At 45.9% G+C, this 144,179-nt stretch overlaps 3 protein-coding genes across 3 annotated transcripts; 1 reads left to right on the top strand and 2 right to left on the bottom strand.

Moving 5' to 3' along the window:
- Positions 1–5,498: 5,498 nt before the first annotated feature.
- On the bottom strand, positions 5,499–90,636 carry TMPRSS13 (transmembrane serine protease 13). The gene is made up of 14 exons (XM_063093328.1): positions 90,631–90,636; positions 90,001–90,156; positions 21,747–22,026; positions 20,617–20,721; positions 18,004–18,126; positions 16,694–16,823; positions 14,318–14,410; positions 13,266–13,309; positions 11,833–11,995; positions 10,740–10,912; positions 7,801–7,899; positions 6,488–6,630; positions 6,210–6,362; positions 5,499–5,525 (listed from the first exon to the last, which is right to left on the bottom strand). The coding sequence occupies exons 1-14, from the start codon at positions 90,634–90,636 to the stop codon at positions 5,499–5,501; spliced, it is 1,695 nt and encodes a 564-aa protein (XP_062949398.1).
- Positions 90,637–91,177: 541 nt separating this feature from the next.
- IL10RA (interleukin 10 receptor subunit alpha) lies at positions 91,178–102,084 on the top strand. Its single transcript, XM_063093329.1, has 7 exons — positions 91,178–91,244; positions 93,263–93,410; positions 93,995–94,179; positions 95,229–95,398; positions 96,028–96,181; positions 97,661–97,782; positions 101,158–102,084. The coding sequence occupies exons 1-7, from the start codon at positions 91,178–91,180 to the stop codon at positions 102,082–102,084; spliced, it is 1,773 nt and encodes a 590-aa protein (XP_062949399.1).
- Positions 102,085–114,995: 12,911 nt separating this feature from the next.
- SMIM35 (small integral membrane protein 35) lies at positions 114,996–117,423 on the bottom strand. Its single transcript, XM_063093338.1, has 4 exons — positions 117,372–117,423; positions 116,808–116,924; positions 115,840–115,873; positions 114,996–115,095 (listed from the first exon to the last, which is right to left on the bottom strand). The coding sequence occupies exons 1-4, from the start codon at positions 117,421–117,423 to the stop codon at positions 114,996–114,998; spliced, it is 303 nt and encodes a 100-aa protein (XP_062949408.1).
- Between the last annotated feature and the right edge of the window lie 26,756 nt (positions 117,424–144,179).

Below are 144,179 nucleotides of genomic sequence, written 5' to 3' on the forward strand. Positions count from 1 at the left end.
ATGCCAGTCACTTTGTGTTTATATGTATTATCCATTTAATCTCACAACAAATGTGGGACAGACACACCCGCTTTACATATGAAGAAACAAAGAGGTTGGCTTGCCCAAGATCATATAGCCAAGTATGTGGTCGCCCAAGATCACATAGCTAAGTGATGGTAGAGCTGGAATTTGTAGCTCCAGGTACATTTATTCCAACTCCAGAGCTCTCTTCACTTCAATACTGTGTAATTAGGAGGAATTTTTCAAAGCAGATTCCCAGCTCCCTTTTTGCATGAAAAGTGAAGAACCTCTTCTGGAACTCAGGGATTGGATAAAGAAGGCATCCAGTTACGTCCATATCCCATGTCCAGCTGGAAGGAGCCAAGCTGTGAGGACCAAAGACCAGACGTGCCCTCACCTTCCCTGGAGGTCTAGTCTAACAAAGTCTCCTGCCTGGATCATCCAGGGCTGCTTATGTCCAGAGCATCGTGCTGCTTGCTGTCTGGGAGGACCCATCATAAGATCAGGATGTGCCTACATCCTGGCTGGGCAGTGGCTTTTCCAAGGGACAAGAAGCCAGTGCAGAGGAGGTAGGGAATGAATGGCATGTGCTTCTCAGAGCTCCCCACCCACTTTGAGAATACATGGAGGTGTCCTGGGGTGACAGCTTGTCTGGCTCAGGCGGGCCTTCCAGAAGCCATCCACTTGGGGTGGGGTGGGGGAGGGGCTATGGGGCCTCCTCCCGCTCATGATGCTCTTGTCCAAGGTTCCAGAAACTGCATGGTCTAAGCCTCTGGTCATGTGACACTCTGACGGTGTGCCCAGCCTTTTCTGGGGAGTTGCCTTACCCTGCCTCCTTTGGAAAGACACAAAGCCAGACAGTGGACCCTGTGAGGTCACAGCTAAGAGGACTTCACCTGACTTGGGAAAGCAGCATTGTACAGTATAGAAAATCAGCTTTTAAAATTGAACTGCTTGGATTCAAAGTCCAGCTCTACCACTCTGTAGTTGTGTAGTTATAGGAGGCTTATTTTACTTTGGTTCCTCATCTATAAAACAGAGATAATGACAATGCCTGCTTCATGGGATTATTGTGCTTACAGGAGATAATATACAGCAGGTGTTTAGCACAGCATCTGGAACATAGCAAACATTCAGCAATTGCTAGCTATTAGTACCATTATCCTCATCACCATTATGAGGAGCTCTCTACATACACCTCCCAATATCCTCTCAATTGCATCAGGACGACCTGCTAAACGATTATGAGAAACAGCGGCCCTTGGGAATCTAACCAAACCCCAGAGGCAGCTGTATCTCCAGCTAGGCTGTGAGCGACTCCCTCTCCAAAGAGCCTTCATCTGCCTCACGACCAACACACTCACGTGGCTCTCTCCCCTTCCCCAGGGAAATTCCGTGGAAATTTAGTAGTCAGTAAAGTTGACAAAGACAGAGAATTTGGATGGTACTTGGGATCCAGGGTCATAGGACAATGTATGTCACCACCCACTGCCTGCCCCCAGAAACATATGCACGCCTCTCTGTAGATTCTGGACCAGTGTGGGAAACCCCATCATCTCTCTTTCCATGATTTTTGTAGCCTCTGTTGATGTCAAAGGAATGTATTTTTTTTTTTTCTTATCCAGATCCTGTTTTTTCTCTACTTCATTTTCCTGCCCTCCCTCCACCAATCAATTTATACCGTAGGAAGACTGAGACAAGGGAAAAGGTCTGGTTTCTAAGGAGAAAGAAACAGAAATGGCCTAAGCCCTAACTCTCTGCCCCATGCCTGGCTTCTGGGGATACAGCCAGCTTCCTCTGGTGGGCAGAGGTGTCTTGTTGCCCTCCAAGATGAGTGCTCACTCCTGCATGGGAATCGGCCAGGGACTGCATTTCCCAGTCCCACTTCATCCAGGTGGTGCCATGTGACATGCTCGCACCTCTAAAACGTGAGTGGAAACAACTTCTGGGTCGCAGCATTTAAGAAGTGGACAAACCTTCCTCATGTTTTCTTTCTGGCCAGAAGCAGACGACAGTGTGGATGACAAAGTCATAAGATGGAAAGATATGAGTTCCTGAAAAATCATATGGAAGAAAGCCTCCCACTGATCAGAACATCCACACTGGACTGCTAGGTGGATAAGAAGTTAACTGATTGGGTGAAGCCATTGAAACTGTGGGATCAAGTACAGTAGGTATGTGTTGTCCCTGCTAGGAATACAGTAAGCACAGCACTTACCACCTCCCCAACACCTTCTCGTGCAGATGAGGCAGGAGAAGAATCAGAGGAAGGACTTTCCCTGGCATTGATGTGAGAGACTAAAATGAACACGTTTGAGGTATCCAAAGGCCAGGCAAATGGGAGCAGACCAGGAGAATTCTTTTTTTTTTTTTTGGTCTTTTTTTTTTGTGACCAGTAAGGGGATCGCAACCCTTGGCTTGGTGTCGTACGCACTGCGCTCAGCCAGTGAGCGCACCGGCCATTCCTATATAGGATCCGAACCCGCGGTGGGAGCGCCACTGTGCTCCCAAGCGCTGCCCTCTCCCGAGTGCACCACGGGGCCGGCCCAGACCTGGAGAATTCTGTGCTTGTGGCTAGAGGCATGAGTGTGTGGTGGGGGTGCTGGGGGTGCTGGGGATTCACCAGTGAGATCGTAATGGTTGAGGTCAACATATTAAATACAGGACTGGCCAGTGAGCTCAGCTGGTTAAAGCACAGCATTATAATGCCAAAGTCAAAGGTTCAGATCCCTATACCAGTCAGCTGCCAAAAATTAAAATAAAAAATAAAGTCAATGTATTAAATATAGGAAAAGTAAGTGCAGAGCAAGAAGGGGTGCGTCTTTCAGAAGAGGCCAGTGGGACTACTCATCCAACTCTCTTGGAAAGAGTTGAGTAAGCTCAGGCTTCCCTGTAAGCATGCCTCTTGCTGAGCTAGCAAAGCAGAGGTAGAGAAAGAGGAAGGAGGGAAAAAGGACAGGCCCTGGAGTGCCCCCTGCCCTCCACCCCCATGCCCTGTCTGCTTTGTGAAGCCTCATCTACTCTTTAAGAATCACTTCAAACCTCACCTCCTCTGTGAAGCCTTCCCTGACTTCTCTAGGTGTGGCTGGTGGCGTCTTTGTCCATGTTTGATTGTAGTGGCCACCCTCAATCAGTTACTGGGTCATGGCCCAGTTCCTTGAGCACACCATCATGCTGTTTAGACCCCCTGGGCCTAGTTCGAGTACAGGCTGGGTATCCCTAACTCAAAAATCCAAAATCCAAAACGCTCCAAAATTCAAAACTTTTCAAGCACTGACATGATACCACAAGTGGGAAATTCCACACCTGACACATTATTTTTTCACTGTATTAATGGTATGTCATATTTTTTATTGTCAAGTAGTTATGTGTAAATAAGTCTAAGAAAATGACTGTTTATTGGTAGCACATAAGTTCAGAGTCAGGAATGATGGTAGTGATGCCAAACAACCACAGACCGTCCACAGGGAGGGCTGAGATAGTGATATGTTTGCTTTCTGATAGTTCAATGTATACAAACTTTGTTTCATGCACAAAATTATTAAAGATATTGCATAAAATACCTTCAGGCTATGTGTATAAGGTATACATGAAACATAAATGAATTTCATATATAGATTTGGGTTCCATCCCTAAGATATCTCACTATGTATATGGAAACATTCTAGAAGCTGGAAAAAAAAAAATCCCAAACACTCCCAATCTCAAGCACTTTGGATAAGGGATAATCAAACTGTACTTGGCACAGAATAGGCACTGATATGGTTGGTGAATGGATAAATAAATGAATGTATGATTAAGTGAGCAGAACTCAATGATGAGGAGCCAAAACTCAAAAGCAAAACTGAAGATATCTGGGCGCCTGGGTGGGCAATCTCAATTTTTACCTAGGGGCAGTAGAACTTTCAAAGACAAATTCTTCAGGTCCCACTCCTTTTATTGTTGAAGACCATTGCTGGGGGACTGCTGTAGACATGAATGTTGTCCCCCTCCCCGGCCTTGACAGTATTCCCCAATGTACCCAGCCCTACCAGATCTCCCAGCCACATTCTCCAACTCCACCCTGCTCTTCCGGCAGAGTCTTTCCCCTGAGCAGCTGCCTGTGTGGGCCAGGCTGGGCTGGGTTGGGCTGATCTCCCTGGACCCTGCCTCTGAGAATCACAGCACCAGGTGAGGAGAGTGGGAGTGGGGGAGAAACACGTGTCCCAGGGAAAAAGCTGGTGAGAGGGCCAGCCACATTTATGGCTTGCAGGAGAGGCCAATTTAAATCCTTCAGAAGGACTGTCTGCAGGGTGTGGCGACAGCGTTCGCTTTCTCTCCACGGCAGTTTTCATGCTATGTTCCTGAAACAACTGAGAAACTGAAAGGTGGAGAAAGCTAAGAAGAAACCCCAAAGTCCAGCACAGCCCCTGTGTATGAGGGATGCTGTCCACCTGGACTTCTCTGGGCTCCCAGGAGCCTACACAGGAGCAGTTTCTATTACTCCATGCCTTGGATGTAGCCTTTGCATGCAGGAACAGTTTGTGGATCTCTTTGTGTAGGATTTGCCTGCCTGCCCAGATGAGGATTCACTTCCCTGAGTATCTCGAAGGAGCTCCAGATGCTGCATTGACTTGGGAGATGTCCATCCTGGGGACTTTGTCCAGTCTCTTTATCCAGTCCCTTGAAGCCAGGAACATTTTGTAGGACTCAAAAATGTTTCAACTCTCATGAATCCCTGGAGTTATTGGGGTGATGGATGCTAGCTCTCAAGCTTCCTAGCATCTTTGGAGAATCTTTTAAAATACATCTATTTCTATTTCATTATTGTAAAAATAAAATAAAATAAAATCCACCCCAACAGCTTGTACAACAAGTACGGTGAGCCCTCTTCACAGTTGTCAGCCTGGTCAGCACAGTGGAGCTCAACTCTTGACATCCATAGCACCAGCAAGAGGGCTGAGCAAGGCCGTGATGTTCATAATGCCCATGGGAATAGCTTTCTGCTAAGGACAGTCCAGGCACTGGGAAGCTGGCACTCCAACAAAACCTGTTATCTGTCCTGGGACAGCAGGGGCATCACCTGAGCTGCCTGGTGACTGCCCACCTGTGGCTAATCTCCAAGGCAGGGTGAGAGGAGCAGGAAGTCTTGAAGTCACCTTCTAGGCCCTTCCCTGGGCTCTGTTTGGGCTTCACCTCCTCCATCCATCCATGGACACCCCTGTAGGAATGTCCATGGTGCCTAAAGTCTTTTCTCCAGATGATTCCAGTCTGGGATTTTGAGAAGAGTTGACAGCTCCTCTGGTTTCTGAGGAACTTGGAGAATAGCAACACACACACATGCACATGCACACACACTCACACACCCACACACGCACTCACAGAGGCAGCAGACAGTGGAGGTGGGAGTAACGAAGGTGCCCAGTGGCCTTTAGCCCAGATGAGGTTGCAAATGGCCTGGTTGCTTCAGCCAGAGTCCTTACAGCAGCCAGCACTGTGAGGTGGAGGACAGCTGGTTAGGATTTCTGGAAGTGCACTTCACTCTGAGGAAGAGAACAGAACAAGGTGGGGGTGGAGGACCCAGAAGCCCAAGGTTCAGAGCCTACACTTTGGCCCAGCTGTCACCTGGCACTGGCTCTCAGAGAAGAGGGAAGTGAAGGGAAGAAGATGGGACCATTCAGAGAGCTACCCTGGATTTCTGGAGCAGCTGTCCTCATTCCTCATCTGAGCTCCCCACTGTTCTGCCCTTGCCCTGGACAGGGACAGGAAGGTATGGTCACAGCAGTCTCTGCTTTACCACTAAAGACAGAAGGCCCAGGGACAGTAGGGACTGGCCTGGGTGAGCAGGGTTAGGGGCAGTTCTCCATTCCTGATGCCCAAATCCCTGCCATGGAGGGAGGTCGCCTGTCACACCCCACCCTCTGTGGCCTGTGTGAACCCACACTCAGCCATCACTGGAGAGAATGGTTTGGGGCTGGCGCTGAGCCTAGGCCCACCCTTTTGCAACCCCCTAAGACCTGTTCTGAGGGAAGGAAAGCAGGGAAAAAACACAGGGGGCCAGGGTTAGCCCCAGGCCCGTCATTTGACCCTGCCCTGATCACCACCAAATGTGAGGGGCTGAGGGAGCCTCTGCCTGGACTCTGGGGAAAGCCTGGACCCCCTTCCAGACCCACCATCTTTGGGGGTTCCCAGCCCACTCACACAGTGTCCCAGTACAGGGCTCTTACCTCCATCTGGCTGTAAATCCAAGGGAGGACTTCTGTCACTTTGGTGTACACACCAGGTTTGTTTCTCTGGCCACAGCCTGTGCCCCAGCTGGTGACACCCGCCAGGTACCAGCGGTGGTTCTGCTGGCAGACAAGAGGCCCGCCGCTGTCTCCCTACAGGGGAGAGTGAGCACATCAGCAGGGTGGGAGAGCACCCTAGAGCACAAAAGGGTGGGGCTCTGATTCCCACACCATCCCCAACACCCACCCATCTGCTGTCCCTCCACAAGCAGCCTCACCTGGCAGGAGTCTCTGCCGCCACGAAGGTCCCCGGCACACATCATCCGAGGGGTGAGGTAACTGTCATAGACCAAGTAGTCATTGCACTTCTTGAATTCAATAAGGCTGACCTGCACTTCCCGGAGGAAGGGGGATGTCTTCTCTTCAGTGCAATGGGGGTGGAGGAGAGAGAGGATGGGCAGCTAGTGAGGCTCTGGGTAGCTCCATGGCCTTCCAGCCGTGCTCCCCAGGATCTGGTTGCATAGCCTCTGGGGAGTGGAGCCACCATGCCTGTGCCTGGCCTCGTGGAGGCCCTTGCATTATACACACTCACTGCACATAAAACACAGACGTGCATGTACACAAACTCACAGCCTATCAGGCTACCTGACATGCCACACAACGCTTGTCTACATTCAAAGCCACATCAGATACATCACTTCATTTGTCTTCAGGAACTATGTGCTCTAAAGAGGGAACGTCATATGAATCCATTTCCAGGCACAGAAACTTAGGGCTAAGAAGCACCCAGCCCACAGTGACCATGCTAGTCAGCTACAGAGGAAGATCAGAAGAAGGCTGTGCCAGACCAGTCATCGTGCCATCACACAAAGCAAGGGATAAGCCTTCCTGACTTGTGGACTGGCCTGAGTCTAACAGCCAGCCAGCCAGGTGGCACTGTCCTCCTGCTGAATGTAAGCAATCCCACAGAACCGACACCAGACAAGGCACTCTGGGACCGGATGAGGTGAGGCAAAACAGCAAGACCACTTCATCATCCCATGTAAGAACAGACAAAGACAGTGGCTGTGCAACCACAAAATACCGAATGTCCCCCTCTCCCAGCCAATGTGATGACTTGTTTACCAATTATAGCTTCAGACTCTTCCTTCCTTCTGCAGAAGATTATTGATTTCCAGTCATAGAGCTACCCCTGCTTGCTGACAGCATCCAATCTAGAGAAAAGTCCCTCTCCAAATCACCCAAATCCAGTAAATCCTTTCTAACACCTTCTAATTGAGATGCTCCACAGTTCTCTGTGGTGTGTTCTCCATTTCTCAATGCAATGACAAATAAACCCAACTTGTTCAACTATAGGGGGTTTCCTGGTGGTCGCAGCTGGAGGGCATTGTCACGTGGATTGTGTTGACATATACACAGGTGTTTATATACACTCATTCACATCCAGGCCCATGAATCTATACACTCAAACTCTTATCTAGGTAGGCCCTCATCTTTATACTCTGACTCATCACCCCCACACATGCACACGTGTATACATGCACACATGCTTGTGCATACATACATATAGTCTAGCACCTCTGCCTCTCACCATCTGTCTCCCTGGTCTTGCCAAAGCCTGTGATCCAGCAGGTCTCGTTGAGGCTGAAGGTTTGCCCGTGCATGGGGAGGCAGGCAGGGTGGATGTGAGCTGCAATGAGACCTCAAAACATCAGCTAAGGAACAAGGCTGGAGGTTTTGGGGGGCATGGCAGGGCAGGAGTACCAATGTCCTAGGAGCCACCTCCTTGCCCCTAGAGTGGTTCTGAATTCTCCAGGACTTGGACTGACCAAGCAAGAAACAATTGCTTTATCTTGACCCTCAGCCTTCAGGCCAGAGTCTTCAAGGCCATTCTGATTTCCATAGTTGTCATGTGGGCAGATTCATAAGCCTTGGAAGCTCCCCTGTGCCAAGCTGATACTGGGTGGCTGAGGGTCTGTCCCCACCAAGAGTATCTCTCTTGTTTGAGCATCTTCCATGCCTATCCATCAGAGCAAGGAACAGCAGCAGGCCAAGTCCCAGATGTTACGGTCATAGTATCTCAGTGTTGTGTCCACCCTGGTCTGGGGAGGGCACCCACTGGTTGGTCAAGGCCTGTGGCTCTCTCTCCATATGTTCACCCAGCACAGGATGAGAAATGTCTCCAAGCAGGAAGAGCACATCCCTAGAGATGCAGACCAGAAAACCACTGCTAGCTTGCTCCCACACTCAGAAGTATTCAGAAGGTGCTGTTGTGTGTCATTTCACAAGCTCCCTCTGAGGACTGGTACCCCGTGATGGACTAGGGCATTGACCACCAAACTCCAATTTGCAGGAGGAAAATATTAGTTGATAGACAGAATGTTTTCAATGTTCTAAATTGTTTATATTCACTGCAGAATCTTGCACGTAGATTAGCGCCTGATATATTAAATGCTCATTTAAAGACCATTTAAAGAAAGAGAGCGGGAAAAGAGAGGGAGAGGGAGAGAGAGAGGGAGGGAGAAATGAATGAATGTTAAATTCTCCCACAAATTGGGCTTTAAACATTGTTGCCTACCATGTTTTGTCTGCTAGAGAGTAAACAAAAAATAAATGAAGGGATAGCACCAATTATTAACAAAAATGCACGACATGATTTCTTTTCTATCCCCATTTTTGAGATGTAAAGTCTTAAAAATATGTTACATTTGTATGTTCCATGTTTATATATTCTACTCGTTCACATGCGGGAATTAAATTTGTCAATGAATTTTCGCAAGTTTTTTCCGAAAGTACTCTGACTTCAAGGTGCTTGTCCTGCCAAACGAGTTTGAGAAAATCTGCCCTAATTAATCTGCCCTAATTTCTAAACCAAAACTCAGGGCACATGGTCTGACCACAAGACTACATAAATCTGAGCTGTGATTCTCGGACTAAAGTTCTGCTTCCCGCCCAGGGGTCTATCAGAATCCGGAGAGGGACTGCCACAGTCAGAAAAGCACATGCAACATTACAATAGCTTTCACTGTTTTTAGAAAGTATTTAATTTGTTTTGGAATTACAAACGATATTAACGGGGGTGGAGGTGAGTGAGAAGTTAAGATCTGGATGTTTAGCCAGAATCAAGGTTGAAAAGGCCTGTTCTGGTCTTGCAGACTGAAAGTCTTCTTGTACGTGTGCATGTTTCACAGGGCAGCGGGCAGCAGGACACCGCTCACCTCACAGCCCCAGGCTCCGCAGACAAGGCTGGAGGGGCAGGAGGAGGTGGTGAGCTTAGCTGGTGGGCGTGGTTCTGAGGGGGCGTGGTTTTGAATGGGTGTGGCCCTGCCTGGGCGGGGTTCTGGGCCAGCCCTGCCCTACTGGGCTCTGCCCAGGATCCTCCTCCTCACACCACTCTGATGAGCTAACTTCTCTGACTCATGACAGCACCGCCTCCACGATTAATGTGCCAGGAAACACCAGCTCATAGGCTCAGCGCGAGAATGGCTGGACTAACCAGAGAACCCTCCAAGGCTTCTGGAAATCTCCGTCCTCCAAAGGAGGTACTCCTGCTTTTCCCACCTGTATGACTTTGCTTATGCCAGAGGTCCCCTGGCCCCATTCTTCAGGGTTCCTCCTGAGCCCCCTTTACCTGTCTTCACCAATTTTTTCAGGACCCACCTTAGCTATCCTTTCTCAGGGAAGCCTCCCCTAGCCTGCTGAGACTGATTAGTACCCCATCTGGGCACCATAGCTCCCCAGCAACCCCCACGTTGCATCATTGGCCTCCACCAGTTGTCTCAGTGTGTGTTGCCCGTTTTATTCTATCTGCCACTGCAACTGCGGAGCTGGCCATACGGTAGACACACAGTATTTGTTAAACGAATAAATGAATGAATGAAGCCTTCTTTGACATCCCCTGTCCATAGTGATCTTCTGAGAGCTTCTGTAGCAATTCCTTTGTGTAGCCTCATGGGGTCCTTAGCTGGCAACCGATGGTTTGAGGTGTGCTGGTCTTATGTTCTCAACTGCAGTGTAAGCAATTTGCCAGCCTAGAGCCCAGTGGGAAGAGCATTGCTTGGGAGTCAGACCCACCTGGATCCAATCCTGCAGCTGTCATCTATTATTCACGGCCTCAGGTAATTATCTCCCTCTAAAGCTCTATTTCCTCATATGTAAAATGAAACTAATAATAGTACCTGCTTCACAGAGTTGGTTGTGAAGAGTAAATGGAATCATATATGTAAAACGCCTACCACAGAGTGTGGCCCCTGTTAAGTGCTCAGTTAATACCAGTGAAACAATTCAATCTATTCATATTGATTAAGATCAGTATCTGAGCCCTAGCTCTGTCACCAATTTGTAATGTGAAATGTGTCTTTTGGGGCAAACTTATTGTAAAATAGAAGTGTTCCATGTAATGATCTCTAAGAGTCTTTGACTTCTGCCATGCTGAGGTTCTGGGGCCCTGGGATGGGTCAACAGAAGTTGCCAAGTCTAAGGGCTGCCGAGGGTGCTGGGGTGGGGGTTGAGGGGCACAGATGCACTCACCTGACAGGGTCAGAGGCTTGGAGAGACGCATGAGGGCAATATCATAGTCGTCCTGCTCGTCGGTGTAGTTTCCATTGATGATGATCTGGGAGATGGAAGCTGCCTCGGGCAGCTGGTGCAGGTTGTTGGTGCCCGCGTACACCTTCCAGCCCTCTAGGATCTTCTCCCGGGTCCTGCAAGAGCCACAGAGGCATGGTTGTTACCCGCCTGGCAGAGTTCACAGGCAGCATCTGCTACACGCAGCGAGCCACAGCCAGAGCCTGGAGGCAGGGGGGTGGAAGAAATAACCTCTAGAGGGAGACCTCTAGCTTATCCCAAGGGTCTGAAGCAATCGCTCACACTCCCACAAAACTTTCTGAATTGGCCACTCCGCACCTTACAATAATAAACAGTGATGGGTAACACCTCTGTGTGGCACTCACCCCTCACTATCTTATCTGCACTCCACCAAGGATCAAATAAGGTGGGTGGGACAGATCCTGGTAGTAGTATACTTAGCAAAACAGAGATTTTGACAGGACAAAGTGACCTGAGGAAGACTCATTACTGCCAAAGCCAGTGCCCCTGAGGCCTGGTCCAGAGACCTTTCCTGCCCACCAGCCTGGGCTGTGGGCCCCCAAAGGGACAAGACTGTCTGGTAACTATCAGAAGCTGCCTGCTGTGCCCTCCCTGCAATGCCTGACCCTTAATTCCTGGGACAGCTTTTCTGATATCTTAGGAGCCTGTGCTGTAAGTTCCAGTTGCAGGAAGCAGCAACAAACCCAAAGCCTCTTTATCTCACTTTGTTCTTCAGAGGCAAGCTCCCAAGTCCCTCTTAGCACCTGCCTCTCTCTCTCCCTAGGGGCCATCAATGGTATTTTCTCATCCCTGGGCCTAGCTCAGAACAAATACCCTGACTCACACTCTCAGGACCATATACCAACTGCAAATGCTGACCCTCGAGTGATCACCCAAGCCGCACCAGATTTGCCTAGCCATGGGGGCCAAGCTCACTCCCAAAGTCCTCCACAGAGAAGTCAATCTACAGTCAGCCCTTCCTGGCGATCCTGGGATCCCCGGCAGCAAGGAACCATCTGCCCCCTCAGGCACTTACACAAAGAAGCAGTGGGCGGCGGTGAGCACCCACTGGGCATCGATGAGTGTACCCCCACAAATGTGGGTGGTGCCATAGTGCAGACTAACTTGCCAAGGCCATTTGCTCTCTGGGGCCAGCGCCCCTCCCACGATCCGCCCGGTCATGGCTCTCAGCCCACAGTCTGGGGAGAAGTGGAAGAGACAAACCATGAACTCTGCTTCACTCTGAGCCTCTGCCACAATCCCCGGGCCCAGGGCAGGCTTGGACAGACAGCCTCATCCATCCTGAAGGGCACCCACCCACCCACAGATTCTGCTTTGCTCACTTAATCTGATGTGCACAGCTGTTTCCTGCCAAAGCCGAGCTCCTACATAGTAGGCTGGCGTTCTGGGATAATCCAGAAGGAAGTTTGATCCTAGGCAGGTTCCTTTTTCCTCCCCTTCATTCATTCTTTCATTAATTTGGCAAACACTCACTAAGTGCTTGATGCTTTGGCACTGTGCCAGGCATTAGGGTCATGATGGTAAATCTCAGGGCTGCCATCAGGGGCTCAGAAAGCAAACCAATTCTAATATGACCTTGAATCAATGAGCATTGTGATAGGGTCTCTGTCATTTTGAAACAAAGGAGAAATAAACTTCCCATGATGCATAGGGGGGCTTATGCCCACAAGGTGCCCCGATGGGTCATTTAGTGCTGTTGAGAACCCTTCATCTCAAGGGAATGTTTCCAAGCATGTTCTGGAGAGAGTCATCTCCCTGCAATCGTGGATGAGGGCAGCCCTTGGAGTGTGTTCAGACTTGTGTTCTTTTCTCTTTGAAAAGGGAGAGAGTGGTGCTCTGAGAGGGTGGGCACCCCAACCACAGCACTGTGCCCATCCTGCTCAGGGGAGCACCCCCCACCCCAGTCATTACTTAGAACACAGAACTTGCACAGCGGTGAATACTCTGACCTTAAGCAAGGTAAATATTTCCACCTCTTTTAGTAACGGCACCTGCCTCGCAGGGTTCTTATAGGAATTTAATACAATCATGTTTGCAAAGAGATAGGCACCATGCCTCACACATAAAGCATGCTCAATAAGTGTTGGCTCTAGATCAATATCTCAATCTAGTTCCATGTCTATTGATATAGGAGCTTTAAGCTGGCCCAGAACCTGTTCTCCCAATCCGCTGCCCCATGTCCAGAATCCAGAAAACTTGAATGGTCTCTTTGGAATGAGAGAGGTTGCTGGGCTGAGCTCCTACCAGAGTCAGGAGAAGGGAAAATATTACCCTGGGCTGTCCCAGCGCCTTACAGGGACCCTAGCCCTGAAGCAAGCCTGCTAGCTAAGCCCCTGTTCCTGCCTTGGCTTGGACCCCCAGGGCCGGCCATCTCCCTCAGAGGGGTTCCATCTCTCTGACCACTGATCCCCATACCACACAGGCCAGAATCCAAGAACAGCATCTTACGGGAACACTGGAGAGAGACGTACCGCTGGGAAGGGCATTCAGACCTGCAGGAGACACAGAAGGAAGGAAAAGAGCACATTAGCCACATCCTTCAGGAAGCTCTCCTGATTGACTCCTGCTCAATCCCTATCCTACTTTCAAGGAAGCTACCCTTTGCACAACAAGGTGGAGATTCTGACCTTTTCCCTCCCAATGGAACATTCTCCCTTCCAGTGCTTTCTCCAGGAATGGGGATGGCTCAGTGCAAAACATTCCCATTCTGACCCTCCGCCCCCCAGGTTTCTTGTGGTGGGTTGCACATATTGGCCAGGTCCATTTTCTTTGAACCTAGGACTTCATTGTCCCAGCATGTCTCTGCAACTCAGCAGGTGGCCTAACGCTCCTCTGCCAGAGTTCCCTAATGTAGCATGCAGAAACCACCTAGCACAGAGCAGGCATCCAGAAGCAGCTAATTCCCTTCACTTCCTTCCCATTCCTTCTCTCGGAGCCTTGTTTCTTCTTTTCTTCTCTCCCCTCCACAAGGTGAACAGTGCTAGCTGGTGGAGCACCCCCCCAGCCTCCCCCTCAGTGGGGCTATGACAAAGGAGGGGCTGCAGTGCCAAGGTGACAGAGGATGGAGGCCGAGGCTTCTCAGATAGGCCTCCCCACCCCCAACCACTTGCACTTGGCAGCCCCCTGCCACTGCTCCCCCAGCCCAGCCCCAACTCCAATGATGCTTCTCCCTCCTCACCCTGAGTCAACTCCCTGCAGCAGCTTCCAGTCCAAACATTTTGCAGACTGGTTGCCCCAGGTTTATCAATTGTCTCTGACAGCAAGGTAAACTCTCAGGGGCACCCCTGACCTCAAGGTGCTGTCTGCATCAAGCCTCAAATAAAAACATTTAAGTGAGGAGGCAGTGTGGTGAATGAGGACTGTGTCTGAGGTGCCCCTGAACATTCATGACTGACTCCTGGAGGCTGGGTCCCAGAAAGGCAAGAGAGAGGGGCTCCCTGGCTCAAAGCCCCCCTCATTCCCCTGATCACAGACAGGCAGCCTGGCCCACCCCGCCATACCTGCGGAGGTTTTCCTGGATGGTAGAGTTGTATTCGGAGATTGAGAAACTGCTGGCAAAATCCCTGTGGGCCACTTCAGTTGTCCGATAAGCACTGCAAGGGAGGAGAGGGGAAAAAGAATGAGCTTGCTGGGGACATTTACCCCCAGACCCCCAGCTGGCATTAGAATCCCTGCTAGCCCTGCTGACAAAGGCCGGACTGTAATGGTGTGCATGGTGGCTAGCAGCACCAATGCAGTCTGACCCCACCACATATTCTGCCACTATTGCCACTAGTCCTATGTGCTAACCCAGTAGTCCTCAAAGTGTGGTCCAGGACTGGCAGCATTAGCGTTGCCTGGGAAGTTGTTAGAAATGCACATTCTTGGGCCCCACCCCAGACCTACTGAATCAGCAGCTCAGGGCTGCTCCCAGCAATCTATTTTTTAACATGCTCTCCAGTGATTCTATGCATGGTCAAGTTTGAGAAACACCAGTCTAGCCCTTTCCTGTCCAAACTGTGATCCATGGACCAGTGGCAGCGGCATGACCCCAGGCCTCCTGAAGCCGAATCTGCATGTTAAAGATCTTCAGTTATTGATTTGCACATTAAAGTTTGAGAACCTTTGGACAAGCGTACTGGATCTCAGGCCACAGCGTGCCTAAGAATCACCTTCAGGATGTTTGCTAAGCAGGTTCTAAGTCGGAATCCCAGAGATTCTGATTCTAGGATGCATTTTCATAAGCACCGAGGTGATTCTGATGTGTTCCACTCTCTGCATGGAATGTGTGTGCTTTTCTAAAATATAGTACAGTAGTCCCCTCTTATCCAAGGGGGTACATTCAAGAACCCCCAGTAGATGCCCAAAACCTCAGATAGTACCAAACCCTATATATGTTATGTTTTTTCCTATACACACACATATAATAAAGTTTAATTTATAAATTAGGCACAGTGAGGATTAACAACAATAACTAATAATAAAAAAGAACAATTATAACAACAGACTGTTTATAACACCAAGGTCAAAAGCGTTCAGATCCCTGTACTAGCCACCTGCTAAAAAACAAAACAAAACAAAATGAAAAACAACAACAAAAAACCCACAACAGACTGCAATAAAAGTTATGAGAATGTGGTGTCTCTCTCTCTCCCCAAGTATCTTATTGTACATAATATTTTGGGGCCATGGTTGACTGTGGGTAACTGAATCCATGGAAAGCGAAGCTACGGATAAGGGGGGACTACTGAATACCCTTGCATGAGAGGGCCTGTTCCTCCATGCTCTCTCCTCCAAGCACAGTTAGGCGCCCTCTGCATCATGTGCCCACAGTGCTTCGCACACAGCCTTACCATTACACGTCACATTGTGCTATGTGACTGATTTAAGCCTCTCTCACCAAACCATACTAGAGGCTCTTCAAGGGTTGGATCCTGTCTTATTCTTTTGTGTCTGGGTGCCACACAGTCTCTGGCACAAAATAAGAGCTCAACGAGTGTTCTTTGAATAAATGATGTTCAAGGGACTGAATGCCTCAGGGGCACTCAGACTTGCCTAGGGTCACACAACTCATTGATAAGAGATGTCCATGGTCTTCCACCCGGATCACTCAGATCCTCCTTTCATGAATCAGGACTTGAAGGCTGAGATGAGGACAGAGAACTAGTTTTAAGTCCTAGCACCCAACCCCTATTTCTTCAGGTGCTTCTTTTACAGAGAACTCACAGTGAGACAGGGGTTCAGATCCCCATACTGGCCAGCTGCCAAAAAAAAATCGAGGTGGCAGGGGAAAAACCTCAGACCATGAGGGAGGATGGAGATATCTATCTGGCCGCAAATCAGAGGCTCCTTCAAGTAGAAGGGTCATTGTTCACCCTGCTCCACCCATCAGCACTGGCTTCTTGTTTTAAAATCTTTAGAGCCAAAGATTCTTATGACTTTGCCTGGCCATACCTACCTCTTCTCATTCCCCATTTGACGCATTTTAGCCCAAGCCAAGACTGCTACAGCTCAAAGTCCATTAAAGGGCTTTGCAAAGCCTGAGCTTCTAGTCCCCAGATGTAAGAAGACAAGACCCGCCCAAATGCCTACACACCTCACAGGACCACCCCCATGACCATTCATTGTGGTAATGGACAGGAGGGTGCTTTGATTCAAAGAACCCTATAAGAGTATGATACTGTTATAACGCTACAAATAATTACTTTGGACTCATGGAAACAGCTTGCCCCGCCTCAGGATCCCAGGGCCTCTGTCTTTTTGAATGACTCAAGTGTGTCCTGAGATCGTGAGATCAGCCCTGGTCTCCAAGAGTCTTTTGAATATGAGGCTTCTGTGATGTGCCTGCAAAGAGCTGGAGACATCCCTGAAGCTGGGACCCTTGGGAGGAGGTTTACCTCTCGAAGCCCAGCTGCTGGCAGGTCTTATTTGAGTAGGAATCATTCCAGCTGTCACTGCAGATGGGAAGCCACTGATGGAAGGGTCCAGAGTAGACTTTAAGTAGAGACGTGTCCCAGTCAAACCTCACTGCAGGGCAAGAACAAGACAGAGGAGGTCCTCAACACCCAGGAAGCTTCCAGTTCTTGGGGGATGAGCTGAGTAAGGAGCTAAGCAGCTCCTATCCTGAGGCTCCTCACTGAGGCCCAGGAGAGGTCTGGGAGCTTGGCCTGAGCAATGATGGTCAGCCAGTACTCAGAAGTCCAAGGTGCTCAGTACGGGCAGAGCCAAGGCAAGGGCTGGTGCAAGGTAGAGAGCTACCCACCCAGCAGGAGCCAGGGGACCTGAGAGAAGGGGAGAGCACTTCCAGGAGCTGTCACCCCAAGAGGGCAATGACTTACACAAATGAGATGGTGACAAGTGGCATAAGGTCTATGATTTGATGGAGCACTCACAGCACAGCTCGGTCACAGATGGCACAGTCTTGGGCAAGGGCACATGTAAATGCATAGGTGGGGGCCGAGCCTGTGGCGCACTCGGGAGGGTGCGGCGCTGGGAGCGCGGCGACGCTCCCAGCGGCCGCGGGTTCGGATCCTATATAGGAATGGCCGGTGCACTCACTGGCTGAGTGCCGGTCACGAAAAAGAAAAAATAAAAAAATAAAAAAATTAAAAAAAATAAATAAATGCATAGGTGGAATGGACGGGACATGCACACAGCAATCCTGCAGCAGGGCTGCACGTGGATAACACATGCAAGAAGCAGAGCTCAAAGAGATCTTTTTGCTCATGTAGGCCAGCTGTTTACAAACTGACCTGCAAAAAACTGTAGGGCTGGCAAGTCAGAGGTCACTTGCTGGACAAGAAGAGGAGGGGCATGGGGATGGGGCTCTGGACCCCAAACCAGCTCCAACCAGAGCTGTTCTGCTTTGCCCAGTCTGATAATTGGGAGTGGTCAGGTTTTATTTGAGAACCATTAATCGTGTCCAATCCACTCATTTTACAAATTAGGAAACTGAAGCCCAGAGAAGGTAAATGACTTGTCCAAGTCACACAGCATTCAAAGCCAGGTTTCAAACTCATGTCTACTGTGACTACGACCCAGATCTTCTGAGTCCATTGCCTCCTGTTTGAGCTGATACACAGTTTGCACTGCAGTTTGTAGACACGCGCGCACACACACACACACACACACACACACACACACACACACACACACACACACACACACACACACTCACACTCACACTCTCCATGTCCAGCCTCCTTACCACAGCCCAGCTCGTCACTCTTCAGCTTGCAGTCAGCCACCCCATCACAGCGGACAGCGTGCTTGGGGCAGCTCTCTACCGGCTCTCTGTACTTGATTCCTGTGTGGCCCCGCCAGAAGTAGACTGGAAAAAAAAGAAGCAGACAGCTGGGTCACCGCCAGCCCCAGAGAGACAAGACACTAAGTAGCCCAAGGCTCTGGGGTTTCTGAGACACCGACCTGCAATCCCTCTTGGATTCTGGGGCTCTCGTCCCTCATCTGTATGAAGAAAAAGGCTGCTCAGGAATACTCCAGAATGCTCCAGAAAGCTCCTGCAAGCAGGGCAGCACCAGGCAGACTCGAGCAGCCAACCACCCAGAGACAGAAAGAGAGGGAGAGAGAGAAAGAGAGGTAGAGGTGGGTACTACTTTGGGAACTCCCCTACCCTACATGCTGGCTGGGGTAGTGGCCAGAGGAAGCACCTCCTCCAGTGTCCCAGAGCTCCCTTCTCAGAACCCCTCTGGCATCCTCTCTTCTCTGTGCTCCACGGATCACAGCAAAGAAATCTCTATCTTTACAGTCATGCACATGCAACCACCACCTATCTGGTCTTCTCAAAGGCTGCAGTCCTTCCAGCCTCATAAGATCCTGGGTTTTCCTCCTCCTTCCTCTCCCCTAAATAGGTGACATCCCCCACACTCAGTTCTTGCCCCATGACATGTCTTTATGCTTTTAAATGTCTTTTCATTCTATGAGCAGTTCTAGGTAGCTAATTTCCAAATGTACAAGTTGGGTCTAAAAGAAAACAACTTCACAAACCACATGTGAAAATCAGCCTCGTGACTTCCTCTGTCTCTTAACACCAATCTCCTTCCAAACCAGGAACTGTCGCCCCTACTGCCTGGAGACACCTCCCCTCAGATGCCTCACAGACCCAAATTCCAACTCCTCCCCCTGCTTCTTGTCCTCAGCTGACTCCTCAGGCCTGACCTCCCACTTCTCCCACTGGCCACCTAAGGTGAAGGCCTCCCTGTGTGACCGCTCCTTCCAGGTCTGGGTCTAATCCCTCCTCATCTCATGGACTGGCTCCTCCTCTCTGTGCTCTGGTCTTCTTCTCCTCCCGCACTATGGATGCTGAACCACCAAGGGAACCCTGGGCAGTCACCGCTCAGAATGCTCATGAGGCTGCACATCAACATGCAGTGCAGAGAGTGCTGGGCAGGGGGTTGGGAGGCCCGGCCCCACCACGGCGCTGCTCACTGGCCTGCACAAGTCAGACCACCTCCCTGGTCCTGGGAAGTGTACAGGCCTCCCTGATTTCAGGAAATGCTGTAAAACCCCACAGAGAGTTTGAATTCTATTCAGGGAGCCCACCCTCGGTGCATCTCAGCCTCCACAGGTCCTTCCCACTGTTCACAGGGAGTGAGTGCCCGGGGTGGGGAGTGGAGGGACAGCAGGGCAGCGAGTCCAGCAGGCACCATGCTGAGGCCTTTACGTGCACCGTGACAGTGACTCCACCGCCTGAGGAGTCAGGTCGGGAAACTGAGGCTTGGAATATTATCTCACTTGCTGAAGTCCCGCAGCTGGTGAACGGCAGAGCTGGGGTGCTAGGAGGTCTGTGCGGTGCTGAGGCTGTGTTCCCCCAGCACCCTGCCTCCTGTTGCACAATCCTTGAGCCTGGCATTCAAAGCTCTGGCCTTACTGAACCAAACAGATGGCCTCCAGGTCCCCAAATGTGTCTTTTCCTCTCTGGTTAGGCGGGTCCCATTGCTGTACCCTGAACCAACCTTGCCTACCTGGTCCCACATTTCCTGTAGCTGCTCATTGTCTCAGACGCCCTGTCCAGGGCCTAACTGCTCCTGTCCTCTAGGTCTGCATCTGGCCCCACGGACTTCATCAGCTGTCGCCTGTGCCCCTGCCCGCACAGCTTCACCTCTTCCTCACAGTCACACACAAATGCATTTGGCCTTAATTATTTTCAGCTGCGTCCCCCAGGAGACTGTAATCTCCCAAGGACAGGACTGTATGACATGCGTTCACTTCTGCTCCTCTACTTTTGCCAGCTCACAGCAGGCTCTCGAGCAAAGGGCCCTGGGATGTGTTCTGGGTATGTGTCTGAACTCTGAACACTTTATCCCATTGACTGAATAGCCTTGAGAGACTTTTTCCAACTAGTGTTTTTATTTTTTTAAATAACTACCATTTGTAGGCTGAGATTTTGTGCTAGACATTGTGACATTACTTTATTTATTATTCCTTGTAACCCAATGAAGTCAGTAAGAGATCTCATGGGGCGCATAGTAAATTGAATGAATGAGTGAATTTTACCGCACCTGAAGATGCAGAAACTGAGCTCAGAGTGGTTAACTAATTTGCCCAAGCAGGTTGCACAGTAAGCAGCACAGGTGGGCCCCAAGTGCAGGTTGCCCTGACTCCCATGCTCTCAGCCTGGCTACCTCAAAGGGGGCTGGAGGCGCCAGGGTCCAAGGCCATTTGCAGGAGTGTCCCTCTGTGGACATGACAGCGGGGTGAGCGGGTGGTCCCCACTCCCTTCCCTGTTGTGTGTCCCCCTCCCCAGGCCCCACTCCACCCAGTGATAACCAGAACCCACCCCTGCTCCCTCCGTTCAACTCACAGAGAAGGATGAGGGACACCACGAGGGCGATGAGGAGAAGGACACAGCCGATGAGTGGCAGCCGCTTCTGGCCCTCCTGCCAGGAGAACTTGGGCAAGCTGTTACCTAGGAGCGGAGCAGCAGCAGGGGAGGTGAGGCTGTGGGGAGGCGTCTGGCATGGTGGAGGAGGAAGAAGGACACAAGGCTGGCTCACCGGGGCCCTGTTAGGACAGCTCCACCCCCGCCCGACACCAGTCCTTTTATGGACTCCTCCTCTGGGCCAGCCAGCACTCTGCATGCATTCTCTCACAGCACCCTTGTAGCCTGAGTCTCATTAGGCCCATTTCACACATGGGGAGACTGAGGTTCTTGGAAGTGAAATCACTTACCCAAGGTTACTTAGCTGGTGAGTGACAGAGCAGGGATTGAAGTGTAGTGTGTCTGATTCCAAAGACCACCACACCAATGTGCCCCACTCACCCTTGAGACCAGACCACAGGATGGGCCCCAAACCTGGGATGCTCCTCCAACACCAGATATCGCCCAGGCCTGTTTGTATTATGGTGGCAGGGACAGTCCAGAGTTTGGACTGGCAGGAGGGATGGGTAGAAACACTGTTTCCTATGGCAGAGTCCATCCTCGAGGCCCCTTTGGCCTCTCTGACCTCCTAGCAGCTGAACCATACAACCCACAGTTTGGAAGGCTGGGTGGAGGTGCCTGCCTGGTCAGAATCTCTCCCTTTCCTCCTCCACCATAGATGGACCCACTGGTCATGACCTTGCTCCACTGTAGACCCCAGCTTCCCCGGCAGACCTGCAGGGCAGCCCAAAGAAAGAGCCTTGGTTTCCAACCAGGAGCCCTCATTCTTGAAATAAGAGCTCTCACCAGGGTTGTGCAGCCTCCAAAGTCACACAGCCTGCTTTTTTGGCCTGACCCTTTGCCCCTAATTTTCTACTGTCTTGAGTTTTGTGTGATGGTTCCTTTCTGCTCCCACCTCCCCAGGTCCTTCACTGCTCACCTTGACCACCCCTCTTGCCCCCCATCATTATTGAAAGGGTATGAGGAGCAGAGGGTGCCAGTTCTGAGACCTCCTCATGGCCTTCGGACTGCTTCCCTGTTCCTCTTGTCCTCCCTGCAGCTTTTTCCCTTACCTGAGCTCTCCCCGGTGGCCCTGGTGGCTGGCGCTGACCTGGCAGGAGATGCCCGGATGGGTACGGCCCCCACTGGTGTTGCTCTAACGAGGTACACTCTCGTTGGAGAGGATGTTGCAGAGGCCGACCTAGCAGACGATGACCTGTCAGATGACGACCTGGAAGGTGAGGCTCGAGTTGGAGATGCCTGGGCTGGAGATGTCCTTGCTGGAGATGACCGTGCTGGAGATGCCCGTGCCGGAGATGCCCGGGCCGGAGGTGTCCTTGCTGGGGAAGCATTCTGAAAGCAGAGTGGAGGGCATCCTTCAGGCTGCTCCCCTGCCAACCCACCCAGCTGTCAGCCTTGCTGAGCTGGGAGATAAATGCTCTGGGGCAAGAGGCTAGAGGTTGAGCAAAGCCCCCAGACAAAGAAGCGTCTAAGAAGCAGAGAATGCCCAAGGACAAAGTGAAAGTTCAAAGAGCCTGCCATCCTCTGGCTCCCCAATAGTCTCCCCCCTCATAGAACCTGCAAGGTGGGCAGAGGGCAGTGGGCCATCTACCTGGGGCTTGGGGACACCTGCTTAGGCTACATGTGTCTAGGGAAGCTCAAAAGAAGAGGCTGCTGGGCTGGACACTCACTCTGAGACCTGGTGTCAAGGAAATGTGGTCCCTCCCCTGGGGAGGAAGGGAAGTAACCGTCCCTTCTGCCCTCTTGACTTCTGCCCCTACATCCCACCCTTTTCTTTCATGTATTGTTAGATTATAGGATATTGTTCTTACAATGAGCTGTAGTCAAAAAAGCATGAAAAACACTGCTTAGGAAAAGTCCTGACCTGCCATATGCCCCACCATCCTCAGTAACAGCAGAATTCTTGCATGCATGTGCACATGCACAAACACACATGCACCCTATCTACCCCCAACCCCCACACTTCAGGGAAACTGGAGTGGCAAGATGTGGGAGAGGTGCATAATTAGGTTGGGGCATAATTCTCATGCTCTTGGACAAGATCCTTGACCTTACCCAGCTGCATGTGGAGTGATTTATTAATTTAGATTTAGTACTTTAATTTACAGTTAGAGACTTAATGTGTTCTAAGTGCTTTATATGTACAAGGATACTTCATCAAATCAGGGAAAGATTGTATGATATCTTTTCATTCTATTTTTCCACAAACTTTTTGAAGTACCCCTGGTATCTACTCAACTCATCCTCTTAGCCCTCTGTGGAGGAACTATTATTATTATCCCCGTTTTGCACAGGGGACACAGACTCAGAGAGATTAAGTATCTTGCTCAAGCTCTCATAGCTAGAAAGTAGCAGAGTTAGGATTTGAGCCCAGAAAGTCGAGCTCCAGAGACCACACTTCAACTGCCAGGCTCCTCTGACTGAGGAGGTGTGCGGGAGAGAATGCACGGCTGGCCCCAGCAGGCAGGCAATGTGACCAGCCCTGCCCCTTTCCTGGAGAGCTTTTGGGGTGCTCTAAATTGGGGAGAGGGCACCAGTGGGCAGTCAAGGGTGACAGGAAGTGGCACCCTCTGCCTGCTGCAAATCAGACTAGGCCTCTCCTCACCTCCCTTTTGTCCCTTACAGAGGTCCCTCTGACTCCCCTCCCACCATATTTGCCCCTTCAGCCCCTCCTGAGTCCCCAGAGCAGCAGGAAGAGCTAGGCACTGGCATGGCCCATAGGCCACGTCTCCCCTCATTAAAACTTCTGCTGAGGACTGTTCAGCTGCTCAGGTGGATGGTTGTCCTGGGGGCAGCAGGAATGGTGGAAGAAGCCCACGTGTGCCGGGGACCCGGTGCTCAGGCCACAGCCCGCAGGGCTGTGCGAAGAGGACAGAAGATTCTAGACCTCTTGGTCCTGTTTCCATCCCTCACCTACAATGTGCCTAAAAGCATTTAACATTTTACTAAGCAGACCAGTTAAAAGTCCTCCTCTTTAGAACATCTGGCTTACATCAACACCATCATCCCTACCAAGTAGGGTTTTTTGTTTTTATTTTGTAAATTTCCTCTTCTGGGAGTCAGAGGTAATTAGTTTGGTCACTTCCTCGTTTTTCTGGGGGCTGAGGGATGAATTGAAGGAGGAAGCTTGAGTTCCTGACTATGCTCAGCTTGCCAGAGGCAGGGACCAGGAGCAGCTATGCCAGGGAGATACTGGGGTTGATTCATGGAAGTGGGTAAATGCATAAGCATACCGATGCCCCATTGGCTGAGCAGTATCCTTGTCATGAGTGTGTGTTTGGGGACATGGAGGCCAGCTGCTGCCACTGCTGATCCTGCTGGCCCTGAGCTGCAGTTTCCCTCTCATGGCCATTGTCTAGACACTAGATTTCTGTAAAACAGACACAGGTTAACCCCTGGCAGCTTCAAGTGGAACAGGCCTGGGTTGGGAGCGAGGGGATGTGGTGAGGATATGTGGAAGTAGAGGACGCTTCCACTGACAGCACTGGCTTCGGAGTCTGGCAGACCTGTGTCCCCAATCCTGGATCTATCACTTTGTAGCAGTGTGACTTTGGGCCAGCCACTTAACTCCCTGAAACTTTTTCTTCATCTGTAAAACGGGACCAATAATCCTGAGGATTCAATGAGATAAGCAGGAGAGCTCTTGCCAGGCCTGGCACACACAGCACCAACCGTGCTGAGATTTAACAGCCACAGGGTGTGACCGAAGGGCCGAAAGGTGGTGTGAGTTCATCTTAGGGAGAAAAAAGCGTACTGGACAAAGGCCAGACTAAGGTCCTTCAATAAGAGGGACAGTCCCAACTGTGTAAGGCCTGTGCTTCCCTCAAGTGGTGGCCTGAGCCTTGGCATCGTGGCACCTCCACTGGCCTGCCTGGTCCCCCTCCTGTTATGCTCACACTGTACTGTCCCTCCACTTCAGGGGGGATTCCCATGATTCAGTACAATAAAACACTAACAGCTCACATGTGCGTGGTACTTTAGAGTTTACAGTAAACTTTCATGTCTGTGGCCTCATGAGGTCCTCACTACATCTCTGAGAGGTTGGTACTTTTAGAAGCCCATTTTACAGATTACAAAGCCAAGACTCAGAGCTCAGGTTGCCCAGATCACATAGGATTCCAACCCAAGCCTATTTGTATCTGAGTCCCCTGCCCTTCGTGAGTCAGAAGATGGGCCTCCTGGCAGTCTTCCTGAAACGTGTGTAGGGTGTTCACTTAGCATTGGTGATGTGGCCTAAGAACAGAGATCTGGGGCCTTGCAGGGGGCCTGGGGATGGGGCCTGGCGGGGCCTGGCCATTCCCACAGGGCTCTTGGTTTTGTGGTACTTTCTGGTGCAGGCCCTGTGTCCTGCCTAGTGGTCTGGAGCAGTAGTGTCAGGATGGGTGGTCAAGTACTCTGGGTTAGGGCAACCACACTGGAACCCAGCCCCACCTCTGAGCCAGCTGCATGACCCTGGCCAGTGACTTCACCTCTTGATATCTCAGTTTCTTTATCTGCAAGGCTGAGCTAATCACTCTGCTTTGTAGTCAGAGGTGATATATGTAAAGTGTGCATGCGACACACAGTAAGGCCTTGGGAAACATTGGCTATGATGGTGGGTCCGGGTTTGTTTGTTTATGAATGCTGGGCTTGAAATAGAAACATCTGTTTGAATATGATGACTGCGTCCAGTCCTAACTGTGTTACCTTGGGCAAGTAACATAACTCTTCAGAGCCTGGTTCCACACATGTAAAATGGGACTAATTTTACTTCCTTCCCCCAGATCAATGGTGAATATACATGGAAGAGCCTGATCTCTAAATGTGTGTCAAACTATAGTAAAGATAACAGCCTACCAGGCATTGTACTTGATCCCATTTCAACCTTCTAATTTCCATTTATGTGCTTGGGCTGTCTCCACCTGGGCTGTGTCCACCTATGGGGACCCTGTGATCCTGCCCCTGCGAGGCCCCCAGAGGAGGCCCAGAGGAAAATGAGTGGGAGGACTGGGGAGTGGGGGGGAGATGTTTTGTCAAGCTGGAGCAGCGAGAGGGAGTTAGACCACAGAGGGAACAGGTGGTGGGCAGGTATGGTGGGAGGCCAGGAGCAGCCAGAAAGGACAACATCTGGAAAAGGGCTGGAGGCCCTGGAGGCCTGAGTCAGGGGAGTATTCAGCCCTGGTCTTGGTAGAGTGAGCGTTCTGCTGTCAGAGCTGGTGGGAGGCAGGAGGAGATGGCCAGCCCCTCAGGCCAGGGCAATGGAAGAGTCCTGGGACCCTAAGACTTGAAAGAGAACTGCTCCCATGGGGAACTGCGAGTTCCAGCAGGGACATCAGGATGGAAGGGCAGCCCTAAGACCAGAGTAGAGAAGCATCCAGAGTAAGGCCATCTGCTCCATCCCACTGTCTCTGAACCTCACCCCGAACCATCCCAGGATGTTAAGAAGACTTCTTATCTTCAGGGACCACCAGAATAGGAGATTCCACAGCCTGCCACCCCACCCTGCTGGAAGTTCTTCCTGATGTCTAATCTGCTATAGCACTAACACATTTCCTTTCCTCAGTTCTTAGGAAGCAACTGCTGAGATTCCAGACTCCCACCCTGAGGCCTGACCTCACCCTCAGAGCAGATGATTTGAGCAGGTGAGAAACAGGGAGGGAAGGAGACTTCTTGTCCAAGGTTCTGAGATACAAGAGGCAGAGCCAGGACTAGAACTCAGGCCTCCCAAATCCTGGCCTTTGCCAGTGAGCACAAGACCCAGGAATGGACTCAGATGACCGACTCCTTGACATGCCCTGGCCTCCCTACAACCTGCCTATGGACCAAAGTCTCCTCGGCCTGCTCAAGGGCAGGTAGACAGGGCAGAGCAGGGGAGTGTGGGTGACTCTGGGCCATTCCGTGGCCTAGCCTTGCCAATCATTCTTTCCTGGCCCTGCCTGTCCTCCCCAACTACCCTGTGGGGTGGTCTCTGGGGTAATACTGTTGTGAGCCCTTACCGCGCCATGAAACAGGCTGTCACTGCTACCACCCGGATGAGCCTCTGCAGCTCCCAGGGGTCCTCACTCAAAAGTTGACCAGTGCCCTCCCTATATTCTGGGGCAGGAGCCAGTAAGGAAGGTAGGCAGGGCAGGGGTCCCTGGAAGGGGAGAGAGGGGAGGGCCAGGCAGAGAGCTGATAAGAGCAGGCCCTGGCTCTGGGACTCTTTTTAAGCTCTTCCCTGCACAGGATTCTTTAAAGATTTATTATTCCCATTTGACAGACCAGAGGTAGAGGCCCAAAACATTTGTGTGCTTTGCCCAAGGTTGCTCAGGTTTGTCTTGGAGCAGTACAGGGTCTAAAACAAAAGGCCCCTGCTCCCAGTCCAGTGCTCTCTATACCAGGGCTTCCAGAGGTAGATTCTCCACCCCCAGGTAAAGGGTGTTTTTATGGTTCCCTGCAACAGACTCTGCCCCTTGGGCCCTTACCTGATGGGAGATGGGAGTTAGTTAAGGAGCCCCTGAGTGTGTCCTGCCCTTGGCCTCTCCTAGGTCTCCTGTGGGCCCAGCCAGCGATGCCAGGGAGGAGTGGGCCCCTCTGTCTATCCTGAGTGGTGCTGGTGCATGGGTTGCTCCATCTCAGTCTTTGTGTGGCTGCTGCCATGGATTGAGTCCCGAGCTTTGCACAGAGATAGTTCCCCTGTCACAGGCAGCAGCCTGAACTCTGGGAAAGATGCGTCTTGGTTGCTCAGAGCCCCTGGCGGGCAGTGAAAATGACCCTATAAAACTCTCTCCAGCTAGACCTAGAGAATGTCCAGTGGCAGCAGCAGCAGCAGCAGCAGCGGAGGTAGCAGCAGCAATGACACATCTTCATAGCCTGAGGGCAGGTGCATCAGGGCCCTTTCAAGTCCAGTCTAAGTGACGGACCTTCCTGCTCAGCCCTGGGCTGTCCCTTCATAAAGCTACCACCCAGGAGCAGGCTCAGTCTATCACAGGCTGTTGGAAAACCCTCTAGTGCAAGCCCTTCATCCTATTGATGAGGCAATGAAGGCCCAGAAAGGCTATGTGATTTGCCCCAGTTCACACAGCCAGCTGGGGGCAGTGCCAGTTCTAGAGCCTGATCCCCTGGCTCCCCTCCTCGGACTGTTGCACTACACCGTGCACTGCTGCTACCTCCCTCTTCCAACCTCCAATGAGAAAGGACCATCCCCAGACTCATGCCCCTGTGGCAGCTTCTCTCTGGCAGTGACCCTGAGTATTGAGGGCATTCAAAGGGGTGAGCACAGGCAGGACCACAGGCTGGTACCCTGGCACTCTGGGCTAGACAGTAAATGCTCCCCAATCCCCACTGGGTGCTCAGGAGCTCCCTTTGGCGGGATCAAAGAAGCCTCCCTGCCTGGTGGGAGCCTGGGGGGCCCTTAGCTGTGGCAAGGGAGGTCTGAACTCATCCCAGTGTGGACTGGACTGGCTTCTTTCCCCACCTCACTGCTACACTCAGGGTTCACTGTACCTCCGGGTACAAAGGGCCCCTCCTACTCTCCCCCTCCTTGAACCCAGAGAAAGCCCACAAATACAGGATCACCTGAGAATACAGCCAAATTCCCCAGCGCCTCCTCATACGTAGCCACCAGCACCCTGCATACACACTATGCTGACCTCCGGGTCCCCAGTCAGCCTGCGAGTCAAGCTGGCCTCCAGACTAAGGAGCTAGTACCCGGCTTCCATGCCCCAGGTGTGGGAGGCATGGGGAGGTCTTGCTTCTGCTTCCAGCCTGCAGTGTGGCCTTGGGGACAGTTGCATCTCTCTGTGGGTCTCAGCTCCTTAATCTATAAAATGAAGGGGTTGGACAATCAGCTGTTTTCAAATGGGATTCCACAGAGCATTACTAGTTCCATGGAGGAGGCTTGGAGATCAGCTGGTAGGGGCTGTGGTGTGGAATTCTTAGACCTTATGCCACCTCAAACAGAAGATCCACTTTTCAGTTTTATACAGTGGATGCCACATAAAATTTAATTTGAACAAAAGAGGCAGCTGCTACAGAGAACTTGAAAATTACTGACCTGGGTGAGTGCTAACATTCTTTCTATTTAATGATGCCTCTTATACATGTGAAAAGGCCTGGGAGATCCCCATTAGACCAGAATCAAAATACTTTGTTTATTCGTTCATTCATTCATTAACTTATTCAGTCATCAAACGCTTTAAGAACTGTGAATGCCCACTATTGCCAAGCAAATAATATTTGATCGTCTGGGAACTTGCTGCCTCAGTTTCTCCCTGTGTCTGTGCATTCCCTCTCTGCCACCACTGGGGTGGTGACACAGTTCGGGACTGGTCCCTAATGGGGGCTCCCTGGACAGTCTTGAATTGCTTCCCCATCAGAAGAGCCAGCCTCGACCTGGTGCTGCCGAGGTCTCTGCTTGGCTGACAAAGCTGGGGTTCCCGGTAGTGGCTTCCCTTGTGACTGCCCCACCAGCACCCTGCCCACCTGGCCGGGCACAGTCCACCCCCGTTGTTGCTATACCAAGAGGAAGCTGTTTGGCCAAAACAAGACACTTAAGCTAAGTGGCCATTGTGACATCAGTTGGCCTTCCTGCCCAGCAAACCAGCCTGGAGCCCTGTATGCACACTCCCACACTTTTACCAAGTCAAAGAGGACAAGCCAGGGGAAGGCAGGGCCAGGTGTGCTGGGTGGAAGGCTGCTCAGCATCAGAGACAACACGGAACAGAAGCCTCGGGTAAGGGGCTGGCCCGTGGCTCACTTGGGAGAGTGTGGTGCTGATAACATCAAGGCCATGGGTTTGGATCCCTATACAGGGATGGCCGGTTGGCTCACTTGGAGAGCATGGTGCTGACAACACCAAGTCAAGGCTTAAGATCCCCTTACCGGTCATCTTTTTCTAAAAAAGAAAAAAAGAAGCCTCAGGCGAGGGCTGCGTGTGTGCAGGCGAGGGCCTGCAGATTGGGGCTGGGAGACAGCAGAGTGACCTGAGCCTCCTGTTCTGCCATCTTAGGAACCTGCCTAGCCCCCTCTGGGGAGAGAGCCCATCCTGTACCAGTCCTGGGGACTCCAAGCCATTGTTACTAGTTCATAGCATCTGTGGTCTTGAGCTGATCTGGAACCTGCCCCACTTTAAGAAGATCCAGTAGAGGCTGGCCGGTTAGCTTGGTCGGTTAGAGTGTGGTGCTGATAACACCAGGGTCCAGGGTTCAATCCCTGTGCTGGCCAGCCGCCAAAAAAAAAAAAAAAAAAAAAAAAAGACCCGTTGGTAGAAAATCCACTCTACAAACGCTTTTTGCTTTATCAGTGGGTCTACTTCAGTCTTTCTGTAATTAACATTGCACTTCTCTAAGCATTAAAAATGTGACCCATTTTGTAAAGCACAAAATATGCACTATTTTTCAAGAACAAATGCACTTGCCCGGTGTGGCACACTTGTGGTCCCATTCTGTATGAGGTGCTTCAAAAAATTCACGGAAAGATATGTATATCTTCTAATTCTATTTTTCCATGAACTTTTTGAAATACCCTTGAATAATTCCAGAGACTGTCGTGGAACCAGAAAGGGGCCTCATGGGGCAATTTGTCCAACCCTCTTCTTTGGTAGTTAGGGAAACTGAGGCACAGAGAGAAGATATTGGTCCAAATTTTTATAGGAGCCTGGACTAGACCCTAGGTGATGATGATGATGATGATAATCTTAACACTGTGAATATATCTCTATTTCTATCTATCTATGCCAGATGCTATTCTAAATGAGCCTTACTATGTGAGAGACACTATTCTAAGACTCCTTGAAGTAGGTACTATTATCATTCCATATTACAGATGATGAAACTAAGGTACCAAAAGTTTAAAGAGACTTGCCCAAAGTCACAGCTGACCTGGAACTTGGTTCTCTGTCCACCACAACTTGCAGCTTTTATTTTGAATATGGAGAAGCTGAGAGCCTTCTCCTCCCCACTTGCAAGATCCCTCTGAAAACCCAGCAGCTGCCACAGGGATGTCATCAGGCTTAAGCCCACTGACTGCTATCTTCCTCACTATTTTTTGGAGTTGACGAGGAAAAACCACAATGCATCCCTGCAATAAAGCCCTCAAGAAGAAACCAGGGCCTTAGATGACCAGCTCACTCCTATTTCATTAATGTTAAAAAATCTGCTACAGATAAGATTAAGAGCTCCAGCTATAGCCCTCCCTGCCCCCATCTCAGGCTCACTATCTTGGGGGTTCTGCCTTAAACAGAGGGGTAAATTTTAAAACCTTAAGTAAGGATGTAATGGGTTCAGTTCTTCTATTGCAACATAAGTATGGACAGTCTGCCTTCCAGAATGAACATGGCACCTACCATACCTTTGACACTTAATTCATAAATTAATTGTGAGTCCCCATTTCCCCCTCAACAATGAAAAGCCTGCTCTACATCATGTGCCCCTTCAGCAACCTTCCATGTTGGTCCCTGACTCTGGAGAGACAAGCTTCCAAGGTGGGCAACCCTATCACCCTGCCCCGGGACGGGCCCTACCACCCACCTCCAGTGTGAGCACTGCCACCCTTTGGATAACTCAGCCCCTCTCACCCTTCGTGTTTAGGGACCATCAAGTTTAGGCTCCCAGCAAGTTACCAAAGAGCACACCCATGGCTGTGACTGTGGGTTCACCCTCCCCACGCCCCAGACAAAACTCTATCCTGCCCTATGCATCACCCTTACTGCTCAACACAGTCTCAGAATGAGCCCCAGAGGCCTAGGACCAAGTGACCTTGGTGAGATCGGACATAAACCCAGGGGATCAGAGCAGAGGGCAAGGGAAAGAAAAGTCTAAAGGGAGCTGCAATAATGGTGGGAAAAAAATGACGGTAAAGTTTGCAGAAACACATCTGCAGTTCAGAATGGACCACAAGCCAACTATATTCCAGAATATGAGATGAGCTGATGTCTCTCAAACCCAGTGCTGGCCCATCCTTCCCAGAGTCCCAGATTCTACCATATAAGTACAGTTCAAAAAATGTGGAGAGGAGCAGGAAATAAGACCCAAGGAGAAATTAGAATACAAGAGGAATTTCCCAGAAGAAAAGAAAGCGTGGCACAGTCAAACAGAATCTTTAGGTGCCTCCACATGTGTTACTGGTTTTTCCACAGAGGCTAGTCTAGCTGCTCTCTACCACCCCCAAGAGCAGAAGAGGAGGAAAGGAACCTGAGTTGTAGCAGAAGGAATTGGGGTTAGACATAAGGAGGCACTTCCCAAGCATGAAAGTTATTAAGCACAAAAATAAGTGACCAAGGGTGATTGAAAAATCCCCTTGAAAATCTTAAATGCACACAGAGTCACATCTTTCTGAGAAGGCTGAGGAGTCTAAAGAGGGGGTTAAACAAGATGACTTTGAAGACAAGTTAGAATGCTTTTAATTCTCAAACCAGCAAAAATTAGATTAGATTAAACTAAATTAGATTAGATTCTCAACCAACAAAGCTAGCTATCTAACAGCACAGCTGTCCTGGCTGATGTGGTCACAGGCCACAGATCAGGGACACAGGATTCAGTCACACAGCCTTTGGGCACTGACTAACCAGACCCCAAGTCCCATCACCCTCTCCTGCCAGGGGCTCCTTCTAGGAACCATGATAAAAGGACACCAAGAGATCTTGGTCCCAAGTAGTTTCAAACTAGAAAAGGCACATTCAATTTCCCCCCAAACCTGAGGCGCCCAGGTGGCAGTGCCCTCCCCCAACCTGTCTCCCAGCCCTGTCCCTGCTCCCTCAGCGTGGGGAGGACTCACTCACCCGGGAGCTGTCCCTCTCCATGGTCTCTGAGGGATGAGTCTTCCAGGCTCAGCTGATGTCGAGGGGAAGAGCCATGTTGGCCCCTGGCTTCCCTGGGCATGTGGGGAAAAGGGAGCTGGAGGGCTGAGGGCCGGCCCCCACCAAATGGGGCGGGGAAGCCGGCTGGGATGTGTGAGGTAATCCCAGGTATAAACAACATGGAACTTGCCAGACCTGTCCCTCCGCCCCTAGTCCCAGGCCATCCCAGTTACTCAGTGAAGGGAGTGTGAAGCTACCTTTACTCCTGAAACTGCCCCACAGAGGCAGCTGTGGGGAGCCCAGGGCTCCAGAGTGACACTTTCAGAGGGGGATTCTGAGAGGAAGGGCCAAGGCCCTGTTGACCTGAGCCCTTGACCAGATGCTCCGAAGCCCTCTGAGGTATGATCCTGTCCCCCTAGGGGATGTCCAAGGTCAGGGACAAAGCCCCACCAAGAGCAGGACAGCTTGAACCTTCATCTCCAAGGACTATGTGTCTAAATCCCAAATCAGTGCTTGTGGTCTGACACATTTTTTTTTCCTGAACTCTGTTTCTTTCTATGAAAACTCTTAACAAAGAAATTAAAATCAAATGAGCTCTAATTATGCGAGTAATGAATTGCCTCTATTGAAAGCAATAAAATGTTATGAAGCAACACATCAAAGTCAATTAAAATAAAACATAAATATCTGAGTGTCAACCGTTCCAAGAAATATTGGGCTGACTCATGATCCCATACCTGTGCCCCATTCCGATCCTTAGAGATGTTAAATAAAAATTATAGGAGGCCATTGTTTCAGACTAAGTTCATATAGTAGGCCCCAAAAGCCCAGACTGAAAATCAAAACGGAGTCACCTCTGCTAAGTCCCACGTCACTTAGTTTGTGATCTGACCTTCCAAGAAGTCAGGAGAAAGAGATCACAGCCAGTTTCCCAAACAGGCCTGTTTAAATCCTCAGTAGGTATGATAATGAAGTTCCCTCAGCTTTAATTCTTACACGAAAGAGCCTGAAGTAACTAGATAACCAGTTATTTTCCTATTGTTCTGTCTCCTTGTTCCCACCTTATAAGGAAAGTAAATTTGAAATGACCAATCCTCTTTTCGTCCTTTGTTTCTGTTTTCTGCAGCCTTTTTCTGTCTATAAAATCTTTGTTATTTGTGTAGACTTTGGGCATTTCTCTGACTTTGTCTGATGGTGTCTCCTGGGTTGATCCTTACATTTGGCTCCCAATAAACTTTACAAAATTATTTCTGCCTCATCAGCCTTGATTTTGGTTAACAGCATCGAAAGAAATAGAGGAAGAGCAACTGTGAAAGGGGTGCTTAGCACCCCAAAACCCAACAGAGCTGCTGCTGAAAAGTGCAAAGAGAGGAGTTTTAGACAAGCATTAGGGAGAACTTAACTGACTGAGCATTTGGGGGTAGTAAGATTTTAGAGTTTGAAGGAAGCTCAGAGATCATCTAGTGGTTCAATCTTTTCATTTTACAGATGAAGAGAGAGAGGGACAGAGAGGCAAAGGAATCTGCGCAAGTCACAAGTAACAAACAGCAGCGATAGTAATAATAAGGTGCTAGGTAGCCTACGAAATGCTTTACATGTATCTTTCATGCATTCATTCCTCAAATTTTTATTGAGTGCCTCTTATGTGCTTGGCACTGAGATAGGGTGACCCCCACTTTCATAACATATGCAATTCACTTCTGTGAAACTGCTTGCTGTGTGACAAGATAGATTTAAGTTTAAATAGTGTTTGAATTGCTTAAAATGCTATTGTTTAAAAATCTCCCTCGGCTCTTCAGCGCCCCCCCCCCCCATAGAAGTTAAAAGCTAAATATTAGCCTGCCTTTGCTATTTCCTACCTATGCTATCCCTGACTGATAAAACCAAGAGCTGTATCTGGATGTATCTAGACAACCTAAGAAGGAAACTGCCCTGTGAAAGTTTTTGCCATCTCTAAGTGATTAACTGGCTTGTTTCAGCTTCTGTTATCAGCTTACGCTAGGCCACCGCAAACCTCCTCCTCTCGCCAGAAGGATATGTGTGTATGTGTGTAACTATATGATAACTGTAAGTGTGTGACTATATGAATTTTTGCCTGTGTGACTATGTGCCTTTAAAAGATCCCTTAAACTTAAACTCAGGGCTGCTTCCTTCCAAGACTTTCTTGGAGAAACAGTCGCTGGCTGGCCAGTAAAACCCCCCTTTTAAATTCTCATTTGGGTGTTCTTGTTCCTTTTCCGTGCAGCAGCCTCACAACAGCACTGTTCTAGGTGCTGGGGACACAGTGAACAAAATAGGCAAAGACCCTTGCCTCAGGGCACTAACATTTGGAGGAGGGGCAGGTGAAAACCAATAAATCAATTATTATGCAGTATATTCGAAAGTGAGAAATGCTGAGTGATAACTAAAAGAATCTGCTCTGACCAAGTCAGCTAAATTGTTGCACCTTGGGAGATCTGGGTAAGTCAGTAGTCACATCCACCTGCCTTGGAAAATGTTCTCATAAAACCATTTTTACTTGAAAGCAGGCTTCATGGCACCAAAAAGCCATAAAGTAACAGAATGCTTCTTATAACCTTTATGCAACCTAGTAACAATCGCAAGTCTATGTCATGTACAACCAGTAGAAAACCTGATGAAGTAATTAGCAGGGACCATCTCTCTCTCTCTTTCTTTTGGCCCTTCCCCCTTCTTGTGATTATAATGTTAAGCTATCTTGGCCCTCTTGGAAACACATTTCTCAGGGTGGCCTGATCTATGTGTCTCGCTAGTTGCAATCTTAATATTTGCCCAATAAATCCTTGCTATATATATTTGGCCTCAATTTCTTTTTAGATACACAAGAGAAAAATAAGGCAGGGAAGAAATTGTAGGGGCTAGGGAAAAACTTCCTCTTTGCCCTCTGCAGGTTCACTGGAAAATCACTGACAAGTTCAAATTAATAAGAAGAAAAGACATAAATTTTATTACTTTAACATTCTGGGGGGTGGGGGCAATGCACGGGAGAATCACAAGAGAGTAATTTCCCAATTTCCCAGGAATCCAGTAGGAGTGCAAAGCTTATATATCAGTGTTCATGAGGAAGAGGAGGTGGGGGAGGTACAGGCCCCAGAATAATGGCCTGGGTCCAGGTTTCTCTGGAGCTCCAGAGCACTCCGTGGGAATCGGCATCACAGGTGAAAGAAGGAAGTCAGAGGTAAAGTTAAGCAGAGAGTGTCTTGGTATGCAGATGAAAATATCTCAGGTAACCTAGCAGCCACCTTCAGAAAGAATGGACAGTTGCTGAAGGAGGGCTTCAGAGGAAGCCTGGCTATTTACCTATTCTTCTCAGATTTAAATTTCTTTCCACAAAAAAGTCTTCTAGCTAATCTTGTTTTTCCAATTTCTGAATTAACCACGTTGAAATAAGTCAAAGACGTAATATTTTGGGCCAAAATATTTTGCTTTCCCACAGGATCAAGAAGGCTGAGGACACAGAGTCAAAATCTGAAACAGGATGGTCAGGGAGGGCCTCTCCGAGATGACATCTGAGCAAAGCCTTAAAGGAAGTGACTGCTCTTCCCCATTTACATTCAAGAAAACGGAAGCCTCCAGCTCAGAGTGAAACCATCTGCTGCAGCTTAGGGAGTCTTGAGGGAAGTCTAATCCAGCGGCAGGAGGATGAAGGAGAGAGCCTCTGTAGGGTGCAAGCAGGGACCCTAGGGTTCTCTGATCTTGGGTTATTTCCAGGTGTCACTGCAGGCCCAGGCCACTTCCCCTTCCTGCTCTCCACCAGCCCACTGAGGGACCCTCCCATGGTTCATCCAGTCCTGAGGAGAGGCCTGCATTGTGTCCTCAGCTCCTCCTCTTCCTTCTTTCCTAGGAAGGCATCCAGCCCCCACTCTGGCCACCAGGGAGCTACGAGGCTGCCACTGAACCTTGGCATTCATAGGCCATACTTGAGGGTCCCACTCCATCCCCCAGGCAGGCCACAGGCCTCTAAAGATCACCTTCCCAAGGGTTCCACCAACCTCTAGAAAGATCTCAGGCTTAAGGCTCTAGGTCAGTCAGGAGGAATGATCCTTGAGAGCTTGTTTGGAGGTTCTAGCAGGGGAGCGCAGCTACTCGTATACCCTTGACCGAAGAACGGTCCTCTCCTCTAGCGGGGAAGGTCTTCCTCTTCGACCGAGCGCGCAGCTTCGGGAGGGACGCACATGGAGCGGTGAGGGAGGAAGGGGACACCCGCCTAGCCAGCCAGATCAGCCGAATCAACCCTGGCAATCAATGGGGTGACAGATGTCGCAGCCAGATCGCCCTCACATCCAGGAGGAATGATCCTGATGCTGAGATAAAGGCCAGCAAGGCCAAAGGAACTTGGAGGTCTATAGAGTCACCATCCAGTGGTAACACATCCAGCCAAAGTATGTGCCCAGCACTGGGCACTGGGTAGGCTCTGAAGGAATGTCGGTTTTATTTATTGTTTTATCTACTTATTTATTAATACTATTATTTTTTTTACATTCTAATATGTTGTTGCAGAGCAGTTGGTGGGGAGGGAAATAAGGTGGGAGGAGGACAAAGGAAAGAGGCACTCCCCTCATTCCTGCAGGAGAGACCAGGGGGCTTTCAGCAGTGGCTTTGTTGCTGCTGGGCCGGATGCAGACATCAGGGGCTTGTGGGTGAAGCCCTCAGCCACCCACTACCCCAGCTCATGTGGGAGTGCCCCACTGATCCCAGGGTGTTCAGCTCAGTGGTTGTTGCTGGGCTGGTTGTGGATGTTGTGGGGCCATGGCTGAGGCCCATGACCCTCCCCTCTCCCTGGCTTGGGAGCCCAGGGGGCTTCTGATACTTCCAGGTTTTATAGATGTTCTTTGGTGGTGTTAGACCTTCACTAGTTAATGCCAAACTCTGTCTCTGATCTGTGGGTATTTTATTTTTTCTTTCAGTTCTGTGTTGGATTATTTGCTGTTCCCACCACTTAAATTCTGCACTGCAACTAACTTGTTGTCCTTTGCTTACTTCTAAGATGGAGGAACTTCCTGTGGGACAAACACTTGAGCCCTGTGGTTGAGCTAAATTGCTGCTTTGTTGCTGATTCTCTGGGGAAGGCTTTTTGTGCAGCTCAGGTTTTAATTGTTGACTTTGTATGTACTTCCAGGTCTTGTGAGGTCTGGTACACACCTGGGTTGTGTGGAAACTCTGGTCTGGGCCTGAGTCTTTTCAGCAAATTGCACCCCCTGCAGTTCTATATTCCTGACCAGTCTACACAGAGTGGGCCCACACTGATTGGAGGGCAGATCAGCAGTCCATGCTGTGCCCTGATGTTCCCCAGGTGGCCCATCTCCCCCACCCCACACTCCAAACACTTCCCATGGGATGGGCCATGTGCCAATCCCTTGCAATGACTCACCAGCCTCTGAGTGGCTCCTTTTTGAGTTGTCTGTGGCTCCTCGGTCCTATGTGGGTCCACAGGAACCCTGTTAGTGGTCTTGCTGGCCTGGGGGCTACCAAGGCCCTCTTCTCCCCTGCAGCCTCCAAGCAACTTCATATGAAGGTCACAGCTGTGGCTTTTGCCAGCTCTTGCTCCATACGCTCAGCAGCTCCAGCCTTGAAGTAGCTGGCGCTCAAAATAGTGGGAGTGATCCTTTCTTTCTCTCATTGTAGCTTCTCCCACCTTCATGAACTCTGTAGGTCTCTGTTCCTCTTCCCCTGAGCTCTAGCAGCCTCGGCTTGGCTGTCGTTGCTTTTTACTAGTTGTAAATTCATTGATTTGTGGGAGAGAGAGAAGCTGGGGACTGTGTATTCCACCATTTTGACCAGAAGTCAGTTTTATTTCTTGCTCTTTTCCTTGGTTTTGGTAACCAAAAGAATCTGCTCTGACCAAGTTATCTAAATTATAGTGCCTTGGGATAAGTCAGTAACTATGTCCACCTGTCTTGAAAAATGTTATCATAAGACCATTTTACTTAAAAGCAGCCATAATGGCACCAGGAAGCTGTAAAATAACCTAAAATGCTTCTTGTAAACCTTGCCCTAGAGCCCTGCATGTAGCTTGTAACCTAATAATAACCCCCAACCTATAAGTCATGTACAACCAATAGAAAAACCAATGAAATGATTAGGAGGATCGTCCTTCTACCTCTCTCTTTTGATTTCTCCCCCTTCTTGATTATAAAATGCTAAGCTCTTTTGGTCCTCTTCAGAACACATTTCTCAGGGCAGCTTTGTTATCAAATTAGGACCTTGGGTCCCAAAGTCATAGAAATGAACAACACACCCAGAAGTAAAGCAATCAATGCCTTGTTAAAAGAGGAGACAGACTTATGCATAAGGGAGTTAGCTACAGAGAAGCTAGCTCCCCGAGGGGAGCTGTTCAGGATCCTTTAAAGGGAACAGGGATGAGAGGTGCAGGCCAGCATCATCACTATGTGCCTCTGGATGTGGTTCATTCTGTTCTTCCTGGTTGCATCATGGGCGCATGCTCAGTTAAGCCTTTGGTCCTTGCATTTGCTCAGTAAGCCTAAGCTGGTGGTGGCATTCATTATCATCACCCCAGGAGGGTCATTGTAGCAGTCACCTTGAAGGTTTGTGTGCATGCAGAAACTCCTGAAGGGGTCTTAAAGTTAATCTGTAACTTAATTTTACAATTATGGGGAAAGAAAGAACAGGTAGATAATAATATGTTTTAAAGAAAGCTAACAGTTATATTTTAACAAGCCTTGGGGAAGCAGTTTTGCAACTCAGTGATTATCTGTTCCCCTTTTATTTCAGTTTATTCTATCAGGGTGAGCCATGGGGTAATCATGCGCCCTGGGGGTCTCATGACCGAGGAGTAGAAAAATAACAAAATGTCCTCTGCAGGGAAAATGGAATTAGTTTGGTTCACAGGCCTAGCCCTATTCTGTCTCAGCCTGATGTGTTTCCCCAGTTGAAATCACCATATTGGCTCAATAAATCTTTGCTGCATGTATTTGGCCTCAGTTTCTTTTTTAGATCAACATTTTCCATCAGAAACTCAAGTTGGCCTGTCCCAGAGTCCTTGCTGACCAAGCCATCTGACTCGTGTGAAATCCCCACCAACATCAGTCAAGTTCAGTAAGTATTAACTGCTCAGCACCAGGACCTGCAGTAGCTGCTGGGGGTGGCATGGGGGCGAGAGTGGCAAAGAACAGAAAGGTAGGGACTCTTCCTGGGAGAACACAGAGTATATGTGTTGGGGGGACACCGAGTCATCAAATTCTTTACTGATAGTTTTGCTACTGCCAGAGGGGAAGGCACTGGGGTGGCACTGGGGAAGGACCTAGACCCTTCCCCAACAGAGCTGGCCTTGGAGCCTGCCCCCGCCCTTGACTTCCACGCCTGACCCTAGCCTGGCTCTGCCCTTTCCCAGCTCTCTTCTTCCAGTCTCCTTGCCCTCCTGCTTGCTGCATAATCCCAGCCTCCCTCCGACTGCTCCCTTTCCTTTGCCTCTCTCCCTCCGGCCTTGGTCCCTGCCTTTCTCCCTCCAGCTTACTGGTTGCTTTCTGGAAAGATGCCTGCCAGGCCCACCCTTGGCTCCTCTCTACCCAAAGGCTATCAGCAGCAACTGGGACCCACATCCTCCCCATCCCAGGGGGAACCCCAGGCCAGCTACCAGACCCATTCATGTCATACCTTGGTCATTTCCTACTTCCGGGTCATTTCCATCTGGGGTGGAGGAGGTTTTACATAAAAAACAGATCAACATGCAAGCAAGTACATGCCTCACTACTGTTTCGAGACTAAAGTCTCAGCTATCCCCTTTCATGGCTGCTCCAGCTGCCACTACCTAGGATTTGGGAGATCCTTCCTGAGGTTCTAGCCTGAGACACAGGGCTCCAGGCTTTCTATTCCCAGCCTTGCTAGCTTCTCCTTAGTTTCCACCTTAGCCATGCTCCTCTTTCCTGAGTCCTCCATCAACCTCACTCCTGAATTACTTTCCCAACTCCCTCCCTGGAACCCCCGATCACCCTTCCACCCTTTGCACCCTGCTTCTGAGCTTCTTCATCACTCAGGGCAGAACAGGTGGGCTGTCCTTGTGGCCTAAAGGCAGCTGGGGCACAGGCCACATACTTAGAGGTTAGGCAGGGCAGAGAGTAGGGGAATTAGTCACCAGGAGACACCCCTGGGCCCAGGACACCTTCCCCTTCCCAGAGTCTGAACCTCCAGTTTCCCAAGCGCAGCTCTCTTCTCAGCCTCAGGCAGATCTCCCCTAGCCTACTCAGCCTTCCCTGGCAGTTCTGGGTCTCTCTGGGCAGTGGTTCTGGCTGCACCTCTCCCCACCCCAGGCCTGTAGCTGTTGTCCATAGCTGTTGTCTGAGTTCTCCAGATGGATAACTGTTTCTTTCTTCCTGCTTTTCCCTTGGGGATGGACAAGCAAGAGAGGCACTCACCCAGGGCATACAATTTAAGAGGGTGCCCCAAAATCTCATATTTTAATGCAATATTTTATTTTATTTTGGCAGCTGGTGTGTACAGGGATCTGGGCCCTTGACCTTGGTGTTATAACACTGCTCTCTATCAACTCAGCTAACCAGCCAGCCCTTAATGCAATATTCTAAAAAAATCAACATTAATGCAAAAAGTTGATGATCAACAAAGTATCAAAATTTTAAATAAAGACAGGATTAGATTTCTATCCAGACTTTGTCTTCTCTTTTTATTACTTACAGGTTATCAGGGTCCCATTTTTCCCCTGTGATTGCTCCTTCTAGCCTCTGCAGGCTGCCACCTCACAGTCTTGCAAGGAAGGAGAAACATCTGGGCCAACCAAAAGCAAGTGAGGCCCCTCTTCACAGGGAGTGAGCCGCTCCGTCCAGAGCAGACCCCAGCCCTAGAGAGCTGCCGTATTCATTGTGAAATTCACCCTGAGTTCTTCCTTTTGCATGAAGTGTTACTTCATTTTGAGTCTTCTGTGAATCCACATGGTCTACATATTCTTTGCTGTGGCTGAAAGGAGTCCTCAGTTAAAACACACCAGTGCCTGTGTGACCATTGCCCAGACACAGACATTGCTACCAATCTATTCTAAGATTTGTTTAATTAACAATGCATCAATGATAAGTATACAATCAAACAAGTTCTGACAAATGTATATACCCTTGTAACCACTATGATATTCAAGATCCAGAACATTCCTATCACCTCAAAAAGTTTTCTCCAGCTTCTTACAGTCAATCCCCATCCCCACCTCTACTCCAGCTCCAGGCAAACACTGACCCACTTCCTACCGCTAGAGGTTAATTTTTCCTTTTCTAGACTCTCATACAAATCTACCCTAAGATTTAATGCTGATCCCTGAGTGCAAACCAGCAGAGTCACTGCCCCGGGATTCACCACAGATGCCTGATCAGAAGGCACTCCTGGATATTGAAAGGGGAGGCATGGTGGGGCAGAGGAATTTTTCTTGTCAAACCAAGAGAAGACATCTTATGAGCCCCAATAGAGTCCCTGGTTCCTAGGGGGCCTCTCAGCCAACCCTAAAGAAGGCTACAGGGGACTCTGCTGGCAAAGCAATTCTGTGGTTCCCCATGCTCAGCAGATAATGGTCCTCTCAGCTGGATAAAGGGGAAAGGGCAGGGAGAAACGACAGGCACACCCAGGAAGGGAAGCCAGAAAATAAATGTGGGCGGGACATATGAGGTTGTCCAGAAGACCCCCCATGAGCCCCCGACAGCAGATGTGCGGCTCTGTGTCTGGAATCCTGAAGCCAGGAGCCACAGCGTTCCTCTTAGTCACGGTGCTGACTGTCCATCTGTGTCTCGCTTGGGATAATAGGGGGCAGAGAGGGACAAAGCCCTGCTCTCCTCCCCATAATTGGCCTTGTTCTGACTGGATCATCAGAGATCCATGATGAGATGGGATGAACTAGGTGAGAAGCCTCGGTGGGGCCCCTGGCATTCTCAGCACACGCTGGCCCCGCCCCCTTGAATGTGGACAGAGGAAGTGGACAGTGAAGGAGGCTGCCCTTGCCCTCCAGTGTCTCGCAGGCCACCCTCTCGGGTGTACCCTGTGCCTCAGCCCTGCCTGCTAGCTGCCTGGCCTGTGCCCAGATGGCTCCGGGGAGTGGAAAGTACCAGTGCCCCATCTGGTACAGTTCTGACTATGTAGGTGCTATCTGTTTCCAAAGAAGGCTTTGACGCAACTGCTCTTCCTTGTGATTTATTCAGACCTGTTTGTCCGTAGTTTTTAGTTCCCCTCCATGGGGATGCCCAGCAGAAGGCAAATTCCTCTTCTCCACGACAGTCCTCCTCACCCTTAAGGGAGCAGTTCTGTGGCCCTCTGAGTCTGCACTCTCCCACTGGAACACACCCAGTTCCTTCACGTGCTGCTGGGGTGGGGAGTTGCAAGTCCTCTCACCTCGCCCCAGTGCATTTCTCTAAAACAAGGCTCCTCTGCATCTTTAGAGAAAACCCATCAGTTGTTCACTGGAAATACCCCCTGGGCTGCTGCCAACTTTTCTGCAGAAATGAAGCAGCTGCCAATAGACCAGTGACACAGTCAGAGAAGCGCCGCTTAAGCCCAGTGGGGGCAAACATGAGTCCACCCGCACACAGCTGGCATTAAATATTCACAGAGCAAGGGAGGATGAATGAGTAGCTTACTGCTGTGACCAGGAGAATCCCACTTTCAGACACGGATGGCTTTGACTTCCCTTGTGATCCCTCTGAGAAGGCTTTCTCGAGGAGGAGGTGAGATTCCAGAAGCTGCAAGACAGATTGATGATAAGACAGCGGCACTCTAGGCTGTTGGGGGAGCTTGCCTGGGAAGAACATTCAGATTGGTGAGTGCCTGGTGGCTTGTAGGACAGACTTTGAGGTCAGATGCTATGGAAATATGGCTCTTCCATGTGCTACCTCTGTGTCCTTGAGCTAGTTACTCACTGTCTCAGAACCTCAGTTTTCTCATCCAAAAAGTGGGGGTAATGGTTCCTCTCAAAAAGTGTATTCATGTCCATTCAGTGAAATCATTTGTATAACACATTCGACACAAGACCTGGTACGTACTGCCCACCAATAAGCAGTAGTAATTATGATATGATTTTATATATAGTCATGGTCTCTTAATGACAGGGATGTGTTCTGAGAAATGAGTCCTTACATAATTTCATCATTGTGCGAACATCATGGAGTGCACTTACACAAACCTAGATGGTGTAGCCCCACACACCTAGACCATGTGGTATAGCCTATGGCTCCTAAGCAACAAACCTGTACAGCCTGTTACTGGACTGAATGCTATAGGCAATTGTATCACAATGGTAAGTATTTGTGTATCTAAACTTAGAAAAGGTCCAGTAAAAATGCAGTGTTATAATCTTATGGGTCTATCATTGTATATGCCGTCTGTTGACTAGAATGCTGTCATGCAGTGCATGACTGCATATATATGTATACACACGCACACATATATATTTGACTGCATTCAAACACATACACACGCACACAGAATTTTGGCTTGAACGACAAATAGTATGTTGAGCAGGAAAGGAGAGTATTAAGACACGTGCTTTGAATCCAAAGCCCAAAGAGAAGGGTTCTTTGCTGGAGATTTGGTGGAGAAAGCCCTGGGCTAAGACTTGGGACTGGGCTTTTGCTGAGAGGCTGATAATTCTTAGCAGTGCAACATTTTCCCAGGTAACTCCTGGACATCAGCTTTCTCATCCTAAAAAGTAAGGTCGCTCTCAACTCTGGAGAGACTAGAGGTCTCTAAGTCAAGAGATCTGGCACAAGAGAAGAGAGCTGACAGAAGTAATCAGGTGGTCTGGAGCTCCTTGCCAAGGAGCTGTGAAGCAGAGAATCTGAGAGGGGGAAACGGAGCCACAATTTGAGAGGGAAGAAAATGCTCCCTCAAGGGTTTTCCAGAAAGACAGGAACAGAGGAAAAGCAAAAACAGGTGCAATGTGCAATAAATAACACACATATATTTCATGGATAAAAATTGAAAGAACACCAGGAAATAATAACTCACATTTGCAAAGCACTGGCACATATATTATTTCATTTTGTCCTCAGAACACAATTGCATGTGGTTATTATCACCCTGCCCATTTTGCAACAAGTAAGTAACAATTACAAAGAAACACACTTTCCAGTGTCAATAACTTATAAAGTATCCATGGTTTCTGAGGTTCTAGTCAAGATTGCAGAACAGACAGTTCCAAGTGTCACTCTCTCCCACAAATCAACCAATTTACAACTATAAAAATGTAACATCAGCCAAGCTGGAGCTGCTGGACCTCAGGGGAAGAGGAGGAGAGACGTACAGAGTTCATGAAGGTGTGAGAAACCATGATGAGAGAAAGAAAAAACTGCTCTGAGAGTTTCATGCCTCAGCCACTTTAAGGCTGGAACTGCTGAGTGCATGCAGCAGGAGACGGCAGAAGCCACAGCTGTGCCCTTTGGATGGAGTTGCTTGGAGGTGGCAGGGGAGAAGAGGGTCTTGGCGGCCCCCAGGACAGCAAGACCACTTATATGAACCCACACAGAAGCGAGGAGCCAGAACAACTGAAAAAAGAGAGCCATTCAGAGGCTGGTGAGTCATTGCAAGGGACCAGCACATGGCCCGTCCCATGGGAAGTGTTTGGAGCATAGGCGGTGGGTGAGACGGGCCCACCCGGAGAACACTGGGACACAGCAAGGACAGCCAACCCACCCCCCAGTCAGCACAGGACCACTCAGAGGAGACTGGTCAGGAATGCAGAATGGTATGGGGTGCAGTTTGAAGAAAAAACTCAGGCCCAGATCAAAGTTTCCGCACAGCCCAGGTGTACTGGATCTCTGGAGAGCCAGAAATACATATAAGGTCAACCATGAAACCCTGAGCTGCACAAAAAGCCTTCCCTAGGGAAACAGCAGCAAAGCAGCAATTTAGCTCAACCACTCAGCTCAAGTACTGGTTCCCACAGGAAGTTCCCCTGCTTTAGAAGTAAGCAAAGGACAAAAAATTAGTTCTGGCCTAGGCACACCACCAGCGTCTTGGGGCTTGCCTGAGAGCTGGAGGCTTGGAGTCAGGGACTGGACCCCCCCTCCCACAACCAGGCACACTGCACCAGTGCCTCAGGGTTCGCCCTGGGACCTGAGGCATGGATCTGGGGACCAGACCCCCTCCCACAACCAGGCATACAATGCCAACACCTTGTGGCCTGCCCAGTGACCTGAGATATGGAGCTGGGGACTGCATCCCCCTCCTACAACCAGGCACACCATGCCAGTGCCGTGGGGCCTGCCTGGGGACCCGAGGCATGGAGAAGGAGACTGGACCACTCTCCACAACCAGGCACACCAGGCCAGCACCTCGGGGCCCACCCGGGGACCCAAGGTATGGATCTGGGGACCAGACACACCCCACAATCAGGCACACTGCCAGCACCCAGGAGCATGCCAAAAACATCACCTCCATGTGGGTGACTCACCACAGCCACCACAATAACCACGGCTGCCACAAAAATGGCTAGACACCATAGCCACCATGCAGGAGGTCCGCCGGCCACTGGAGTGCATTGATCCAAGGAGAGATAAAGGAAAAGAAGAGGCTGTCTCTCTCCACAAAGCCCAGTTCAGAGAGACAGTAGAAGCATCTGCTCTATGATAATATTGGGGGACCTGATCTCACCTCTCAGCATTGGACAGATCATCTAGGCAAAAAATTAACAGAATAATCATTATTCTTTCAGAAGGAGAGAAGAAATCTAGGGTTATGAGTGGTGGGAGGGGGGAGGGAATGGGGGAAGGGGAGAGATTGGACAAGGGGCATAAAGAATAATTATGATTTGTAACAATATGTATGCTAGTAATATTGATTTGATCAACATATCTCAATGTTGAATTGATTATACATATGTCACCCAACATATGTATAATCAATTTTGATTCAATAAATAAGTTTTTTTTAAAAAGTATCCACATTTTCTGCCTGCACATCTATGTTCTTACCATGACAGTGTCAGGTATAATGGAGAGGTATAATGGGTCATTATATTAAATTTTTTTTTTACTATCAATCTACTGTTTTTATGATAAATTTTAAAATGTTAAATTTGTACGTTCTCATTAGAACCTTCATCTATTCTCTTTACAACTCGGAGGACTTGAAAAGGAATACTTTATTTTGATGCCATTCTTCTCCTAGGTTCATTTCGCAGCTGCTTCAGATGTGTTTTTATCAGAGCAGGTGATAGTGTGAAGTCACTGAAGGTGAACTCCTGTAGGTCCCCAGATTAATCATGTTGTGTTTTGGCAACTGTCACCCAAAGACAGACATTTACATTGTTTGCTCAGTGAAAGGGAAATGTTATGCATTTTGAATTTTCTGCTTTTCAAATGTGAATCATTAAAAAAGATACAAAGTTCCCCAGACTTTAAACCTGATTAACATGATAAAATTTAGATATTTGAGCATGCAGCTACATTACTCTATTTCTCCTATAGGTTATTCAGTTTGGAAAGAAAACATGAGCCTTTCTGCCTTTTCAGCTCTCAAAAGACTTCTTGTTTAGAACAAATTCATCTAATGGAATATGGTTTTTTTTTTTTTTTTTTTTCTTTTCTGTGCACATAGAGAAGCTGAATGGACTCTTTGGTCATTTCTTAACCCAAGTGTTTATATTCTTGCTCTAGTTCTCTGGAGGAGCCTGTTCAATCGGCATCCTTTGACCAGATTCAATCCAATTCAAACTGGGTAAGGAAGTTTATATACACTGAATCAGACCCACAGGCAAACAGGACCAGGAGGCTGTCTCCAGCAGAAGTACCCAGGGACATTTAGTGATATTTTCCAGCATGATATTAAGACTTGAAATATCACATTTGCAAAGCACTTTCTCTTCCTTTATCTCATCTGGCCCTTAGGACAACCCTCCAGGGTAGACAGGATACAACATTCTTGCTAAAACCCGGAAAGTCTTGACAACTTGCTCAAAGACCCAGGGTGGGTGGCTTGGCTGAGCCTGGCTGCAGATGAAGTCCCCCACAGCTGTGTACTTCACAATGTTAGTGATACATTCTAAACAGCCTCAGAGTCCCCTAAAAACTATGATCAATGTAAAATTCATAAAGATATGAACACTTCCCTTGAACCTGTCTCTATTTCCAACTGATAGCACTTCTTAGGAACAACCTATTATGACCGAGGCTTAGCCCTGGCTTGGCTATTTCCCAGAAATGGAACCTTGGCCATTCATTTCACTTTAGTCCTCTCAACTGTGATCCAGCAAAGCTATGTCTGTTCTGCCTGCCCCTTAGAGATCAAATGATATCATGAGATGCCTCTTGGGAAACAACGAGTTACTCTGAGGACATTGGACATGATTACTATTTAAGTTTAAAACTCTGTGAAAACATATCTTCCTACAATTTGTCTTTACTCAATGCTTTTGAGTTCTAAGATGCTCCTTCTTGTAACACATTAGAATTCAGTCCTGACTTTGAGGGTTTATAGATTTATGTTGTTTTCCTTCTTAGCCTTAGAGGGGTTGTGATGTTTTTAGTAACTCTTGATGGAGCCCCCTTACGTATGGAAGCACTGAGTGAGAGGAATTACACAGGGGAAGACAAGGTTTCTAGTTTAATTCCATTTGTCTTTTGGGCTGTGGCTGCTTCTGGACCACACACTAGTAGGCTGCATTCAAAACTGTCTGCCACAACTCCTAGATCCCTTCCTTGAGTCAAATTGGGAGGCTCGGGGTCCATGGCCCTAAAGCTAGAGTCTGGCTGGGTTTGCTGAGATGCACTCCCTTCCATTTTAGCAAATCAAAGCCCACCCTCTCGGCCCCTGAATCTTGCTTAATTTTTACTCATTCTGTAAATGACTATTTACTGTGTGCCTATCATGTGGCAGGCACTGCTTGGACCACTAAAATAGAGCAGGAACAGCCTGACTCTGTTCCTGTCCTCGTGGACTTACCCTTCAGTGAGGAGCCTCGTTCCCCTTGTCCTCTCCCTCGTCACCTTAGGATTTTGCTACCAGAAAAATAGCAGCTACAGTTTACTGAATCCTCTTTATGTGCACTGTCTTCACTCTCACCAACGTTATAAATAGATATTATTTTTATTCTCATTTTACAGACAAAGAGGCAACTGAGACTCAAAAAGCGTAAGTCACTTGCTCAAGACCACAGAGCTGGTAAGTGCTGAAATGGGTTTGAATTCAAATCTGTTTGACGTCTGAAACCGCTTGTCACGTTCCTCTGTGCCCCTCTATATAGCTTCCCAATTCAACGTCAGATGTGGAAATGTTACTGGTCATTCTGTCCCCCAGAGAGGTTATGAAGCTCTTGATAAGGTCTGCACAGACAGCTTCCTGGGGCGTGTTACTTGAAAATTATCTGTATAGAGAAGTTTCCAATTTTCTCTGTGGCTGGTTTTCTGTTCTAAACTAGCTCCTTATCTAAAGCAATAAAGCAGTGGTTAAGAATGTAGACTAGATTACGGTTAAGAAAAATACTTCAAAACCCAAATACCCTATTTTGAAATTCTGGTCACAGTACTTAAAAGCTGACTATCTGAATCTCAGCTTCTTCATCCATAAAACAGGGAGAATAATGCCTATCCCATGGAGTTGTAAGGATTAAATAAGATAATATGCGACTGTATAACTTTTTTCATAATCACAGTTTTTTTCAGTAGCTTTGGGTGTTGGACCTTTTCAACATATTTAGAATGTCTAAAACAAATGTTGCAAACTGGCTGCTATCGAGCTATATTAACAGATGTCTTTCATTCAATTTGGATAGTATTATTTTTGTCTGAATTAATTGCCAGCGTTTAAAAAAATCCAAAGTCTGGTCTGCCTACCAATGTTGGCCAATACCTTGCCTATAACAGGTATTCAATAAATACTCACTGATTGATCGATAATTCCTTTGCATCCCCTCACAATGTCTATCACAAATCGAAGCAATCAGTTAGTCAATCAACAAGTCTTTATTGAATCTCTACTATGTACCAACCAGGAGTTGCTTAATAACTAAATTGCTTCCACTGATCTCCCTGTCACAAAGAAAGACTACGTGTCCTCTTACAAAATAATGTCTATTGAATGAATCATGGCTCGAGCCTTCATGAGATAGTTCTTATGTCACATGTGCATTCTTCAGAGTAACCAGAAAAAGAGCCTGGACTTCTAGAACTACAGAATTAAGGCGTTTGGGCAGTGTTGATTGAGACCTTGGTCTGAGTCAGGCAGACCTGGATTTGAGTGCAGGCTCCACCACAGGGAATGTTTATGATGTGAAGCAAATAACTGACTTCTCTAAACCTCAGTGTCGTCCTCTGCAACCCAGGCAGGAGACTAGGATCTACCTCATAGGGTTACGTGAGTATAAAATGAATGATGCAGGTGGAGCCATAGCTCAGACTGATCACTTGCTGGATGTTAACAACTGGACACGCAGAATGCAGGAACTGGAAGGAACTTCTGAACAGTCAGTCGTTCCCTGAAACTTCTGATTCTGGAGCAACCCTCTGACATCTCGTGGCAGAGCGTTTGAATGGCCAGGATTCTAAAGAGCTGCTTCCTGCTCTTGGTCTTTCCTCCTAGGCCTCAGCCCATACCTGAAGGCTGCCCAAGGCTCCTTTGGTTTAAAACCAAACCACAGGCCCTGGCATATGGAGTTTAAAGCCTCCAGGCTAACCACAAAGTTCACCAGCCAGCCATCCTCAGCCCTGCCTGGATCCACCTTGGCCCCACCTGCTCTGGGTTCCAGTTTTGGGGTGGGGAGTGAGGAAGACCAGAAAGCCCTCCTGTGCCACCACCCCTCCTCCTCTCAGTGCAGAGTGCCCAGTTTTCCATTCCCCAAGTGCCTGGAAGAGCCAGTTCTCCCAGTTTGCACCGGGCCAGGGCTGGGGTGATACAGTGAGGCCAAGTCATCAGCCCCAAGTTCAGCTTAATTACCAATGTGTGTAGATGACACATACAGAGGGGCTAATGAAGGGTAATTACCCTGGGAGGGGTGACAGAGCCCAGCTGACTAAGAAGGTGCTTTGCCCTAGCTGCAAAGAGCTGGGGAAAAAATTGCCAGGAGACCTTGTCTGGCCCTCCAGGACCCCCTTCTCATGAGGTCTCCCACCATGTCTAAAGGCCATGGAGTCTCAGAGGGGGATGGTGCACAAGACAGACAGCATGAGGTCCCTGCTATCAATTGTGCATTTCCAGGCCCAGTGACCAGCTCATGGGACACGTCCTGCCTGATTTGTCTCCCCTAAGAGCCAGGAGGTGATCAGAAGGGGCACATTCATTCATTCATCCCACAAAATTTTATAACAGCTTTACTGAGGTAGAATTTATATACTACACAATTCACCCATTTAAAATGTACATCGAAATGGTTTTTAAGAGTGGTGCAAAAATTACCACAATCAAATCAATTTTAGAGCATTTTCATCACCACCCAAAAAAACATCCTACTCATTAACAGCTTTTCCCTATTCCTCCCCAACTTCCCTCCTCCAGCCATAGGCAACCACTAATGTACTTTCTGTTTTAATTTTTTTTTCAGTGGCTGGCCGGTACTGGGATCTGAACCCTTGACCTTGGTGTTATGACACCACACTCTAACCAACTGAGCTAACCAGTCAGCTCAATCTACTTGCTGAATCTATATACGTGTCTATTCTGGACATTTCCTGTAAATAGTGTCATACAGTATGTGGTCTCATGTGACTGGCTTCTTTCACTTACTGTAATGTTTTCAAGGTCCATCCATACTGTAGCTTGTGTCAGTACTTCGTTCCTTTTATTGTGGAATAATATTCCGTGGTGTGAATATGCCACATTTAATTGACCTGTTCATTAGTTGATGGCCATTTGGGTTATTTGCACTTCTTGGCTATTATGAATAATGCTGCTATACATACCTATGTACAAGTTTTTGTGTGGGCATTTGTTTTCAATTCTTTTGGGTATATATCTGTGAGTGGAATTGCTGGATCATATGGTAACCCTGTTTAAACTTTTGAGGAAGTTTTTTACAAATAATTTTGAGGGCCTCCTACATGTCAGGCCTGGGCTTAGGTGCTGGGGATTTTGAACAAATCTGGTGACAAAATCTGAACAAATTCTGGTGAACAAAACAGATGAGGTCCCTTATCCTTGCGGACAAGAAAGATGAGGATTCTAATAAGGAATTCACATTTTAATGAGGAATCCACATTCTCCCACACTCTAGTAAGGAAGACAGGTAGTAAGCAAGTAAGAGTAAATAAGCACGATCGTTTCACATAGTGATGGAAAGAAAACTGAAGATACAAGCAGAATGAGAGAGCTGCTTTGGATGGGGTAGTCAGGAAAGACCCTAGATAATAAAAAGGAGCCAATCATGCAAGAATTGGAGTCATAGTGTTCTAGAAGGAAGAGCTCAGCAAGTTTGAGGAAGAAAAAAAGATCATCACTGCAGGTGTGAGGTGAGTGAGAAAGGGGTCCCAGAGCCCTGGAGACCATAGTTAGGGGGTCTGAATTTTATTCTAAGTGCAAGGAGAAAAGCCATTGTGTTCTTTTAAGTAGGTATAGGGAGGGGAATGAGGGGTGGATAGTTCCATGTTCTAATTCTGTTTTAAAAAAATCATATTTATTGAAGTATAATTTACATGCAATAAATGTCATCTTTTTAAAGTACGCTTTTTTAAAACAAGTATGCTTTTTAAAAAGTTTGACAAATATTTACAGTACTGCAATAAAAAAATGCAATATTTTCATCTCTCCCCAAAGTTCTGACATGTCTTTTCTCAGTCAATCCCCTGTCCACACCCCTAGTCCCTGACAACCATGAATTCCTTTTTGTTTGGTCCCTTTTGCAGAATGTCATATACCATATTTATAATCATAAATAAGTACTCCTCGGTGTGTGACTTCTTTTGTTCAGCATAATGCTTGTGAGATTAATCCATAGTGGCATATGGCAATAGGTTGCTCCTTTTTCATTGCCAGTGATATTTCATTATATGGATATGCCAGAGTTTGCTTATCCTTTTACCAGTTACTTGACATTTGAGTTATTTCCAGTTTGGAACTATTATGAATAAAGCTTCTGTGAATACTTGTATACATCTTTGTGTGGACACGTTTTCATTTCTTTTGGGTAGACACTTAGGAGTGAAATCTCTGGGTCATAAGGTAAGTTTATATTTAACTTTATGAGAAATACTAAAGTGTTTTCCAAAGTGGTTGCACCATTTTGCACACCCACCAGCAATGCATGAGAGTTCCATTTGCTCTACATCCAACACTTGATATTGTTATTCTTTCTTAATTTTAGCTATTCTAGTGGGTGTGTAATGGTATTTCAATGTGGTTTCAATCTGTATTTTTTTGATATCTAATGATGTTGAGCATCTCTTCATGTGTTTATTGGCCATTTCCAGATCTTCTTTGGTGCAGTATTTGTTCGGATTTTGCCCTCCATCCCCTTTTTGAGTTGTCTCTTTATTATTGAGCTTTAAGAGTTCCTTATATATTCTGAATATCTTTTGCACATTCTGGATTTATGTTGTGCAAATATTTTCTCTCAATCTGTGGCTTGTCTTTTCATTTTCTTAACAGTGTCATTTAAAGAGTAGACATTTTTATTTTTTGATGAAATCTACTACATCAATTTTTTCCTTTAAGGTCTGTGTTTCTCATGACATCTAAAAATCTTTGCCTAACTCAAGGCATTTTCCTGATATTTTCTTTAAAATCTTCTACAGTTTTAGCTTTTACATTTAGATCTATTATCCATTTTAAGTTAATGTTTATATATGGTGTAAGGTAAAGGTCAAGGTTTATTTTTTTCATTGTGGATATCCAATTGTTCCAGTACGGCTTGTTGAAAAGACTACCCTTTCCCCATTAAATTATCTTGGCAACTTTGTCAAACACAATTTGTCATTTCTGTATTCTCTATTCTGTCCCATTGATCTGTATGTCCACCTGCATGCTAACATTACATTATCATGATTATTGTATTTTTATTGTAAGTTTGAAATAGGTTAGTGTGTAAGTCCCCGGATTATTTTCTTATTTTTCAAAATTGTTTTTGCTATTTTAGCTCTTTTGTATTTTCATATAAATTTTAGAATCAGCTTCTCTTTTTTTCTTTTATTTATTGAATCAAAATTGATTATACATATGTTGGGGGTTGAACACTGAGATATGTTGATTAAATCAATATTACTAGCATATATATTATTACAAATTGTAATTATTCTTTATGCCCCTTGTCCAATCTCTCCCCTTTCCCCATTCCCTCCCCTTCCCCCCTCTAATTACCCTAGATTTCTTCTCTCCTTCTGAAAGAATAATGGTTACTCTGTTAATTTGTTGCCTAGATGATCTGTCCAATGCTGAGAAATGTGATCGGGTCCCCCAATATTATCATAGAGCAGATGCTTCTTCTGTCACTCTGAAATGGGTTTTGTGGAAAGAGACATCCTCTTCTTTTCTTTGTCTCTGCTGGTGAATCTTCTTGTGTGAATGCACTCCAGTGGTTGGCAGACCATCTGCGTGGTGGTTGTGGCGTCTAGCCACTTTTGTGGCAGCCATGTTTATGGTGGTGGCTGTGGTGGGCCACCCATGTGGAGGTGCTGTTTTTGGTATGTTCTTTGGCACTGGCAATATGCCTGGTTGTGGGGTGTGTTTGGTCCCCTTCTCCATGCCTCTGGTCCCTGGGCAGGCCCCAAGGCACTGGCACCATGTGCCTGGTTGTGGTAGAGAGGTCCAGACCCTTGCTCCATGCCTCAGGTCCCTGGGCAGGGCCCAAGGCACTGGCGTGTTGTCCCTGGTTGTGGGAAAGAGGTCCAGTCCCCTTCTCCATGCCTTGGGTCCTCGGGCAGGCCTTAAGGTGCTGGTGTGGTGTGTGTGGTTGTGAGAGAGAGGTCTGGTCCCCTTCTCCATGCCCTGGGTCCCTGGGTGGGCTCTGAGGCACTGGCATGGTGTGCCTGGTTGTAGGAGGGTGATCCAGTCCCCTTCTCCATGCCCCGGGTCCATGGGCAGGGCCTGAGGTCCTGGCTTCATGTGCCCAGTTGTGGGAGAGAGGTCCAGTCCCCTTCTCCATGCCTTGGGTCCTCGGGCAGGCCTTAAGGTGCTGATGTGGTGTGTGTGGTTGTGAGAGAGAGGTCTGGTCCCCTTCTCCATGCCCTGGGTCCCTGGGTGGGCTCTGAGGCACTGGCATGGTGTGCCTGGTTGTAGGAGGGTGATCCAGTCCCCTTCTCCATGCCCCGGGTCCATGGGCAGGGCCTGAGGTCCTGGCTTCGTGTGCCCAGTTGTGGGAGAGAGGTCCAGTCCCCTTCTCCATGCCTCAGGTCCCTGGGCAGGCTCCAAGGTGCTGGCATGTTGTGCCTGGTTGTGGGAGAGAGTTCTGGTCCTCTTCTCCATGCCCTGGGTCCCTGGGTGGGCTCTGAGGTGCTGGCATGTTGTGCCTGGTTGTGGGAGGGTGGCCCAGTCCCCGACTCAATACCCCGGGTCCCTGGGTGGCCCCAAGTCACTGGCTCAGTGTGCCTGGTTGTGGGAGGAAGGTCTAGTCCCCTTCTCCATTCCTCAGGTCCCCAGGCTGGCCCCAAGGCACTGGTGCAGTTTGCCAGGAAGTGCGAGTGGGGTCCAGTCCCTGGATCCAACCCTCCAGTTCCCAGGCAGGCCCCAAGGTGCTGGTGGTGTGCCTGGGCCAGAACTAATGTTTCATCCTTTGCTTCTAACACGGGGGAACTTCCTGTGGGAACCAGTACTTGAGCTGTGTTGTTTAAATTGCTACTTTACTGCTGTTTCCCTAGGGAAGGCTTTTTGTGCAGCTCAGGGTTTAATGGTTGATCTTACAGGTACTTCCGGCTCTCCAGAGACCCAGTGGATCTGTGTTTTGTAGAATCTCTGATCTGGGCCTGAGTTTTTTCATCAAACTGCACCCCATGCAATTCTGCATTCCTGACTATTCTCCTCTGAGTGGTCCTGAGCTGATTGGGGGGCAGATCAGCTGTCCTTGCTGTGTCCCAGTGTTCTCCCGGTGTTCCCATCTTGCCCACCACCCATGCTCCAAACACTTCCCATGGGATGGGCCCTGCGCTGGTCCCTTGAGATGACTCACAGGCCTCTGAATCGCTCCCTTTTTTCAGTTGTTCTACCTCCTCACTCCTGCGTGGGTCCATGGGAAACCTATTAGTGGTCTTCCTGTCCTGGGGGCCACCAAGACCTTCTTCTCTCCTGCTGCCTCCAAGTAGCTCCATCTGAAGGGCACAGCTGTGGCTTCTGCCGGCTCCTGCTCCATGCGCTCAGCGGCTCAAGCCTTAAAGCAGCCGCAGCCTGAAATGCTCACAGCAGCTTTTTCTTTCTCTCATCGTAGTTTCTCCGCCTTCAGGAACTCTGTAGGTCTCTCCTCCCCTACCCCTGAGCTCCAGTGGCCCCAGCTTGGCTGATGTTACATTTTTATAGATGAAAATTGGTTGATTTGTGGGAGAAGTGATGCTGGGAACTGTCTATTCCACCATCTTAACTAGAACTCCTAGAATCAGCTTCATAATGTCTATAAAAACAGCCTGCTAGGATTTTGATTAGGATTGCATTGAATCTGTAGATCAATTTGGGGAGAAAAAGCATCTTGACATTATTGAGTTTTCTGATCCACGGATATAGTATATCTTGCCACTTCTTTAGGTCTTCTTTCATTTCTCTCAGCAACGTTGTAGTTTTTAGTGTACAGGTCTTGCATATATTTTGTTAATTTTATTCCCCCCCAAATTTGTGTTTGTTGGTGCTATTGTAAATAGTATTTTTAAAATTTTTATTCTCAATTGTTAATTGCTAGAAATACAATTGATTTTTGTATATTAACTTTTGGTACTGTGGCCTTGCTAAAATCACTGATTTTTTTGGTCAGTTTCTTAGAGTTTTTTACATAGATGATTATGTTGTTTATGAATATAAACAGTTTTACTTTTTCCTTTTCAGTATATATGCCTTTTATTTGTTTTTCTTACTTTATTGTTCCAGTACAATGTTGAATTAAAATGTCCCAGTTTCTCACGAGGAGTGCCAATACAATGTAAAATAAAAATGGTGAGAAGAGACATCTTTGTTTTGTTCCTGATCTTTGGGAGAAAACATTCAGCCTTCCATCATTAAGTGAGATGCTTTCACAGATGCCCCTTATCAAGTTGAAGATAAACTTAGTTTTCCAAGGGTTTTAGGGCTGGCCAGTTAGCTCAGTTGGTTAGAGCATGGTGTTATAACACCATGGTCAAGTGCTCAGATTTCCTTACCAGCTAGCTACCAAAAAAAAAAAATATATATATATATATATAGAATTTACACACCAAGGATTTTAAAACATAAATGGATGTTAAAATATGTCAAATGCTTTTTCTGCACCCTAGATAATCATACAGTTTTTCTTTTTTAGTATGTTGATATGGTGGATTACATTGATGGAATAACCTAATTTATGTTTTTAAAAGATCACTCTTACAAGTGAATGAGAGAGGATCAGAGAGACCAGTTTGGAGTTTTCCATCACTATCTAACTGAGGTATGGTGGGGTCTTGGGCCAGGCTGGTAGCAGTGGATATGTTTTAGAAATAGAGCTGGCTTGACAAAAGATTGCTTGTCGGGAATAAAGTTAAGATCCCTCCAAAAGTTTTACTTGGATAACTGAGTGAACAAAAGTTCCATATTCAGCCTCACGTAAAGGAGGCTGTCAGCCAGGGGTGGAAGCCTTGGTGGAGGGTCACTGTAGTGCAGGGGACATTCTTCCACATACTGAGCCCCTTTGCCATCAGTGCTGAGATGACGTAGAGGTCACATCCCAGAATATTAGATAGAGTAGGGGCCTGGCATGAACTGTGCCAGTCCCCCAAAATAGTGTATAAAGCAGAGAGCAACGTACCAGCATCTGCCATCAAAATAGTAATGAAAGCAGGGCCTTTAGGCAACCACATATCCCCCAGCTATGTTAGGCCTGGGAGGAAGCACACACAGGAGATGGTCTCCAGAAAGAGGGAGAGGGAGGGATCCTGGGCACAGCACCTGGCTCTGTCCCCAGATCTCTTTCAGTTTCTCTGGTGAGGGGTCAGAGAGGCTGGGGAAGGGGAGAGCCAGGACAGAGGTGAGACAGAGGAAGCGATCTCATTGATTGAGGGAGGCCTGGTGAGCACAGCTGGATGGACGGAATCTGTTAGGAGCTCAGGCAGCCAGAAGTAGAAAGAATGAGAGGAGGGAAAGAGGGAGAGAGAAGAGAAAGGTGCACTGCTCTCATCAATAGGAACAACAGCAGCAACCCTAGTCAGCACTGGGGGTTTGGGGTTACCCGAATTAAGGGGTCCATATGTAATTAATTCACCCTGGATGAGACTCAGAGTGCCCCAAAGGACTTTCAATCATCTAGAGCACTGGCTCTCAGTCCTGGCCTCATGTCAGCATGACCTGGGAAGCTGTCACAACTCACTGGTACCTGGGCCTCACCCCAGCCGAACCTCTGGAGGGGAATCCTGGGCACTGGTATTTTTTAAGAGCCTCCTCAGCAATTCTAATTAGCAGCCAGGCCTGAGAAACCCTGTTCTAGTCTAACTTCTTCATCCTGCAGAGGAGGAAGCTGAGAAGCAGCGCTGGGCAGAGACTAGAATTAGGTGACCAAATGCCCTGTTTTGCCTGGGAGTTAGGCGGGTTCCTAGGATGTGGGACTTTCAGGTTTTTGGTTTTGTTTTTTATTTTAATTTTTTTATTACTGCTTTTGTTTATTCCAAAACTTACAACTATTTTATTTATAATGTATCTTTCTCTTTTTTTTCTTTTTCTTTTCTTTTCTTTTTTTATTGAATCATGTTGATTATACATATTATTGGGATTCAATATTGACATATGTTGATCAAATCAATATTACTAGTATATATATTGTTACAAATTGTACTTATTCTTTACGCCCCTTGTCCAATCTCTCCTATCCCCTTCTCTCTCCCCCCTCCCACCACTGATAGCCCTAGATTTCTTCTCTCCCTCTGAAAGAGTAATGGTTACTCTGTTGATTTGCTGCCTAGATGATCTGTCCAATGCTGAGAGGTTTGTTCAGGTGCCTCAAGTCCGCCAATGTTATCACAGAACAGCTGCTTCTTCTGTCAGTCTGGAATGGGCTTTGTGGAGAGAGACATCCTCTTCTTTTCTTTGGTCTCTGCTGGTGATTCTCCTTGCGTCAATGCGCTCCAGTGGCAAGTGGACCATCTGCATGGTGGTTGTGGTGTCCAGCCACTTTTGCGGCAGCCATGGTTACTATGGTGGCTATGGTGGGCCACCCACATGGAGGTGATGTTTTTGGTATGCTCCTTGGCGCTGGCAGTGTGCTGGGTTGTGGAGGGGCGGTTCTGATCCCTGGCTCCATGGCCTGGGCCCACGGGCAGGGTCCTGAGGTGCTGGTGGTATGCATAGGCCAGAACTAATTTTTTGTCCTTTGCTTACTTCTTTTTTTTTTTTTTTTTTTTTTTTTCATTTTTCTATACATTTATTTATTTTTTTTTTTTATTTATTTTTTTTTTAAATTTTATTTTGTCGATATACATTGTAGCTGATTAATGCTCCCCATCACCAAAACCTCCCTCCCTTCTCCCTCCCCCCCTCCCCCCCAACCATGTCCTTTCTGTTTGTTTGTTGTATCAACTTCAAATAATTGTGGTTGTTATATCTTCTTACCCCCCCCCGTTTGTGTGTGTATGTGTGTATGTGTGTGTGTGAATTTATATATTAATTTTTAGCTCCCACCAATAAGTGAGAACATGTGGTATTTCTCTTTCTGTGCCTGACTTGTTTCACTTAATATAATTCTCTCGAGGTCCATCCATGTTGTTGCAAATGGCAGTATTTCATTCGTTTTTATAGCTGAGTAGTATTCCATTGTGTAGATGTACCACATTTTCCGTATCCACTCATCTGATGATGGGCATTTGGGCTGGTTCCAACTCTTGGCTATTGTAAAGAGTGCTGCGATGAACATTGGGGAACAGGTATACCTTCGACTTGATGATTTCCATTCCTCTGGGTATATTCCCAACAATGGGATGGCTGGGTCGTATGGTAGATCTATTTGCAATTGTTTAAGGAACCTCCATACCATTTTCCATAGAGGCTGCACCATTTTGCAGTCCCACCAACAATGTATGAGAGTTCCTTTTTCTCCGCAGCCTCGCCAGCATTTATCGTTCATAGTCTTTTGGATTTTAGCCATCCTAACTGGGGTTAGATGGTATCTCAATGTGGTTTTGATTTGCATTTCCCGGATGCTGAGTGATGTTGAGCATTTTTTCATATGTCTGTTGGCCATTTGGATATCTTCCTTAGAGAAATGCCTACTTAGCTCTTTTGCCCATTTTTTAATTGGGTTGCTTGTTTTCTTCTTGTAAAGTTGTTTGAGTTCCTTATATATTCTGGATATTAATCCTTTGTCAGATGTATATTTTGCAAATATTTTCTCCCACTCTGTTGGTTGTCTCTTAACTCTTTTAATTGTTTCTTTTGCTGTGCAGAAGCTTTTTAGTTTGATATAATCCCATTTGTTTATTTTTCCTTTGGTTGCCCGTGCTTTTGGGGTCGTATTCATGAAGTCTGTGCCCAGTCCTATTTCCTGAAGTGTTTCCCCTATGTTTTCTTTAAGAAGTTTTATTGTCTCAGGGTGTATATTTAAATCCTTAATCCATTTTGAGTTGATTTTAGTATATGGTGAGAGGTATGGATCTAGTTTCATTCTCCTGCATAACGATATCCAGTTATCCCAGCACCACTTGCTGAAGAGGCAGTCCCTTCCCCAGTGAATAGGCTTGGGGGAAATCAAAAAGTTTATTCAAGCTTTGCTTACTTCTAAAGCAGGGGAACTTCCTGTGGGAACCAGTACTTGAGCTCTGTGGTTGAGCTAAATTGCTGCTTTGCTGATGTGTCCCCAGGGAACAATATTGCCTCGTACTTTTCTATCACCAGGACATTTCAAACCTGTAGGAGATGAGTGCTAACTCTTTGTCTAGTGGGGTGCACATTATTATGATAAAGGTAATTCATATTCATCTGAATACAGAGGCACAGAGATGATAATGAGGGTGGTGATGGCCTTGCTGTGAGACCTCTCTGTGCCACCTGCTGCCCAAAACATGGCTGCTTCTGAAGTAGAGCTGCTGAGTACCCTAGCACCTCCCTGTTCCAGTGACCTCTGACATTGTTATTAATATCCGTGATGTTCAGGGCTTGCCAGGCGGGACCTCTGTCACATTCCCACCACCTCACTGCAGATGGCCCACGGATTTATCATCATCATCAGATCTGTACTAAACATCCCTATGTTTGAGGCAATGTGCTGAATGCTGGGGAAGCAGGGGCTGGGGTGGGGAGCTGGTGAGATAATAGTGATGAGTAAGCTGTGAGCTAGCGAGTTTTACCATCCTGTCTTAGAGATAAGATATGTATGTACTTAGGAAAAGCTTGTCAGGCTATAGGGCAGTTCGTAGTAAATGCCAGGAATGTTTTACAGCTGATAAGTGGTTCCCAGTTTCAGAGAGGGAGAGTATGAGACAGAACCATGGGCTGAGCTGGGCTGGAGTGTTCCCTACTGTGTCATCCACCCCCCCAATTTCCATGCTTTCTTGGCCCTCACTCTCATCCTCCCACTACACTGCCCAAACTCAAAAGGGAACAGGACAGCAGTCCCTGAGGAAATGCTTGCAATGTCCCTCTGGAACCGACTTGCACCTTGCAGTAACTCATTAGAATGTGGATGAATGTAGAATGAATGCATGCATGAATGAATGAGTCAGGAAGACCCCCCCCCCCAACTGCACCCATCACCGTGAGAACAGCTCAGCTAGAATGAGGTGCTACAGTGCTCCTGGGTCTCACGCACTGATCCCGAGGAAGAACACCCAACTGATGAACTCATCCCTGCTGAGTCATTTCCTGGGAAGTGGCCTGGAGAACAAGCTCCGTTTGTGCACTTAGCCTTTCAGTACTTGGCTTAAGGCGCCATCTGGTGACACCCCTAGGAAAGGTTCACGTACTCACTTTACCTCCTTCCCCAGGCTGCCCACCCTCAGAATCCTCCAGGCTGGGAACCATGGGAAGCCAGGACCCCAAGGTCCCAACCCCTCAACACAGCGGGATCAATCCTCTTCCAAGTCCCTCTCCCCTATGACTGTATTCTCACTGTGTGGCCTTGGCCCTGAACAACCTCTTGAGGAAAAATGTCACCAACATGTCAGCTTCTTAGATGTCCCTAAGGCATCCAGATGTTTGGGTAACCCCATACCAGGATGGTCCCTGGCCCAGGTATGGGGGGAACCAGGGTCACTTTCCAAATCTCCAAGGATTCTGGAGGGGAACTTATGATTCCCATTGTTATCTCTAGACCTGCTTCCTATTCGTGCTCCTCCTTTTCTGTACCACACATCCCACTGGACCACACCCCGGCCTCTTCACTTCCCTAAGTGCTACCAGCCAAAGGCTATGCATGTAACACACTTTACTGTAGGTCTAGAATCAGAAGGGAGGGATCATGTGGGGAGTTACACTGGTGAATAAAGTAGAGCGTTCGACATCCCTGTTCAACACTGCAAGAGACGTGGGGGAGGCGCTTAGGCCAACACGATGCCATTGACAGACCTAAGCCTATGGTGGGAAGACTGGCTCCAAGACCGCTGGGTCAGCTCTGGATGCAAGAGCACAGCAGTGTGCAGACAGACAAGAGCCCTGCTCTCAAGCAGCTTATTCTAGTGGAGGGAGACAAGCCACAGACAACTGGACAAATAAATGAATAGATGACTCCTGTAGAAATAAGGTGATAGGGAGTGGGAAAGGATGGAGGCACCCCTAAAAAATGAGGTCAGGGATCTAAGAAGGGGACATCCGCCAACACCTGAATGGTGAGAAGGACACAGAGAGAGGGAGAGAAGAGTGAACAGTGAGGAAGGAGGTGCAAGGGAGCCAGAGAAATAGCTCTTCACTGCTGTGGTGGCGCGTCAGCCAGAGACCCCCACAGGAAGGTAACCAACTTGACTTCAAAGACAGCAGGTTCAATTGTGTGTGCAATGAAGGACGCCATGTGGCCTCTCTTTTGAGCCCCTCATTTCCAGTAAGTTGGTCATACTCATGGATATTTTACGCAAGGGATTTTTTACTTTTTAATTTGGTTTCTGTTTTGGTTTTTGTGGGAAGCAAGGGAAGAACTGAGATTGCCAGCCATGGAGCAGAACAGAAAACACATGCCTGAAAACAGAAGCCCAGAGGTAAAGTTAGCTGTGAGCTCACACATCCCCCTGGAAATTCCTCTTGAGCAGGGCTTCAGCCCACACCAGCTCTGCCGCTTGGGGTTCAAGATCATCTTATCTAGATCTCAGGGAGCAAGGAAGCCATGGCTGATTTTTAGGATATGATCCCCTATGGGTATTGAGCACCTACAAGCCTTTTTTCCCAACATCTCATTTCTTCTTCGCACCTATGTTATTCCCATTTTATAAATGAAGAAACGAAGGCCAGGAGGGGTTAAGTAACCTGCTGAAGATCACATAACTAAGAGGGAGAGGTAGGATTTGAACTCAGTTCCCATGCCACCCCTGTGTGCTGAACCATACTCTATACAAATGCTCCTCAACTTACAAATGGGGTTATGTCCTGACAAACCCATTGTAAACTGAAAATATAGTGAGTCAAAAAAACATTCAATACACCTAACCCATGGTGCATCATAGCTTAGCCTAGCCTACCTTAAACATGCTCACAACACTTACATTAGCCTACAGTTGGGCAAAATCATCTAGCACGAAGCCTGTTTTATAATAAAGTGTTGAATATCTCATGTAATTTATTGAACACTGTACTGAAAGTGAAAAATAGAGTGGTTGCATGGGTACTGAAAGTATGGTTTCTCCTGAAAGAGTATTGCTTTCGCACCATTTTAAAGTAAAAAAACCAATAAGTTGAACCACTGTAAGTCTGGGCCTGTCTGCGTATGAAATATATGAATGGGTTTAAAAATGAATGCGTCTCCTGCCTACTCTCCCCAGCGTTTGGACTTTCGCACTCTCTTGAATTCCCATAGCACGTGCTCCCTGTTGAAATTTGAAAGAAACTTTGACTACATAGATCCAGGGCACATTTGGAATGTCTGGAGACATTTTTGGTTGTCACAACTGGTGGTAAGGAATGCTGCTGGCATTCAAGTGGGTAGAGACTAAGAAGCTGCTAAACGCCCCACAATGCACAAGACAGCTGCTATGACAAAGAATTATCCAGACCAAAATGTCACAAGTACTGAGGCTGAGAAACCCTGATGTAGAGAGTGTCATCAGAGAAGCAGATAGCTGGCCAGCATAACATTGTCTTGGTTATTTACCCTCAGTCTGGGATCTGTTTCTCAGCTTGTCAAGCCCACAACCTTGATTTTGTGAACTCTGAGACAAGGTCCTGAAGAAATGACCCGCATCAAGCAAAAAAGCATAAGAAACTGACTTTTTATTTTTTAAAAGCAGATATCCCCCAAAACAAAACAAGCAAGAACGCTCTTCATTATTTTTTATGCTATTGCAGTATACCTTTGGAAGGCCCAAGGAAGAAAGCCAAAGAGAAACCACCTGAATCCATTTAAAGCCCTGTAGTATCTGACCTCCTTCCCTGGCAGGTAGGAGAGGAAGACCAATGGGCAGGGAATCCTGAGCCTGGGTGGTCACCTACAGCTTGGACCACTGTCCAGGGCTATTGTGGTAGCACCTGGGGAACTTGTACCAGAAGCAGCCCTTCTAGAAGGATTCAGACCTGGAAATAATCCGAGATCAACAGTGACAAAGTCAAAGGGAAAGAGCCCAAGAACAAAGCCAGCAAATTCTCCAAAGCTACACTCATTCATTTGCCGCAAGAAATGCAGGGATCACACAGTCCAGAGTTTTCTTGTCAGCAAAGCAATGCATTCTTAAGCCAACTGTTCTGCTCATCCAATTCGGAGCAAATCTACACAGCAGAGATGAGTGAACTTCACAGGCTCTTTAGCCTTTGAGAGTGCCTTCCTCCCCCAAGGATTGACCAAGCTAGACCTTTCTAGAAAGTTCTAGTGCTGAAATCACACAACCTTCAAGCTCTGCTTTTCAGTCCCAGGGAGACCTGTATGGTACGCTGCCCAACCTCCCTCCTCAGTGACACTTTCTTCCTCCTGTTGACATGTGGAATAGCCTGTGGTTGAGTCTGGCTGTAGCCTGAAGTCAACCAGTCTCTTGACTAGATCTGGGATGTGTTGCTTTTCTAGTTCAGCTCTCTCGTTTCCCTTGTTTACCAGTACTGCTAGTTCATGGAAGCTCCTGTCCACTTCACTTTGGTCCTGCCCTAGGTCACCTGTCACCTTCTACACTGTGTTATAGTTACCTGAGCATGCATATTGACCTCCCCACTAAGTCCAGGGTTGGCAAGGCCAGTTTAACAGCTCAGGCAAAGTCAGAATTGAGTCCAAGCTGTACCACACACCAGTTGTATAACCCTGGGTAACGGATTTCACCTCTCCAAGTCTCAGTTTCCTCATATGTAGACCAGGACTACTAAGTACAGTCTCACGGGGTTGGTATGAGGATTAAATGAAGTAATGCATATAAAGTGCCCAGCAAGGACTGGCCAGTTATCAAAGTGGTTAGAGCACAGTCTTGTAACACCAAGGTCAAGGATTCAGATCCCCGTACTGTCCAGCTGCCAGAAAAAAGAAAAGAAAAATGCTTCTAAAGTGCCTAGCCCCCAGTGCCTACCAAGTGGTGAGTGCTCAGTAAATGTTGGTTGTCACTGCTGTTGCCGTCACTCTGCACAGAATGACAGTGATAGGTGCCCAGTGCATGTTTGTGACTCGGGGCACTGTGTGAACTCCTTGTTGACTACTTGTTTCTGGCACGTATGCCTTTCTGACCAGTGCAGATTAGAGACTTTAGGAGGACAGAAAGGAAAGCAGTGTGGCAAGGTGAAGACCTAGATGCCAGCCCTGCCTCCACGCCATACAAGCTGTACAACCCTGGCAGGTTATTCGACCACTCAGTTTCCCCATTTGAAGTGGAGCAGATGGCAACACTTACCTTCTAGGCCAGCAGTGCCCAATAGAAGCATAACACAAACCACAAGTGCGAGCCACATATGCAATTCTAAAAAATGGAGTGCCTACCTTACAAATAAAAAAATAAAAATGAAATTAATCTTAACAATATCTTTTATTTACCCCAAGATATCCAGAATATTATCATTTGGACATGTAATCAATTTAAAACAAGGAAGGAGATATTTTATATTCTATTTAAAAAATATTAAGTCTTTGAAATACAGCATGTATTTTACACATACTGCACATCTCAGTTCAAACGAGCCAGCTTGCATGTGCCCAGTATCCACACGTGGGACTAGCTACCGTATTGCACAATGCAGCTCTAGGATGTCGTAATAATTAAATGAGCTGATGGAGGTAAATTAGTCAATCCCAAGCAGGTACATGGCGAATGCTGGCATTACTACTACTTCACCACATGAGATGAACCGCACACAGGTGACGTTCTGAATAGTTATGTGACCAAGTATTTTTTTTAATACTCACTTTTTCACATTATGAACCCAACAGTAGTATAGTATAGAGGCTAAGTACACAGCCTCTGAATTCAGACTGCCTGGGTCGGATCCTACCCCTGATGCTTACTAGCTATGTAGCTGGGGCAAATTTCTCAACATCACTGTGCCTCAGTTTGCTAATCTGTAAAAGGGGGTTAAAAATAATACTTACATCATAGGGTGCTTTTGAGGATGAAATGAGTTAATTCAAGTGTTTAAAACAGCGTTTGACACATAGTAAGTGCACAATAAATGTTAGGTATTATCATTCTACGTTTGTTAAAGAAGATCTGAAAATACAGATAAATTGGAGGAAACATTTAAAAAAATCAATTAACCCCAGAGTCTTTTCCTTCCAAAAGAACCACAGTGAACATTTTTATTCGGTGATTTCTTGATAAAACTTCAGGCCCCACCTATTTCCTCTCTCGATAAGTTATAACGTGCCTCTCCCTCCCTCCTTCCCCCTTCTCTGCTTTTGCAATCTTTGACCCCAGAGCATGACTCAGAATCCAGGTGAAGGTCAAAGAACATTCCTATGAACATGAAGAAAAAGCAAAGAAATGGACTTGTGCTTCAAACCCAGCAACACTTCTCTGGTCTGTTGTCCAGTGACAATATCATTGGTAATTAGCCTATGACATCTTGTTTCCCACAAAGGTCAATTGAGATGAAACTGTTGATTTGGTTATATCATAGCACAGAGCAGCGCCGTGTGTCAGCATGTGACACCATCACATGTGATAGGTCCAGGGACCTCTCTCAGTCAAGCTGGGCAGTCCCTGAATAGGAGCAAGGAACACCTTTCCTGATTATGACGAGCCCTTCTGCTGGGACCACAGCTCTGACCATGGGCCCTTGCTTCTAAGGCAGTGGATCTAACTTGAGGGTGTGCTTATGAGAATCACTTGACAGAACTGTTAAAATGCAGATTCCGGTTTTGACTCTTAGAAAATATAATTTAATGGCTCTAGGGCATCCAAGAATGTGCATTTTTATACATGCTGCAGTAAATTTTGATGCAGGTGGTCTCAAGCCCACTCTCTGGGAAACCCTGTAATGTAAGAGCTGGAATTCTCTTTGTACCTCACTGGCATCTACAAATACAAAGACCTGATAGAGCGGTAGAATAGCAGCAGAGCAAGAAAGAAGGAGAGAGCCCTGTCTCCCCTCCCTGAGTGTCTGACCCACAGTCCTCAACTTTGAAGTTCAGCGTCTGCTTTCAACCCTAGCACAGACAGCACCAGTTTCTGTTTTTGGGAATAGTGTGACTTTCGTGTCACATGACACTCTGCTATTGAGCATTCCAATGATAATGGAAAGAGATATTACATCTGGAGTCCAGCTTGACTTTGCAGTTTATTCGCTGTGTGGCTTCAGGCAAGTTTTGTCCCTCTTTGAGTCTCAACTTGCTCATCTTAAAAATAGAGATGATGAAGCCAACCTCTCATGATTGCTGTGGGTATTAAATGAGATAATGTGCCTGAAAAACTTAGAACAGTGCCTCCTGCAGAGCAAAAAGTAGACACTCATTTTATTCATTCAACAACTATTTATTGGGTACCAATATGTGCCAGGCTTTGTGCTAGTTTTGGGGGTGCAAAGATAAACAGGAGGTGCTGGCTAGCTGCAAAGTGTTCTCCGTGTGCTGGGGGAGGCAGGCAATGTCTCCACCATGAGATAGAAGGAAAACCAGGGAGGCAGGGTGGCTTCCCAGGAATATGACTCTCCTTTTCCCCAGATGATAATTTGCTACCCATCCAGGAGTTGGGGAGTGGCCCACTGACACCCACTTATCCCCTTACTGGGGTTGGCCATGGAAAGGACTGGGTCACATCCTTCAGCTGGCCATCCCAAGTAAAGCTGGTCTTCAGCAAAGCTCAGACCCACTATGCAGTGAAGGACCGATCAGGGTGTAAAACATTAATGCGTATCAAAGCCCTTCCATATGTCTGTGCCCCATGACCCAGTAATTCAGTTTCTTGAAATTTCCTCCAAGGAAATGATTTTTTTAAAACATATTTTTTTTACTTGTTCTTTCCCCTTTGGAGAGGAACTGAGATTCATCTCTTTCTCTCTTTCTGCGGTTGGCCGGTATGGGGATTCAAATCCTTGACCTTGGTGTCATAACACCAGGCTCTAACCAGCTGAACTAACTGGCTAACCTAAGGAAATGATCTTAAAAAGAGAACTTCACCTGCAAATGATGTATCAAAAGCTGTTCAAAAACACTGCATGCCGTTTAGCCCAGTAATTCCACTTCTACAAGTATATTTTAAGGCCCAGATGTTATGTTGTACAAGGATATTCATTACAGTGTTTTAAGTAAGAATTTTTAGTCTAATGTCAAGCAAGAAAGGAACTGGGTAGGTAGATTATGGTGTTTCCAAAAAATATATATATATATATTTAAAACATTAAGCAACCAGTACAAATAAGCGTTCTGAAAGTCCCTGTGTGTCAGGTGTTAACCTTTTAGTTGCCAAATTGTAGAAAGGCTGGGAAGGGGTGTCCAGAGCATCCTGGAGTGGAGAAGAGATTGGGTATTGCACCACTGGATAATGCTCTTATTTACTAAGCTGAATTTTTTTTTTTTTTTTGGCAGCTGGCTGGTACAGGGATCTGAACCCTTGACCTTGGTGTTACAAGGCTGTGCTCTAACCCACTGAGCTAACCGGCCAGCCCTTTTGGGGTTTTTTTGTTTGTTTTATTTTGTTTTTTGTTTTTGTTTTTTTTACTAGGCTAAAAATTTAAATAAGACTCAGAGGAGAATTATGCTGACATTAAAAATGTTTATGGTATACATGTATATGAATTTGTCAAGTCTCATTAGACTGTAGACTTTGGATCTGTGGATTTTAATGTATGTAATTATATCACAATTTTAAAAATTACTGTGGTATAGAGCAGTGGTTAAAATCCTGTATTCTGAACTCAGATGGATCTGGGTTGGAAATACCAGCTCTGCCAGTTCCCAAACAAGTTGTCTAATCTTCCTAGGCCTCGGCTCCTGTCTGTAAAGTGAGCATAACGATAGATATCTCACAGCATTGTTGTGAGGATTAAATAAGATGATAAATGAAAAATACATTAACACAATGCTCAAAACTTAGTTTTCAATAAATGTTAGGCATTGTCAATAATACATAAAATATGTGATATAAAATATAAAAGCCAAATACAAAACTATATCTGTAGCATGATTAAAACCGTATTTTAAAAAACTATTTAATCTGTGTGTAAAACAAAGACAAGGACAAAATACAAGAATACATTAGCAACATCCGTCATGTCATAGGTCTAAGGGTGATTTATTTTTCCTTTGTAAACTTTCTTCACTTCCAAATTTTCTTTAATAATATGTACTGCTTTGAAATGAAGAAAAATGTTTTTTATTTTAAGTATAAGAATCATTGCAAAATCCCACTGTTTGGGAGATAGGAGTGCTTCCAAATGCTAGGCTTTGTTAGTACTGCCTGTCCCTAGGGCACGGAAGGGGATAAACCTTCAAAATAGGAGATTCAAGGAGCCAGCTGTAGGGACCCAAATGCCATGGGTGTACAAATGCCACGGGATGGGGATAATACGTAAAGCTAACACTGAACACAAAAGAATTCTTAATAAATAATGAGTGACCGAGTGAGCAAAATTTGTAAGAAGCTCAACTAACCCCAAGCAGAGTAAATGGAAAGAAAACCACATCTAGGCACATCATGGTAAAACTGAGGAAGACAAAGACCAATATAAAATCATGAAAGAAGAAGCAGGAAAAAAGGGTACACAATCTTAAAAGGAACAAATGTAAGACTAATGGCTGACTTTTTGTTATGGGCTGAATCATGTCCTTTCCACTCTCAAATTCATACGTTGAAGTCCTTAACTCCCAGTACCTCAGAATGTGACTGTATTTGGACATAGGGCCTTAAAGAGGTAATTAAATTAAAATGAGGCCATTAGAGTGGGCCCCATCCAATGACTGGTGTCTTTATAAGCAGAGGAGATTAGAACACAGACATGTGCAGCGGGATGACTGTGTGAAGACACAGAGAGAAGATGGCTGTCTACAAGCCAAGGAGCGAGGTCTCAGAAGGAACCAACCCGGCCAGCACCTCGATCTTGGACTTTTAGCCTTCAGAACTGTGTTTAAGCCACTAGGCTGTGGTGCTTTGTTACGGCAGCCCTAGAAAATTAATACACTTTTTCACAGAACCAATAGGAGCCAGAAGACAACAAAATGATATCTTCAGAGTGCTAGCAGGAAATAACTACCAACATAGAATTCTACAATCAGCAAAAATATCCTTCAAAAGTGAAAGCAAAGAATCCCACTTCCGGCCGAGATGGAGGAACAGGGGCTGCAACAACTCCTGAAGCAACTCCTCCCCCCAAATGGACAAACTATAAGAAACAATGATTTTCAAGACCTTGAGCATCAGGCAACAAAAGACAGGGACACTGAGAGAAAGAAAACAAGCAAGGTGAGCCATATGATTGCCCCAACATCTGCCTTGAGAGAGTTTCCAGGCCATAGTATGGGGAGGGAGAACTCAGGCAGAGCATAGGTACCTGGAGTTCATAGAACAGATTATCAGAGAGCAGAGAGTTGCACGCAGAGAGAATGTGGAGATCTGGAGAAGGTTCCCTTCAAGTAGTCAGCAGAGTATTGCTCAGTGTATCCATATGAAGAAACTATCTGAGGCCAGGCAAGGAAGCAGCTTAAAGTATTAGAGGGCCCAGCATGCAGCACTCACACAGAACCAGGAATAGTGCCTGTGCCCACTTCCTGACTGATGAGACTCATAATCCAAAGGGCGTTCAGTAGAGTACTGAGGGTGGTCCTGTCTCAGTTGAGGTGAATAGTTAGCCCTAGACTGAACAGTACTTCAGATTCACCTAACAAATCACAAAAGCAAGATGTGAAGGGATCAGACTGTTTCCAAGTAACTTAACTGCATCCCAGAACATAGCTCAAGAGTAATTATAGGAGTGCAATAATATCCAGCACCCAACAAGATAAAATTCAGAATATCTGGTGTACAATCAAAGATTACCAGGCATGCAAAGAAAGAGGAAGACATGACTCATAATGACAAAATAATCAGTCAGTAGAAACCAACCCAGAACTAACACAGATATATAGGATTAGCAGAGAAAGATGTTAAAACAGTTATGATAACTGTATTTCATATATTCAAAAAGCTAATTAGAGATATAGAAGGTATATTTTGAAAATCTTAATTCTAATTTCTAGAGATGAAAACTTCAATATCAGAGATGAAAAATACACCAAATGAAATCAACAGCAGATCGGACATTACAGAAGAAAAGATTCGTGAATGTGAAGGCTTAGCAATAGAAACTGCCCAGCAGTTTAGAAAACGAAACACAGAGGCAAAAGTAGGCGAGAAAAGAAAAGAAAAAAGAGCATCAAGTGAGCTGTAGGTCAACTTCAAGCAGCCTAACATTGGAGTCCCTGAAAAAGTCCCCGAAGGAGATGAAAGGGGAAAACAGAAGAATATTAAAGAAATAAAGGCAAAAAGTTGCCAAACTTAATGAAAGTTATAAACCCACAGGTCCAAGAAATCAACCAAACAAAACAAAACAAAAATCCAAGCATAAGAAACATGCAGAAAACTACACTGAGGCACATCGTAATCAAACTGCTTAAAGCCAATGTTTAAAAGAAAATCCTAAAAGCAGCCAGAGAAGAACATGTCACCTTCAGAGGGAAGAATAAGATAAGGATTGTTTCTGATCAGAAACAGTGAAAGCAAGAAGACTGTGGAGCAACATCTTTAAAGCATTTAAAGGAAAAAACAGTTGATCTAGAATTTTATGCTCAGCTAAATCTCTCTCTCTCAAAAAAAAGTAAAATAAAGACATTTTTGGACATATAAGAGCTGAAAGAATATTTGCCTGCAGAACCACACTGAAATGCTAAAGAAAATGCAAGAAATGTTAAAGAAAATCCTTCAGGTAGAAGGAAAAGGATAACAGATGGAAATGTGGATGTGCACAAAGGAATAAGGAATCCTGGAAATGGTAGTGACTACACTGGTAAATATATGAGTTTTTAAAAAATTATTTAAATCTCCTTAAGAGGTAATGCACTGTTAAATAAAAGAATAATTACAATGTATCGTGGGGTTTAGAATACATGTAAAAGTAAAATGCATGGGCAAAAACAGCATAAAGGCCATGAAAAATGTAGCTGTGCTATTGTAACGTTCTTTTTCTATGCATAAAATAGTACACCACTTGAAGGGAGGCTATAAGTTAAAGACATATACCATAAACCTGAAAGCAACCTCTAAAAAAACACCACCAACAGGTATAGATAATAAACAACAAAAAAGAGATTTTAAAATACACAGCCCAACCGGAGGAGGAAGAAGACATAACAACTACAGTTCCTTGAAGTTGATACGACAAGCAAACAGAAAGGACATTGTTGGGTGCGAGGGAGGAGAGGGGGGAGGGAGGGAGGTTTCGGTAATGGGCCACAATAATCAACCACACTGTATATCGACAAAATAAAATTTAAAAAATAAAATAAAATAAAATACACAGCCCAAAGAAGGCAGAAAAAAAAGGGGGGAACATAGAAGAGATGAGACAAAGGGAAAAGATACAGCAAGATGACAGTCTCAAGTCTAACCACATCAATAATCATTTTAAATGTATATACTCTAACTGTCCAAATTAAAAGGTAAAGATTGTAAGATCATATTTAAAAAGTAAGATCCAACTATATACTGCCAACAAAAAAAATGCATTTTAAATATAAATATACATACGAGGGTACTTCAAAAAGTTTGTGGGAAAATAGAATTGAAAGAGAATACAAATCTTTCTATGAACTTTTTGAAGTTCCCTCATAGGGGTCAAAAGTAAAAAAATAGGAAAAGATAGATCATGCTAACACTAGTCAAGAGAAAGCTGGAGTAGCTTTATTAATAACAGACAGGTAGATTTCAGAGCAAGAGTATTATCAGAGATGGGGAAGGTCATCTCATAACGATAAAGAGATCAATCAATCAAGAGGACATAATTCTAAATGCTTATGCACCTTCAAAATACAGAAAGTAAAAACTGATAGCATTGCAAGGAGAAATAGAAAAATCTACAATTAAGTTGGAGATTTCCATACCCTTCTCTTAATAAATGATAGAACAAGTTGGTAAAAATCAATAAGAATATAGTACACTTGAACAGCACTATCAATCAACTTGACCTGATTGACACTTATAGAACATTCTACCTAACAACAGCAGACTAAACCTTTTTTCCCAAGTATATACAGAGCATTTACCAAGATAGAACATATTCTGAGCCATTAAATAAGTCTGAATAAATTCCAAAGGAGAAAAAGGAACCCTCCTATACTGTTGGTGGGACTGCAAAATGGTGCAGTCTTTATGGAAAATGGTTTGGAGGTTCCTCAAACAATTACAGATAGATCTACCATATGACCCAGCTATTTCACTGCTGGGAATATACCCAGAGGAATGGAAATCATCATGCCAACGGGATACCTGTACTCCAATGTTTATTGCAGCTCTGTTTACAATAGCCAAGAGTTGGAACCAGCCCAAATGTCCATCCTCGGATGAGTGGATATGGAAATTGTGGTACATCTACACAATAGAATACTACTTTGCTATAAAAAAGAATGAAATACTACCATCCACAGCAACATGGATGGACTTAGAAAAAATTATATTAAGCGAAAAAAGCCAGGCACAGAAAGAGAAATACCACACGTTCTCCCTTATTTGCGGGAGCTAAAAATAAATAAATAAATAAATACACAAACAAATGGGGGTGGGGGCAGGGAAGAAGACACAACAATCACAATTTCTTGAACTTGTTAAGACAAGTGAACAGATATGATGTTGATGGGGGGAGGCAGGAATCAGTAAAGGGACATGAAAATCAACTACATTGTATATTGATAAAATTAAAAAAAAAAAATATATATATAACTTAATAAATAAATAAATAAATAAATTCCAAAGGATCCAAGTCATACAGAGTATGTTCTCTTACTACACCAGAATTAAATTAGAAATTAATACCAGAAAGATATATGGAAAATTCCCAAAGGCCTGGAAACAGAATCCCATACTTCTAAATAAGCCATGGCCAGAGAGCAAATTAAAAGGAACATTACAAAGTATTTTGAACTGAGTGAAAATGAAAACACAACATACCAGAATTCGTGGGCTACTGCTAAGCAGCACTTTAGGAGAAATTCATAGTACTAAATGCTATACTAGAAAAAAAAGTCAAGTAAATAAGCTCATATTCCACCTTGAGAAACTAGAAAAAGAAAAGTAAACCTCAAATAAGCAGAAAAAAGAAAATAATAAAGATCAATGTGAAAATTAATGAAATAGAAAACCAAAAAATAAAGTCAATGACACCAAAAGCTGGTTCTGTGAGAAGATCAACAAAATTGACAAACCTCTAGCTACACTGATTAGGATAAAAAGAGAGAAGACACAAATTATCAGTATCAGGAATGAGTGAGGTGACATCATTCAATAGGTTCTACAGATACTAAAAGGATAACAAAGCCATATTATGAACAACTTTATGTCAAAATATTTAAAGAGTTGGATGAAATAGACTCATTCTCCTTGAAAAACACAAATTACCATGGCTCACTCAAAAAGAAATAGATAATCTGACAACCCTATATCTATTCAATAATTTTAAATTGTAGTTAAAAATCTTTCCACAAAGAAAACTTCAGGCCAAGATGGCTTCACTGGTGAATTTTACCAAATATTTAAGGAAGAAATAATGACAATTTTATGCAAACCTTCAAAAAACTTCAAGAGAAGGGAATACTTTCCAACTTTATGAGTTCAGCGTTACCCTGATACTAAAACCAGACAAAGATATATACAGGAAAAGAAAATTAAAAGCCAAAGTCTCTTATGAACATAGGTGCAAAAATTTTAAACACAATTTTAGAAAATTGAATCCAACAATATGATACATCATGACCAAGTGAGGTTTATCCCAGGGCTTCAGGGTTGAATTAGCATTTGAAAATCCTGTAATGTAATTCACCACATTAACAAACTAAAAAAGGAAAACCATATGATCATCTCAATAGATGCAGAAAAAGCACTCAACAAAATTTAACATCCATTCCTGATTAAAAAAAAAAAAAAGTCTCAGCAAACTAAGAATAGAATGAAATTTTTTCAGTTCAATAAAAAACATCCATGAAAATCCTACGGCTATCAACATGCTTAATGTAAAAGATTGAATATTTCCCCCTAAGATCAGGAACAGAACAGGATGCCCCCTCTCACCACTTCTATGTAACATTTTTTTAGAGGTTCTAGCCAGGACAACCAGGCAAGAAAAAGAAATAAATAACATCTGGGTTGGATAGGAAGAAGGAAAACTGAAATTACTTTCAGGCAACCTGATCATCTATGTAGAAAACCTGATGAAATCTACAAAAAAGCTACTAGAACAAATAAGTGGTAACAGTCAAAGTTGCAAGACCCATGTACAAAATCATCCATGCTTTTATGAGTATATACTAACAACAAATAATCAGAAATTGAAATTGATAAAACAATACCATTTACAATAGCATAAAATAATTTAAAATACCAAAATTAACCTATGCCGGGCCGTAAGTCAATCCTCAATGACTTTCAAAAATTTAAATCATTCAGAGGATGTTCTACAAATCAATAACAAGAAAAAGAAAGATAATTGGAAAATTCTCAACTGTCAGGGAAGCAAATAATGTACAGCTAAATAATCCAAGGGTGACAAGAAATCATAATGAAAATTTGAAATATTTTTAACCAAGTAATAGACATAACTAAACTTGTGGGATATGACTAAAATAATGCCCAGAGGGAAATTTATGATGAAGAAAAGCTGAAAATCAATGATTTGCATTGTCATCTCAAGATGATTAAAAAAAACAAGACAAATCAAACCTAAAGAAAGTAGAAGGAAGGATATATTAAAGAGCAGAAGTTTATAAAGAGGAAACATAGAATTTACAAATTTAAAAAGCCAAAAGTTGGGTTTTTAAAAAGACTAATAAATTTGATAAAAATCTTGAAAGACTGATTTAAAAAAAGAAAGAAAATGTTGATTATTAATATCAGGAATGAATGAAAAAGGTAATATTACAACAGAGTCTATAGACAATATACAAATAACGAAGCTATATTTTGAACAACTTTATTCCCATAACTTTGACAATTTGAATAAAACGAATAAATTATTTTTAAAAAACAATTTAACTAAAATAAGAGAAGAAACGGAAAATCGGAATACTCTCACATTCACGAAAGAAATTGAATCTCTGCCTCCCAGCTCTCTGTGCGATTTCTTGGAGTCTCACCCCGCCCAGTATAGAAGTCAGTTAAAGATTGAAAAGTAATCTGTACACAGACTTGGGGCTCCCAAGTCTGTGTCTCCCTTCTTCCCGAGATCTTTCCTTCTCAATTTCCAGCTGCTCTGGCAGCTCCAAACCCTGACATCTGACTCAGTTTTCAACCCAACAAGACACACCCTTATGTAGCATTCTAGCTCCACGATGGGCTCTCGGGGACCTCACCAAGTTTGCTCTTCTTTTCATAGTGACATGACCCTGTGGATTTGGCCTGCTTGTGCTTTGTTCTCTGGTGCTTTCAAAATAGTTGGGTTTCTTTGTTTTTGCAGATTATATAACTTTATTTAAAAATGATTTCAAACTTCCAGAAGGATTACAAGAATAATGCAAAGAACTCTTGTATGTATGTACTTTACACAGATTCATCAACTGTCAACACGTTTCCACAATGGCTTTCTCTTATTAATAACTGATAGCTAGAAAGGTACATGATACAGATATGTGTGTATGTGTGTGTATATATATTTACATATTGTATAATATATATTTAAATAGACCTTATTTTTTAGAACAGTTTTAGGTTTACAAAAAAAAAAAAAAAAATATTGAGAACATAGTACAGTGAGTTCCCATACACCCCACAGCCAGTTTCTCCTGTTATTAACATCTTACGTTGGTGGGTACATTTATTACAATTAATGAACCAATATTAATGCATTATAATTGATGGCGTTTGGATGTGTTGTCCCCTCCAAAACTCATGTGGAAATTTGACCCCAATGTGGCAGTGTTGGAAACTGATGGAGTCATGGGGGCGGATCCCTCATGAATGGATTAGTGCTCTCCCTGGGGGAGGGGGGGTTAATGAGTGAGTTCTCGCTCTATTAGTTCCCGCGAGAGCTCGTTGCTTAAAAAGACCCTGGCACCTCCTCTCTTTCTCTTGTTTCCTCTCTCTTGCTTCCTCTCACCATGTGATCTGTTTGTACCCGCCAGCTGCCTGCCACTTTCCTCCATGAGTAGAAGCAGCCAGAGGCCCATGTTAGGTGCAGCTGTCCCAGAATTGTAAGCCAAATAAACCTCTTTCCTTTATAACTTACCCAGTCTCAGGTATTTCTATCATAACAACACAAAACGGACTAAAACAACGATGAACTAAAGTCCATACTTTATTCACATTTCCTTACTTTTTACCTGACGTCCTTTTACCACTCCAGGATCCCATCCAAGGTATCATATTACAATTAGTTGTTATGTCTCCTTAGGCTCCTCTCTCGGCTGTAACAGTTTCTCAGACTCTTCTTGTTTTCGATGTAACAGTTTCTCAGACTCTTCTTGTTTTCGATGACCTTGACAGTACTGAGGTCAAGCATTATGTAGGATGCCCCTCTACTGGAGTTTGTTTAGTGTTTTCCTCATGGTTATTCTGAGGTGATGGTTTTTGAGGAGGAAGACTACACAGGTTAAGTGCCATTCTGGTGACATCATATTGAGGGCACATACTATCAACATGCCTTATCACTGTCGACTTTGACCTTGATCACCTGGCTCAGGTAGTGTTCGTGAGGTTTCTCCACCATAAAGTTACGGTTTTTCCCCCTTTTCCACACTGTCCTCTTTGGAAAGAAGTTACTATGTGAAGCCCACAGTAAGAAAGGAGGAGTTTGGCATGCCCCCACCCCGCCCCCCGTTGATGGCAGATCATCTACATAAGTCACCCAAAAATCTTGTACATGGGAGATTTGTCTCTTCTCCTGGTTGGGGTTTTTAATATTATATTCAGAGTTTATAACCGTTGTGAGCCAAAGGGATATTTTGGAATAACCTGTATTGGAATAACCCTTTGGGTGATAACAGTTATAAACTCTGAACTGGACTTCCCATATCTAACACTTGTTGGACACTTGTTGGTACCATGCACTGTGTTAAACATCTTTTATGTATTTTATTTCATTTAATCCTTGCAATAACCCTATGCAGTGAGTACCATTATGCCAATTTCATGAATAAAGAAACTGAGACTCAGAGAGTCACTCTACTTGTGAACCCCATTGTATTCTTGTGTGCTTGCACACCATACCCTAAAAATTGGAGTGAATTTCTTTACCCTCTTTGTCCACCCAAGTTTAATGCTGCTAGGTAAGACCTGCTCTGAATCCTCTTCTTCACACATTTCTCAGTCTATCTCTGAGGTTACCCATCTTCCCTTCCCTGCTGAGTCTGGTTGTGTAGTAACCATGTGCTCACCTCAGCTTGTTCTAGAGCTTACCCCAGAATCCAGTTCTGTGATTTCCCGTCAGGGCCTGCTATGGTCTGAATGTCCTCTCCAAAGCTCATGAGGAAGCTCGATCCCCAATGTGGCAGTGTTGAAAGGTGGGGCCTTTGGGAGGTAGTTGGATCATGAGGTTTATGCCTTCATGAATGGGTTAAGGGATAAGTGTGTTATCATGGGACTACCTCTTGGATCTTCATAAGGAGAGGAAGAAACATTCTAGCACGCTCTTGCTCAGCTTTTTGCCATGTGATATTCTGTATTGCCAGGGGACTCTGTAGAGAGTCCCTACCAAGAAGAAGGCACTCACTATATGTGCCCCCTTGAACTTGGACTTCCCAACCTCCAAAACTGTAAAGAAGTACCATTTCTTTGTAAACTACCCAGTTTCAGATATTCTGTTACAGGCAACAGAGAATGGGCTGATATGGTGCTTGAACTCTCTGACACAGACTGCAAGACACTGGCTACCATACCAGCCCTGGAGCATGAGGCGCCCAGCTCAACACCTCCACTGACAAATAAAGTGCCCCTTCCACCCAAGGGCAAAAACAACACCTCACGCCTATGAGGACCCGAGAGATCTGGAAGCCTGTTTCACACTCAGCAAAATCCCCCACCCAGATGTTAAAGGTGAGAGGACAGGGAGGGAGTTGAAGACTCTAAAGCCACTAGGGTTGGAAAAGAAAACCAAACAAAACAATTTCTGGACGGTTAACCCACCTGCCCCCACAACAGCCTCCAGATGAGAAATTTGTGGGTATGGTAAGGTCCAGCTGGTTTAGAGAATTCAACCATTCAATGCTTAAGGTTTTGCCCCTCCTCACCACCCTCCAGGCCTCTTCCTGGACACCACAATGGGGATGAAAGTGAGGCTTGGGTGCAGAATCTCATTTGATTTTTACCAAAACCCAGCAGGACACAGGACAAGTGTTTATATTCTCACTTTATCATAGGAATTGAGGCCTAAAGAGGTAAAGCGATTTGCCAAACACAGTCTAGTAATTTAGCATGCCGTCTGACTCCACCTAGGGCTTTTTACATGGGATGGTTCAATGGAAAAGACTGCAGCCACTTCCATTAAAAAAAAAAAAAATAGTCAAGTAGAGGCACCTAATAACAGTGGTCGATAAACAGACGTCGATGAAAATCACTGGAAATAGTACTTCCCAAAGTTGGAGCATTCCAGAAGATTAGAATGGCTGGTGTTAATCGAGGAGGATTCTCTGTAGACCTTGAATATTCCGTAGATGGACAGAAGAGAAGGCAGAAAGAAGGCCAGATGGGTCCACACTCACAGGACGTGTGACTCCTCTCTCTGACTGCCATCTCCTGGAGAGCTGTGCCTGGCATGCAGCTCCCACTTGGGAACCCTTGGGTGGCATGTGCCCAGGAACACGTTTAGATCAAGCCCTACAGGCCACAGAGCTGGAGTCCAGGAGAGAAACAACCAACCTCAGTGTTCTGCTCCCACTCAGACATGTCTCTGCTAGGCGGGTTGCCAGCACCTGGCCTGCCACCTAGCACACAGTGGGTCCACATTAAATACTTGTTGGCAGGAATTAGGTGCTCCTGGAAAGGGACTGAAGCACAGACAGGTGAAGTCGTTCTCCGAAGATCACACAGCCAGGAAGTAGCAGAAGTGAAGTCCAACCCAGCTCGACAGACAATTCAGCATTTAAGCCTCTGTGTTTTCCCTCCACCATCCAGCCTCTCACCTCAAGGATCAGAGTAATGTCGTTTCTCACCCTTCTCCCTGTAACTCCCTACACAATGTCTGTCACACAGTAGGCTTTTAAGAAATATTTGTTGACCGAAGCTTAGAGGTCTGTCACCAACATTGAGTTAGGGGAGTTTCCTTACTAAACCACAGGCCACAATGGGCAGGAAGTCAAGGGATGAGCCTGAGTCAGAAAAGGGGAAAGGAGCCCTGAACACAGAGCAGTGGCCAAAGGCGAGGACTGGGGAAAAGGGTGGAGAGAAGGCACACCACACTGATCCCCACACAGCCCCTGAAATGCTGCCCCCCCAAGCCCTGCACACCCCACCAGTGCTGGTCATGCCACAGTTCTGCCACCTGTCCTCTCTATCTGGAACTCTCTTTCCTCCCTCTTTACCTGGTTACACCAACTCATTCCTCAGATTTCACCCCAAATACACCTCCTCGTGGAAACTTTCTTGGGTCTTTTTCACCAGGTAAACCCCCAGTTATGGGCTCTCACAGTACTTACCACCGTTGTAACTTTCCATTTTATTTGGGTGATTATTTGATTCATGTTTATCTCCCCTTCTAAACTGTAAGTTCCAGGAGGGCTTTGCTTTGCCCACAGTGTATCCCAGCATCTTGCATACTGTCTGGTATTGAGTAGATGCTCAATAAACATGAGTCAAATAAATGAATGATTGAATAAATATAGAGACGGATATTGAAACTTGAGCACCCTCTGTGAGAGTATGAAAATGACCCCCCAAAAGGTATTCACATCCAAATCCCTCGAACCTATCCATGTTACCCTTATGGAAGCAGAGTCTTTGCAATGTGATGAAATCAAGGACATTGAGATGGGGAGGTTATCCTGGATTATTGGGGTGAGCCCTAAATGAGATCACATATAGGCTCTTTAGAAATTTTTGTTCTAAGAGGGAAGCAGAGGGAGATTTGACATACACACAGAGGGGAAGGCAAGCAAAGGAATTTGGTAGCCACCAGAAGCTGTAAGTGGCAAGGATGGGATTCTCCCTTAGAGTCTCCAGAGGAAGTACAGCCCTGCCGGTACCTCGATTCAGCCTAGTGAGACTGATATCAGACTTCTAGTCTCCAGAGTATGAGAGAATAAACTTCTTCTGTTTTAAGCCAGCCATTTGGTGGTAATTTGTTACAGCATCCAGGGGAAACTAATACACCTTGACCTTCCTCCTCACCTTAACCACCAACCCTCCTCCCATCAGCCTTCTCCATGTCCAGACACTTCAGATTTGGGGAAGAGGGAAGAATCTAAAAAGGAAAAAATAAAGGGGGGATCCAGGAAAAAAAGAGAGGTAAGGATGAGGATAAAAAGGGCTAGAGTATGTGTGCACAGGGGGAGTGAAATCTACTCAGATGCTGGAGGCAGGGCCCAAGCTGCAGGAAGAAGACCCCTAGGTCCATGCTTCCCCCACGCTGCCCCCAATGAATACATTCAAGGGGAAGTGGGAGAGGCTGAGAGTTCTTAAGTCCTCACTCTGTCTGTCTGTCTGTTTGCCAGTTACTGGTCATGATCCCCACAGAGGAGCCAACCTATAGCCACGTGGCCCCCCCTCACTGGATTCCAGCCCCCACTGGCCTTGCAGTCCCCACGCATGTGAGCTGTGCTCCAACCTCAGTGCCTTTGCACCTGCTGTTCCCTCTGCCCAGAATGCTCTTCATCCAGATCACCACGTGGCTCATTCTTCACCTCATTCAGGTCCTTATTCTAATGTCACCTACTGGGGGAGGCCTTCCCTGCCCACCCTATTTAAAATGCGAACACCCCCCAATACCCTCTTCTCCTCCCTTACTTTATTGTTCTCTGAAGCATTTTCACTGTCTGACATACTACATACTTATCTAATTTATTGATTATTGATGTCTGTCTCTTCCTGCTAGAATGAACCCTCTACGTGGCAGTAGTTTTGTCTGCTTTGTCTGCCTAGAATGAAGCCTGGTACGTGGCAGCCATCAACAGCTATTTAAGAATAAACATTCTCAGAGGGCCTTCCTTTGGGGAAAATGGGGGTACTGGGGCGAGAGCTGTCAGGTGGGAACAGCTGGGAGCAGGATGCTAAAGTCTTTGCTTCAGAAGCCTTCCGCTGGCCCTCAGTGCCAAATGCAAACCCTGTCGGGGCATTTCTTAGGGGTTCTAGTCATTTTTGTCCCCATGGACCGCACTCCTAGGGCCTCTCCCAGGGGAAGGAGCCACACCCAAACACCTGCTAGTGGACTCCATAACTGGCTCCTTGCTCAGCAGCCTCCCAAGGAAGCTCCAGCTGGGATTGTCCCATCTGCTGCTTTTTGTCTGTAGCTGGTATGGGTAAGGGCTGAGAGAAGGAGGCAACACGATACAGTAGAATCACACAGATGTGGGCTTGAAAACCAACTGTGCCACTTACTGAGGAATGTTGGGAAAATCACATAACTTGTCTGAGACTCAGTTTCTCCCTCTGTGACATGGGAAAAGGAGACCTACCTCGTATAGGATCAGATCAAGTAATAGTAGCGCATCACCCAGCACAAGAATAAATGTTAGTTTTTCTTCCTGCATTCTTTCAGACTAAACATCCTCCAGGGCAAACGTAGTATCTTTTCTATTTTTGTACCCAGGTGCTTAACACAGTGCCTGATGCATAGTGAGTCCACAATGAATGTTTGCAGACTCGAGCTGCGGACCACAGAGGGGAGAAGTGACATGAGGAGAGTGTGGCAATTATGAACTTTGTCATCACACTGAGACCTCAGAAGAGCTGTGTTACTGACTTATGCTTTAGCATGTGGTGACCAGGGTTGTCCTGGGGAGGAAAATCAAATGGGGAGTGGGCATACAGCCCTGAGCTCAAGAACAAGTGTAATAGAAAGAGGCTAGGAGCAGGAGCCAGAAGTATCTCATTGTGTAGGTGGACAGGGAGCATGTCCTAGAACCACAGATGGGCAAGCACCCAGTCATCACATAGAAATCCTTCAATTAATTTATAAATGTGGACAAGAGTAGTGGCCGCTTATGAGAATTTCATGAATCTTAGCATATATTCACTTCAGTTTTCCAAAGTTAGGCTCAGAATTTCTGCCATTTATAACATTAAACATGAGTCACCTATTTGAAACTTCATACTGTGCATCAAAGTGTTAATAAAAAATTGTATCTATTTCTCAATATGTATTTACTTAATCAGAGAATTTGTGTGGGTTTTGAATACTTATTTACCAATTGCAGTTTTAAAAGTTTTAAGAAGTGTAAAAATGACCTCTACATATACAACACCAAAAATCTACAAAAGAAATGCTAATTTTCCTTTCATAGGTCCTGATAATTTTCCATTTTGGTTCCTTTGGTGCCCTGAGAAGAGAGGCTGGGGAAGGACAGAGGGGCAGGTGTGTGAAGATAGAAAGAGGGTTGGCTACTGGCTACCACAGACACCAGCAGGACCTTCCCCCATCAAAGTCACTCAAATGTTGGCTGGTTTAAAAGAATTTGGAAAAAGAAGGTGAGAAGAGCATTGGCTGACTTGTTCTTAAGTCCCTAAAGGTCAGATTGCCGCAGAATGAATCTGGGGGTGAGGTGTGAACCTGCCATTTTCTTGAGATAGCTCTTCCTCTCTGACTTTCATTTTCTTATAAACTATGCACACTTCGGCTCCACACCAGGACTATAGAACTTCCCTCTTCCATCCCCCTCACCCACACATGGCCTGCTGGACACATGTGCGTGCTCACCATTCACTGTCGCTGGCTGATCTCCAGTTACCATTTCTTGTATTTGTCATTAGTTCTGTGAAAAAGGAAAGACTGTGCTTCTGGCATGTCCTGGAGAGAGCACTGGAATAGCAGCAGGGGGACAGATGAGTTGAGCTCCACACAAAGATTCTGGGATTCCATGGGGCAGTGAGACCTCTGGGAGCCTGGGGACAAGGAGAAGAGATGTCTGGCTGTGAGCTGCTCAAGATATGCTTGGCCCAGCAGTAAGCAGAAAGGACACCCCATCTGTAGGAAAAGCAGCAACATGAGCACTAATACCTACATGTGTATAACATCTCGGAGTATACAGAACACTTAGATCTAAGCTGGTCCTTCTCACACCAATTGAGGTTATATTACAGACATAAATCCTCTGAAAGAAAGTGAGCCTGATAAGGCCAGCATCGGACAAATTTTTGCATTCCACCCTGCCTAGACAAGGGTACTTAATAAATGTTTGCTTACATTAATCTTCTAAACAACCCTGATATATTGGAAGAAGTGGTATCTTCATTTCACAGCTAGGAAATCTGAGACCTGGGGAATTCGTGACATGCCCAAAGTTACAGACGACAACTAAGACCCAGGGCTTGAAGCCACGTCTTGAGTCTTCCCATGGAGCACTCTTGCTGTTACCAGAGGTATGGAGGACACAGACCTTTAAGTCTTCAAAGCTAAGAAACTGTAATTCAAGGCATTACAAGCAATTTCTGCTTGACAGAGTAGTGACTGAGATTTAGGTGCAAGCCTCCCGCTGTCCTGGATGAACCTTCCTGGTCATGTCTGTACACAGAGAGTTGCACTTTGTTTGGGCAAAAGTCCTGAACATTTGTAATAGGTTCACAGCAGATGCTGCAGACCGTGGTGTTACAGGTTTTCTTTAGCAATGCCAGTTATCTCCTTGGTGGAACCATGCCCCTGAGAAGTTAGAGAAATGTTTCCCTAAGTCTGTGTTTAGACTGTCTGTATTAGTCAGGGTTCTCCAGAGAGACAGAACCAATAGGATATGTTATAAATATATGAAAGGTGATTTATTAGGGGAATTAGCTCACACGATGAACTAAAGAAGTCCCATGATAGGCCATCTGCAAACTGGATACCGGTAGCGTGGCTCAGTCCAAAGGCCTCAAAACCAGAGAAGCTGATAGTGCCATGGGTGTAGGTCCCAGAACCCAAAGCTGAATAGTCTCAAGCTCTGATGCCCACGGACAGGAGAGAAGAGTGTATCCTAGCTCCAGCAGACAGAGAGAGTGATTCACCTTTTTTCTCCATTTTTTGTTCTCTCTGGGCCCACAGCAGATTGGATGGTTCTCACGTTGAGGGCAGGTCTTTTCCACCCAGTACACTCAGGATCTCATGCTAATTTCTGCTGGAAATACACTCACGGACACACTTAAAAAAATAGCTTTACCAGGTTTCTAGGTATTCCTTAAGCTAATCAATTTGACACCTAGAATTAACCTTCACATGGTCTCATACCTGAAAATCATTGCTCTTTGCCCAGCTACTGTTCAAGGACCAGGAGCTCAGATGATGGCAGGAAGAGCAGGCAGCTCCAGTCTCTTCCCCTCTGTGGAGGAATCACTGAGTGAAGGCCCTAGATTAGCCTGACATGCCACTGTCTGGGACCCACAGCCACTCTCTCACCTGTGCTGTTATTTAAGGCTAAGGCTGACTTATGTTGGCTGCTGGAGCCAGACATACCTTCAGGGTGGGGCTAGGAATTTCCCTTGAAGGATACTGATATTCCTGTTGTGGAAAAAAAAAGTGATCTTTGGGCAGGGGAAGAAAGACTCTTCCTCTCTCTGTGGGCAAGAAAGGTGTTCAGAGAGGCCTGGAGATTTCCACTTAGCTGGCGTCTCCCCACAACGAAGACTGCCAGAAGCTTAAGGAGGGTTTGCAGAATGAGGCTGAGCTGGTGGGTGCTCTGAGCAGCTACTTCTTGAAGCAGTTGTAACCAACTATCTCTCTTTGTTATTTAAGAACTTCTACAGCATCTTAAATATAAAGGGCCTGTGCCCATACTGGAAGCCACCAGCTGCAGCCCTGAGGCCACCATTGCAAGACACTGAAAGGTGTGCTGCGAGCCCACCAGAATGACTCTGGGAATGGACTTTCTGCATTCCTGGGATGGGGGCTCTGACTTTTGTGATCTTAGAATTAAGGGGAGTACAACCAATACATTCCAATCAAAATTTTTTAAAAAAGAATTAAGGAGAAATGACACCCTTAAAAACTGGAGAAGTCAAGGCCATCTGACTACAGAAGGAAGATAACTGTTTCTTGAAATGACTTGGGATACTTCTGTCAATGTTCTGTTCTAACCTCTTGCATCCCAAGTTCACAAAGCAATGACAATGGACTAGGTCCACATCCTACCTGACAAGATGATTTTCTTAAAAATCACCCTGGTGGAGGGAGGTGTTGTAGGTACAGTCAAAGGCCCGGTTTGTCCTGGGGTGGTGTGTGGGACTTAGTGCAGACACAGCCTGGAGAGAGGCCAAACAAATCCAGGTGAGGGGAGGAAGGGCTGGCTCCCTCCAGGCAGTATGAGGCAGTTTCTACTGAATACTTCTCCTGCTCACACCCTCCCCCCCTCATCTAGGGAGCCTTTATCAGTTGTCAGAACACATTTGTATCCAGCCTACAGCAGCACAGGAAGGTTACAATGATTCCAGTCTTGCCAATGGCTAATAGAAGGGACTGGTCTAAGGGCACTCAGGGCGTAACAGCCAAGCTGTGGCTAGAAGTCGGTTTCCTGTTTCAGAGGCCCATGGGTTCCTCCCACCTTGGGCACTGACCAACAAGTGTCCCAGGTAGTTTCCATGAGTGAGAAGGCTTTTAACCCCAGCTCTGCTGATTCAAGGGAACAAGCAGAGGAGGTCCACCATCTGGGAGATCAGCATTTCTTTCTCTTCCCTCTAAGTTGATGGGCATGATAACCTTACACTGTCTTCGTAGTTCCACAAACATAGCTGCTATGGCCTGACAGGCAGAGAGTTGAATTTCGATCTGGACACCAAGGTTTTGATTCTGCCACTAACTAGGTGAGTCACCCTGGCTAGTCACCTCCATGCTCTGGGTTTCCTTTTCTATTTAAAATGCAAATCTGCCGTGTCCCTCTCCTGCTCAAAACCCTTCAAGGATATCTGTCATTCACCCAGCTAAAGTTCAAGCAACTCCTTATTCAAGCCACAGAGCCATTGTTCAAACCAAGTAGACAGAAACATTCAGAAGAGGGTCTGTCCCTTCTGAGCTCTTTTATACTCAGCCAGGAGGCAGTCAAGCAGACAGTGGAGGGATGTGGGCATTAATTGGGTTCCGTAGACCACAGCCAGAAGGCTCCTCCTGGGCTGGGGCTGGGCTGAGCTAGTCCACCCTGCTCCTTGGTGGGCCCCTTACCTTGCATCTGCGATTCTCCTTGACACAACGACTACCCAGTTTCCCAGGCAGCTTCCTTCTCTCTGTCACCTTCTCGGGGCTAGTTCCCTCTAGGTCTCTCTCCCTGTTATGTGTAGCACTGACACAGTGATCACAAGGCCTGGGACTTCCCTAATCCAAGGACATAAACTGCAAGCTGTGCCTCTTACCACACTCAAGCACAGGCTTCCTACCCGTTGAGATGCCCACCCTACCCCCAGTGATGCCCATTCAGAAGCCTCATCCTGAAGGCCAAGATGAAGTAAAGTGAAAACGAGACAATGGAACTATCCAGATCTCAAGATTTGCCCTAAAAATTTCCCAGTGTGGCCAGGGAGGCAAGACGTCCACCCAGCTCTGCCCACAGGCTCCCTGGGCCTTGCCACATCCCTCCACCCTCTACGACACTGTCTCAGCCCTGAGCTGTTCCTCGTCCCCCGGCCCCACTCTCTCTTTCTCTCTCTCAACTCACTTGACATCTGTCTATTGCAAGAACTCTCCCAGGACTGGAAAGGGCATTGTTCCCATGGTGGTAAAAACATGAGCTCCGGAGTTAAACAGACCGGGGATAAACTCTTCTCTCTGCTACTTACTGACTGAGTGACGTGGGCAAATGACTTAGTCTCTGATCTCATTTCCCCATCTGCAAAACATTGACAATGATGTCCATCTCACTAGGGGGTTATAAGGACAAAATGAGACATTTGCAGATTAATCAGGGTAGTTAACACCAGGTGCTATAGCAAAAATCCCCAAATCTCAGTGGCTTGAACATGGGTTCCCTCCTTACTCTAGTCACAGGCTGATGCAGATTGGGTGTCTTTCCTGCACAGCTCTCTGCCAATAGGGGATACTGGGACCCAAGTTCCTTTTATCCCTTTGGAGTCCTCCACTGGACCCCCCTGCCGATGGCTGGCAGAGTGGCAAAGACAGAATTAGAGGCCAGGCCTGGACATGGCACCATCAATTCAACTTCACATTGGTTAAAACCCAGTTACATATTCCACCTAACTGCAAGAAGACTGGGAAATATAACTGCCTCGTGTGCCCAGGAAGAAGAATGGGATTGCTATGCCTCTGGCCAGTGTGGCCAGCCACAACATGTATTCAGCATAGCGCCTGGTACTTCATAAGAGCTCAATAAACAGAAGATACTATTATAATTACTTTCTATCATCTATCCCAGTACCAGTGTGAATACCAGAAATCACTGAACTGTAGGGTGGGCTTTTCAGAACATTGAGAGTGAGTAATAATACAAAACAAAACAAACATGAATTTCTTTTTTCCTTAAGGTATGGTAATCATGTGCCTGACATAAGTCCTATTCTGGGTGCTCTCTGTGACGCAGCAGGATACATCAGAACTGCCTGCATTTGAATGCTGGCTCTGCCCTGAGCAAGGTATTCAGCTATGTCAGCCATTGAGGTTTTCTCATCTTAAAACAGGAATGCCAACTTATCCACTTTATGGGGTTCTTAAAAAATGCCATCTTCCCTCATCGCCACATCCTTCAGCTCCACTTATCTCTGTCTGAAACCCCTCCCTATTTTCTCTTCACTTAACTACATCCTACTCCTCCTTCAAGTCTCAGCTTAGATGTCACCTCCTCCCTTAGAAATCTTCCCTATCCTCCCAGTGTGATAGAGTACATATGACCTTTGTCCCCACATTAACCTGCACTTTCCTTCCCATAACACTTAACACTGCATATTAAAATCTCTGCTGACTTTCTGTGTCTAGCTAGACTGCTTCTTGGGGGAAGGGACCATGCTTTCACTGCCTTTTTACTCCCAGCTTCAGCACAGTGCCTGCCCCATAGTGAGTGTGCAGTGACAGTGGTCATATAAATGAATTAAGAATCCTGATCTTCCTTCAAAATGTAATAGGGTAAGACTTTTAAACTCTTATAAATTAACAAAAAACTACAAGTAAAGACAAGTTCAGGAAGAAACATCACAGGTCAGTGGGAACTAAGAAGTCCCTTCAGAAGGCAGCCACACCCTTGTGTCATGCCTGGGTACTCCCAAGCAATTGCCATCTTAATTTCTCAGCTGAGCAACGGAGAATGCAAAAAAAACATCCTCACACATTAAAAAAAAAAACTCTGGGGCTCTCCCTCCCAGCTGATCTGAGGGTATAACATGAGTTGTCCCCTGAGGGTGGCCCTGAGTGACTATGTGTCCTAGTGGGCCTGTGGATAGCACTCTTCATACCAGCTATGTGGTGTACTCCTGGCCTTGACTGACTATCAAGAGTAAAGCCTTTCTAATCTTAATGTAGACCCTCAAATACAAGATGGGACCTCCCCCCCAACTCTCACCCCCAGCCAAGTTGGCACACTCTCAGTGCAGGCCACTGGGCAGAGAGACCCCTACTCCGAAAATGTTTAAACAGAGTTTACATCTCTACAAACACCCTATAGGGATAATGCCTCACTAACTCCTATGCCAAGCACACAGTGCTAATGTCACACATACCCAAGTTAGGGCCCCTTTCTCAAAAACTACTGTGGATAAGGCCTTCAGTGTGGGCACTGGGTACTGACAGGAACTTCCCAGGAGCAGGGAGAGCTTGGTGACCACAACCCCAGCCTGGAAATGTCCTGAGCCCCCCTTCTTTGGTCCCTGTACTCCCTGAAAACAAGGGAAGGCCTCGGTGGACACACACTGTCCCAATAAACTCACAAGCACATGCTAAACACCACAGTTGAATCCAAATCCAGACAGACTTATCACTGCAAATCAGATATGACTGGAAGCACCTACACACACGCACACACACACACTCTGAAGCAGGTGTCTCCCTCCAATAAAAAGTGAGGTGGACAATGTTTGTTGCCCAAGCCTTACACCTTCGGTGCACCAGATGAGCCAAGTGACACAGAGATGTGTGATTGAGAATGTGCTTGAGTCCTCCAGCAGCGCTATCACCCAGCAGAAAAATAGCTCTGCACATGAAATTTGAAGCAAGCAAGGGAAACCAATAAGGGCTGGGAGAGGTCATGGACACCCCTCCAAAACTATTTAGTCAGGTAGGGGACTGCCTAGTCTACGGCTGGTTTAGCTCAGAGCCCTACACGGAGGTCCTAGGGTAACACCAGGACTCACGTACATGTCCTCGCACACCTGCCCTCAGCTCCTGGGACGATCACCTTCTCCAACTCGAAGAGGCCGCAGCCACAGCTCTAATTTCAAGCCTGTTCACCTAGTAAAATCAGCTCCGACACCCTCACCCCACCTTCCGCACCCAAAGGGTCCAGGGTATTCCTCTCCATCTGCGCTCCGACACCCCCCCGCCCCCATGCACATACACAAACACAGCCGGCCAGGCTTCCCGGACCGCTCTGACCCGATGGCGCTGGGAGCCAAGGGGCGAGGGAGAGGGGAGAAGTGGCCGGAGCCTCGCTTCCAGCCGGGACAGTCGCGCGCCGACCCTTCCAGCCGTCCGGTTCAGTGCCCGGCGCCAGGTAGCCGGCAGGACCCCGGCTCCGGACGCCGCGGTCCGGGGGGCGGGGCGTGTCCAGGCCCCGCCCCGTGACGTCAGCCCCGCGGGGCGCGGGCGGGGCGGGCGGCCGGAGGTTTCAGTCTCAACCCCGCGGAGCAGCGGCCGGTGGCGCTGGCCGGCTCCGGCTCTGGACGATGCGGCGCGCCCAGGATGCTGCTGCGCCTGGTGGTATCGCTGGCCGCGCTCCTCAGCCTGCGCCTCGGCTCGGGCGCGCACGGTAAGACTCCGGGACCCGGTTCTGCCCTCTCCACGCCCGCCCCGCTGGGCTGTGTGGGGTCGCCAGACTCGACTCCGAAGCGTCCTCAATTCTCCATTAAAATTCTACATTCCCCGAGAACCCCGTCTGGCTGGCCCCCTGGGGAGAGGGGCGCCCATTACCTCCTCTGTCTCCGGCTGGGGCTCCCCATTCTGGCAAGACTGGGTCTCAGGCTCACCTTTGGTGGTAGTGGAAGAGGCTGATGGGGAATGGGGGGTGGACAGAGAAGTATGTGCAAGACCAGTAGCTCCGCTCCTCCCCACCGATTCATCAGCCACCATAAATTTAGCTCTGGCTTTTTTGCTGTCCTGGTTCAAATAATGGGACTGCTTGTCCCCCTGGGGAATGATTTTGATCTTCCGACTCTCCCTTCCCTAACCTAGCCCTCCAATTAACTTCTTTCTGCCCCTGTCCCATCTCACCTCCATCCCCGCCCTTGTACCCCACCCTCACCAGTCACCCCCTCCCTGCTCCGTCTTTAGCCCCCAGCTCACTCCCACTGCCACCTGCCTTGCTCCTTCTTTATCCCTTGTCCTTAGCTCAGGCTCCTAACCCAGCCAGCTCTCCTGGAAAGCTTCTGCAAGGAGAAGAGTAAACCCCAGAGAGAGAGAGAGAGAATGAGAGGGCCTGGAGTTGGAGGGGACTGAGAGCAGAGACAGGGTGAGCAAGGACAAAAACCACTTCTACATGACGCCGAAATACAAAGTAAAACATGCAATCAGCCACTCACATGATCGAAAGCTGAGTTGGGGATATGCAGCCCGAACACCACAAAGACTGGCTGCACTTTTCACTTTCCATCTAATGTTTTGAAATCGAGACACAGACTTGAGGATCAAAGACAGTATATGAAAGAAAGTTAAGAGACACAGACGGATGTATTTTCTGTATAGGTGAGAATGACAGAGTCAGAAGAAAAAGGAGTATGATTAGAGAGATGGTGACAGGTAGGAGCAAGTGAAGTAGTAGCAGAGTTGATTTCAAAAGGAGAGATGTTAAGGGATCAAGGAGGTGAGAAGGGGAACCAAGTGGTTATTCGTCTTGCACATACTTCATTCTCCTTATCAGGAAGACTCTTTAAAAAGGTGTGTTTATTGCACTCTTAACTAACAGTGAGGTTAAATAATCTGCCCAGAATCACACTGGCAAATGCTGGTTTGAGGTTCCTGAAATGGGTGTTTCCCATCAAGTGGTGTGTGTTGGAGACAAAGGGGATGGAGTGGAGATAGGGATTGGTATTTAGTATCTCACCTTGGAGCCAAGTGTGCTAGCTCTTTGTGGAGATGTCCTCAACCCAGTCTAGAACCAGAGCTGGTTCATTCTGTCTGTTTTCACCCAGCCTGAGGTTGGGTGTCTGCATATAGGTAAAGCCTTTCTGGAAGCTAGGGAATGGGCAAGCTTGGGAAGCCCAGGAGACCTGTGAAGAGCAACAGGCAGATGTCAACAAGCAGGGTATCTGTGTACCCAAAGAATCTCAGAGAGGTGACCTTGGGCTGGAGCCAGGGCTGGGGCCAGAGTGGGGACCAGGTGTAAGGATGGGGGGGACCAGCCTGGGGATGGTACTGGAGCAGGGACATAGACTGGGCAGAGCCAGGGACTAGCTCATCTGAGAGCTCATTGCCGACATGCCTTAGCCCTCATCTTGGCTCTTTTCAGCCACTGCTGAGGCTTCTGATCACAAACAGCACAAGACACAACACTAGTTCTGCAATCAGACATGTCTGGATTCAAGTCTTCACTCTGCCCCTTACTAGCTCTATTGGCCTTGAGCAAGTCACTTAAACTCTCTGAGCCTCCATTTATCCTTTGGTAAAATTGGGGTAATAAATGCCTACCATGTAGAGCTGTTGTGATAGTTAAATGAAACATGTAACATAGTTGGCACAGTGCTCATCTCATCGTACAGTACTCAGTAAATGGGAGCTGTTATAATTCTTCTCATCAGCACCATCCTTGTCCCTGGGGGTGGGCTCTGCTAGCTCTGGTACTGACACCCTTCTCCCTGGGGACAGAACTGCCCAGACCTCCATCTGTGTGGTTTGAAGCAGAATTCTTCCACCACGTCATCCACTGGATGCCCATCCAGAATCAATCTAAAAATACCTACTATGAAGTGGCACTTATGAGGTAAGAAAAGGGAAGGGAGGAGGGAGGTGGGTGAGCGAGTGCGTGGGTCCCTCCTGTTCTCCTGAACTGAGACCAGTAGGGACCCTAACACAAATCCATCAGTTGACAAGTACTGATTGAGTCTCACATGTGTTGAGCAATGTGCTGGGAGTTCTGGGGTGAGAAGACCAAGGTATTTATTGCCTTTGCCCTCAAGTCTTTTCCATATTACTGGAAAAAGCAGGAAAAACATCCACAATATAGTTGGAGAACAGGGAAACCCTAAAGACTGCAAATGTGATTGGAAGAAGGGAGAAATTAGGCTGTGCTGCAGGGGATAGTCTTTCTGAAGGAGCTGGACCTTGAGCTACTTGTATTCCCATCTAAGAGTCTTCTAGACTACAGTGAAATTGGTACTGGATACCAGAACCAAGGGAGGAGACCTGCTTGCAATGAAATGCCCTGGACTAGAGGAAATACCCTGAGGGCTGTAACCAGTTTCTCCCATTATGGGAGTTTTCTCCCCTGGCCTCTCGCTTCCCTCTTAAAGGAGATAGGTTTGAGTACAAGTTCCTCTCCCAGTGCCCACCCTGCTTTCTCCTCAGGTATGGAAAAGAGCTCTGGAAGACCATTCCCAACTGTAGCCAGACCCTGGCACAGTCCTGTGATCTCACCACGGTGACCCTGGACTTGTACCACAGCAATGGTTACCGGGCCAAAGTCCGGGCAGTGGACGGCATCCAGCACTCCAATTGGACCTTGGCCAGCACCCGCTTCTCTAGGGATGAAGGTGCTTTTCCTCCCCTGGAACTAGAACATGGCTTTTGAAGTCTCTTCCAGCCAGAAACTCTAGTCTAGAGCTTTTCTCTCTGCTCCCATAGAGCTTGCCATGTCACCCAAGCTTCCTGTCTGGGAAACTAGTTGCCCAAACAAGCCCGAGTAGGGACTCTGGAGATAGTTAGGTGAAAATAGCCAAAGTCGTCTGAGATTTAAAAGGGAACTGGAGTTGTTTATGCTACAGAAGAGAGGTCTTGGGGTGGGTCAAGGCCGCTGAGTCACACGGGCCAGGCCTGTGAACTTGTAGGGTTCAAGGGGAGGAAGCGAATCTGTAAATACTCAGCATGGGGCAGCAAGCCTTGGGCAGAATTTGGATGAGGCCTTGCCGCCTTTAGGGGTGAAATTTCAGAGGTCATCCCTTTGGAGTAGAGAGGTCACTACTGAAGACAAGTTGGGAACCTCTCTGGAGAGGTAAGAGAAAAGGATAAGCCCTGAACTCAATGGGACCCTTCCATTCCTCAGACTGGGATTGAGCATGTTCTGTATGCAGGGTGAGCTAGCTCTGCAGGATTCAGAATCAGAGCCGAGGGGCCGGCCCGTGGCTCACTCGGGAGAGTGTGGTGCTGATTACACTAAGGCCATGGGTTAGGATCCCATATAGGGATGGCGGTTGCTCAATGGTTTGCTGACAACACCAAGTCAAGGGTTAAGATCCCCTTACCGGTCATCTTTTAAAAAAAAAAGAATCAGAGCCGATGGTCTAGGAGGTCATTGTCTCCCAAATGCCTGCCCACAGGCTGGTGCTCAGCTGGCTGCAGACACGTTTCCTAAGGAGTGTGTTGAAAATATATATCTCCAGGTCCCAGCCTGAGATATTCAGATTCATTGTGTCTTGAGTGGGCCCAGGTTGTCTGTATTTTTAATGCACTCCAAAGAAATCCTAATGTTCTGCTATGGCCCAGATTTTAGGGTGGGTAAAGCTTGACCCTGGAGGCAAGTCATGGGCAGGATGCCCAGGCCCTCCACAGCTCTCAGGCCTCATGGTTTCGCCTTCCCACTCAGTGACTCTGACAGTTGGCAGCGTGAAACTAGAGATGCAGAATGGCTTCATCTTTGGGACGATCCAGCCACCCAGGCCTAAGATGGCCCCTGTGGGCGACACATATGAAAGCATCTTCAGTCATTTCCGCGAGTACGAGGTTGCTATTCGCAAGGTGCCGGGAAACTATACGGTATGGGGTTCCCCAAAGCTGCAGGGCCAGGGCTCTCCCAGCTTCCCCGTTCCCTGGGCTGGAGCAGCTTTTGTGTACCAGTGGGGAATTCTGCTGACAGAGGAGAGGGAGGTCCTGGGGGGCACAGGAGAGAGGTGAGATGACCTCAGCCCTCAAACCTGTGCTCCTTTGAGATGGTGGGGAAGACACTGCCTACTGTGTGTCGGGTGCCACATGTGGCATGCTACAGCTAATGTTTTTGATCTCTTCACAGTGAATATTTTATTGCATTTTATAGATGAGGAAATGAGGCTCCAAAAGGCTATGTAACTTACCCAAGGACACCCCTGTAAGTGGGATGTCTGGAACCTGCAAAATCCATCCTCTTTCCTCTCTACCACAGTTTATTCTATTCCCTTCAGGAAAGATCTTCAGCTTCTATAAAATACTCCCTTTTCTCTTTTAATACAAAATAAGTTCTGGTAGTGAGAGAGACTGGACTGCATTGATAATCACAGGGTTTGTTATCTTAGAAAAAAGACCACGGGGGTTGGCTGCAGTCATCTCTAGAGGTCCCTCCAGCTCTCAGCTTCTGTGTGCCATGAAATAAGAGGATTTTTTTTTCATTGCTGTTGTCATTTTCATTTCAGTTCACAAACCAGAAGGTAAATCATGAAAGCTTCAGTCTCCCAATCTCCGGAGAGGTGGGAGAGTTCTGTGTCAGGGTGAAGCCATCTGTCGGCTCCCGAATTAACAAGGCAGCATGGTCCAAAGAGGAATGCATTGTCCTCACCAAGCAGCAGTGTGAGTCGGTCAGGGCTGCAGGGAGGGGAGGGAGGCTGGAAGGGCCTGTGCAGTCCAAAAAGTAACTGTTCTGGGCTGCTGGCTCCAGGCACTGTTAGGCTCTGCCCCATGTAGCTCTCCAATCTCGGCACAGGGCCTGTTGTCTCCGTTTTAGAGATGAGGGAATGGAGGCTCAGTACAAGCAACTGCCCAGGGTCATGCAGCTTGGGCATGGAAGCAAAACCAGGTCTACTGATTCTGGGACCTTCCACTTGAGCACAGCTACGTTTCCCAGGACCTCTCCCCAACCAGGCCACCCTCAGTCAGCCATGCTAGTTCCTCTTCATTGCCGTCCTCTGCTGTCCTACCTCAGAGCCAGGGATACAAAGGGCTTCTTCTTACATCCCAGCCCCCACCCCAGAGGAAGCAGAACTGAATTGACTCCTTGCCAGAGCTGCTAAAGTCAGCAAACACTGCCCAGGCTCTCGGCCACTGCCCAGTGGTGGGAGGGGAGAGGATGTAGGCTGTGAAGGCCATGGTCCTGCCTGTGAGGCTCTTGCAGTCTGCTGAGGACACAGAGTATGCTCAGAGGAAGCCATAACTAGCAACTCAAGACAGCATTCATCAAGTGCCCGAGGAAGCATGCCAACACTCAGTGCTCTGCCAGTGCCCAGTCAGGTGTGGACAGAGTCCAGCAAAGACAAGAGATTCCTTAGAGACCTACAATAACTTCCAGTTTACAAAGGTCACTCAGCAGCTCGTTGTCATTTAAGTCTCACCATAGGGTAAGGCACAAACTATATTAGGTGGCCTTAAGAACTTTTTTATACATTCATTCATTGATATAAGAAGTAGTTTTGCTCAAATCTCAGCTTTACCATGTATCACTTAGGAAATATAGGACCTTGGGCAAGTTACTTAACTTCTGTGTGCCTCAGGATCCTAACCTGTAAAAATGGGGATGATGATAGTATTTATCTCCTAACGTTGTTTTAAGGATCAGATGATATAAGTAGATTACTTGGTACATGATAAGTGCCATGTACTGCACAACCACCTTATGAGGTAGGTACTATAATTTTTCCCATTTTATAGATGAACAAACCAAGGCTCAGAGAGATCAAATAATTTGTCCACAGTCCCACAGCTAGTAAGTGATGAAGCTGGGATTCAAGCCCAGGTCTAGCTGTCCCCAGAGCCTCTGTTCTCACCTGCTGTCCCATCCTGCCTCATTCACAGTTCTGCTTGCAGAGATGTGTGCAGAGAGCTGGGAGCAGAGACAGTATGTGTACCAAGGGATCCTCAGGGCAGGGGTTAGAAGGCCAGGCAGGGATTGTTGCAGGATTCTAGACATATCTAGGGCTGTGGCCTAGAGGTTGCCTGATGGGGATAGCCTGGGCCCACCCACTAAGTGGTTCCTGAGAGTAGCTGAGGGATCTTGGGACTGTCCCTTCATGTTCTGTGGTACCAGGTCACAAACATATCTCTCTGGGCCTGCAGATTTCACCGTGACCAACCTCAGCATGTTCTTTGCCTTCCTTGTGCTGCTCTGCGGAGCCCTGGCCTACTGCCTGACCCTCCACCTGTATGTGCAGCGTCGGGGGAAGCTGCCTGCTGTCCTGGTGAGTCTCGCAGGGAGTCCGCTGGCCCATCCTTCCCAGCCACACCAGAGCTCTGGGAGGGCAGGGAGCTCCTTCTCTCCCAACAGCACATTCTCTCAGCTTGCCTCCACACTCAGCCCTGCCATTATCCAGAGGCACCATCATCAAGCACTGTGGGGATAGGGAGGGCTGAATGCAAAGCACAGTCCTGAGAATGTTAGGACACAGGCTGAGTAATCACAAACTGCAGTGGCCACGAGTCGTTTTGTGATGATCCACTGATAACTAGCCATGGGCCAGCCCCTGTGCACTAGTGTCTCTGAGACAGGCACAGTTATTATCCTCCTTTTACAAGTGAGGAAACTGAGGCACAGAGAAATTGTTACATGCACAGGGTCACACAGCCAGGTAGAGTCAGGGATGGAGCCCATTTTCCCACTGCTAGGGGTGATGAGCACAGGAGAGGAAGATTGAAGGCTGGAAATGCTGGCCCTTGGGCTGCTGTCAGAGTGGGAAGGAGCAGAGTGGAGAGGCGAGGCTGAGGATGGCGGGATTTGTGGAGGAGGCTGGGACCTCCTCCCCCACCGGGGTTAACCTCTTGATACCCTATACTGATGAATGACGCATTAGTGGCAAGCCCGTCTCCAAAACTCAACTTGCAAGAATTGAGCAGCATTTCCCAAACCTCAGCCTGTCTCTGGCCTGGAGTTCAGGCTGCATCCAAGGTGACCCGCCACAGCCCCCACAGCTGGCATGACTGTGTGATGGCCAAGGACTTAGCTGGGAAGGACCCAGGGAAGCTCATAGTTGAAGGGGAACGTCCAGAGGGATCCTGAGATCTCTAGGAAAAATGAGGAGAGAGACAAAAACTCTCTGAAATTATTCTGTGTAAGAACTCCAGGTAGTTTTGGAGGAAGAAGGGGATGGGACTGCCTGTCCCAATTAGGGTCTTTGTCCAGGCAAAAAAGAACTGTGTTCCCAGCTCTAGTACCTGGGTAGAAGAATAAGAGGAGGAGACTGGAGACAGGCAGCTCCTACAGCCCTAGGGGTTTATGAAGTTCTTCCTGTGTCTAGCTGAATTGTGCAACTCCTTGCTTGCCCTTTCTCTGTGCTCCTGGGAGACTCACTTCCACAAACGTGCTCATTGGCCTGTTTAACAAGCCCTTTGAGCATGGACTATGTGCAACGCCTAGAGCTGGGCTGGTGGTGGTTTAGAGAAGAATGCACCAGAGAGCCTGCCCTCAGGGATGGGAGACTGGGACATGAGAACCAGAAAGCAGAGGTAGAGGGGAGGGTGGTCCTGGTACACAGGATGGGAAATTCTTAGTCGTGAATCAGGAGAGGCATTAGAAAGAATGAAGTAGCAATTGAGCTACAGTTACTTAGCACCTACTACGTGCAAAATGTTGTTCGAGAAGCTGATTAATGTGGCCCCTGGTCCCAAGGGGCTTGATAGACAGCCAATGTGTAAACTGTTAACTTTAATGCAAAGTAGTGAAATGGACATAGATGCAAAAATGCCAAGAGAGATGGCAAGCAACTTCCGTTTTTGTGTTCCTTCTGTACCTTGGGATCACAGAATTAACTTGTCCTTCAGGTCATGATAAATACAGCCCAATTTCCTTCATCTGATGATCACAGTCATCACTAACTTTATGAATAACTTGCAATGCACAGAGCACTCTTATCTTTATTAGTTTGTTCTCATTTGTTAGCTGGTTTGATCTGATCTTTCAACAACCGTCAAGCTAAATAGTAGTGGACAAGCAAGGGATTTCAAATCACGACAGTTGAGTACAAATTCCAGGGCTTTCTTTTTTGCCGCTGTGTGACTTTGGGCAAATTATTTAACTTCTCTGAGCTTCTGTTTTTTCCTCTAGGAAATAAAGGTAATAATACTTCCCTTACAGAATTATTGGAGCATAGAGTTCAATTCAGCACGTCTTTTTGAGTGCTTCTGTGTACCACGCTTTGTTCTTACCACTTTACATGCACTAACCACAACATAAGGAGGCACATTCTGTCATTATTTCCATTTTACAGATGAGAAACTAAAGCACAGAGAAAATACATAATCTGGCCACGGTGACAAAGCTGGTAAGAGGCAGAGCTGGGATTTGATCCCATGAAGTCTGGCTCCACAGCACACATTCCTAATCACCAAGCCATGTGACGGCATTAGGGACTCAACCAGTAAGAGCTGCATTTGAGTCATCACACACAAAGGACATGAGGGCAGTTGTGCAAGAGTGAGTTAGTAAGTCAGTCAGCAAACTTTATGAGTGCCTACTATGTGCCAGCTCAGTTTAGGCTCTGGGAACAGAGTGGCAAACAAGACTAGACAGTTTCTGCCCTCGAGGAGCTCATGTCCTTTTGGGGAGTGGGGAATGAGTGAGTGTGTGATGGTTGGGGAGGCAGAGGGAGAGCGAGAGGAAATAAATAATTATAGGAACTAAGTGCTAGGAAGAAGTAAACAAAGTTAGTGTGGAGCGAGTGGCCAGTGCACTGCTTTGGCCAGGGCAGTCAGGAAGGCCTCTCTGAAGTGGTGACATCTGAGCAGAGACCTGAGTGAGGAGGAGGACGCAGCCATGCCAAGTGCTGAGAGAAAAGCATTCAAGCAAAAGCAGCAAGTGCAAAGGCCCTGAGACAGCACCACACTTGATGTGCCCTGGGTAGAAAGAACACCAGCGTGGCTGGGGCCAAGGAGCAGAGGAGAGAGGGATTAAGTGACTTCCCTGGGGCTCTTGCAAACTAGTGGGAGCAGGTCCTTGGCTACTAGTTCTGTCCTTGTTTCATGCCCCATGCTGCAGCCACCCTGTTTGTGTGAGTCACAACTTAGGGAGTGGAGAAATTAATTTGGTGTCTCACATCCCAAATTTTTAAAAATGAAATGGGTAGGATGGGATAGAATAGAATAGACCAGAACAGGCAAGAGTATCTAATGGCACACCGGTGATAAGAATTATTTTGTGAAACTGGTCTCAGTTATTTATATACGTTATATATACCGGTTATCATGTTAGATTTGGGTCACAGTCAGAAAAGTTTGAGATGTGCTTCTAGATGGGTCTAACCTGCTCTCAGGTTTGAAAAACACTGTGGATGGAGCCACCTGAGAACTTCCGCCATTTTCAGCAGGCTGCTTTCTGCTTGTCAGTCCATCTGGGCTCGGAGAATGCAAGCTTCTTACCTACCTGGCCTGAGCCACACTGAGAACTGCATTAGGAGGAATGCTTGATTATAAAACAAAGCAGAATGTATACACTGCAGTGTAATCTGGGCTCTGCAGTCCCGTCCATTGAAGCTCCCCTCCTGGACCTGTGGCTTCACCTGGCAGCACTGGGGTGGGGTCCTGCAGGTGACCCAACCTCTCTCACTCTCCCCTCTCCTCCCCAGGTCTTTGAGAAGCCCAACCCCATCATCCCTATCAGCCAGCTTCCCTGCCCAGAGACTGAAGACACTATCCACCCCCTTGACGAGGAGGCCTTCCCGAAGGTGTTCCCAGAGCTGAGGAACTCGGACTTGCATGGCAGCACGGACAGTGGCTTTGGCAGTACCAAGCCATCTCTACAGACTGAGGAGCCCCAGTTCCTCCTCCCTGTCCTCCACCCCCAGGCCAGTAGGACTCTGGAAAAGGGAGAGTCCCCGGAGCTGGGGGACAGCTGCAGTAATGGCAGTAGCAACAGCACGGACAGTGGGATATGCTTGCAGGAGCCCAGCCTGAGCTCCAGCACAGGGCCCACCTGGGAGCAGCAGGTGGGAAGTGACAGCCAAGGCCAAGATGACAGTGGCATAGGCCTAGTCCAAAACTCTGAGAGGCAGCCTGGGGATACACAGGGTGGCTCAGCCTTGACCCATGTCAGTCCCCTGGGGCCTGAGGTGCCTGGAGAAGAAGACCCAGCCGTGGCGGCATTCCAGGGCTACCTGAAACAGATCAGATGCCCAGAGGAGAAGGCAATCAAGGCAGGCTGCCTGGAGGAAGAGTCCCCCTTGACAGATGGCCTTGGCCCCAAATTCAGGACGTGCCTGGATGCTGAGGCAGGCTGGCCTCCGCCAGTCCTGGCCAAGGGCTATTTGAAACAGGATCTCCCAGGAATGACTCTGGCTCCCTCAGAGACCATAACTGGACAGTGGAACCAACCACTTGAGGAATGGCCACTCCTGGGCTTGACCAGCTGTGGTGACCTGGGAACATCTGACTGGAGCTTTGCCCATGACCTTGCCCCTCTGGACTGTGTGGCAGCTCCAAGCGGTCTCCTAGGCAGCTTTAACGCAGACCTGGTCACCTTGCCACTGATGTCCAGCCTGCACTCGAATGAGTGACTCAGGCTAAGGGCTGCTTTTGATTCCAGCCATGCCTGCTCCCCTGCCTGGACCAAGAGGAGGGGCCCCAGAAGTCAGAAGTGAAACACAAGGCCAGTCTTCAAGCCACTGGAGCCAGCCCTTGCCAGGCTCTGCAGGGAGGAAGCAGCCATCCTGCGGAACTAGTGCAGGGTGTGTGGGTGGCATGGGCCTGTTGTGCCGAATGGGGACCTGCAGACTGGCAGAGCTGAGCAGAGCAGAGACCTTTTTACTCAGGACTCTTTTCTGTATTATAAAGGATTATTTGCTCAGGGAACCATGGGGTTTTTGGAGTTGTGGTGAGGCTGCCAGGCTGAAGTCAGCTCAGACCAAGCATTCCCCTCTTAGGCCAGCCAAGTGACAGGGCCTCTGGCAGGATGGAGGCCTGAGAGGATGGGAGCTTCAGGGCCTTGCTGCAGAGGTCATTTCTAGAGGAAAAGGATGGACCAGAGGCCAGGTTTGATCTCTGGGATGGTCACATGAAGAATCTCCCCCGGGGCTTCTGGCTCAGAATCTATCCCTCTGGTGGGACGTCTCTGGTGTCCAGCTGCAGACATCCCCCTCCTTCCAGCAGTTAGAGTAGCATCCCCCGGGGGAATACTGAGTAGCCAAGCCCCCCAGCATTCCTACCCTGCTGCCATGCTGTCTTGCCGACAGTACGAGAAACCATGGTTGTTTGTTCTGGCCAAAACTTGGCCCTTCGGGTGGCCTCTGGTCTTGGGCACCAGCTTAGGTCAGCCCAGGGAGTCCAGATGGGACCTGTGCTAGTGTTTGCTGCTGATGTCCAGCTACATACCCGGAGGACAGGGCTCCGGGCAGGGGTACCTGCTGTTGTAGTGTTCAGCCATGTGACCTCGGACCAGCCACTTCTCAGACGGCCTCAGCTTCCCCATCTGTGAAATAAGAACTCAACCTTTAGGGGGTCCTCCATGCTGGAAGTTAGCCAACCTGGCTTCTGAGGTGACATTTCTGACCCTGGGATGGGAGGAAGTGGACTCCAGAACTTCTCTGCCCAGAGCCAGCTTCTTTCTCGTGTTGAGGGCCAACACAATTAGCAGGAGTTCATGGCATACCAAGAGAGCTCCTAGTAACTGAGGCCCAGAAAAGAGACAGGTGTGGGTCCTGCTTCCCCGCAGTCCATTTAGAATCTGTCTCCAAACAAAGGCAGTTCACAGTCCCCAGGCCAGGAAGCTGTGTGCCCTCCAGAGTCCTCTCTTGGCCCTGCATTCCTCTGTAGCTTTCTGAAAACAGACATTCTGGCCCCAGAAATCCAGCCATGATCTCTCCCACTCTGCCAAGAAGCTCAGGGTTCCCTTGAAAGCTTTATTTATTTATTTTGTTCATTTATTTATTGAAGAGGCAGCATAGTGTGGGGAAAGAATTCTGGGTATCTCAGGAGGCTTGGAGTTCTATTTCTGACTCTGTGTGACCTTTTCCTTTTTGAGCCTCAGTTTCCTCATCTGTAAAACTGGAAAACAACGTCTGACTTGTCTAATTCACAGGGATGTGAGGTTCCACTGAGAAAATGGATGTAAATGTGCCTTGAACACAAAGCTCTATAAATGAGTGACATATGTTTTTTATTCCAATAAATCGTCAGGACCACGGGAGTCTTGTGAAGTCAGATTTCTGATGACACTGTGGCCGGTGGACAACTTGGTTGTTGATAATTGAGGATGATAATGAATAGGATATGAGATGTTGCTTTCAGAAGACGGGACTGAGGACTTGGGTTCAAATCAGACAGACCCAGGTTCAAGTCCTGGTGCTAACACATATTGTCTGTGACATTGGACAGCTTACTCATCCTCTCCAAGTGTCTGTTTCTGCATCTGTAACGTGGGGGATGCTAACTCCTCATGGGGATGTTGTGACGTTAAAATGATATCATGTATAGAAAGAGTTCGACACGGTGCCCGGCCTGTGGTGCTCCATGTGCAGCACGTTGGCTGTTGAGGCTATAAAGGGATACGGACAGTTTTTCTTGAAAATGAAAGAGAGAAGACATATGCAGAAGATTCTTTCCGAAGGCAGAAAAGGAAGCAGTGCAAAGTACACCGCACTGTTTTGGATGTGAGTTGTGACATCTTGGAAAGGAGAGCCTGTCAGCCTGTCCCTTCCAGGAAGACAGCAAACAGACCTCCCCAGAGCACCATCACCTACTCCCCTCGCTGAGAGGTGTGTCCCAGGGGTACTTCTCATCAGTGCGGAAGCCACCTGTGCTCTATTTGAACAGTAGCAGTCTCCTTCCACGAAAAGCCACATGTGGGTTGACTCTCTCCCCAAGCTCAACCCGGCAGGTGGAGCGAGCCCAAGGCCTGTGGCCCGAGGCTCCCATGTGCTTCTCTCTGTCCCAGGCTGGACCCCGGAGGAGGTTACTGGGGCACCTCATCTCTTTTCCCCTGTATCATCTCCAATCATGCCTCTCCCCCTTTCATTCTGAGAAAATAGCCAGTTCTGGGGAAGTGCTGATCCTATCACCTTCAGAGAACCTGACTAATATCACACTGTTTAGGACCTGCTCAGACTTTTGCCCTGGAGGCCTCCTTGTCAAGATTGGAAATAGAAGTGGAATTGGTCACTTTCTCCTGGAAGTGAGGTATTGGAGGTGGCTGCTTCCCCATGGAAAAGGCCCCTGAGGCAAGTGGGATAAAGACTGACCAAAGGGTAAATTTAAAGATGCAGAGAATAAGAGGAATTGTCTTCAAGGAACTGGAGCCAGCTTGGAGACAAGGGGAGGAACAGCTTGAAGGACAGAATGGAGCCAGTAGACGGGAGCCTGGGCGCAGGCTGCACCTCTCTGTTCTGTGGAATGTGTGGGAGTTTGTGCCTGTTCACCTCTGCTTTGAAGCCACTGTCTACCTGCCCAGGACAGCCAGCGCCGGGGGGGAAATTGAGAGAGGTCTTCCAAGCAGCCGGGGCTGATGAGACACTTCCAGACTTCTCAGGAATTTGGATTAAAGTCCCCCACAGAAGGCCCCGATTGCTCTTCAAGTTAGCAACCTCCTTCGAGGGCTTTTCCAGGCTGAGGAATGTGTGATTCTGTGTTTCTATGAGCTAACGGAACTTCCTCTTAGTAAGGAGAGAGGAGAAATGGACCAACGTCAACTGAAGAGGAAATTCTATTGAACTGTGTTTTCCCAACTTTGTAAATAGCTGTAGTCAAAGAGTCTGCTTCATCCTCCCCAAATATCTCTATCCCTCGAACCTGATGCATGCACTGTCACAGAGGACACACAGTCCCTAAGAGGTTGGGTCCAACCCATACAGCCCGTGCTGCACTGCTGGGTGGAAGTTCCCTGAAAGAGGAGCTGTGGGCTGTTCCCACCGGGGACAGCAGACCAATAGCTGTGAGAGGTAGGTCCAGGCAGTTAGGGCTGATTTTAGCAAGCCCCAACCTAGAGGACACTAGGTACTGGGAAGCTTGACTCATTCACTTCCTGTAGTGCTCGTGGGTTTGGAGGTTTCTTTTGAAGCAAACCCACAGTTTAAAATTAAAGGCATTTTTATTAATGACCCGCAGTACCTTTTCTCATTATCAGCTCGATCTTCACTTTATTTCCCCTAAATCTCCAAAAAAGGTGGTGGGGAGTGCCAATAAACACTGACAAGGAAGGGTTGGGTAGGACTAAATTAGTGTTTTGTTTTCCAAAGTCATTTATTTTAGAGTGACACTAGATTTAGGTATTCTCCCCAAAGTACCAAGAAGAAAGTGTCACTGTCTGCCACTGAAAACAGTAATATTAACTCCAGCGTCTAGGTGTCACTGGATGATTTAGTACTGCCTGGCATCGCAGGTCTTGCCAAGAATCTGGACACTGTGGATTCTGTGGGCTTTTTTTAAATTAGGATTTTAAAAGGATGACCGTGGCCAAAGCATAAGGCATGAATGAGAGGGGACAAGCCTGGAGGCTGGGAGACCTGTTTGGAAGCTTTTATTGTAGCCAGTGTCTCATTTCTTCAACAAACATCTTATTAAGCACCTGCTATGCATCAGACATGATGGTCAGCCCTGGATAGAGTGGTGAATAAAACAGGTGTGATTTCATGGGACGTATCATCTGGTTATGAAGATAAAAATCAAGCAGATAAACACACTAGCAAATATGTTACAGCAATCAATGATAAGGCCATGCAAAAAAATGAACATTCTGCACAAGGATGAGGCAGGAAGCAGAGAAATTGGGTTGCAGGCTGTCTTAGCTCAGGCTGCTATAACAAAATACCATAGACTGGGGGTGCTTAGACAACAGACATTTATTTCTCACGATTATGGAGGCTGGAAGTCCAGAGTCAAAGTGCCAGCTGACTGAGTTCTGCTGAGGGTTCTCTTCCTGGCTTGCAGATGGTCACCTTCTCACTGTCTTCTTACATAGTGGAGGGAGAGCAAACGCTGATGTCTCTTAATCTTCTTATAAGGACACTAATCCCATCATGGGGGCCCCACCCTCATGACCTCATCTAACCCTACTGCCTTCCCAGAGGCCCCACCTTCACATACCATCCCACTGGGGGTTAGGGCTCCAATATATGAATGGGCGGAGCATGCAAACATTGAGTCCATCATAGAGGCTTATGCGATAGTCCAGTCAAATGACAATATTGAGCAAGAGCAGTGGGAATGGAGAGGAAGGGACAGATTCAAAGGGCGTTTACAGGGAAGAGTTGGCAAGATGGGGTGATAGGCTGGGATGAAAGAAGGAATCAGAGGTGTTAGACACACTCGAACGTGATAATGAGAAAAGTGAAATGACATGGGAGGGAGACTCCTTCCAGACAGATGGTGAATCCATTCACTTGTCACCATTCCCACCATAGTCATCCCAGTCAAATCCACTGTCATCTCTACCCTGGGCCACTGTCACTCTGCTTCCACCCCTGCTCCCATAGTCTGATCTCTGTACTGTAGCCAGCCTGATCTGGTGCACAGGGTTGTGTGGACTTCCTCAGAACTGGAGGAGCCAGAGGAGAGAGCAAATGACGTGCAGTGGGCAATGGAGACAAGGCTGTGTCCGCACAGAGTAAGACGGAGCCCACTCGGAACTGGGTATCACAGATGGGGCTGGAATTAGAGGTGGGGCCGAGAGGATGTGTGGCGGGGCAGAAGAGGCACCTGCTATACTTGCTATGATAGAGATGTGCACAGCAGTCTATGGTGTGCAGAAGGGGCATCTGGCCCAGCTGGAGTATTCTGCGGGATGGTGCTGCTCCTTGGTGAAGACAAGCCAAGGGTTCTAAAAACTTCCTGGCCAGCTCTACCTTCTCTCACTCCCTTCACGATCAGCTGTTTGAAAGAGCAGTCTCCAGTCACTGACTCTTCTGCTGCACGGACAACCCCAGGGACACCATGCATATCGTATGCTATAACATATGAATGGCACCCCCTGCAGTTGTGCAACCCAGCAGCCCTGTACTTGCCACCTCTCAACACACTGGGACCAAGCTTTTGTCACCACTGCTCCACTGAAACTGCCCTCATCAAGACCCCCACTAACTCCTGCATGCAATTAATCACCTCCATGTTCCTTCAACATGTCCAGGCCTGAGTCATCGTTTTTCCCATCTGAATTTGGATTTTCTCTGGTGTTGCCCATTCTGATTAATGCTACTCCCACCCACATGGTTATGGAGATCATACAGACTCTCTGTCCCCTTCACCTTTCCCCTAAAGGAATAGGTGGCCAAGATCTACCAGTCCCACCTCTTCGATACCCTCCCCCCCATCTATCCCCTCCTCTCTGTTTCCTCCATCACCACCCACTTTGGGTCCTCACCATGCCTCACCAGGACTATTTGCCACAACCTCCTGGTCAGTTTCTTTGCCTCCAGTGTCCCTCCCCCACCCCCAAATAACCCTCCCTGTGGCTGACTGAGTTGAGGGGTCTAAAATGCAAATCTGAGCACTTAATTTCACCAGCTGATGGTTCCCCAGTGCCTGTAAGAAAACACTCAAAGCCTTAGCTTAAACCAGGAGGTTCTTCATGATCTTGCCCCTGCCGCCTGTTCCAGTCCCACTTCTCCCCTTTCACATCCATGCCGCCTCTCTCCTCCAGCCCCCAGATCCATCTGCCTTCCCTTACATGCCAAGCTGTCCCATGTCTCTGGGCCTTTGTGCATGCTGGTTCCTTGTCCCAGAATGTTCTTCTTTCACTTTGCTCCTTCAAAGCAGCTCAAGTGTCCTCCTGCAAAGCCTCTCTGGGCCACTGAGACCCTGCACAAGCTTCTAACATAGCACCTGTCACTGGACAGCATTTCAGTGACTGTTTCTCCTACAAGAATGAAAGGGTAAATGTGACATTTTCCTCTTTGTACCTTTTGTGCCCAGAGCAGTGCCAAGTACCTAGTAGATGCTGGATGCACATTTGTTGGACTAAATTGAAAGGAACAAAATATATGATTTATTAAATTATGCTGAGTGGAGGTTGGAAGACTTAGAAACTGAGTTCTATTGCAGGTATAATAAGATCTGAGTCCACAGTTCAAACCTGGGGCAAACAGACAGCACATGTAACAGAACAAGCACTGTGCGGTGTGATGCAATGGCAAGAAGAAGTAGGACACCCACACTGAGGGAGTGTCTGTCAGTCCACTCGGGCCGAATGGACTGCCACGCAAGGCTGTTGATCTGGAGATGCCCCCAGGGCAAACAGGAGGAGGCCCTCAGGAAACCAGGGTTCTAGGCTCACCCAGTTCAGTCACTCTCTGTTCTCTTGACATGACTCTGTCATGTCAGCTCTGGGCTTCAGTCTTCTCTTCTGTCAAGTGGAGGGAGCAATCTTCAAGCTGGCTTCTCTCATTAATTACCTGGGCATATCACTGTCATTGAAGGTATTACATTCAGTGCTCATTTCATAGCAAGCTCTTTGAGAGCAGAAGCTCCTCTTGATTTATCTTTGTATACTTTGTACCTGCAAATGCCTAACACATAGTAACGGTGTTCAGTAAATTTTTGGTGAGTAAATGAATGCATGAACAAATGGATTTCTACTCATATGAAAGAAACGTGAAAGCATGTGAAAGACGTTTGAAGAAGCATAATATCCAAACATGAGATGGCAGTGGTGGCGATGGTGGCCTGAAGCTAAGCAGACACTTGGGAGACATTATACAGAACCTAAAGGAAAGCCAGCTGTACATGCATATGATTTTAACTTTTATTTTCAGCCTTGTTATCTTCTTAGCTTGGTCGTATTAGACTGTTGTGATTCCCTTCTCTGCTATCTTCAGCCTACAACTCTAGGGTGTTGTAGACTCAGGGCGACAAACCAAATAGGAAGCCGAAAGCAAGGGGATGTGGTCAGGAGACAAGGCAGAGGACCATGAAAATATTCAACATGCAGTCATTCAGTCTTTAGGCAAACATTCATTGAGCACCTGCCATGGGCAGGCCCTGTGAGAATACGACAGGCAACCAGACATGATCCTTCTCCTCCTTGGCTCAGCTCTACAGCACACACACAACACCTATGCACACTCACAGGTGTCTCCCACCTGCCTCCTTCCCCGCTCCTCATCCCACCCCAGAATTGGAACCGAAGTTACCCACACTCTGAAATAGCCTCACGGCTGGAAGGGACCTCAGAGTCAAGTCTGATAGCAGCCTTATACAAACCAGGCACCCGGGGCACAGAGAGCTTGAGCCCACCAGCTACAAGGGGAGGAACTAGGACTAGAATAGAAGATGAGGCTTCTTACATTTTCCACCTCTCTCTCTCCCAGTGGCTCCCTGCTTATATATGAGACATCTCATCCAAGGCTTTAGGGAGGGGGAGACAATCCCCTTAGCACTGCAGGTAAAAAGCCAGGAGACCGGAAGTCCACCGAGGCCTTGGCCTCCAGCACTGCCCCACATATTATTTTGTTGGCCTGCTGCTACTCTGGGCAGGCAGAACATTTTCACTTCTGGTCCCCAAGTGTGAGAATTCACCAGGCTGCTGGCTTCCTGTTTTGTACCAGATCTGCTCAAATATCACCACGTCTAGATGGTTTTTGATCTCTAAGCAGTTTTTTAAAATATGATAAGAATATTTTCATTTGCTCCTACTTTGAGTTTCTCAGATCACCCCTGGAGTAGAGCAAGGGATATTATAAGACTCTTGCCTCTTGGCTTCTGTCACCTGGCCCCCTGCACTGCCACTGGCATGGGATAATGTCAGTAAGACTGGAAGAAAAAGCTACAGTGGAAAAGAGCCCCCTCCTCAACTGCCCAGTCTCATCATGGTTTTGATCATCTGTTAGGTTATGCCTTAGATAGAAAAAGTCATCATCTGCATGTGCTTGTTTCCAGAAATGTATCTGATCATGAGCACAGGATTGAATGTGGTTGAGGATGGGGAGAGAAGACCAAAAGTTTTGGTTTTCAGAGCTCCCAGGATTGGACAAGGGATGAACCAGTGCCTCGAAGAGACTGAGCAATTCTGCAACATAATTTCTTGAGAAGTTCTTGGCTGTGGCCAGAGCTGTACAAGGCACACAGAGAACTCCAAAGAGGTATAAGAAGGATCCATCAAGCAGGAGAGAGCAAGACTTATCTTGAAAGAGACTGGACTCCCCCTCGGAGCCTGGCACAGCTCCTGGCACATTAGAGAAGCTAAATGAATGAACAAATGAATGCAAGGAAATCATCCATAATTAAGTTTTGGGAGCCAGAGAGTATTTGTAAGTAAAATCAGAAGAAAGCAAGATCCATAGGTCTTGAAGAAGGCTTCCAGGAGGAGTGAAATTTGAGCTGGCATGAAGAACGGACAGAATTTGGTGATTTGGAAGTTGGTGGGGGGGGAGGGGGCTTGTAAAAAAATAAAAGCAAGAATGAGGAATGGGTCAGTGAGAGGCTCAGAGCTGAGGATGGGGCCTGGGGAGACATGGGCTCACCACACTAGGTGGCCCAGAGAAGAGAGTAGAGACTGACTAGAGGGAGGAGCCTGGTTTCTTGGGGGCCAACGATTGCAGGGTAGCTGCTGGCTTGGACTGAGGCTGGAAGTGGGTGACAAAAGATCCTAAAGTAAGTAAGTCCTTGCCTGGCCTTGAGCAAACCATTGCAGTGCGTTTGAGCCTCTGACCCCCGCCCCCCGCCCCATGAGGCTGGGAGGAGGAGGCGAGGCTGTGTGTACGAAGCCCGTCTTAGTGCGTGCACAGCAAACATTAATGTTTCCTCTTCAGGTAAAGAACGGCTCAGTTGGGAATGGTCCAGTCTTGGATCCTGCTCAGATATACACAGGGTCAAGAAGAGGCTGAGTAGTATTTAGAATCCTAGACCACCGGGGTCTAGAGGAGCTGCAGCAGTTACCTTCCAACTGCCACCCCCTAACTGAGAAAGATATAACTACACTTTGTCCTTGCATCATTTAATTGTTTATTAAGTACCTACTATGTGCCAGGCCATATGCTAAACACTGAGAATGCAGAGATTATCTTTTTAAACAGATGTGGTTCTTGTTCTCCTACAGGTAAGAGCCAGGTCGAACCTTGGAGAAATAGTCAAATCTTTTGACTTTCAGATGCTGAAACAGATGCCCAGAAAGGTGGAGGGAGTAGTCCATGGCCACACAGCATGGCAGGGCAGAGTCAGACCACACCCTATTCTACAGGGTTCATTTCTCACCCCGCTAAGCCCTGAGGACAGGTTGAAGTCATGCTGTATTTGTAAGGCCACAGACTCTGCTCAGGCCCCAACACAGCCTGTGACCAGCTGTGGAGCCTTGGAAAAAGCATGCTACTTCTCTGACCCTTGGTCTCCCCACATGTGAAGTGGTGCCAGCAAGAATTCCTGTGTCATAGAGTTTGCCACAAGGCTCTTCTCTATTTGGCAAGCATTTGTTGAGCACCTCCTATGTGCTCCAGTTTTAGGGGTCACTAAAGACCTATGGGACATAAACTTGCCCCCAAAGGGCTCAGCCTGGTTGGAGAACAGGACACGTGAAGGAAACGTGGCCATCTGCAATTAGCATTAAAATGATGCTATCAAGTCCTGAGGGAAAGCACAGGAAAGGTGGGATGTGAGCCACAGCATAGAGACTAGATGTGGCTGGGAGAGGCAGGGGTGGGGGAAGAAGAGAGCATTCCAGGCTAGAGAACAGCCCTGGCAAAGGCACCAAAGAGGAATAGAGTGGCAGGGTAACTGGGAGTGGCTGGTCCACAGAGCTGCTGAGGGGAGGGGAGCCGGTGCTGGGGGAGGCCTTGGCACAGCCATGGGTCTGGAGGCCCAGCCAGGGTTCTGCCCAGCCAGACCTGTGGTCAGATTTCTAGGTGTCTGCTCCCTAATCATTTCTGATCAAGCCGGAATCTGCCACTTCAGAGCCTGCAACAGAAATATGTAGAGTCCTAGGGTGGGGCCCGGGCTCAAGGATGAAGAAAGCTCAGCTAGCCAGTGGGCGGAAGTAAGGAAAACGGAGGGGAGGCAGAGGGCACAGGGAGCACGTCAGCGGGCCCTAAAAGAGGAAGCAGCCCAGTCTCAGTTCCGCCCCTGAGGATGGGAAATACCCTCCATTCTCCCAGCCCTGGACAGATGTCCTTGTGTCTTCATCTGAAGCCACTGACCTGGGCCAGAACCACCTGTGTCCCAGGCCCCACCCTCCTTTCAAGCTTCCCCAAGGTCGCTGAGTCCTGAGCATTTCCAGGGGCCGAGGGCAGCCATGCATGGACTGCAGCCCCAGGATCCAGGCTGAGCAGGGTTTAGTCGAGTGTGTTATTTGGGGGCAGGACACCCCGCGGGTTAACAAGGGGGGCCCAGCCCTCAGAACTGAAGTCCAAGGAAGAAGGAAGTGAAAGTCAGCCCATCTCCCCTCACCCTGTCTCTCACAAGAGGCCTTCAAGGAAGGAGAGGGTCCAAAATCACGGAGGGCTCCTCACCACCCCCACCAACAGGAATAGAGGACCCAGCTGAAGACCTCCGAAGCTGGAGCCCTGGTTCACTAAGTCAAAGCCTGGCTGTGCTGGGAGAATGGCCCCCAGACCCTGGCAGGAAATGGGGGATAGGTGCTGGTAAGGCCCCTCTGCTTTCTTCCTCTTCAATCTGCTAGAGCCCACAGCAAGCAAGCAAGAAGGCCCCAGGGACGGGAGGATAAGAAGACAAATCATATGACTTCCCTTCTCCCTGTCGCAGTCCCAGGCCTCTGCATCTGTTGGCCCTGTGGCTGGAATGCTGGCAGAGGGGCTGGCGGCTGGCAGTTCTAACTGTGGGTTTCAGCAGCAGCAGGTCCCCTCCTCATGCCCTGCTCCGTTCCCAGCTGCCCCAGGAGCTGAGTCTCTCTGGATTGAGCAACTCTGTGTTAAGCACCCGCCAGGCTGACGTCCAGTGTGAGCTCCGCCTCCATTCCAGTCGGGCACAGGCTGGAGGAAGAAGTGGTGACTCAAGGGGCAAGCTGCCCTTGCTGTCCACCACGCTGAGGCCCGTTCCTGCCCCCCCCCCCCCTTGTGCGGTGCCTGGTTTGCTCAGCCTCGCCTGGTTCCTCTCTCCACTCCCACCATTTCTGGTCCACTTTCTGCCTCACAGGGCGGTCTTTGCACAGGAAACTCAGAATGCTGTGAGATAATTCTCTCCCCACTCCCCTATATCTACCCCATCATAGGAGCCTAGACAGTGAGAACATGTTTCTAGAATGTTCTCAGCATGGCCCATCAAAATCAGAAGCTGGCTATGTTTGGGAGGCACTGTGGCCTGTCAGCAGTAGGGAGAACAGGCCCAGGTAGGGAGCACAATGGGGTTGGGAGACAGGAGATGAGCGAGGGGGGAGGGAGGAAAGTGTCAGAACTGCACACAGAGGGGGCAGGCAGAGCAAAGGCCCAAGCTCAGTCTTCAGGGAAGTTGGCCTCTGGTGGGGAGGTTTAAAACCATGTCTGGAATCACCTCCGTTTCCACATAACTCTGCCTGTTGAAAATATGACTGTCTTTCAGGCCCCTGGTGTCAACCCTACAAGGGGAAGTGACTAGGGATGTCCCATGAAGGAGCTCCCCTCTGGAGTCTGGGGGCCCTGCCCACACTGGGCTGCGCCGGGCAGGACCTTGCTCTCCAGGACACCTGCAATTCCTCCTGCAGACCCAGGGGCTTCCTGGGATCCAGTCCTTTCTCCCTAGGGAATGGCCACCTCAGTTGGTTTTTTTGTTGCTGCCCAGTCAGACTCCATCCCCAGGCCTGACTTTCCCCAGGACTCAGGGAGGACAGCCCCGGTGAGCCTAGGAGGGGCAGGTGCTGATCCAGGAGACCCCTCCTGCAGAAAAAGAAGAGAAATGGTGAAAAGAGATGAGGTTTGGGAAGGATTCCTTTAACCATCTCACCTGGCTGGGCTTCTCCTGAGCAAGAGGGGACAGAAGGGGAAACACACAGAGAAGCTGGATGTGGGGAGGAAATGAAAGAGAAACCAAGGGTCCATGCTGGACTGCTGGAGGGAGACAACGTTTGGATGGGAAAAAGCAACTGAGATGAGGAGCAGGGATGGGCTTGAAGGCAGGGGGAGGGAAGGTGTGGCAAAGGGTTAGTGACCACAAAGCAGGGAAGGCTCCTAGGCTCAGAAAGTTCAGAAACTGAAGCTCTGAAAAGACTGGCCATCTGGAGATTTCATCTCAGAACAAAGGCTCTGCTCTGGAAGCTTCCATCTGAATAGAAACAGAATCTGCCCCGGAAGGAAAGGCAGAGAACAGATTGAATGGGCAAGTGAAAATGGAACAGGCCCAGTGCTAGAAGGAGGTGGGGACATGACCCCAGGCCTTCCTTCCTGAGATCATCACCAGAGGGTAGGATAGACTGAATAATCACTTTGGGTTTCCAGTGATCCTTGGTGCTAGGTTTGGGGGCCAGAACACTCTTAGGACCTTACTTGGACATCAGACTCACTCAGGAATTCTCCAACCTTCCCACTCACCTCTCCAGGGCTCCGGAAGCCTGATGCTTCCCCTATCAGACTAGCCCATTGGAGAACTTCATGTAGCCGCCATGGGCACTGCTGATGTCGCCACTGATGGTGAAAGGTGGCCCCATCTCCAGCTCTTTCAGGTTCCTGAGAAAGATCATCCAATCAAGCCAATAAGGCTGAGAACCTAGCCTCTCCCTGGGACTCCATCTCCCTAGACTAGAACAGAGGAAGAAATTCCTGGCAGTGGGGGGATTTCCAGGCCACTGATCAATGACTTCCAGAAGAGGACTCACTCCATCTCTCAGAGCCAGACGAGGAGCAGGTAGCAGGCAAGAGATGAGATGCCTTACCCCTAAAAGACTTTCTGAATCCCGCCCCCTGAATCCCACTCCCCGAATCCCTGACTTCCTTCATTTGCACCTCTCTTTTGACACCATACTATTCCTGAGATTGCATTATTTGCAATCAGACCTGTCTCCAGCACAGACAGTGAAATGCTTGAAGACAGAGACTGCCCAGTCGTCTTTGTACCCTTAGAAATTAATACCGCAATACTGGCTGCAAGAGAACCTTACTGAATAAATGATGAATGGATGAGTGAATGAATGAATGAATGGATGGATGGATGGATGGATGGATGTTCCCTGCCTGAGGGTGAATGTTGAGAGGATTTCTGTCGTCAGGGTCTCACACGGTCCTGTCCATGTTCAAGTTTTTATTCATGGAACTTTAAAAAATGGACTCTCTAGCCCCTCTCTTTTTGGCTCTGGGGCATGGAAAGGAGACAGGGAAGGGAAGGAGTAAGTTCTGGCTCCATATTTGATTCTTCCTCTATCACATCTAAACCTCAACCCCCATCCCACCCAGACCTACCCTAGATCTACTCACCGGATTTGGTACAAGTTGAAGACAAAATTAGGCCCTAGGAAGACAATCCAAAAAGAGCATGGTTAGCACCTCCAAGGGATACTGCTGATTACCCTTCTGGGGGCATCTCGTGCTCCCCCATCCCTGTCTGGAGGAGAGGGGGACTGGGCTGGGTCTTGAGATACTGTGGGAGGGTCCCACACTCCTTCAGGGCCCTCCCATTAAGAACCCTGCTTGCCCTGGGAAGGAGACATCCTAACTTGGAGCTCAAAAGAACGAGACCTGGGCTTGAATCTGGACTCCACCAATTTCCAGTCCTGTGGCTCTAGCCTCATGTTCCCATCTATAGAAAATGGGGGCTATAATAACTTCTTCCTCATGTGGAATTTTAAAGAAAACCGTATTAGGCAAAAGTGCACTGGCACATAGTAGGTGCTCAACAAATATTCATGGAATCTGTTAGGGTTAACCATAGATCTGGGAAATTTTCTGTACCTCTTGGCGTTCCAGCATGCCCTCCCAGTTTCCCCAGGATTCTATGAAAAGTCCAGATATGTCTCAGAGTTGAGAATACCATAGTGAATCCCTGAAGACACCCGTGAAGCTGAAACATCAGCAAGCCTAGGGAAGGCCCCAAGACCCCCAGACCGGGGCAGAGATGCACAGGAGCCAGGCTGGGACCACTGGGAGCTTGGCTTGCGTAGCTCATTGCCCTTGGCCTTGGGGCCCACGCCGACCCCTGGGATGGATTCCTGTGGGATCTGAGGGCAGAAGAAGCTTGCTGCTTGCTGGGGTGGGAGGAGCTCCCATTCCCTCGATAAAGGCCCGCTGCCCCACCCCAGCACTTCAGCTGCTCAGCCACCCCCTCAAGTCTTCAACCGCTGCAACCACCACAGGAAATATTTTTGTGTCCTGCCCAGCCTCGCCAGCTGCTGCAGGAGAGGAGGGGTTGGGCAGAGCTGGGGTGACAGGCTCCGGTACTCACTCACCCTCCCAGCAGTACCCACGCTGGTACCACTTGGCCAGGCTGTAACCAAGGAAGGAGACGAGCAGTAGCAACAGCCCCACGCCAAGGATCAGGCCCAAGGTGCTGAGGGAGTCCTCACCTGTGGAGAGAGACCCATCAGGAGGGGCCGCCTGGAGAGCCCCAAGAGAACAGAGCCAAGGATCCCTGGTCCCTTCCCCTTCGTCAAGCCTGTGTACCCAGTGGCTGGGTGTTAACCCCTGGGCTCTATTTGCTGTTTGTACTTACCACTTCTTCTCTTTTTGTGGTATGAGCTCTCAGCTAAATTTATATTTCGTTTGTGAAGTCTAACCGAGAGAGAAATAGAGAGACAGAGAGAGAGAGATGGGAAACCTGCAGGGAGATGAGACGGGCTAGAGCAGAAGCAGAGAAAGCAGCCAAGTTCTCAATGGTGCAGCCACCCTGGGGATGACACACCTCTGCCAGGGCAGGGAAGGAAGGGGAAAAAGAAAGAAAAATAGAATGATTCCCTGTCTCCACACCTGGTGTCCCAAGGCTCTGGGGGTTCTGCCAAGAGACAAGGAAGTACAGTGGTTGGACACAGACTTTGGTGCAGGCTTGTTTCTGATGCCCAGCTCCATCGCTTGCAAACTGTGGGACCTGCGCAAGTCCCTTTAACTTGCTAAACTTCAATTGCTCTGATGGAAAATGAGACTGATAATAAATATACATAGAGTCGTTGTTGTGAAGATTATTGGAGATGTCTTATAAAGAGAGTGCTTAGGATGGACTGTTACACACTAAGTGCTCCATAGATGCTAATTTTATCATTATAGTTTTTGTTATTATTATTATCAAATAGTGCAACTATATTTTTTTAATATTTGACAATTCCTCCCACCCACACTTTTCCCTTCCCCATGCTCCTTAGTCCTTTATTTTATTTTATTTATTTTATTTTTTATTGTAACATAGTTGATTGTACATATCTGAGGCGCATAAAGTTGAATATCATTACATGTGTGCAATACGTGATGCTCAGATCGGGGTAGTTAGTATGTTCAACATTATACAACGTAATCGTTCTTCATGGCCCTTTACCAATTCCTCCTTTACCTCCCGCCCCCTTCCCACCTCTAGTAACTTAGCTCTGTTCTCTCCTTTTGGAAGCTCAACCTATTATTGTGATTGTTGTATCTTTCTTTCCTTTTTAATTTATTTGTTTATTTTTTAGCTCCCACTTATGAGTGGGGACATACTGTATTTCTCTTTCTGTGCCTGGCTTATTTTACTTAGAAATCCTCAAGGAAGTTCTCCATCTTAGAATCCAAAAAACAATAATCACTAACATAAATACACAAGAAAGAATAAAACCCACTGGTAGAACAAAAATGCAAATGAGAAAGAGAGAGAAACTATATTTTACCACCTCCAAAACCCAACAAACACTGAAGACAAACAATAAAAGGGAAATAAAGAAACAAAAGATATTTAAAACATCAAAAGGAAAATCAATAAAAGGCCAGAAGTAAGACAATACTTTCAGTAACAACCTTAAATGTAAGTCGATTAAATTCCTCAATCAAAAGACACAGATTGGCCAATTGGATTAAAAAGTTAGACCCATCTATATGCTGTCTATGAGAGACTCACCTCACCTGTAAAGACACACACAGACTAATAGTGAAGGGATGGAAAAAGATATACCATGCAAATGGAAACCCAAAACAAGCAGGTTTTATATAAGAATATAGATATTCTTATATCAGTTAAATTAGACTATAAACTGAAAACAATAAAAAGAGACAAAGAATGCCCCTTAGTCCTTCTTCCCAATAAAGCAGCCAGATTATTCTGTACTCAGAAGAGAATGTGACAGCCAAATGTACAGAGAAGGGGTCTCTCTTCCCAGTTTTAAGTTTCAAAAGCCCAGGCCCTTAGAGAAATTGAAAAAATTCATAGCACAGACAAGAGTCGAGTGAGAGTAATATTCACCTTCCTTGTCATACTAGGAAAAAAACCCTTCAGCCTGCGGAGATAGGAGATATGAAGAAAAAGTACCAGCTATAAAGATGTCAGTGGGTCCTGAGAGAGAAGTCTTGTTCCCTGTTCCAACATTGAGCCCCAGAGAGACGACAGAATTCCCAGATAGAGTTGTGAGATACGAGAGCTGGACTGAGCACCAGGAAGACAGCAAGAGCCCAGGTAAGAATAGTTGCATGGAGTGCTTTGGTCAGTGGAGCCTCAGAGAGCCTTGAAGAGCTGCTATGCCTGCTCATGGCATGGGAGCAACCAAAAGATATTTGTGTCTTTAAGAAGCAAGGAAGTCTGGAGAGCCCCTCCTGACCTGGGGGAGCCATACAGCTGGGATCTAGGGATACCTCTGCACACTCGGCATGGCTGATACTCAAAGCCTAGCCCAGGTGATGGCCATTGCCATGGGTGCCAGTGTGAGCCAATGGCATCACAGGCTATGCACTTCTCCCCTAGTCCTTAATTCCCCCCAGAAAAAGGGAGAACAGGGATCCTCAAAGCTACTATAATTAAAATTCTGCCATCTTGACAGACTGAGACTGAAAATATAAATTACACTTTAGAAAAATGTTACATTTCTTACACACATGAGTTTATCAACTTAGATTCATGCCTATTACTAAGATCATGATGGTGAAGATGACAATTATTACTACTGTGTAGAAAGAGCTAGCTGTCCACCAAAATCCATTCTCCTCAGCCTCCTTTACTGTTAGGTGCCAGCTAGCATGATGATGACCAGATCAACTCTGGAAGCCATGTGCTGAAGACGGCAAGGCTCTATTGGACTGTATCCCTGAATGCCCACATGGGAGAGCCACCCACAGACATAAGTACATATTTGATTTAGAGGTGAGCAAGAAGTAAGCTTCTGTTGTGTTGCAGCCATGATTAGTTTGGGTCTGTTTGTTGCAGCAGTTTAGCTGACCTGACCAATATAATTACTAATATTATCTTGCTCCCTGAGATCCTCTTCAGCTAGATAGCCAGATAAAAGGAAGAAGCAGGAGACGACACAGTCTGGGCTATGGAAGGAAAGGCTTATAGCTGATCCTAATCCAGGAGTCCAGCACAGGAGTGAGCTATTGTCCCCAGACCCCAGAACACAAGAGCAGATTAAATGGTGGCAGAGAGCATGCAGGCAGTGGCCATGGGAACTGGAAGGTGCTTCAAGGGAGCCAGCTACAGGTGGGCAGGAAGAGAAAGGGACCTATGGAATAGCCTCCTATAAGCCCAAGCAGCTTCCGGTCATTCTGCAAGTATTTAATCACATCGTTTCTGTGCAAGGCACAGTTCTAGGTTTGTATTACAGCAATGAAGATAACAGACAAAAACCTCTGTTTTCATGGAGATTATATTCCAGTGGAGGGAGATAAGCAATAAACAAAAACAAAGAAATTAATTATATGGTATATTCGGAGGTGATACATGCTAGGGAAAAATAATACAGCAGAGAACGAGATGGAAAGCACTGTGCTGGCAGGGAGAATACAATTTTAAATAAAGTGGTCAGGGAAGGCCTCCTGAAGAATGTGACAAGTGAGCAGCAGAGACCTGATGCCAAGGAGAGAAAGAACAAGCCATGTAGATATCTAAAGTAAAGACATTCGAGGCAGAGGGAGCAGTGGGTACAACTGAGGCAGGAGCATGTCTAGTAGGTTCCAGGAGCATTAAGTTGCTGTGGGTTATGAGCAGGAGAGCAGTAGGCAAGGGGATAGCTAAAGAATGTAGTGCTTTGAAGGTAAGGAGGGGAGTTGGACATTTGCTTTGAGCGAGATGGAGAGTCACTAGAGGAAGGACTTTGGGCAGGGAAGGAACATGATCTGATGCTTTAGCAGGCAGGAAGTCTCCAGCTGGCTACTGTGTTAAGAATGATGGGACAGGAGATGACCATAAAGAAGGAGGACCAATCAGGAGGCTACTGCAAATATCCAAGCAAGAGATGATCATCAGAGGAATGTAGTGCAAAGAACTAAGGGGCTGCAGGACAGAGTGAGAGCTGTGCAGAAGTGAGAAACACAGGGATGTGCAGAGAGGCCCCGTCAAGTATTCAGTAAGGTATGGATCAGTGCATGTGTGTGAAGATGTGGGAAAACTCATAATTCACAGAGAACTCGGGAAGGGCTTACCTCAGTACTGTGGAATAATTAGCCCTAGACTGAGCGCTGCTCTGGAATCACTAACACATCACAAAAGCAAGACCAGAAGGGATCAAACTGTTTCCAAGTAACTTAACTGCTTCACAAGATATTTGTAGGCAAACAGAAATATCCAGCATTCAGCAAGGTAAAATTCACAATGTCTTCATCCAATCAAATATTCCAGGCATGCACCAAAGCAGAGAAGTATAACATATAATGAGAAGAATAATTAATCAGTTGAAACAAACCAGAACTGACAAGGATGTTAGAATTAGCAAACAGAAATGGATAAATTTTTGGACACATACAAAATACCAAGACTGAACCAAGAAGAAATAGAAAATATGAACAGATCAATAACAAGCAAGGAGATTGAAGCAATAATCAGCAGTCTCCCAAAAAAGAAAAGCCCGGGACTGGATGGCTTCACTGCTGAATTCTACCAAACATTTAAAAAGGAATTAATACCAATTCTCTCTAAACTATTCCAAAAAATTTAAACACAGGTCACTCTCCCACACTCATTCTATGAGGCCAGCATCACCCTAAAACCAAAACCAGACAAAGATACAAGAAAAAAAGAAAACTACAGGCCAATATCTCTGATGAACATAGACACAAAAATCCTCAACAAGCTATTAACAATCAGAATACAGCAACTCGTCAAGAAAATTATACACCATGATTAAGTGGGATTCATCCCAAGGACACAAGGATCCAAGTCCGTAAATGTGATACACCACATCAACAAAATCAAGTACAAAAACCACATGATTACCTCAATAGACACAGAAAAAGCATTTGGTAAAATTCAGTATCCCTTTATATTTCAATGCAATAAAAGCCATATATGACATACCCCCTTTCAATATCATCCTGAAGAACAGAAACAAGACAAGGATGCCCACTTACACCAGTCCTATTTAACATAGTATTAGAAGTACTAGCCAGAGCAATCAGGCAAGAGAAAGAAATAAAGGGCATCCAGTTTGGAAAAGACAAAGTCAAACTGTCCCTCTTTGCAGATGACATGATCCTATATATAGAAAAACCTAAAGACTCTACCAAAAGACCCTGAGAGCTGAAAAACAATTTCAGTAGAGTTGTAGGATACAAAATCAACATGCAAAAAACAGTAGCATTTTTATACTCCAACAATGAACTAGCAGAAAAAGAAGTCAAGAAAGCTAGCCCATTTACAATAGTCACACACACACACACACAAAAAAACCCCTAGCAATCAATTTAACCAAGAAGGTGAAAGATCGCTACAATGAGAACTGCAAATCACTGCTGAAAGAAACTAAAGAGGACACAAAAAGATGAGATGGAAAGACATTCCATGTTCATGGATTAGAAGAATTAACATTGTGAAAATGTCCATGCTACCCAAAGCAATCTACAGATTCAATGCAATCACCATCTAAATACCAATAACACTCTTCAAAGAAATAGAAAAAACAACCCTAACATTCATATGGAACAACAAAAGACCACAAATAGCCAAAACAATCCTGAGTAAAAAAATAAAGCCAGAGGCATAACACTACCGGACTTCAAATTATACTACAGAGCTATAGGAACCAAAATAGCATGGTACTCTCATAAAGACTTGGACCAATGGAACAGAATCTAGAATCCAGAAATCAGCCCACATACTTACAGCCAATTGATTTTTGACAAGGATGACAGCATACATTGGGGAAAAGACTACCTCTTCAATAAGTGGTGATGGGAAAATCGGACATCCATATGTAGCAGAATGAAACTTGACCCATACCTCTCACCATATACCAAAATCAACTCAAAATGCATTAAAGACTTACATATAAGAACCAACACTATATAACCCCTAAAAGAAAACATAGGGGAAACACTTCAGGAAGTAGGACTGGGAAAGACTTTGTCAGTAAGACCCCAAAAGCACAGGCAACAAAAGAAAAAATAAACAAACGGAATTATATCAAACTAAAAAGCTTCTGCACAGCAAAAGAAACAGTTAACAGAGCAAAAAGACAACCTACAGAGTGGGAGAAAATATTTGCATACTATGCATCTGACAAGGGATTAAATACCCAGAATATACAAGGAACTCAAACAACTTAATAATAAAAAAGGCAAACTCAATTAAAAAATGGGCAAAGGAGCTAAATAGGCATTTCTAAAAGGAAGATATACAAATGACCAACAGACACATGAAAAATTGCTCAGCATCACTAAGCATTAGGGAACCACAAATCAAAACCACGTTGAGATACCATCTCATGCCAGTTAGACTGGCCATTATGAAAAAGAGAATAACAAATGCTAGAGAGGATGCAGAGAAAGGAGGACCCCCCTGCACTTTTGGTGAGACTGTAAATTAGTGCAGCCATTATAGAAAACAGTATGGAAGTCTTCAAACAACTACAGATAGAACTGTCTTATGATCCAGCAATCCCACTTCTGGGTGTATACCCAAAGGAATGGAAATCATCATGTCAAAAGGATACCTGCACTCCCATGTTTATCATAGCTCTATTTACAACAGCTAAGAGTTGGAACCAACCTAAATGTCCTTCAAAGGATGACTGGATGAGGAAAATGTGGTATATACACACAATAGAATACTACCCATCTATAAAAAGGAAAGAAATTCTGCCATTTGCAGCAACATGGATGAACTTAAGAGAAAATCTGTTAAGTGAAATAAACCAGCACAGAAATGGAAATATCATCTGTCCTCACTCATAAGTGGGAGCTAAAATAAATAAACAAACAAACAAACTGAGATACAAGAATCACAATAATTCTTTGAACTATCAAAAGGAGAGAACAGAACTGAGGCCACCAGAGGTGGGAAAGGGGGAGGTGGAGGGGGTTTAGCAAGAAACTGGTAAAAGGGACACAAAAAATGATTACATTGTGTAAGGATAAATATAGTAATAAAAAAAGAAAAAATAGAATTAGCAAATGAAGACATTAAAATAGTTATTATAACTGTATGCCATATGTTCAAAAGTTAGGTAAAGACATCCAAGATATAAAAAAGACCCAAGTCATATTTCTAGAGATGAAAACCACAATGTCAGAGATGCAAATTATAATGGATGAAATTAACAGCAGATTAGACATTACAGGGGGAAAAAGTAGTGCACTTGAAGACATAGCAATAGAAACTATTCAGAATGAAACAGAGAAAAAAGAGTAATAAAAACAGTGGAAAGAGTGTCAGTGAGGTGTAGCACAGCTTCAAGCAGCCTAATATGTGTGTAATTAGAGTCCTCAAAGGAGAAAGGAGGGGCACAGAAAAAATATTTGAATAGATATGGTCAAAATGTTTTCAAACTTGAGGACCCTGTCAAGTTATTTGTTCATACAATACATTTCTTTTTCTATAAGAAAGTCTGGTGCCTATTGTTGGTATCATAAATTTTCCTCCATCATATCAAGGAAGGACTAAACTCTCCTTAGGAAGGGAAGAACTACATTTCCTTCCAACCAACCCTCCTCCCTAAGATTCATTCTTTCCAACTAGATGGTACGCATAGGTTGGAAAGTACACAGGTCAAAGGTGTGGTCTCTGGTAAGGTCCTGGGGTACATGTTTTTTATATTGCTTATAAAGGGTAAAGTCAAATATTTTAGAACTAAACATAGCAGATGAGTCATCTGTGGGTGGGAGGTATTTTCTCAGTAGAAATTGAGAAGCCTGACCCTTTTTCTCTCCTGGACAACACCTATGCTGAGGTGGGCCAATCTTCAGGCACAACCAGAGTGTTCCTCAGGAATAATTTTAAGATATCTCTTCTATAGGAATAATTGAAATGATTTTTGTTTTAAATGCATTCCAAGCAGGTGTTATATCGGGGATTCTATTAGAACATCTGGTCTTAGCAAAATCACTCTTGGTGATCTGGCCAGAATAAATTACTTGATTGATTAACTAACATTCTAATTATTGGACAAAATAATTGGGACATCAGATAGGCACATAAACACAGAATCCTTACCTACGATTTTATATAGGGAAATAATATATCTACCAACTCTGATACATTTTATTTATTTATTTATTTATTTATTTATTTTTTATTTTTTTGTCTTTTTCGTGACTGATACATTTCATTTAAATGCAAGTTTAATGTAGGTCTCAAGAGCCATGAATTTATCCTAAAGTGATAAACTTAACAATAGTTGTTTCCTCTCCACAAATCCAAATTTAGGGAAGGGTCAATTAAACAATATTGGTCCCAAAGATGGTGATAGAGGTGAAAATTCTCAGATTTTTGAAATAGGTTGTCAGCTGTGGGAGTCCAAAGAAAACCCAAAAAACTACCTCCAACCTCCCTGTTTTTTTTTTTTTTTTTTTGCCCTAGTTAGTTTTCACTTTCTTAGACCACAATATTATTGCCACCATTTTATAGCTAAAGAAACTGGAAATAGAGTTCATAGAAGTTAAATAATCACTCAGTTCACAGAGCTGTATATGCCAGAGCCACAGCAAGAACTCAGTTCTAAAAAAGAACGCAGTTCTTTCTGGCTCCAAAGCACGTGTCCTTTTCACTATCGTTTATTGCTTAAAATTACTTGCTCTGTAAAGTTATTAGACAAAAATAATGTAAAGTTTAGAAGACATCTCTAAAACTACGTTATTACTTTTAGAACAGTTTATGTGAAGCTTGTTTATGTCAGTAGACAACAGTATCAACTGATTACTGAAGATACCCCTAAGCCAATACACCCATTACCAGCAGCTTATTGAAGCAGTCTTCCTTCCATTGACTGCAGGAGGGAGGCACCCGTCCACACTAACCAAAAGCAGTTTCAAATCACAAAGATGTTTGTAAAACACAGTTATTCAAAATGCAGTCCTATTTTGTGCCATTTATAGCTGTCATTTGACCTAGGGGGAGCCATTTCTCTCAACCCTCACTCTTACCATGAAGATGCACGTGCTGTGTGTGGATCAGTAACCATATAGACAAAGGCTACTGAAGATTCAATAGAACTGTGATCTTTTATTAGTCCTGCTCCCACAAAAGACCATGGGGCTCTAGGGGAAGAGATGCATTCAGGATGGCCCTTTTATATGCCGTTTCCTTTCCTGTTTCCTACCTCTCGGAGTCAAGGCAATTGTGCCAAGTTTACTAGTGGGCAGGTCAATTTGTGTTAAAAGGTCATAATGGTGGCCCTTCTTTTCCGCTTCCTCTTTTCATATGACTGGAGCAGTGGGGAACCAGTACAGACATCATGCTCTCCCCTCATTTATGCTCAGACACTCTCGTTAAGACAGTTCCCTGACCCTGCAGGCCAGAGTGTGGTAAGATTCAGGATTTGGGTTTGAGCTATGGAGGAGAAAAACATGTCCTAAGAGTCTCAGCTTTGATCATTTGCCAGCCAAGTTTACAAGACAGGCATGTAGGGACTTGGGATATAAATCCTATGATAAAATGTTACTTTATCTTTCTTTGACATTTGTCTCGTTTTTTTTATGTATATCTCCCTCAGAGATTTTGTGTAGTCTATAGCAGAATTTCTGTTTTCTGGGGTCTGGCCTAAATACTGTCTTAATTCCATCAAAACCCCTTTTAACAAGGCCATGCTTGTTCTTATATAAAATGTTAACCTAAGAAACTCAGATTTTTAGTTTGTAAAGAAGGAAATTGGCATAAAGTTTACTTAGAATGATAAAGAAGAAAGAGAAGAAGGTGGAAAAGGAAAAGAAGGGTCTGAAAACAATATAAGGCAAAGAGGTAAATCAGGAAGCTGGGGAAGGAGGAGGAAGAGGTGGAGAAGGAGGAAGAAATTAGTGGATATGTTGTTTGGGATGAAAATGGTAATTTCCCTTTCTGAAAATAGAATCAAAATACAGGAGAATAGAGTAGGTTATTGATATATCAGACAGATAGAATGTCTGGACTTAGACCCAAATAAATGGCATAGCAACCACACAAGCAAAGTGTAGCATAAGTAAGGAAGTAAAACCAAATGCAAAATAGAGACAAAGACCCTGACCTGGAATAAAATATTACTCAAGAAACAGAAGAAAATCTCTAAAAATTGTTTCACTCTCTAAACCACTTAATAAAAACATGCATTAAAACAACAACAACAGGTTACAAGAAAAGAAAGATTAAAGAAACAATTGAGGACAAAATAATATCATTATGGAGATAATACATTCAATAGAAATAGCAAGGAACAGAATAGAATAGACATCATTAAAAACTAAAGTACTGACAGAGAAAAAGCTTGAGGTAAGGACAGAGGTGGGGAAGAAAAACACAAAGAGATCAAAGCAGTTAGAGAAAAAGCTAATAGTTATGGAAGACAGACAAAGATAATCCAGCCTCAGGAAAATTGGTAACCGTGAGGCAGAGAACCAAAAAAATTAGACAGAAAATGTTTTCAAAGATATAAGAGAATTTCACTGAAATGAGGGGGGAAATAGAATCTGCAGATTAAGAGAGTACTATCCCTTGGAAAATTTGGTTCAGAAAACTCAAGACCAAGATATATTCTAATTAAAGTGTTGTTCCGAGTAAGCTGTCATGTCTCAGCTTCAAGTCCACTCTCTATATTTGGCTTTGTGATGCTGCAGCTGGGAGTCTGCAAACATTTCTTCCTGCCCGCTGGGTGAAAGCTCTGCCAGTAGGGGGCAATAGAGGGAGGCTGCATGGCTGCGTGGCTGGAGGAGGAAGGGACTTGCTCTTTCATGTCTGCTTCCTGTTGTCTTCCTGCAGATTTCGTGTTACTGTCAGCATCACCCAATGTTTCCTTTTCACCCCAACAGTTTCTTCTAGAAGCTGTTGGGTCTAGTTTGCTGTTTTTCCAAATTCATAGAACCAGTCTCATTACCCCCTACCTCCTGCCCCAGAAACACTAGCAGCAGACTGCCAAAGCCCCCTCCTCCCAGAGTCTGAGGCTCTCCTCCAGACTCTGTGCTTTAGTGCTTCCAAATTCTTCCCTTTGCTCCCCCCAGTCCTAAAGCTGATAGCTGCTTCCTCCAGTTGCTACCTGCATGATACCTTGTGTTCTCTATCTGCCTTTTCAGTTACCTAATTAACAATTTTCTATAATAAAAACTAATGTGGTTTCTGTTTCTTTGCTGACTCTGATTATCCAGGCAGAAATATAAAAATATCTAGGAGAATGGGCAGTGGGATACAACATAATTTAGGTTGGCCCCAGACTCTTCTCATCACCGGAAGACAGTAGAGCACATCTACAAGATTCTAAGGGCAGGGGGGGGAATGAAACCCAAAGCCAAGCCAAGATGTTGTTCATATATAAAGACAATAGGTAGACATTTCCAAATATGAAGGAACTTAAAGAATAGAGTATCTACATGTTCTTCTTGGGCGCAACTGCCATTAGTGGGGGGAGTGGCACCATGGTGGTCCTGAGCAGTGTGAAGAGGGTGTCTGTGGAGGTGCAGCTCAGTGCAAGGTGTCTGCCTCCAAGTGGAGGAGGACGGTGTCCATGAGGAAGGCCGGCCTGGTGTGGGGAGCAAGGACTGAGCAGGAAGCGGGCTTCCATGTGGGGAGTGAGAGTAGCCTAAGATGGGGCATCAGAGCCCAAGCAGGGTGAGGAGGGTATCCCTGGAGGACTGGTCTGGCATATAGAGTCAGAATTTGAATGGGATGAGGAAGGCACACATGGAAGGGTTGGGGGGACGGCCCAGCAAGTGGAGTCAGAGACCGTACAGGGAGAGGAGAAAGGCCATCATGGGAAAGCCCAGGATGAGATGTCAAAGCCAAAGCAGAGTGAGGTGGTCATCATTGCTGGGGTAGGGGGGTGGCAGCAGAGATAGGATATCAATTACATACAGGGGATTAATCAAGTAAGTAGATATATTAAGAAAAATGGAAGACAGGTTTCACACTTTGGAAAAAGGAGTTATAAATACAAAAAAAGAGAAACCTAGAATAAACCCTGTAATGAAAGATCAGAATTGAAGTTATTTGTGTGACTCAAGTTTCCTACATATATAAATAGATATAGAAATACCAGATGCTCCCTGACTTTCAATGAGCTTACGTCCTGATAAACCCACTGTAAGTGGAAAGTGTAAGTCAAACCATCATAAGTTGGGGACCATCTGTCAATGTAGATGTGTATGTATGTATGTGGCACTGTCCACAGGGAACAGCAGTGTCCCAATATCAGTGTGCACATCTACCACCAAGATTTTGGCTTCTAAATGCCATTTTCACTCAAAGGAACCTGGGTTCCTTGAAGAAATGGCTGATTTCAGGACTGGCAGGGAAAGTACAAGATGAACTTGAATCATCTTCCTGGGCCAAAACAATACCAACAACAAGAAGGAAGGGCTGAAACAATAATTGGGGCGTGTCAAAAGCATGTATAAGCCAGCTTCTGTCAGACGCGTCAGTGATCACTCAAGCATCAAAATAAATGGCGTAACAACCCATTTAATAAAATAGGATCGATAAGTCCATACAGACATCAACTAATTAACATTAAAAGTTTAGTGCATAATGTGGTATTCAACAGACATTAACTAATTAATAATTAAAAGTTTAGTGCATCATGGGGTAGTTACATAGTTTCAAATCCCTCCCCACAAAATACTAATGGATTATAAAGAGAAAAAAAAGAGAAACTTTACAGAGGAAAAGCCTGGCAAACAGCACCTTAATCAAATAACCAAGGTGAACGTCATCAATCAGACACACAGAAATGGAGTGTCACCTGAGAGGCTGCAATGAGTAGAACCCCCCATCGCTTCTATGACATTCCTGCCAAAGACGCATAGCCTGAGTCTAGTCATGAAGATATGTCATACAAACCCAGTTTGGGGGGCATTTTACGGATAGCTGGCCTGTCGTCTTCTAGCATAAAGGTCATGAGAATCAAGAGAAGTGTGAGGAAGTGTCCCAGGCTGAGGCAAACTAAAAGGACATGAGAACTCAATGCAATTTGTGATTCTAGACTGGATCCTTTGGCTCAAAAAGCCATTATTGGGGCAATTGACACAACTCAAATAATCCTAGGTTCAGATGGAAGTAGTATTGACACGAGTTTTCTGATTTTGATCTTTGTATCATGGTTGTAAAGGGAAATGTCTCTGTAGGGACTACATTCCAGAGTATTCAGGTGTGATGGAGCATCAGGTCAGTAACTTACTCTCAAGTCATTCAAGAAAAAATGTTTTCTGGTGTTTTTTATATGGTTCCAACTTTTCTGTAAATTTGTGATCATTTCCAAATGAAAAGCAATAATTTTTTAAATGCACTGGGTCTCTATAAAATCTCCAAGACATTATATATGAAAAGGCAAAGTTTAAGTGGATATAGTAAATGTTTTTTAAAAGAATATATTTCTGTTATATGTATATAGATACATCTACACAGATGCAGAAGAAAAGTAGTGTTGTGATCTGCAAGAGGGACTGAATAGTGGTGGGAAAAAACTTTTATTTTTTAATTTTATATCTTTCTGCATGGTTTAAACTTTATTACCAGGTACATGGGTTACTCTGATAACAACAGCAAAAAGAAAATAGAGCTTTTCTGGAAAGTAGGATTAGGTACAATTTTTCTTATTTTTCTGCATTCAGAAAATGAATAAATAATAATGTTAACATTTGCATGCACATACATTAAAATTTTTATTTTTCTCTTTACAATTAGGGTAAAAAGTTAACAGGGATTAGCTCTCATTAAGTTGGGTTTTGAACAATTTTGGTGGCAGAAAGTCTTTACCTGGTGTTTTATTTACTTTAGGCTTTTAAATTTAAAGATCTATATGAGCAATTGTTCTTGGCTCCTGTAGCGGATTGAATTATGTTCCCCCAAAACTCCCTGAAACTTGAATTGTGTCCCCCACGTTTTATGTATTAGAAACTTAGCCCCCACTGTGACTGTTAACAGGGTGGGAAATCCTATTATGTTAATTGAAAGGTGGAGCCTTGAAGAGGTGATTGGATTGTAGCACCGTGCTGTAGTGAATGGATTAAAAATGGTGGTCATGGGTGTGGTTCTGAGGGCTTTAAAAGAAGAGAATCTGTCTTTCTCTCTCCCTGCTCTGCTTCCACCATCTTGCAATGTGAGACCCCTGGGTCACTGTCGCCACCACCAGATGGACCTTGGACTTCCCAGCCTCAGAAACTGTAAGCAATAAATGTTGTTTTTCTTTATAATTACCCAGTTCCATGTATTTTGTTATAAACAACACAAAACGGACTAATACAGCAACCAATTAGCGAGGACTCTAGCACACATAGACCTCAAGGCAGTTGTCTCAGGACAACATCTCTGACAAACAAGCTAAGAAAATCCTCTTGTTTATCCATTTAGGTCTGTGTTTTCCACTACTTTTTTTCACCCAAACCTTGCACTGTGGAGTGTCTTTTAAAACTTACCCTCCTGTTTTGGTCAAAGTCCTTTGATAAGCATTTCCTGAGCTTAAATCTTTTCAAGGTAATAAGTTTAGATAGGATTTAGACTTGATAAACCCTTGTGTGTTTTCCATATTTCTATACATACTGCCTCCTTAGTATAGTCAAGGGGCTTTTTCTGTTGTTGTCGTTTTGGCTTCCTGATAATGTCCTTGTAAAATCAAGAAAGTCTAGGGCAAGACCTACATTTACTCAAACATGGAATAGTTAACACAGATTTTGGTTTTCAATGATCTCTTGATCAGAGATAAAGAAAGAAGTGCCTCCCTCTCTCCAGGCACTTGAAGACGAAAGTTTCAAAAAGCACATCAGGTGGAAGTTTAGATAAAGTTTCAAAAAACTGTTAGACAGCAAGAAAGAACTTACAGAATTCTAGAATCTCTTGGTAATACAGAACAGAGGTTAAGAGTTTGGGTGCTTGTGCCACACAGACGTAAACTTCAATCTCAGCTTTACCATTTACTGACAATGTGTCCTTGGGAAAGATAGTTAATCTCTGCAAAACTTGGTTCATTTGTGAAATGGAAATAATAAAAGTTCCTGTCACCTGAAATTATTGTAGACTAATTTGAAATAATACAAGTCTACCACAAAGGAAGCACTTAATAAATATTAGTTGTTGATTTCTTTTAAAATGTCACTGTCTCAATCTATATTCCCAGTCTCATAATTCCAATTATGGTCTAAAAGAGGCTCAGGGACTACAATGTCAAGGGTAAAAGTAAGAGGGAACTAGCTACTCTCTATACACACCAGGTATTAATCACAAGAATGATGTGTGGAAAGAGGTGCTAGTTATTACAACACTAGCCCAAGGATAAAACTATCAGTGAAACTTCCCTCATAACATGTACATGTCCATTAGGCTGCCAGTGAATAACACCAAGGTGTGGTTTTGAATATAAGTAGCTACAAGAGTTTTCTTCTGAAAAATTTCCTTTTCCTCCAGTACCACATCAGAGCCCCTCTCCATATACATCTTCCACACGAGCCCTGGCATTCTGTGCTCCAGAGAGCATTCATTCCCAATTCAACACGTATTTATGGAGTTCTTATTTGCCAGGCACTGCACTAGACACTGGGCACAGAGCAGTCAAGGCAGACAGGAGCCCTGCCTTCATGGAGCTCATGTTCTACAGGGAGGTTTGTTAAACAGATAATTGCCCTACTAATTAGTTACTTTAAAATATACATTCCACGAAGAAGTACAGGGGTTAAGGGGCCACCTGTACTAGTCTGGGAAGTTTAGCAAAAACTTCTCTGCCTCTGACATTTAAGTAAGATCCGAAGGTTGATAACAATCAGCAAAGAAGTTTAAAACAGTATTTTAGTCAAAGAAAACAACATGTGCAAAGGGCATGAAATAGGGGACAGCATGAGACGTGGACAATAAGTATTCAAAAATTAGTGTGAGACTAGAGTATGTGTTGGTGTGGGATGGGAAGGGAGAGGCAGAGCAGAGAGTGGGGCATGGGAAGAGGTGCAAGAGATAAACAGGGTCTCATAGTCCATGCTAAGGATTTGAGGCTTTATCGTAAGAACAATGGGAAACCACTCAGGCATTAAGCAGTGTCATGTCATGATCAAATGTGCCCTTTCTGGAAAGTTCTCTGGCTGTCATGTATAGGATAAATTAGAGCAGAGCAAAAATAGGGGAAGGAGGCCAGTTGAGAGACAAGAGAAGATGGCGACTTGACCTTGAAAGATTACTATCTCTGCCATGGAATATGTGGAATAAGTACCAAACATCCAGATAGCTGAATGGGTAGCTTTGGTGGGTGGGATATACAACATTAAGGCTTAAATTCAGTTAATTAAGAAACTGGATCAGGACAAAACAGAATTTTATTGCCTTGGTCAGAGAGCTCTGTAACAGTGTCTTTAAGGTTATTCAAGAATAAAGGAGTCAGAGAGATGAGATTCTAGCATGACAGCATGAGTTCTACTGACCCACTCCTCAGGGAAACAGTTGAAACGTATTTTTTAAAAACGACCATTTAAAATCTCTGGAAATGGTGCAAACAGCAAACAGCAAATGGAGAAACGTTTATTCAAGAATATCCATGAAAATTTGATAAGAAAGGTAATAATCTGTGGTATTTGAACCAAGACTCCTTTTCTCCCACCTCCCTCCCAGTTCAGCAAAGTGGAGACTCCAAACCAGACTGCTCAGTCAAGAACACAGCTCCCTGCATCTTGGGAAGGAAGGAATCAGGACTCGGAATTGCCACAATATATCATTTAAAATGTTCAATTTCGGGCCAACCCCGTGGCGCACTCGAGAGAGTGCGGCGCTGGGAGCGCAGCAGCGCTCCCACCGCGGGTTCGGATCCTATATAGGGATGGCCTGTGCACTCACTGGCTGAGCGCAATGCGGCCACTCACAAAAAAGACAAAATAAATAAATAAATAAATAAATAAATAAATAAATAAATAAATAAATAAATAATAAAATAAAATAAAATGTTCAATTTCCGACAACAACATAAAAAGAGTCATGAAAAGAGATAAGAAAGTATACACCTCCTCCCATCCCCCAAAAAGAGCAGCCAAGACAAACTGCCTGCCAGAGTGACCAAATGCTGGATTTAAGAGAAAAAGACTGCAAAATAGCCATTGTAAGTATATTCACATAATTAAAGGAAGCATGATTGAAGAAGTAAAGGAAGGTATGACGATAATGTCAAATCATATAGAAAATATCAATAAAAAGACAGGAATTATTAAAAAGAATCAAATGGAAATTCTGGGATTGCAAATTGAATAACTGAAACAAAATATTCATTAGAAGCGGTTAATAGTAGATTTGAATTGGCAGAAGAAATAATTAAAGAACTTAAAGCAAGCCAAAGAACAGGGAGAAAAAAAAGAATGAAGAAAAGTAAACAGAGCCCAGAGAAATTGGGTCACCATCAAGTTCACCAACACACATTTAATGGAATACTAGAACAAGAGAATGAGAAAAGATCAGAGAAAATATTCAAAAAATAACGTCAGAAAATTTCTCAAATTTATTGAAAAACAATAACTGACATTCCCAGAACCTCAACAATCTCCAAGAGAATCTCCAAAGAGATTCTCAAACAGATAGTAGAGAAAAATGCTGCAAGTTAAAGATAAGGAGAAAATCTTGAAAGCAGCAAGACAGAAACAATCTGTTTCTTACAAGGGAACCCAAATAAGACTAGCAGCTAGCTTCTCAGCAGAAACAATGAAGGCCAGAAACAGTGGTACTCAAAGAAAAAAACTGCCAACCAAAGCTATCTTTCAAAAATTTAGGCAAAATAAAGACCTTCTCAGGTAAACAAAAGCTGAGAGAGTTTGTTACTAGCAGGCCCACCTTAGCAGAAACACCAAAGGATATACTTCAGTCAGAAAGCAAATAACCCCAGATGATAATTTAAATCCACCCAAAAAACCAAAGAGCACCAGTAAAGAAAATAATGTAATTATGTTTTAAAAGGTATAAATGCAGATTTCTCTCCTCATAACTGATTTAAAAAGCAACTGTATAAAATAATATGCACATAATGCAATGCTGGGCCTATAACATAGAGAAATGCAATATATTTGTAAATAACAGCACAAAGGAGACGGATGTGAGCAAAGCAGTATAGAGCTAAGGAAATGACTACAGTTGGTAAAGTAATAATTATAACGATACATTATTGTGTTTATAACATTAACAGGTGTGACATGTATAAAAAATACAGAAAAGGAGGGAAAGAGAATGAAGCAATATAGGAGTAATGTTTTTATACATTGCTGGAATTAAGCTAGTATAAATCTGAAGCTAATTCTGATAAACCAAGATGTATAGGGTAAACCCTAGAGCAATCACTTAAAAAAAACAAAAGTAAAGACATTAAAGAAATTAAAACTCTGCACTACAAAATACCTACTTAATGCTAAAGAAAGTAATAAAGGAGGAATAAAAGTACATAGAAGACATGAGACATACAGAAAACAGATGTAAATCCAACTGTATCAATAGTAACAGTAAGATACAAATGTATCAAACAATCCAATCAAAAGACAGACATGATAAAAAAGAACAATGTGATCTAACTACAGGAACTATAATATGCTATCTGCAGGAACTATAATTTCGATTAAAAGATACAAATAGATTGAATGTAAAAGGATGAAAAAGACATTTCATGCAAAAAGCTGTAGTGGCTATGCTAACATCAGACTAAATAGACTTTTTTTAAAAAATTGTATTGAATAATAATTGATAATACATATTTTGGGGGTTCAATGTTGACATATGTTGATCAAATCAATATCACTAGCATATATATTGTTACAAATTGTACTTATTCTTTTTGCCCCTTGTCCAATCTCTCCCCAACCCCCTCTCCTCCCCCACCCTCCTCTAATTACCCTAGATTTCTTCTCTCTTTCTGAAAGAGTAGTGGTTACTTTGTTGATTTGTTGCCTAGATGATCTGTCCAATGCTGAGAGGTGTGATCAGGTCCCCCAATATTATCATAGAGCAGATGCTTCTTCTGTCACTCTGGAATGGGCTTTGTGGAGAGAGACATCCTCTTCTTTTCTTTATATCTGCTGGTGACTCTCCTGTGTCAATGCACTCCAGTGGCTGGTGGACCATCTGTGTGGTAGTTGTGATGTCTAGCCACTTTCACGGCAGCCTTGGTTACTGTGGTGGCTGTGGAGGGCCACTCACACGGAGGTGATGTTTTTGGCATGTTCCTTATTGCTGATGGTGTGCCTAGTTGTGGGGGGGTGTCCGGTTGCTGGCTCTGTGTGGCAGGACCCCAGTCAGGCCCCAAGGCGCTGGCAGTGTGGCTGGTTGTGGGAGGGGGGTATAGTTCCCAGACTAAATAGACTTTTCAAACCCCCCAAAAAGTTACTAGAGATAAAGAGGGATATTTCATAATGATAAAATGGTCAATCTATCAGAAAGTTATAATAATTATAAACAGATGTGTCCCTAATAACACAGCATCAAAATATATGAAGCAAAAACTGGCAGAAATGAAGGGAGAAATAGACAATTCAATAATAATAGCTGAAAACTCCAAAATCCCACTTTCAATATTGGATAGAATAACTAGACAGAAGATTAACAAGGAAACAGAAGATTTGAATTGTGGAGTATGCATAAAGCAAATGTACTTCACAGGGCCTGGTTTTCCAAAGCCTTGCAGTTTCAAATATTGACCTTGCAAAGGACAGGAAATTTTCCCCAGGCTAGTCTCTGTTGTAGGATAAAGAATTGTAGCACAGCAAGGTTGCTGGCTCAAAGACAGACAGGTTACTGATTGATATGTAAAGATACTGGGAAATTGCTGTAAGAAGAGAATGCTTGCTAAGATCAAGCTTTTGTTGGTGGATCAACTTAACTTCTTCAAAATTGCATTATGGAAGTACACCTTGCTTATTTTACTGAATGTTACCAGCTTCTATTGTTAAACTTGTTAAACTATACTTAGCAAAAACCCCACCTATGTTCTCTTCCTATAACTTCTTGGTCTGGAGAATAAATGTGGGAAGAGAACCCCAATTCGTGGTTAATTTCCCAAATGGAAGGAATGCCTCTCTCTTGAGGGTTCCAGGAGATTAACCCCTTTTCGGGGCTTCTCACTGCTCAGAAGAGATGGGCTTTGAGTAATCTTTGGTGGCTCCATTACCAAGGGGAAAAGGGGCAACAAATCTGTGAGAGGCAAAGCACCATTGAACAACACTATATACCAACTAGCCTAACAGACATCTGTAGAACACTCCACCCAACACAACAAAATACACATTCTTCTCAAATGCACAGAGAACACTTCCAGAATAGACCATATGTTAGGCCATAAAACAAACCTCAATAAAATGTAAAGAATAGAAATAATGAAGCATATATACCTGACTACAGTGGAATGAAATTAGAGATCAATAGCAGAAAAAAAATTTGAGAAACTCATAAATATGTGTAAACGTATTTAAAATTAAATTAAAACAACACACTTCTACATATGAGCCATAGCCAATGGGTCAAAGAAGAAATCAAAAGGAAAATCAAAAAATTATTTGAGATTAATGAAAATAAAGACACAATATACCAAAACTTATGGCATGCAGTTAGAGCAATGATTACAGAGAAATTTATATTTACAAATGCCTCCTTTAGGAAAGAAGATCTCAAATCAACGGCCTACTCTTTCACTTTAAGATACTAGAAAAAGTACAAACTAAACCTAGAGAAAGCAGAAGGAAGAAAATAATAAAAATTAGAGTGGAAATTAATGAAGTAGAAAGTGGAAAAACAATAGAGAACATCAGTGTAGCCAAAATTTTGTTCTCTGTAAAGATCAACAAAATTGACAAAGCTTTAGTTAGATTAACCAAGGGGAAAAAAGGAGGACGCAAATTACTAGAATCACAAATGAAAGAGGGGACATTACTATCAACCTTACGGAAATAAAAAGCATTATAAAAGAATACTATGAATAATTGTACACCAACAAAATAGATAATTTAGATAAAATGGACAGATTCCTAGAAACACACAAACTACCAAAACTGACTCAGGAAGAAAGACGCAAAAAGTGAAGAGATTGAATCAGGAATCAAAAAAACCACAAAGAAAAACCCAGGCCCAGATAGCTTTTCCACTGAACTCTGCCAAATGTTTAAAGAAAAATTAATACCCATTCTTCACAAACTGTTCCAAAAAATAGAAGAGGAGGAAATACTTCCCAACTCATTTTCTAAGGCCAGCCTTACCTTGATACTAAAACCAGACAAAGATATCACAAGGAAAGAAAACTACAGGCAAATATCTCTGTGAATACGGATGCAAAAATCCTCAGCAAAATCCTAGCAAATCAAACCCAGCAACATCTACAAAGAATTATACACCATACCAAGTTGTAGTTCTCCTGGGAGTGTAAGGTTGGTTCAACATCTGAAAATCAATTAACATCATACATTATATCTATACAATTTTAAAAATCACACGATCATCTTAACGGATGCAGAAAAACTATTTGACACAATCAAACACCCTTTTGTGATAAGCATACTCAGCTAGGAATAGGAAAAGAACTAGGAATAGAGGAGAATTTCCTCAATCCGATAAAGGACCCTTATGAGAAACCCACAGCTAACATCATTCTTAATGGTAAAAGACTGATGCTGTCCTCGTAGGATCAGGAACAAGACAAAAATGTCTGTTCTCACTGCTTCTACTCAACATTGAGCTGGAGGTTTTAGCCAGGGCAATAATCAAGAAAAAGAAATAAAAGCCATCCAGATTACAAAGGAAGAAATGAAACTATCTGCATTCACAGATGACATGATCTTATACATAGAAAATCCTAAGGAATCCACAGATGAATGGATAAACAAAATATAGTATATCCATACAAAAGAATATTATTTGGCCATAAAAAGAAATGAAGTATTGATACATGCTGCAACTTGGATGAACCTTGAAAACATTCTGCTAAGTAAAAAAAAGTCAGTCACAAAAGTCTGCATATTGTATGATTCCATTTATACGAGATGTCCAGAATCGGGAAACGTACAGGCACAAAAAGTAAATTATTGCAGGGAGGGGAGGGATGGGAAGGTAAGTGGGGGGTACAGGGTTTTTTTTAGGTGAAAGAAAGTTCTAAAGTTGACTATGATGATGGCTGCAGATATGTGTGAATATACTAAAAAACATTGAATTATATAGTTCACATTAGTGAATTGTATGTTATATAAATTATGTATAAATAAAGCTGTTTTAAAAAAACAATAAAATAGCCTATTTTTATCTGTCTAAATTATCCCTTCTTGCAGCTGGAGAAAAGTTCCTAAATCCTTAAACTTGAAGAAATGCATTGAAAGGCATTTTCTATAATCTGGGTTTTCTGCAGATATATAACATTTAAAACCCATGCAAAAAGCAAAGGTATCAAGATCCTTACAGTTAGGGTAAGGATCTACCCTAGCTTTACTCTTTCATCTACCGATCAACTCACATTCCAGAAGAAAAATCTTAGCCACCAGGAAATCTTCCAGGACTGGACAAACGCAGCCCTTACGTTTCTGCAGCATAGTGTTTATTAAGCCATTTGGATGAGCTGACCTAAAGCCAAGGGGTCTTGCAAATGGTTAGCTCACCACTTACCTAGATAATGACTTCTTTCCAGATGCCCCTCCAACTTCCATTTAAAAGTTTATTCTAAAAATTAAAAAAAAAAAAAAATCCTAGTTTGATCACTTAGAAAGAAGCTCTAACAAGTGATTGGATCTCTCTAGCTTTTAGCTTCATGCTGCCAAGGAGGTTTAGTACATCACACAAAATCTGAAGAAAGTGCTAAAATTTAAAATCGGAGTACAATAAACCCTAGTGGGATGCCCTAGGCTTGACTATTAGGATTAATGGAGAAGACAGATGTGGAAACAATACTGCCCAAGGTCCAGCTTTGGCACGAGAAACTGGACATTTTAACCTCCACTGGCTTCCAGTCCCCTTCACCCTCTAATGCATCAAGTATTATGGAGCCCACACTTCTCAGATGAAATCCAGAATCCTTTCTTCCATTGCTCATTCAATCAAATGATGTGAACTTAAGGTCTTTTTACCCCCCCCCCAAAAAAACTGTTTAAATCCCTTCTGAGTTGCAGACCCTAAAATTTATTTATTTTTCACTTCAATTAACTCCTAAATTATAATTCAAATTCAAAATGTAATCAATTTCATTTTTAAAAGATCAATCTAAGTTGCAGAAGAATAGGTAACATATGATCCTACTTGTGGTGTATACTCACATGCATGTGCGCACACACACACACAGAAAGGACACTATAATAATACACACCAAATTGTGTGGGAGTGGGGTAGGGGTAGAAGTAAAGAGAGACTTTCAAATTTTCCTTGGTATTAGGTTGAACCATATAAAATTGCCATTTTTTATGTCAAGAACAGATATTATCAATTTTATATCATTTTCATCTTTTGCAACAGAAATATTTGTGTAATAAAATATATTAATGAAGAAAACTAACCAATCACATAAAAATAAAAGAGATAAGTATCTCCTTTTTCAAAACTAGACACATTGGTTTGCCTATTGCCCCCCCTCAAACTTTAATCTCTCTTTCTCCTCGATAAAGTGCATCTCTCTGAGTCTTTCAATCCAGTCTCGTGAGTGAGCAGACAGCAGATTTCAGGAAGATCTTTCTAAGTTTGCCATTGGAATACTCACTTTAGTGGTGTGTGATCATGGAAAGGGACCTGGAGTCAGGCCATCTGGAGGGTGAAATATTGTTACTTTGGGCAAAATTGAGTTTCGGTCCTCTCCTGTGTTGAAATGGAAATTAAAATATAAACTGCACAAGGTTGTCGCAAAGATGAAGTGAGATGTGTGTATGAAAAAGAGAGTTAGTTGTATGGTTCCTGGCACATGCAAGACATTCAATAAGTTACTTTCCTTCATGAGCCTCAGTGTTGGGCCCCTTTCTTTTTAAGTGATGTCGCCATGGCCAGATACCACTTTTAGATTAGATGGATATGTAGTCTCCTTGCGAGCGCACAGGAAGATAACTATCAACCTCTATGCTGATGATAGAGTTTATGAAGAACCGGGAAGAGGCTTCAAGAAACTCTCAGTCCTGGTGCCTGGCTATGCCAGAAACGCGATCTTAACATCAGAGAGTTCTCATCCCTGGGCCTCAACACACCCCTGTGATACAAGAGTCCTGGCTTGAGTCTGAGCCAAGTTTTCCCTACCATTTTAGGAAAGTCAGGGCAGGTGTGCAGCAGGTGTTCCCAAATGCTTCAGAGTCCCCTAAGGATCTTTTAAAGAATGGAGCTACCTGGGACCCACAGCAGACCTATCCAATCAAACTCTCCAGAGGTGGGCCCAGAAATCTGTAATTTTCAATAAGCTCCCCAGGGAATTCTTTTGTAGCCAGACTGACACCATTTGGGTCTGAAGGACAGAGAAATGGATCCACAAAAGTCCATTTATATGACAGTCAATATAGGGAGTTTCCCAAAGAAACTAGTTCTGGTTCTCTCACATTGAGGAGGAAGAAGGTAAGAGTCATACTGAATATACTTAAGTTTAGACAGAAAGATGTTTGGGTTTGGAAATGTATTGTTCTGAGTAAATGTATTGTTTATTTAAGACAAATAAACGTTTTGGATTTCTTGGTAGAGGTAAATCGCAAGTATAGTTTCACTACTTTGCTAAGCAATGTAAAGTCAATGAGAAAACTAGAAGTGAACTTCCCTTCTAATAAGTGAGCTTCAGCAGTAAATTGACTGCTATGGGTTAGCCCCCGACTCCTGATATGTTGGTCTTGGGATAAATGAACCAATGGGTGTCAGAGACAGAGACAAAGGGACAATACAAAGACTGAGCCCTGGCCCCAGTCAAGACTGCTGAGGTGTGCATTCGAGGGCCTTCCTGACAGATGACACCCTGAAGCTCAACTCGCATCCCTAGCTCTTCCTGAATAGAGTCTTGGTGTGTCTTAGTACAGCTAAGATGTCATAGAGGAGCAGGCATGCATAACGCATCCACCGCCAGCCACAGCCATCTTGGAGCACCCTAGAACTTAGATGATCCCACCCAGATACCAAGGTTTAGGGGAGATAGGGAAGACACTGTTTCTGCTCGAAGAGTCTGACCTTCATGAAAGGAGAAGCAAATAAAATATTTCAGCTGCCAAAATGAGATTGTGAGCCTAGTCCCAGCTTGGAGTATAATCTGTGATCACTCACCTTGGGTGAGTCAAGGCAAAGGTCCCTTTACATCAGCCTAAGTAAATGACTGCTGTGGGCTAGGGATCCCTGTCACCCTCCACCTGCACCCCAGGGCAGTTTTAGTGCCTGCTGTAGACTGGATGCCACCCCACAACCTCACTGAAGCTTAAATCCCCACTGTAACTGATGGGGGTGGCAAATCCTATTATGGTAATTGAAAGGTGGGGCCTTGAAGAGGTGATTAGATTGTGGGACTGTGCAGTAGTGAATGGATTAAAAATGGTGGTCAGGGCATGGTTGAGGACTTTAAAAGAGAGAGTGCACCAGGAGCTCTCTCTGCTCTGCCATTTCTGCCATGTGATACTCTGAGGCACTGTGGCCACCGCCAAGACCATCACCAGATGTGTTCCCTGCACTGTGGACTTCCTAGCCTTCAAAACTAAGCAATAAATTTTGTTTTCTAATAAATCACCCAGTTTTAGGTATTTTGTTATAAGCAACAGAAACAGACTAATACAGTGCCTAGGCTTTGCTGGATAGGGAAGGGTGGCATGTCAAAATCATTCCCGAGTGTTTCAAGTGGCTTGTCATTAGTCTCTTGGGAGGTGCCTTTGGGGCTGAGCTGGAACCTAGCCATGGACTCCCTGTCCATCCCTCCCCAGAGTTGGGGCACACTCTGGTAAAACAGGAGGTGATTATAGTGGTGCCTGGGGGCATTTTTGTTTTAATTGATTTTAACATGTTTTAGAAGAAATATAGTGAGCACGCCAAATCTGGATTTTGTAGATTTTATTGCTTAGGACAAGGTTGAAGGAAGTATTTAATTTTTAAAAGTGAGTCAGATTTAGAAAAAATATCAGGTAATTAATGGTACAGATGGCTCAGGGATGAGGTGAAAATCGTCAAGTGGGTGGAAAAAACACAGCTCTCATACATGAGTGACAGCCACACATCAGGCCATCCCAGAGGAGGTGGAGACAGATGGATGTTCCTTCCTGGGAAGGAACATGTCCTAAAGGAATAAAGTGTCACGGGTCCTGGGCCATAATAGAGGAGGGGAAACCTGCTCCTCATATTTCCTTTCACCTACAACCTCATGCCTATGGCCCAGGCTGAAGAGCTGCAAAAAAAGAACGAGTAAAAACCATAACAATTTCTCAGTAATCGTAATGTACTACCTTAGTAACCAAAATATATATATATATATATATTTTTTTTTTTTTTAACTAAAAGTGCCATTTGACTAAACTTCCTGTGGGACATTGCAAGCGTGAGCTTTAGCATCGATGGCAGACGCTGACCGCAGGCCTTGGACATGAGCTATAGCAGGATGGGGGCTTTTGAACGGGCCTCAGCAGGGTAGACACCGCCTTGGCATCAGCAGCAACAACAGGCAATGCCACGTTGAGCCAGAGAAGGGGAACGACCTCTGCCAAGGGGTGGCCAAAGGCTGGTCTGTCCCTGAATCTGAGACATGTCTGGAGACTCCCAGAACTGGCCAGGAATAATTTGAAGGGAAGCTGCAATTCTTGCATGTTTGTTTCATCCTTATTTTTAATTTTTATATTTTGTGTGTGTGTTTTATAATGGTCATATATATTAGAGTATAAGAACAAATATAATTTATAAATATATAGAACACGTGCTCAATATTGTTTACTGATAGGGGGGCATGATCAAAAAAGTTTGGTGACTCAGTCAATGTCACTCACCAACTACACCTGCCTTGGATTGCCGTCAACACTTCCTCCACGTAAAACTGTGCTTCCTGCACTAGATGCTGAGGGAGGACTGTCGGGGAGTTGTTGGGGGGACCTGGGCTGCTGAGTTCAAACCACCCCATACTGTAGTGGGGTCTCTGGGTCTTGGAGGTTACCGAGCGGCCAAGGGTCCATGAGAGGAACAGATATAGAGACGTTCTACAAAGTCCACTAGAGCACTGGGATGAGCACAGCACTCGCCTTCAGAGGGACATGGGCTGGAGCCCCGGCCCTAGCACACATTGGCTGTACAATCTTGGGGGAGCCACTCAGACCTTCAAGTTCATCTTCTGTAAAATGAAGAGGCCCGTGAGTGACCTCATGACATCGTCACAAGGCTC

Source organism: Cynocephalus volans, chromosome 4 (assembly GCF_027409185.1).
Source record: "Cynocephalus volans isolate mCynVol1 chromosome 4, mCynVol1.pri, whole genome shotgun sequence".
Taxonomy (NCBI): domain Eukaryota; kingdom Metazoa; phylum Chordata; class Mammalia; order Dermoptera; family Cynocephalidae; genus Cynocephalus; species Cynocephalus volans.

What these genes read in the sequence shown, in the direction of transcription:
- TMPRSS13 (XM_063093328.1), bottom strand. An exon ending in GGTGTCCCTCATCCTTCTCT is followed by an intron (nt 18,127 to 20,616) that starts GTGAGTTGAACG and finishes TTTTTTTTCCAG; the next exon opens with TCTACTTCTGGCGGGGCCAC. An exon ending in CAAGACCAGGGAGACAGATG is followed by an intron (nt 6,631 to 7,800) that starts GTGAGAGGCAGA and finishes ATTGCACTGAAG; the next exon opens with AGAAGACATCCCCCTTCCTC.
- IL10RA (XM_063093329.1), top strand. Translation starts at nt 91,178, where the DNA reads ATGCTGCTGCGCCTGGTGGTATCGCTGGCCGCGCTCCTCAGCCTGCGC. An exon ending in TATGAAGTGGCACTTATGAG is followed by an intron (nt 93,411 to 93,994) that starts GTAAGAAAAGGG and finishes CTTTCTCCTCAG; the next exon opens with GTATGGAAAAGAGCTCTGGA. An exon ending in TGTCCTCACCAAGCAGCAGT is followed by an intron (nt 96,182 to 97,660) that starts GTGAGTCGGTCA and finishes CTGGGCCTGCAG; the next exon opens with ATTTCACCGTGACCAACCTC.
- SMIM35 (XM_063093338.1), bottom strand. Translation starts at nt 117,423, where the DNA reads ATGGAGCTGGGCATCAGAAACAAGCCTGCACCAAAGTCTGTGTCCAAC. An exon ending in AAAGTCTGTGTCCAACCACT is followed by an intron (nt 116,925 to 117,371) that starts GTACTTCCTTGT and finishes CTCTCTCCACAG; the next exon opens with GTGAGGACTCCCTCAGCACC. An exon ending in TTCAACTTGTACCAAATCCG is followed by an intron (nt 115,096 to 115,839) that starts GTGAGTAGATCT and finishes GATCTTTCTCAG; the next exon opens with GAACCTGAAAGAGCTGGAGA.